Source organism: Lissotriton helveticus, chromosome 1_1 (assembly GCF_964261635.1).
Source record: "Lissotriton helveticus chromosome 1_1, aLisHel1.1, whole genome shotgun sequence".
NCBI lineage: Eukaryota > Metazoa > Chordata > Amphibia > Caudata > Salamandridae > Lissotriton > Lissotriton helveticus.
In genome coordinates this window covers 1211894490-1212038668 of record NC_136057.1, presented here as the reverse complement: position 1 = coordinate 1212038668, position 144179 = coordinate 1211894490, and positions in this window count along the sequence as shown.

Below are 144179 nucleotides of genomic sequence, written 5' to 3'. Positions count from 1 at the left end.
CAACACTCCCAACATGTATACCCTTTATGATCTGACTTCAACATATATTAAGTATGATTCACGAAGGCATGTAAAATGACATACATCGAAAGTCGGAATAAAATAGGAATACTAATGAATACCCAAATTGAAACAGCTGTGCCATCTTTTCAATGTTACTATGAGGCATTTGTGCATTTTGGGGGCGAGTCATAAAAGCGTTTAGGAGTATGTCAAAGATGGAGAGGATTTGCCTACAGGGCAATCAAGCAGTGCCCACCGAATAGTGTGACAGTTGAGTGTGGGGGCCATTTTCTGGCTGTTTGTGGGCTGTTTTATAGTCTGCTGGGTCGGTTTTTACTGTTAATTTGTCGAATATTAAAATAAACATTGCCTGTAGCAAGCTTAAATACCTCGAAAAAAACGTATAAAATGTGTTTTTATAAGTTCCAAATTGCCCCATTAGCAAACATGGGCCTCTTTTTCATCTTTCTAATTAACTGTTCGGGCTACCTTTATTTCGATGTTTGGATCTTTTTTTTTACCCTGTCTGACCCTGGTGAAAGAATACATCTGTAGTACAACTTCCTGTACTTAGATGTGCTTTTGTGAATAATCTCTTCCGTGCCTGATTCACACAGCTATTTTGCACATGGAATACTAACCTACATGTGCAAAAAGCATTTTTACTAGTGCAAAAATCCTATGCAATTCAGTAAGGTTAACTTTGCAACCGTAAAAGGATTTACGCAAGTCTTCTGCCATGAAAGTTTGCAAACATCCAGAATTGTACATGACTGGGTATTTATGAATCCTCTTCCAGTCCTGTGACCCTTGGAAATTGTTTAAAATGTACTTATTTCAATGGCAGGAATACATTCCTTTGAGAGAGAGGAAAAGGAAGGGAACACCCCCAACAAGGTAGAAGTGTTGAAGAGGGAGAATGTTTTTTTTTCCCTTGCAGGGAATACATTGCCATAGTGTGCAATTGTTCGGTATGTACTTATCCACAAAATGCTGTGCCGAACTGCTCGGGCATCCTCAAGCTCTACAAAGAAAAAAATAGGTATCTAGGAAGTAACTAGACATCTAATAAAGCTTTCTATACCAGGTGATTTAAGGACCTTACTACCACTCGTATACCAAACAATGGTTATAACACTGATGAGTAAAATGTTAATCTTTGCAGAGAAACGTCTCAAGATTGACAAGACTCAGTGATACCTATTTGCAAAAATACAAGCATTACTAGATTAAAGAGGTTCCTTGTCCCACCCAAAGGTAGTTCAAGTCATCAAGTCCTGGTATATGTGGCTGCTAGAAAATACTTTCTCCAGAAGCTGTTATACTCATTAAAACCGTCTCCATCAATTGCTCCTACTTAGTAGTTCCAAAGCTGTTGATGGTTGGTTATACAGCCTACTTACGTATTGCTGAATTTTCCAACATTTGCACCTGTGAGTGTATCATTAGCACCCTGTTGAAATTTTTGGATTCCCATATTAGTTTCTAAGGAAAAGATTGGGGGGCATATTATCAAGGACCGGTGTTAAAATTATCACAGTTTTTATCGGCAGGAAACTGCAGATAAAACGGAGATAATGGGCTTGATAGTACACCCGTGTTAATTCCCATAGAAGCCCATGTTCTGATGTTAACATGGGTTTCTATGGGAATTAACAAGGGCTTATTATAAAGCCAATTATCGGCGATAATTTTAACACCGGTCCTTGATAATATGCCCCTGGATCTTTGTTGTTCGAGGTCAGTTTGCTTCAGTGCTCAGTTAGTGCTTGCCAGAAGCTTGCTTCCCTCAGTTTGACCTATCTATTTGATGTTCAGAGAAAATATTGAGTTTTTATTATTGTCATACCAGAATATTGCTGCAATAATATTGTGAAGTAGGAAATATCATCCACAGGAATATCGCAGGAAAGAATATCATTTTCCATGTATGTTTTTAGTATTTACATAAAATATGTAGTTTAAAAAATATTTTTTGTAGTAAAATCATTTTGAATTGCATTTTTCCTATTTTTAATTGTGTTTTTTATATCGGTTTATGATGGGATGTTAAACAATTGTGTTTTAATTCAACTATTTTACATGTGATTACAAATATATACAAATATCAGTTTATCTTTACTTTTTTGTAGCAGGATGCTGAGTTTTTGGGGGAAAAGGTTGGGGAGGGTTTTTTAAAATAAGTTCTTCATTTTGTATGTTTATTGGTATTTTAGAATGTATATTACATTGTTGGTAATTATACATTTTATAGGTGTAATATTTTATTTTAATGTTCAATTTCACAGATTTAAATTTGGTATAGTTACATAATGCATTGTTCTTCTACGCATTACTAACACGCTTAAAGTATTTTTTAGTGTTAATTTATTTTGAAATACTTTTTTATTGAATTTTTAAATGAATTTAGCATTGTGTTTTTGGTATGAGATGTATTTATTAACTATTAACTTTTATAATCACATATAGTATAGTAAGTACAGGGGGCTTATAACACCCTCACATTTGGGGGAAGACAGGGGGAACTGCGGTAGACTTCTGTACACCAAAAGGGACTGGGGCTGTTCCTAGTGATGAGCCCTCACTATCTACGATCCTGCAGGTGTTTCATGATCAGAGAGTAGAGACACAAGGGTATTTCAGTCAAACCAGGGCAGATAACAATGTGATACAGCAAGTCTGTCTGAAGTCTCTGGCAAAGTAGCAGGCCTAACGCAGGAGATAACTGAGCTGCAGTAACGTATGGAAGATACAGTGGATACAACAGCAACTACAGCTAAAACAATTAAACTACATGATGAACAGCTTTAGTTTCTTAAAGATAAAGTCAAAGATCTTGAAAATAGACAGCGAAGGAATAATTTGGACTTTTTGGTATTCCTGAGGAAAAAAGAGGGGACTGACCCCGTGCTTACATTGTGCAGCTGTTCCAGAAGTCGTTCTCGGATCTTGTTGACTGGGATTGGGACTCTCAGATACAACAAGCTTTTAGACTTTCATTATTCTTAAATCAAGAATCTCAAGCCAATCAGCAATATCCTCGGCTTGTCCCATGGTTATTTATTTTGATAATTTCTTACTAAGGAAAGCTTTTTACAGGCTCGCCCGGGTATAATAAACTCATTATAATTCTTTGTCAGATCAGACCTCTATAAGGAAACAATGGAGAGGCGATGGAGATTGTGACAGCTGATTGAGTCCATGAAAGCAGCTGGAGCACAAGTATTTCTTCAGGAACCAGCATGCTTAAAAGTTATACGTGGTGGACATACTTGGACTTTCCAAACAGCAAGCAAGCCCCAACAAATTATTAACTCTTGGGGGTTCCGGAAAGAAGCCCCCCTTAGAACATTATTGGATAAGGATCTTTACATGCTTTTTCTTAGTATTGAGATATGGGTTTTCTTTTTTTGCTGTAGGATCTAACGAGCTAAAGAGATAATTATGCGTTAAATGAAAGCATAACACTAAGGAGGTGCATGGGTTAGGGTGAGGAGGAGGGGAGCGGAGGCCCAGGGAGGGGTCAGGTGGAAGAGGCCACATATTTGTGGTGCTCGTGTTCTTGTATTCCTGTACCTCTTCCTTCCTCTTATTCCCCCTTTCCTCTGTTCCTTCTTTCTCTCCTTCTTTCTTTCTACCCCTTCTTTAGCCTTGACAGAGGGGTCTCTCCCTTACTTTTCCCTTTTTTTATCTTTTCTTTTTTTTTCCAGGCTTTTCGTTTTTTTCTCATTTTCTCATTTGGCTCTCCTTGCCTTGTTATGCTTTTCTGCATCAATAAAGTTTTGCGGGGATAAAAACTTAGTGGGTAGCACCCGGGTGGTGCATTGGCTCTCTATTGGCTGTCAGTGCTATCGAGAGCTTGACTGCGGTGATTCCTTCTCTTGGAAACTGGGGTTGCAGGGTGGGTTCTTCGGGGTTGGTCAAGGGATTAGTGGCTTTGGCTGGTAATTAAAAAAGTATCAAAGTGAATAAACGCAAGAGTTATTATTGGGATTTATTATATTATTTTTAGGAGGGTATGCAGCTTAAGATTTTGTATATTTCAGATTTTCTGTCCTGATGCCAATGTAGGCAGAAGAGTAAGACAGATGTCACAGGATTTTTGGGTTTCTATTTACCACACAATGGAGATAATTAAATGCCTCTGTTGGAATGTTCTGGGCTAAATTCTGCCAACAAACGCCAGGTGGTCCGAGAGGAGCTGCGAATTTATAAACCTCATATTGTTGCACTTATGGAAACTCAGTTGGCATATAAAGATAGACAATGGCTTAGACAATTAGACTATAAGACAATTGAGTGCACATCCCAGACGGTCTCCATTAGACGCGTTGCTATTTGAATTGACAAGTTGTTGGATTGTACCTTGCTAAAAACTTCCCATGACAATCGAAGCAGGTGGATAATTGCACAGGTGCTGATTCATGACCATAATATGTACTATGTACCATCTATGGCCAAATTCTGATGAGCCTCAATTGTTTGATATGCTAACATTAGTATTATTAGAATGGCAGGGGGAGTAATTTGTCATGGGTGATTTTAATTTCATTATTAACTTGAATCTGTATTCCACCAATTGAGGTGCTTCAGCCAGGATAAGGAAGGTAAGAGCCGCAATTTTGGAAATGGCTTGACTACACCCCCTCAGAGATGTCTGGCGATCCTTATTTTCATTGCAGCCTGGCTATACGTATTACAGTGCACCACATAAGCAGTACTCTAGAATCAATGCATTTTTCGCAGAGTATAGCTAAGTGTGAAGTATGTCCTAAGATAGTATCTGACCACAATCCTGTATTATTGTCATTTCCACTAAACGTAGCTAGTAGGCAAGCACACTTGTTTTCCTTTCCACAATATTTGTTAGCAGACATTGAATATGGAGTACTTATTAAGAATAACGTTAGAAATGTTCTATTTGATAACGAAGGCACTGCCTCTCCTCTCGTAGTCTGGGACTCTCTCAAAGCCTATATAAGGGAATTTACTCAACAATATGTGTTTTGGCAGAACAGAAGCAAGAATTTGGCCTTAGATCTGCTGGAGAGGTGATTCTGCAATTAGAAATAGCACATGCTGAAGAAGTTAGGCAAGGGATACTTTCACAAGGAACATTGCAAACACACTCACACACATACTTGCTTTAGATTGAAAAACAAGCTATGTTGGGGAGGTCCTAAAAGATAAAATTGCGGCTAGAGACAACAAAAAGCGGGCTCTGTAGTACGAATATGGAGAGCAACTAGGGAAGGTATTGGCACACCAGCTCTCTGATAAAAAGGTGAAGTGTGAGATAAAAGCTATCAAAGGGGATGGTGGCATATTATACATGCAGCCAGAGTTGATAGTAGAACAATTTGCCCGATACCATAACAAACTGAATGTTAGTACCAGTACATTGGATGGAAGTAAGTTTACTGAATATGTAAAAAGGTGTAACTTACCAAGTCATGAGGAAGAACAGATACAGTCACTTAATCAAGATTTTATACATGAGGAAATATCTCATGCTATAGTGTCCCTCTCCTCTGGCAAAGCAGCAGGGGATGATGCTATACCAGCTGAGTTCTACAAAATATTTAAGGATTGTCTGATCTCCTTTATGAGAAGGTTATACATCATGTAAGCATGAGTGGGGATGTTCCTAGGTCGTGAGACACAACAAATATTGTTTTCTTCTTAAAGAAGAATAAACCATCAGAAGAGTGTGGATCATACCGCCCGATATCACTCATCAATGCAGACGCAAAGATATTTTCAAAAGTACTGGCAACACGTATGGCGCCTTTTATGGCACAACTAGCTTCTAACCAACAACATGTTTTTATATCAGGCAGAGATACGACGGCACATGTTAATGCTGCTATAGTAGAATTTGACGCAGCAAAAAAGTTAAAGTTAGAAATGGAAATAGTCATGCTCAATTCTGAAAAGGCATTTGACCTCGTAACATGGGAATGTCTTTGGGCCATGCTTGCGGAGTACAATATTCATGGGCGCTTTTAAGGATGGGTCAAAGCTCTGTTCAAACAACCAAGGGCTAAATTAATTTATTTTCAGTCACAATCTACTTCTTTTTTGATACTCAGTTCTCCCCTCTCTACCTTTACCTTTTGCCTTATATATTGAACCCTTCATAAGATCACTTCTTGCCAACCTATCTATTCTCCCGGTCCATCTAGGGTCTGACGAATTGAAAATAACGGCTTATGGGGATGATATAGCCATTTTTTTCACAGACGCAATTAAAGCTACAGATGCAATCCAAAGAGAGGCCAAAACTTTGGTTCTGGCCCTTCTCAATTATCAAACCAATAGAGAAGTATTAGGGGCTTGCTCAGCAGCAATTTATTTAGGGGTACAGATTACTCCAAATAGAGAACAGCTCATAAGATTGAATTATGATTCTTTTCTAAAGCCTGTGACCTCAAAAATGAAGATCGGTCACAAACTGCCGATCAGTATTATAGGGCATTGTAACATTATTAAAATGATTGTTTTCTCCCCAAATGTATTTATTTGTTTTGGGCAATACCATTACGAGTTCCGAATTTTTTTTCCAAAAAACTTGAGGGGTCAATTAGTAGTTTTATCTGGGGTTACAAACAGCTGTGGCATGCCATACAGCATTTAAACTTCCGTATGAACAGGGAGTGCTCCAATTGCCTGATTTTAAACTATATTTTCGGGTCTCTTTCGCAAGACATCTTCATGACCTTCTTTCTGCTAGCAGACAATATTGTTGATATAGCCTTGTAGTCGGTAATGACAGCAGAATGTTTCTATATAAGATCAATGACCCAAACTATTTTAAAAGAGTAAGCTTCAAGACTCTTAGAGACATAGTCTACATCTGGCGAGAGATGGTAACTAAATATTACCTGCCCTTAATGCATGCTAGCATTCCGCTCTGGGGTAACCCTATGCACCCGGATATATTTCATGATGTTCAAGCTAAACTTTAGGTAGGATACAGGATTAGCCAACTTGGGCACCTATATAATGTAGGAGTATAGGGTCTGCTATCCTATGGTCACCCCATTTTTTGCTTTTTACTTCACTGGTTTTTGACTTAATGTGGCTGTGGGCCTGCTAATCAGACCCACAGCCCTGCTGTTCTCTCTCTAAATTTCACACCATGTACTTTAGGTACATCACCAATTGGGATTAGGGTCACTCTTATGAGTCCCTGTACAGTGTACTATAGGTACCCAGGGCATAGGTGCACTCAAGGCCTACCAGGGGCTGCAGCAGATCTTTTGCCACCCCTGGCTGGCCATCCAAACTGACACAACTGGCTGATCACTCAGCTGGGGCAAGGTCGTGTAATCACCCCTTGCTTAGACATAGTATACCTATGTCAAACCCTATATCTGGACACATATACACATATAAGTCACTCCTATGGCAGGCCTTAACAATCCTGGAGGCAGAGTGCTTGGGTTTATGTGAAATGGTGCTCTAGCATGAGCTGAGCCTGTCTGCAGCTTTCCGAACCATGTCCTTATAGCTGTTCTAGGATATTGCCATACCATATACTCTTAAGTGCATTATAATCCTTGCGGTTGTTGCTAACTTTGGTTTGGCTTTATCAAAACATGTCGTGTAAGGTGTCATACACTTTGGAATACTACCCCCTCGCCAGTTTTGGCAACGGGGGTAGCATTCCACCCTTCTAGAGGGAGAAGACATATTGCTTTCAATAATCCCGGTTAAAGTTAACCAGAGCCTCAGCATCACAAAATGGATTCTGCTGCCTCTGACACAAGTCTGTCCTCCTGCTGCTGGGAGCCCTTCCAGCGAGGGAGGCTTGGACAATAGGTTTCCTGTCACAGGGAGGTGCTAGCACCACCCAAGACAGGAGATAGTGGATTGGGGCAGGGAGGGCTGAATGAAATGAGATACTGCCTGGGGCACACAAGGCGTCCCATGCATAGTCCAGTTCAAACCGGTGCTGGGGCACTCCAGCCCCAGCTCTGGCGTGAAACTGGACAATGGGAAAGGAGTGTAACCACCCCCTTCCTGGGTCCCACCCATAGGAGGGACCTAGCAGGTGATCCAGCCCCTTGATTTGGAATAAAGGTAGGAGCTGTGCCCTTAGACTTTAGATCATCCTGACTGAAACTCTGATACGAAACTCTGGACTCTTTGACATCCTACTCGACGTAGAAGATTGAAGAATCTCCCTTGTGGTCAAGGAGTGACAACCCTGTGCAAACAGGCACTATCAAGCGCTCAACAGTTTGCTTTATCATTGCTCCCGTCAGAGCTCAAACTACAGAGCCTGACAAGAACTTCCAGACATCCAACAGCCCGATCCACAGCCACAGCAAAGCTGAGACCCGTGGAGGTGACGAGAGACGTGGGACCGGCCATCTTGGAAAGCCAGCAAAGTGCTTTCTGTGCAGCTACTGAGGCACCCTTGAAGGTGTGCATTGGGGATTAAGAAGCCCTAGCCCCGAGCATCCTTTGCACCGAAGATCACCTCTCCACACTCACCGAGTGCTGCGTGGGGCCCCTTTGCATTTTCCTGCTTGATGCGTCTGTCCGGTCAATTGCCCGTTGGCTAGTGGCCTCTGTGACGACAAATCGTTGAATTTTTAACACTGGTCTGCTTGCTCCAGATTGGCCCTTGCTCCCCTGAAAAGGAGACGCCCATCAGACCTTGCTGGTCTGATCCAGAAGCCATCTTTGATTCCTGCGTGGGTTGCATTTGCCAAAGCCTGTTGACTCTGAATCGAGATCCGACACTGCCGAAAGTGAGAGCCTTCGTGGGACAGTTAGTGTACAGCACCTGGTTGTCGTCGACACCTCCTGGTCCACGTGTCAGCAGAGACAAGCTTCACACCATCACCTGATCGCAACCCGACATCGCCTGGTTCTTTCCTGGTTCCTTCCTGGTCACTGGCTAGTGACCCAGACTCTGTCCCCTCTGCTTTCAGGTACTCTACATCTTCGACCCACCCTTGGATCCAACCGGACTCTTCTCTCCTGGCCGCCTGCTGCATTTTTTCGCCAAGGTTCCATAGAACTCCATGACGAAACCTGACACACTTTGACACCTATGCACCCGCTTCCTGTGGGTGAGGTAACGCAAATACTGCGGTGCTCCTGTAGATATTTACATCCCTAGTGTCCTAGTTTTAAGTGATTAAGTTCCAGTCCAGTCGGAAGACTTCCAAATCTGCAACTTTCTAACTTTACGCACCCATTGACTTCTATTGGTGCACCCGTGTGCATTTAGACACTGCACCCGCATCCTGTGGGCCTCCTGCTCCTTAACTGCTGTTTGTCCAGTGTAGCCCCAGCGATTCCCAAGGCCCGAGGCCTTACCATTGTTCGTGACGTGGTACTAATACCACTATTTTAGTATATGGTTTAACGGGCCACCAGGGCCTATCCATATTTGTGCAACTTTTGTATGTTATATTAAGTTACTTGTTATACGCCTTTGCTCCTCTGCTCATAAAGAGTACAGAGGGTTGTTTAGAAATAAATACATATATATTTTTAATATATAACCTGTGTGGTGTCCTTTCATTTGGTATTAAAAGGTTTGCAGATGGTAAAACAGCTGGTTTCACATGCCCTCTTGAGTTTAGCCTAAGACTGCTTCTGTCCATGCTACCACTAGAATAGCTGGTCTATAAGGATGACTTTACAACCATCACCATAAGGGTTGTTTGGACTGGTGCAAGGTGCTCACTAGAATAGTGAACATCATATACCAGGCCAACTTCTCACATATAATACCAATGGATTTCAAACATTTGAAGACTTACTCAGGATATCTGGTCTTCCAAAATGGATGTTCTATAAATACCCACAGGTAAACACTGTTTATGGGGGCACAGAGATGTAAGAACAACTGTAGAATCTGCTATAATGACCTACTTGCATTCAATCACATAGTTGACTATCAGTAAGGTGTATCAGCTACTTCCTCAATTTTGGGACAGCAATAGCTTAAAGTTAGCATCTAAATGGAGTGAGCTTCTGGGCGAGAATATCAGTTATGCAGATATCGGAGATACATTAGGGACTTTGGATGAGGCAGTGTACTCTACTCATTTAAAGTTGCAACAGTTTAAAACCATACGTATGCTATACTACACTCCGGAACTAATAGATACGTGGGATACTGACAATGGGACAATCACAGGTGACAAGGGCATGTGTGCTAAATGTGGATTGGTAGCTGCAGATAGTCTACATATGTTTGTCACCTGCCCAGGCCTGATACTCTTTCGGAAAGATATTGTTCAAATTGTGGGTGAACAATTAGGCATTTATATGCAATTAACGGATGCAGAGAGTATGCTGGGACATAAGGCAGTCCCGGACTTTAGTTTAATATTTCTATTTTCCGCCATCATAGTAACGGCCCTATAATGCATTGCTCGGGCCTCTAGGACGCCGCCTAGGGCATTAGAATGGTGGGCAATGATAAGAGAAACGTATGAAAGAGAAATGGCTATACCCAAGATTAGGGGAATTTGCTCTGGGAGAAAATTCAATCAAATTCGGGGGATATGGCAAACATAGAATAGGTAAAAAGTCAGGATTACTAAAATACTTCTGTAGAGGTATCTGTATTTGTTTTTGTGTTTGGAGCCTCTCTCTGCTATGTTTTTGCATTTGTATAAGACCTACAATATTTAAAAACTGATTTTTATTGATGTATGTTTGTACACTATCTTCTATTGAAAAATTACTTATGGCTTAGTCCTGTAGATAAATTACATTATTAAGCAGCAGAACATAAATTAGTAAAATATTACTGCTCTGATATTCTCCATGTATCTTGCATATTTTGGAGGACACAATTTGAAGGTGCTATCCATCATCCACAATGCACTTTGAGTATGGCTGAGTAAATTGTTTTATATTGCATTTATGATTATTCTCCTGACATTCGTTCTATTGTCATGCATGAGGAAAAACTCTTCATGATGTGTAGTGGTTAGGTTTTCTGGAATGTTTATGTCTAGGTATCTTCTAGAGGCAGCAGGGTTATGTATAGTGAAGACGCAGCGCCAACCAGCCAGGACACACCGGGGTGAGCGCGAGAGGCAACAGCGTTACCCGGCCACGCCCCCAGTAAGCCCGGACCGTGAAATTTACCTCGCGTCTCCCGCTCCGCGGAAGACGCAGCGCCAACCAGCCAGGACACACCTGGGTGAGCGCGAAAGACAACAGCGCTACCCGGCCACGCCCCCAGTAAGCCCGGACCATGAAATTTACCTCACGTCTCCCGCTCTGCGGAAGACGCAGCACCAACCAGCCAGGACACACCGGGGTGAGCGAGAGAGGCAACAGCGCTACCTGGCCACGCCCCCAGTAAGCCCGGACCGTGAAATTTACCTCGCGTCTCCCGCTCCGCGGAAGACGCAGCACCAACCAGCCAGGACACACCGGGGTGAGCGCGAGAGAGAACAGCGCTACCCGGCCACGCCCCCAGTAAGCCCGGACCGTGAAATTTACCTCGCGTCTCCAGCTCCGCGGAAGACGCAGCGCCAACCAGCCAGGACACACCGGGGTGAGCGCGAGAGGCAACAGCGCTACCCGGCCACGCCCCCAGTAAGCCCGGACTGTGAAATTTACCTCGCGTCTCCCGCTCCGCGGAAGACGCAGCGCCAACCAGCCAGGACACACCGGGGTGAGCGCGAGAGGCAACAGCGCTACCCGGCCACGCCCCCAGTAAGCCCGGACCGTGAAATTTACCTCGCGTCTCCCGCTCCGCGGAAGACGCAGCGCCAACCAGCCAGGACACACCGGGGTGAGCGCGAGAGGCAACAGCACTACCCGGACACGCCCCCAGTAATCCCGGACCGTGAAATTTACTTTGCGTCTCCCGCTCCGTGGAAGACGCAGCGCCAACCAGCCAGGACACACCGGGGTGAGCGCGAGAGGCAACAGAGCTACCCGAACACGCCCCCATCAAACCAGATATTAACAGCAACGGGTTCCGGTCCGCGTGACGCGCGCGGACGGCGCCGGGCGAAGCCCGGGCAAAGGGCGGGCCGTCTGTGGCCGTCCGTGGATGGCAGAGGACGGGACGGGCCACATTCCTAAGTTTCTCACAGTTCCTTTATGCGCACCATCGTTAAGGAACCCGGCATTAGCACACCAACTACAAAGGTACTCTGTGTGTTGCCCTTCATATATCTGTGGCTGCCTGTGACTCCTCGACTTGCTATGGTTTGTCAATGGGTAAGCGCAAATCTATAGAGGGAGGTGGTGGGGCCATAGAGACAGCTAAATGACAAAAGCCGACAAAAAAGAAGAAACCTAAGGGAACACCGAAGCACGATGGGCTAAACTGTATTATGGACACTATTGATACCATCATTGAGGACTGCCAGGACATTTTAAACGGGGATGCGGGAGTTACACAAGCATTTGAGCAAGAGAAGTCAGGGGGAAACCCGTGTCTTAATTCACAAGAGGTAACTCGCCCAGTTACCACCATCCCAGAAATGTTCAGAATGAGTATAAAGCATAGGGCGGCCTCCCCTAACCAGTCTGGGCCAGAGAACATTTGAAAGGGGGGTAAGGCAAACTTGCATGAGGGAGGAGCTAATGAGAAGATTACAGCCAACTCCCATGTTGTATCTGTTGTCGCATATGACCCAATTGTTTGTGCCAATAGGTTTACAGTTCTGGCAGATGTTGAGCCGGAACCGGAAGGCGAAACCATTATTATTAGTGGGTCTGGTAGTTCTCAGCCTCATGCGGTAAACTCCGATACCATTGGTGACTTGGTCAATCTAGTCTCCTTATTAAGGGACGAGATTGAAGGTCTGAAAGCATTAGTCTTAAATCTAACTAACGCCCCAAATGTCAATCAATGTGTCCCTTGCCAACAAAATGTACCCCCTGCAAATATTTCCTTCTATATCTTCTAATGCTTACCCAATTCGATCCCAAGGTACTAGGCAGGTAGTTGGGGGAAAGCCTCCTGTAAAATCTAAGTTGCCAGGCTACGTTCAAGTTGACGGGGACACAATGGTCTCAGGGACTGTCGCCAATCCGAGTATAAAGACCATCAATTCATCGGGGAGTGTCTCTAGAGTGGCTAACAAGCCTAGTACCAGTACCCAGAAACCTCAGTTGGGATCCAATGGGGGAGTGTTAGACCAGGGTTGCAACCTAGGAACGGATTGAGAACGCCACTTGGGTCTCTCTCTCATGAGATTGACCCGCCTAGGCACCACATGCAGGGTATGGGTAGCTTTGCAACAAATATTATATACATGACAAATGTCCCAAAGCACCATATGCGACCCATTGGAATAAGGGAGGGGGCTGACTCTCTGACAAACAAGGCCATACATTGGTTAAGGCAAGTTAGAGGGTGTCGATCGATAATTAGAGAAGACATCATTAGAGCTAGGAGGATGAGTCACCCTGGGGCCCCACATGATGTCATTGAACTAACCCTTGTCTCTGACACTTTAGCAGAGGATCTATTCAAGATGGAGTATAGATCTAGTCCCCCAGCCCATTCCAGTATTCAGAGGAGGAAAATGCCCCCTCTACCTTTTTCAATGGCTTTAGCCATGGATGTAGGAAAGACGGGGAAATGGGCACCTAGGTCCAGGCTTAATTCCAACGATTGACTGTTTCAGGGGGGGTTGTAGAGGTATCTTCTGCCCAACAGGTGCCCAATGAATGGTATCCCCTCGAAATACGTAGTGGGGCTAAAGGAGGTGAACACTTGGGTCTGGTAGGCTCCACCCCCATGACAGTGATCGATTTGGATAGCCCAGTGGGTGGGAGGGAACCCGAAATAATTAATGAGACAGCAGGAGATATTGTCTCCCTGAGCGAATGCGGCTCGGCGAACCCTCCACTAACCATTCTTTCATCAGGGTATAAACCCAGTGGTATGGTGGGTAGTATAGTCTCATGGAACATCGCGGGATTGGGCCCCAGATTGCATTCACCAGAATGGGTATCATTCATAAATGCCTACGATGTATGCATTTTCCAAGAGCCTGTGAGCCCCTGTTTCTCTTGGGTTTCCTTAATTTTTTTGTCCCTGCCGTGAAGGGCCCAAAGGGCAGACCAAAAGGGGGGCTGACGATTTGGGCTCGACAGGCACTATTTGAAAAAATAGTATAACTCCCCATAGGCAATAATGACATCCAGCACATAAGATTAAACGTGGCCAAGGGGGAACCGCTAGACAGCTATAATTTGTATAGAAGAGGTTCAAATGGGGGGAAATCTCCAGTTCTAGTAGTACTTGATCAGCTGATCAAAGCCCAGCCAAGTGACAACAATATGTTAATTGCAGGGGACATGAATATGACCTTTGAGCCCCTATCTATTTGAAATTGGCAACCTGGAGAGGAGGCAGATATAGAGTGGGGGTCCCCAAGCTGGGTCTAAATCCTGCGAGCAGATGGTCAGCTGAAGTGATCCAGATGAATGCCCTATGTATGGAAAGGGGGGTAAGAGCTCTGAATGGAAGGTCACCAAGTGATGGACAAGGGGCTAATACTTTTGATAATAGACGATGGCAAAGCAGAATTGATTATGTCATCTGCAATTTGGCGATTTGGCACCGAATGACTGACATGAGGGTGGTCAGTAGGCAGGAGAGTGACCATAATCCCTTATGTATCACTCAAAAACCGTGGGGTGGGGAGGTGGAGGGCTCAAACAATATAGTAGAGGGGATAGCAGAGATCGTCCCAACAAACGATATGAGAAGAGTAAAGTGGCCCAAAGTAGCGATGAACCAAGAGACCTTGGATAGTATTAACAAAGAACTGGAGACTACTACTGTTGCCATGGAAGCTATGTTGAAGATGGGAATGGAGGGAGGTATAGAAATGGATGAGATCACCAAACTCCATTGTGAATTCTTTAGCCTAATAAAAGGTCCCTTCTATAGGGCAGTACGTGTGCAACCTGGTAAGAAAACCTCCCCACATCAAATAGGGTGGTATAACGCCCAGTGTAGGGCAGCAAGAAGTTCACTGGGGATGGCTATTAAGAGTAAAGTTCCAGCTGTTGTGAGGGAGGCGAGACAGGTGTATAAGGCCAGTGTTCTCCGGGCCAAGAAGGACTGTGATGAGCAGCATTGGCTAGATCTTAAGGCCGCTAGTTCGGCCAAAGACTCCAGACTATTCTGGAATATAGTTAAGTGGGGGAAAGGTGGCATCCCCGAACCACCCTCAAACTATGTTTCCAGAGTAGCTGGTTGGACTACTTTGGGCCTCAATACATGTCTCGCCCGGAGGACATCTTGGGAGAACCTGTGACAATTACAGTTTTTAAAACACCACCTTTCATTAAAACTGATGTAGCAATGGCCCTAGATTCAGTGGCGCGGGGTAAGGCCCCGGGTCCAGATGGGGTGCCCGCTGACGGCTTTCTCCATGAAAAAACATGCTGGGGGAATTATATCTTGAACCTGGCGAATGCGGTAGCTTTAGGGGCACCAGTACCAAATTCGTGGCTGGGGGCTGTACTAATACCCGTATTCAAAAAGGGAGATAAAACCATACCGGGGAATTACAGGCCCATCAGCCTAATAGATACGGTCCAGAAGGTTGTAGGTAAAATTACCCTAACAAAGATCATGAACTGGGTGGAAGAATCTAATGTATTATCTCCCTATCAAGCTGGATTTCGCAGATTGACCAGCACGATAGATCAGATCTTTCGGTTTACCCTGCTATATTGGAAAACAGTCCAGCTGGAGAAGGGTAGTCTGTACGCTGCCTTCATCGATTTGCGTGCAGCTTTTGATTCAGTCCCCCGCTCCATGCTATGGAAAGTTTTAAGCGAGATGGGTATGCCAGCTGAGATTCTATCCCTGGTCATGAGATTACACGAGGCTAATTATGCAAAGATCCAGTGGGGTAGGCAGGGCCAGGTATCTGAGGAGTTCCCAGTGGAAAGAGGGGTACGCCAAGGCTGTGCCATGGCTCCAACACTTTTCTCCCTATATAATAATGGTGTTGTGGAGCGCATGTTGTCTGCGTCTGTCGACGCTCCAATTTTGGATGGTTTGAAAACACCAATATTACTGTTTGCAGACGACACGCTGATATTATCTAAAACCCCTAGTGGCCTCCAGCGTGCCCTGAACATTTTTGAGGACGTTTGCAGGGATCGTGGGCTTGAAGTAAATGTGGCAAAAACAAAGCTCATGACTTTTAATCCTCACCCCAGCTACAGAGGGAACTTTTTCTTGGATGGCCAAAAGGTGGAAATAGTATCAGACTTTGTCTATCTGGGAGTTCATATAGACAAGGGTGTTAAGTGGAAGAAACATATGGAATTGGCGGCCCTCAAATTCCGTCAAAACACAGGTGTCATAAGTGCTGAGCATAAAAAATCATTGACTAGACCAATCAAGCCAGCACTCCAGGTATATGAGGCCAAAGCAGTTAGCTCTGCGCTATACGGCGCTGAGCTTTGGGGCTATGACAACCTGGTACCACTAACACTCACAGAAAACAAATTCCTTCGAAGCCTCACTGCCCTACCCAAAAGCACACCCATGAAGCCGCTACGTGGCGAGTTGGGTAGGAAAGCCATATCTGATATGGCTAGATTGCGACCTATTCTATACTGGCGTCGCATCTGGACCACTCCTGAACTCGCACATTACGCAAGGGGCTTCCTGGATGTACTCAACCGTGATAAGTTCCATAAGATAGGTTGGTTAGGGGATTTGCGAAGATCTTTGGGGACTTTGGGTATGAATGAGCTTTGGGAGAAACCAGAGGAGGTGCAGTTCCCGGCTAAGGAAGTTATAAAAACAAAGTACTGGGAAACAGTAAACCATAGGAACTGGAATGATGCTGATGCTTCTACTTTGGAGGGCCAGTATCTCGAAGTGAAATCTTGCCCTTCCCTTGAGTCCTACTGGGACATTATAATTAAGCCCCAGGAAAGGAAGTTATACTTCCAGCTCAGGGTGAGGTCTATTCCTATTAGATCACTAACTGGAAGATGGGCCGAAGGTAACTCTTATACTTGTCCATCTTGTAAAGTCTGCACAGAGACCATTGCCCACCTACTGTTTGTATGTGCGGCCTACCGTCTACCCCGACGTGTCTGGTTGAGGGCCATGTGCAAACAGCTTGGTATAAGGGACAGTGTTGTGGCCCTTAGAATAATACGTACTAGTTCTTCCTCCACCATTGCTGTGGCTGCTGCGAAATATTTAGGCTGGGTATGGGCAATTAGAAGAACTTTTCTGGCACAACTACAGGATGTTTAGAGAAATGCAGCCTTTTTCTGCCCCTCCAATTAGCTATAGAGAATCTGCCTACATATTGGTGTTGTATCTGTATGAATTTTGTGGTTTTATAGTGAATTTTAATGGAAGTTTTGAAGCTTTATTTTTTAACATCTCTGTGATTGTAAATAGGTTTTTAACATCATTGCTATGAACGTATGGTTTTATATGTGTTCTGCTTTTATGAGTTTTTTTACCTCGAATAAAGCATACTTGACTGACTGACTGACTGTATAGGGAAGGCTAACGACACGCTATTTCACTTTAGAAATGCAGGGCTGCACCATATTTACAAGAATATGGTGCAGCCCTGTGTTCCCCCTGCGTTCATGCTAAATTTAGCAGCCTAGCGCCAATGCAGGCACCCTTGCACCAAAGTGCTGTGCTGCAGGGCAAGATTGTTTATGTGCTGGAAGGTGTCCCTTCCTGCACATAAACATTCATTAAATGGCACTCATAGAAATTGCAAAATGTAATTTTGTTTTAATGATTGTTTATCTGCAGGAAGATTTTGCACATTAACAATCATTGGTGTTTTGCTGTTTCCATGTGTGCTACACAACGCAACACAAATATATACAGCACAATTGAGGAGAAATGAAAAATGTCTCCTCGTTTTGCCAGGGCAAGACTAGGTTGTCCCTGGTCTTAATTTTGGCACTGCCCCATATTCACGCCACCCATGTAAATTGGGGCTGTGTCCAAATCAATTGGTGTTGCAGTGGAACGCCCACAGCAACCCCCATTGCCCTTCCTTTTCATGCTAAGTACGTTACATGCCTTAATGCTACCTTGTAAATAAGGCGAAGCCCCTATCACTACCACAAAGTCCTGAAAAGTAAGGCGGTGGTGACAATAGGGGCTTGAAAATATGCCACTATATTTTTTTAAGTTGTTCCGTGGCTTTCTGATGCTTGTGCTACTTCTTTGAGATCTTGGGGAACATGCCTTGCTTCCAAATTGGTTAGAGTTAGGGGATGGTTGTGTTCTCTAACACTAATCACAATGTAATTTTTGGCATCTCAAGATCATAGCACATCGACCTGGGTAAAGTAATTGACAAAAATGTTCAATATGATCCTGCAATCGGGTTCATGTCAGAGAATTGGTAAGCATCAAGGCGGTAATGCATCCTTGCCAAATAGCTATCATCTCATAGCCTTGCTTGATGTAGGACTCAAACTTTTTCTGTTCTTATTGCTGCCTTATCTTTCTAACTTAGCAACAAAATCAGAACGAATACTTCTATGTCAAGCAGGATTCATGAAAAAGCAAAGCACTCTTACAAATTTGATGGGAGTGGCACTTCTTATGGAGAATGCAAAAACAGCAGTGATGGACAGAATGTAGAACAATGTCATACATTCACCCCAGTACAGAGATCTGGGCCTAAAACCATTGTTTTCATGCTCACCATGCCATTCCAGTTTGAACCCAGCCATATGCAAATCAGTCTTGACTCTGTGTCCCATGGGAATAGTCCTGCCTGAACTGCCAAGCCAGGTCCTCCCTGGACTGGAAACAAGCAACGTAGGACCTGTTTCGGGCTTTCAGCCCTCATCAGGCAGGATAGACTGATTCCAGTATCATGGAGAGCCCTTGCTCACTTTGCCACTGGATTCAAGCTAGCCAGGCTGATGACAGCTGATTAGCCAGAAACCGGTCCTATGAGCTTGTTTGCGGTCCAGGGAAGACATGGCTTGGCAGTTCGGGTTGACTGGGGGTGAGTGTTTGATTTGCTCCAACTCTCCGTCCATCATCCCCTTTGGATCGGTTTGTTTGCCTTAAGTTGGCAGGGTATGCCCAGACGTGGATCCCTTGCTCACTTTGCCACTGGATTCAATCTAGCCTGGCTAATGACGTCTGATTAGTCTGAAACCGGTCCCAGGATGCTTCTTTCTAGTCCAGAGAAGACATGGCTTGGCAGTTCGGGCTGGAATGTTCCCATGAGGCACAGGGTCAGACTGATTTGCATATGGCCATGTCTGAACTAGGGTGGTGGAGTGAGCTAAAGAATTATGATGGAATAAACCCAGATCAGTTGACTGGGGGTGAGTGTTTGATTTGCTCCAATGCTCTGTCCATCATCCCCTTTCGTATTGGTTGGTTCGGCCTAAGTTGGCAGGGTATGCCCAGACGTGTGTCCCTTGCTCACTTTGCCACTGGATTCATTCAAGCTAGCCTGGCTGATGATGGCTGATTAGCCAGAAACCGGTCCTAGGAGCTTGTTTGCGGTCCAGGGAGGACATGGCTTGGCAGTTCGAGCTGGACTGTTCCCATGAGGCACAGTCTCAGACTGATTTGCATATGGCCATGTCTGAACTGGGGTGTTGGAGTGAGTTAAAGAATGATGATGGATTAAACCCAGATCAGTTGACTGGGGGTGAGTGTTTGATTTGCTCCAACGCTCCGCCCATCATCCCCTTTGGTATCTCTTCTTATGGAGAAAGCATGCAATCACAGCCTGCCTTTATATATGTGCTCCATCAAGTTCAAGGTGGCCTTTGACAGTGTATGCATGGAAAGCTGTGGGTCAAATGTGCAGCTCGGACATTCTTTCAAATTTACAGAGGTCCATCAGAATGCTCTACACCAACATGTGGGAGAAGATAAAAGTGGGGGACGGAAGGCATATATCAAGGGCTGTGACAACAACCATGGGACTGATACAGGGGTGCGTTCTTACCCCCTTCTTGTTAAATCTGTACATTTCTTATCTTAAAAGTGACCTGGTCAAACTGCCCTTGCATGCCTCAAGTTTGATAGGTCGACTCATATTGAATATTCTTCACGCGAAGACCCACTGTTGATGAGTTAAACGCAAATAGAACTGCAAAGACTAATTAACAAGTTCTCCAAGTACATAACAGACAACCTTCTTGAAATCCATCTCAACAAGACGCATGTGATGTCACTAAGGAAGCTTACGGACAGCCCATGGAAGAAGTAAACTCCTACTAATTTCTTGGAGTCAAACAAAACTCACAGACCTCTTTTGACCCCCCAGAATTAAATGATCAAGGAAAAGACCATAGCGTTTTACTTTACATGTATAGCCCTTTCAAAAAAACTGTGGGGCCACTCCCAGAAACCGCTTCTAATCATGACCAAAGTTAAATCTTTGCCTACAATAGTATATGCACTAAATTGCTGCTTGGACAAGGTAAAAAACATCTGGAGTCCCTTCTGATCAGAATGCAAAAGCTTGTTTTCCACCGCCTGCGAGGAGGCTCCTCAGGACAAGTAAGGCTGGAGTTTGCCCCAGCAAAACAATATTTGGCCAGGAGAGGTGCCCTCCCAAAATTCTACAACAAACTCGGACTACCACAAGTGACTCCTTAGATCACTACTTCTTGGTGGAAATAAATTAGCAGAAAGGAAAGGCACATGTTAAGAACTATCTAGAGGAGTCTATTGAAATTATGGGGTGTGATGAGTTGTGGTCAATGTCAACAAGCCAGGTGTATTAAAAAAAACAAGAATACCTGTATTCAGAGGACAATTCGAATTTAGGACAAAAGTGATCTTGCAAAAAGGTCACATCAGTGGTTGGTCCTAAATTCTTATACAAATATACTGGAGCAGCTGCATGAGGGGTCTACTACTCAGTTCACTTCAAAAGAAATGTCATTGCTCTGTGACTTGGGACTATCCCATCCCTGGATTACACCCCAATGTGGACGGGAACAGAAAATGATGTGAGCAAAAAATAGCAACTATGAAACTCTGCTGATGAAACCTTGATACCTATTCTTTGTATCTGCCCAAGCCTGTTGATCCACTTAGGACCCTGCTATGTAAAGAACCAAGGGCTTTGGGAATACACTGCTGTAGGCAAGTGCTTACTGGATCACCTTGCCCGTGAAACCTTATTTTGAATATTCTCACAGTCCAATTCCTTGACATCTTTAAGAAGGAGATAGCAGCCACTTCACAGAACCCAGAGGAGAGGCTACGGGGAGTATTGTAAGCTACAAGTGTTGATCCTGTACCCTCCTCGATTGGACTCCTGATTTTGAACACTTGCGTTCCACCATCGCTTCCATTCCCATTCATCACTTCTCTGTATTATGCTTTCTCACTCGTGTCGGTTAACCGCTGTTAGTAATAATGGTTCCCGGCTCAAATACTGTTTGGATTATGTCTGCACTTGCACTTTCCCACTACTACCCACTTTCTTAATATGGATGCCTGTATATTTTGATGATTAGTATGTGCTGTTGAGGGTTTACATTTTAGTGGGATTAATCAGTTTTTTAATTGCTTTTGTGCGTGTTTTACCTTCTCATGGACGTAGAGGGCAGCTGTTGATTGTTTGACACTTTTACTTTTTAGTAATTTTCTCCATTTTTCCTGATTCGCCATTTTATGCTGGCAGTGCACACCTAGATTTGCCTTTTAACGCTTAAATTTCATTATGCGTTGTTTGTTGACCTCCTTCATTGTTTTTCAAGCATTTCATAAAGTGGCTATCGAAGTTCTACTTCTGTTATGTAGCCCATGTCTAGATATTCACCCTGTGTTTGAATTTTATATACACTGTTTCCTTTGATTGTTATTTTTATGGATTTTTATAAAGCAGTTCCCGCATTGGTACATTGTCCCTCCCTGTAAGAAGTGGGATGTAGGCTTGCCCCATACTATGGCTCATGTTGCTAGGGGGCTGTCTTCATATCAGGTCAACGGTGCCCCCTAGCCGGCCTTATACAGGGGGATTGGTATTTCTTTCATGATACCACTGTACCCCTACTAACTATTATCCATAATTCATAGCACCGGGAGGGGTTACATGTGGGAGTGAATTTTTTTACTGTATTTGTTCCATACAAATGAAACAGACTGAATTCACTAATGTGTTTAATTGTGTTGAATAACCTTTTGTTATGGTTGTTTGTGGTATTAATTAACCAAGAAACTATTTTTTTGACTGAGATGGTTCCTTATTTGGTGGACACTACTAAGGATTCCATTTAATGATATATATGGGTGTGTTTGTTTTTCTTTTTAAATGTTTTTTTTATCTGTTTATAATCTATAATATGTTTTAATAGGTATAAATTGTTTTGATAATTGTTATGTTTTTATATTGTTTTGTAATAGTGTGTTGTCATTTAATTCTAGGTTGTATTACAGTGTATGAGACTGGGTTTGATATGTCCCTTTTTTAGGGTTTAGGTTAAGTAAAAAGTATTAAAACTTATATATTTATTTTAATGATGTGATGAGTTTATATGGGATAGAATAAATAATTTATTAATGTAATGTGATTATTATGACGTCAGTATTACCCAGTCTTTCTTTAGATTTTTTTTTATTTCTGTTGCCTCGCCTGCTTCATCACTGACATTCAATCCTTAAAAGTTAATGGTTCATAGTACCGTTAACCTCTCTTTCGCCAACTTTATGATGTGTTATGCCCTGTCCCAGGACTCTTTCTAAATAAGATGCTAGTTCCATAGAGCAACTCAAACCTGCCAACTCTATTTGAGTTAAACGCAAATAGAACTGCAAAGACTAATTAACAAGTTCTCCAAGTACATAACAGACAACCTTCTTGAAATCCATCTCAACAAGACGCATGTGATGTCACTAAGGAAGCTTACGGACAGCCCATGGAAGAAGTAAACTCCTACTAATTTCTTGGAGTCAAACAAAACTCACAGACCTCTTTTGACCCACCAGAATTAAATGATCAAGGAAAAGACCATAGCGTTTTACTTTACATGTATAGCCCTTTCAAAAAAACTGTGGGGCCACTCCCAGAAACCGCTTCTAATCATGACCAAAGTTAAATCTTTGCCTACAATAGTATATGCACTAAATTGCTGCTTGGACAAGGTAAAAAACATCTGGAGTCCCTTCTGATCAGAATGCAAAAGCTTGTTTTCCACCCCCTGCGAGGAGGCTCCTCAGGACAAGTAAGGCTGGAGTTTGCCCCAGCAAAACAATATTTGGCCAGGAGAGGTGCCCTCCCAAAATTCTACAACAAACTCGGACTACCACAAGTGACTCCTTAGATCACTACTTCTTGGTGGAAATAAATTAGCAGAAAGGAAAGGCACATGTTAAGAACTATCTAGAGGAGTCTATTGAAATTATGGGGTGTGATGAGTTGTGGTCAATGTCAACAAGCCAGGTGTATTAAAAAAAACAAGAATACCTGTATTCAGAGGACAATTCGAATTTAGGACAAAAGTGATCTTGCAAAAAGGTCACATCAGTGGTTGGTCCTAAATTCTTATACAAATATACTGGAGCAGCTGCATGAGGGGTCTACTACTCAGTTCACTTCAAAAGAAATGTCATTGCTCTGTGACTTGGGACTATCCCATCCCTGGATTACACCCCAATGTGGACGGGAACAGAAAATGATGTGAGCAAAAAATAGCAACTATGAAACTCTGCTGATGAAACCTTGATACCTATTCTTTGTATCTGCCCAAGCCTGTTGATCCACTTAGGACCCTGCTATGTAAAGAACCAAGGGCTTTGGGAATACACTGCTGTAGGCAAGTGCTTACTGGATCACCTTGCCCGTGAAACCTTATTTTGAATATTCTCACAGTCCAATTCCTTGACATCTTTAAGAAGGAGATAGCAGCCACTTCACAGAACCCAGAGGAGAGGGCTACGGGGAGTATTGTAAGCTACAAGTGTTGATCCTGTACCCTCCTCGATTGGACTCCTGATTTTGAACACTTGCGTTCCACCATCGCTTCCATTCCCATTCATCACTTCTCTGTATTATGCTTTCTCACTCGTGTCGGTTAACCGCTGTTAGTAATAATGGTTCCCGGCTCAAATACTGTTTGGATTATGTCTGCACTTGCACTTTCCCACTACTACCCACTTTCTTAATATGGATGCCTGTATATTTTGATGATTAGTATGTGCTGTTGAGGGTTTACATTTTAGTGGGATTAATCAGTTTTTTAATTGCTTTTGTGCGTGTTTTACCTTCTCATGGACGTAGAGGGCAGCTGTTGATTGTTTGACACTTTTACTTTTTAGTACTTTTCTCCATTTTTCCTGATTCGCCATTTTATGCTGGCAGTGCACACCTAGATTTGCCTTTTAACGCTTAAATTTCATTATGCGTTGTTTGTTGACCTCCTTCATTGTTTTTCAAGCATTTCATAAAGTGGCTATCGAAGTTCTACTTCTGTTATGTAGCCCATGTCTAGATATTCACCCTGTGTTTGAATTTTATATACACTGTTTCCTTTGATTGTTATTTTTATGGATTTTTATAAAGCAGTTCCCGCATTGGTACATTGTCCCTCCCTGTAAGAAGTGGGATGTAGGCTTGCCCCATACTATGGCTCATGTTGCTAGGGGGCTGTCTTCATATCAGGTCAACGTTGCCCCCTAGCCGGCCTTATACAGGGGGATTGGTATTTCTTTCATGATACCACTGTACCCCTACTAACTATTATCCATAATTCATAGCACCGGGAGGGGTTACATGTGGGAGTGAATTTTTTTACTGTATTTGTTCCATACAAATGAAACAGACTGAATTCACTAATGTGTTTAATTGTGTTGAATAACCTTTTGTTATGGTTGTTTGTGGTATTAATTAACCAAGAAACTATTTTTTGACTGAGATGGTTCCTTATTTGGTGGACACTACTAAGGATTCCATTTAATGATATATATGGGTGTGTTTGTTTTTCTTTTTAAATGTTTTTTTTATCTGTTTATAATCTATAATATGTTTTAATAGGTATAAATTGTTTTGATAATTGTTATGTTTTTATATTGTTTTGTAATAGTGTGTTGTCATTTAATTCTAGGTTGTATTACAGTGTATGAGACTGGGTTTGATATGTCCCTTTTTTAGGGTTTAGGTTAAGTAAAAAGTATTAAAACTTATATATTTATTTTAATGATGTGATGAGTTTATATGGGATAGAATAAATAATTTATTAATGTAATGTGATTATTATGACGTCAGTATTACCCAGTCTTTCTTTAGATTTTTTTTTATTTCTGTTGCCTCGCCTGCTTCATCACTGACATTCAATCCTTAAAAGTTAATGGTTCATAGTACCGTTAACCTCTCTTTCGCCAACTTTATGATGTGTTATGCCCTGTCCCAGGACTCTTTCTAAATAAGATGCTAGTTCCATAGAGCAACTCAAACCTGCCAACATTTCTCCTTTTGACATTTTTCCCCTAGCTTTTTGTGCCCTCCTTTTTGTCAACTCCTCTCAAAGTATTCCTTACTATTATGTTGTTTTGCTCATCCACAAGTCATGAACTGCATCCTGCTGGTTCTTCCTCTGTGTGCATGGGATGCTGCCTTGGACAACAGTTCTCACCTTTCCAGGCTTTGTCTTGCCACCACCATATTTACGTTTAGTTTTTCACCTCACTCTGCTTTTCGTTTCTCTTTGTCTTCAGTTGGCAGGAGTATCTTGGTCCTTGCAAGCTCCGTGCATGTAGCTGATGCCTATGTCCGTGTTGCACGTCTGCCTCTTGCCAATACAATCTGCTTGTATCTCTTTAATCTTTACTGTACCAACATCCTATTAACTACTGATCTTCTCATGGCACAGTGGTTCCATTATGACATTGGCAAATTTGAAGGTGGCAGAGAAGCATTCACACTTCTGGGTTACTCATACCCATCTCTCCATGGTACATGACGGCCCTTATTCGACTTTTGCACAGGAATATTGACATACATTCGTATTGGTCACCGTGACATGATCAGAATCGAACTACAACATCATGAAGCGATTTCATGCAAAAATGTATGAAATACATTTCCTGACCATTAATGTCAAGAGATTTCCAAGCAGAAAAAAAGTAATACACCATCTTTTGTTTAAGAATCACGAGCCCATCGCGTGGCTTGTGCGCCGCTGCAGCATGGCGTGTCGCGCTTGAGCTCTAAGACGAGTGTGGCCCGTTGGAGATTATCCTCCGCTTCCTGACTGCCCCTCATCAACGGAACGGCCTTTCTATGTGCCGGAATATGCAAGGAGTTATCTGACGACGTTTTCGGCGAATTCTGCCGACGGCTGCATATTTTCCCCGTCAAGCTGTTGTGACGCTCGATTTCCTCACGGGCGGCCGCCATCTTCCCGCTTCTGACGGAGCCGGCGTTTCTCTTCAGAAGTGCCGCTTTGGATACATTCTTGCCGGCTGTGGTGGTTTTCCAGGTCATTTTACATACGGTGCCTGCAGTTGGTAACATTTTTCTTTCTTTTTCTGCTTTTTGTGCTGCTTGGCTGGATAGTATGTTGCCCACGCTCTGATTTTCTCAGTGCAGATCTATTTTGCTGGCGTTATTTATTATTTTTTTTTCTTCTCATGATGTCTTACATATGACTTCTTGCTTTATATGAGGCTCTATTATACAATTTTGTGCCTGCTCTTCATATAAGTCCGCCGCTGTCATTTATTTGGCACTCCTTACGCTCAGTGTGCTGTATTTCACTTTTTTGGTGTGAACTACGCAGTTTCTGTCCTCTTATTTTCCTCAAGTGGCTGTGTATTTTTCTTGGGGACTGTTCCTTCATGGCTGCTAATATGGGGCCGTTCCTCAACTAATAAAGACTCAAAAGATGTAGGCACCTCGCTTAAAAGACTTAAGTCATTGTCTCCTACGCCTGAGTCTGTTCAGTCGGACACCAACTCTACTCTTGCCACAATATTAACGAGCCTTAATGAGGTGCATGATATTGCACAGTCAACAAAGACTAATACGGATTTACTACAAGTGGAGGTGTCCGCTATTAGGGATGATTTCAAAGCCCTTTCTCTTCGTGTGTCGGCCACGGAGTCACGCATCAGTTGCACAGAGGATAATATGCAGAAGCAATCCAGGTCCCTCAGCCACTTGGAGCGTTCAATGGCGGCATTGAGAAAAGATCTCACTGAGCAGGAAGACCGTAATCGTAGATTTAATCTACACATTTTTGGTCTGCCGGAGGATGCAGAGAAATCATCTTCGTCTATGATTGATTTCTTATATCATTGGATTCCTGACACTCTACAAATCTCATTCCAAAGAGATTTTGAGATAGAAAGAGTACATCGTGTTCCAACTTTTCGGTCTAAGTCTGCAACCCAGCCAAGAGCAATAATTTTTAAGCCACTGCGTCATCAACATACCGAACAAATTCTTTCTCATATGCGCAAGACTAAAAATGTCGTCTGGGAAGGACATCGAATTTCAATCTCTCAGGACTTTGCCAGGGATACAGTCATAAGGAGGAAGGGCTTCCTTAATCTTCGGAAACGTCTTTCTGAGATGAACATTCCCTTTTCCTTTTCTGGTCCATTGAAATTCCGCATTACCTACAAGGGACGTTCCAGAATTTTCGATGAGCCGGCTGATTTAGCTACCTTCCTGGACAACCAGTTGGAGATACAGATGGAGATTCAGAGGGCGACGTCGCAGGATCCTGGTGCCTCGGGCACTTGAAATGTCTCCTTTTGTCCCCTTTATGGTGGTTTTCTGTATTCCTACGTTTCCTCTTCTTTCTCCTGCTGATCGTATATTCCATTATTGATTTCTAACTACGCTAATGGAGTTTTCCCGTTCTGTTTCATGTCTGCACTGCCTTCTCTTTGTTTCCCCTTTAATTAGTTTCTCCTTTTGGATTTCTATACTGCTTCTATTTCTTACTATTATTGTTGTTTACTTTTCTATTTTTTCTTTCTCTTTGCTCTATTTTACTCCTCTCCTTAGTGTATCTCCTTTCTGTATTCTCTACTTCTTTCAATGTCAGTTTGTTTACTCTATTATCTTTATCTTATTTTTCTTCTTTGTACTCTTTTCCTACTCTGTATATATTGAGTGCTTCTTAATCGGTCACTATTTACGTCTCATTATCTTGTGTTCAGCCTTAGTGGTTAGATATTTTATGTCAATTTTCATTTTAGGACAGTTTCTTTGTTTAATGCTTGTCTATTAATAACAGCTGCTTTTCTCTAATGTGTATCACCTTTTCACTTTCTTTTTCGCTCTCCATTCTCCTATTCTTTTCCTTGCTTTTCTTATATTTTTCATATGTTTACGCACTTTCAAATTCAATTACATATCGTACGTTTTATGCAGTTAAGGATTGTTCATTAATTGCTTACTACTTTCTAGGATTCACTTAGTTCTCTTCATGGAATTGTGTATTCTTTTTTTTACTTTACCATATTGTATTTTTCGATATTAGATTGACTAATATTTCTATTACTCTGTATATTGATTGCCTCTTAGTCAGTCACTATTTAACTCTCATTATCTTGTGTTCAGCTCTAGTGGCTATATATTTTATGTCAATATTCATCTCAGGACATTTTCATTGTTTGATACCTGTCTATTAATAACAGTTGCCTTTCTATGATATGTATCACCTCTTCACTTTCTTTTTCGCTTTCTCTTCTCCTATTCTCCTCCTTTCTTTTCTTCTATTTTTCATATCTTCTTGCACTTTCAAATTCAATTACGTATCGTACGTTTTATACAGTTAAGGATTGTTCATTAATTGACGGTTTTTTCTTTCGAATTTACATAGTTATCTTCATGGCATTGCGTATTCTTTTTTACTTTACCATATTGTAGTTTTAAATTTTAGATTGATTAGTATTAATATATATTATATGTTACACACTTGCTATTGGTTTACTAACTCAATGTGGCTTTACAGTTTTACTTGTTGGATTGTTTTTATTTAAACTATTATGCTGATTTCTATTTTGATTCTTCCCATTTCCTACTTCAATGTTATCAGCTAGTACTCTACTGGGGCTATTGATATCAATTATTCTCCCTCCTTGTACGGGTCCATTGCTCGCCTTTCCACGTTCTCCCTAGTATGAATTTGGTCTTTTTCAGACCTCCCCTGCTGTCTCTTCTCTCTCTTCTCTTTTCTGCTTTTCTGTCTCTTTTCCCATTTCGGATTTCCCACATGGATTCTCCCTTTTTGCTCTTTATGTTTGCTGTTTGGGTGCTTGTCTCTGTGTGGTTGGTTGTCTCTCTTTCATCTATGGTGTCTTTTCTCTGTTTTTATGTACTTCCATGCCGGGCTTGAATGTATTATCCCGTAATGTTAAGGGTTTAAATCATCCGGTGAAGAGGTCAAAAGTCTTAGATTATTGTAAATCTCTTTCTTCAGACCTGATCCTTTTTCAAGAGACCAAGGTCTCTACCAGAGAGGCGTTATTTCTGAAGAAAGAATGGGTTTCTGATGTTTGCTGTTCTGAGGCCTCTGGTAAACGAAATGGGGTTATTACCTTACTTTCAAAGAATTCAGGTTTATCTATAATTTCTTCTGATCACGATTCTGAAGGTCGTTGGTTGTTCACTAAATTGTCTGATGGATCTAATGATCTTTATGTGATGAATATCTATGCCCCTAACATTGATGATCCGACCTTTTGGACATCGATTACCAAAAAATTACATGATACCCCACATTCTGGGAATCTTATTGTTGGCGGTGATTTTAATTTACCAATGGATCCCATTTTGGACAGGAATTCAGCTTTTCAGTTTTGTCCTCCAAAATCTCATAAACAAATGATTAACATGTGCTCCCTCACTCAGCTTCAAGATATATGGCGTCTTCACAATCCCACTGGTAGTGACTTTTCTTTCTTTTCTTCACCTCATTCTTCCTTTTCTCGTATTGATTATTTACTTGTTCACTCTTCTCTTGTTTCGTCCTCCTCTTCTCTGCTTATTCATCCTATTTTGATTTCTGATCATGCCGCGGTTACTTTTACATTGATGTCCTTTGCTCCTAAATCACGTGCTCGCTCCTGGAGATTAAATACAGAAGTCTTGCATGATACTGCTCAGGTTAATGAATTCTCTAATGCAATAGAAACTTTTTTCCATGAGAATGAAGATTCAGTCTCTTCCCCAATCGTCCTCTGGGATTCGTTTAAATGCATTTTCCGTGGTCAGGTTATTAAATGTATGTCCAAACGGAATTCTGCTATTAAAAAAGAGCTTACAGATTTATCAACTGAAATTAAAAATCTGGAATCTACCTTTAGACAATCTAGGGATACATCCTGTCTACAGTTAATAAAACAATTAAAATACAAATATAATACTATAGTTACCAAACGAGCCCATATTGGAGTTCAAGCGCAGAAATCCAAAAGATTACTGTTAAAGAATAGAGCTGGGAAGATTCTTGCTGCTACATTAAAATTTCAAGATTCCTCATTTAAGTCCTCTCAAATTTCCTCTATTACGGACCATTCGGGCTCTAAAAAATTTCAGACTGGGGAAATTCTTGAAGTTTTTCGTGATTTCTATAATAACTTATATACCCCTTCTAATCAATCTTCTTTTGAGCAATGTCAGGACTTTTTAAAATCTGTTCCGGTGCAGACGATTTCTGAAGATGATCGTACTTCTCTAAATGGCCCAATTTCCCCTGAGGAAATTATTACCGCAATTAAAGCTACTCGTTCTGGCAAAGCCCCGGGCCCTGATGGTTATCCTATTTTATTTTATAAAACTTTTCTTCCTGCGCTTGTTCCCAAATTGCAATCTGTCTTTGATTCTTTTGTTAAAGATGGGTCTGTCTCTGGAACTGCAGCTGAAGCTACTATTGTAGTAATTCCAAAAGAAGGGAAAGATCATTGGGATCCCAAAAACTTCCGTCCTATTTCTCTTCTCAACATGGAGGCTAAGATTTTTGCCAAAATCCTGGCCAAAAGATTAGAATCCTTTATTCCTCAACTTGTCCATCCCTCTCAAACTGGTTTTGTGAAGGGTCGTCTTGTGCGCGATAATATACGCACTTTTTGTCACATTCTTGGATCAGCTAAACGATCGCAACTCCCTGCAGCGGCCTTGGCCCTTGACGCTGAAAAGGCCTTTGCCAAGGTCTCTTGGCCGTTCCTTCGTGCTGTCTTGTATGCACATAACCTTGGTGACTTCTTCATTAATATGGTAATGTCCTTATATTCTCAACCTAGAGCTAATATTAGAGTTAATGGTGCTACGTCGTCCTTTTTTAATCTTCGCCAGGGTACTAGACAAGGTTGTCCTTTATCTCCGCTTTTGTTTTTATTATCTATTGATCCTCTTCTCAGATTGATTCAGTTACACCCAGACACTAAAGGTTTTTCTTTTGGACCTCACTGTATTAAAACTGCTGCCTACGCAGACGATGTTCTTATTTTCTCAGACGATATCGCTTTAGCAATTCCTGCTATTTCAAATACCATTTCCCTCTTCTCAAAGGTTTCAGGCTATACCTTAAATAAAGATAAGATGGAAATGTTCCCTTTGAATGCCTATTGTTTCCCTTCACATATGGGCTCTGTGGGATTTAAATGGCAGTCTTCACATTTAAAATACTTAGGTATTTATTTCTGTTCTACCTTACATGCCACTGCTGCCTATAAAGAATCTCAGACTATTCTTAAAGTGCGTCGTCTTTTGGATACTTGGTCCCCGAAACATATTTCCTGGTGGGGCCGCCTCCAGACTCTTAAAATGATGATAACTCCCATTATTAATTTTGTATCATCCATGCTTCCGGTTAAGTTATCAGATTCCTTCTTTCATGAACTGGATGTTCTGACCTCTAAATTTTTGTGGAATGACAAACGTGCTAGAATTGCTTACAAATTCTTGCGAAAACCTTGTGATATGGGAGGTTGCAATTTTCCTGATTGGGAAAAGTACCAAACTGCGTTTTTGGCTTTTCAAGTTGCTCTATTGTTCTCTCCTCCACCTTTTCATGTTCCCTCTTGGCTGTTAATAGAACAGGAATTAGCGTCTCCTTTGCCGACTGCCTCCTTTTGCACCACATCTACTTCACATATCCTGTTCTCTCGTTCTATCATTATTGATACAATTGTTGCGATCCGCAGAGTAGACAAGAAAGTGGCAATCCCATTACATAAAACTAGGTGGGTGTCTATTTGGCGGAACTCTAAAATTAAACCTAATATTACTCCCACTCTCATGTCCTATTGGGCGGCTAATGGGATTTCCCTTGTTAAACATCTTTATGGTGCTAATAATGAGCCATTACCCTTTTCCACCTTGGCTCAACAACATTCTTTAACTAACTTAGATTTTTATACCTTTCTTAAAATTAAAGTGGCACTTGCTAAGGTACGTCTTCATCATACCTCTCCTATCATTTCTCTTTTTCATATCTGGACTAAATCTGGTCACGTAGCCTCCAAAATTTATACATTTTTATCATCTGTTTCATTACCCTCACATACGGTTGCTCAACAAAAATGGTTACATCATTTTGATCATGGAGTTACGGATCATATTTCTTCAGACACCTGGCAATTGATTGGTAAACTTTCTCTTCGCAATAAAATCGCCCCATCATTAATGCAATCTAAATTTTTCTCTATCAACCTCCTTCATTGGACGCCTGTTCGTCTACATTCGCTCAATCTCAAAGATGACAATTTATGCTGGAGCTGTGGATTATTGCCGGGCGATTTTCAGCATATGTTTTTTGATTGTTCCCTTCTCCAGCCGTTTTGGAACCTCATTCATAAACATCTCTCACTCATCTTTGGTATCAAGTTCCAACTCTCGTTTCCATTAATTTTATTGGGTCCAATGGCTGCCCCTGTTCCTCTCCCCTTGGATCCACTGGAATTGCAGTTGATGGATCTCCTTTTGACTATTCCGGTGAAAGTCATACTTATGGATTGGAAATCCTTTTCCTCCATATCTTATCATACTTGGTGGGCTTGGGTCTCCTTTCTGCGTAGTGCTCACATTTCGGTTGATCAAGCTCACCTTTCTCCATCTATCTCTAGTGGAGTGTGGTAAACTTTGGATGATCATATGGAATTGTCATCAAAGGGGTGGGTTGCTCAGTTTCCTTTTGATGTGTCTCTTTGACTGGCGTCTTGTGTTCTGTGTGTCGGGTTTGTCCGTTGGGAATCCTTCTTTTTCTTTTTCTTCTTCTTCTTTCTCTTTCCTGTCTTCGGTCTCTTTCAGTCTTTCCTTTGGTTCTCTCTTTCTTCTTTCTTTATTTCTCTTTCCTTCCCTGACCCCGATTATAACAGCTGACAATGATACATTTGTTTAGTGATTTGATATTAGCCTTTACCTAATCAATCTCTCTGTTTATAACAGGCTACTTTTATTCGGGAATTCATTTACTATGCTTACTCTTCACGTTTAGCCTTTGCTTGTTTGCTTATCTTGCCTCAATTGTATCACCTTTATTATATTAAGTACCTCTTACTCTTTGTATTTCTTTATAAAATAAAATGCTTTGAAATAAAAAAAAAAGAATCACGAGCCCATCACCTAAATCTGTGATGTTGGCATGCATATTTTGATAATGTATTTTTTTTTACCCAAGAAGGGTTAATAATCTACGGTTCTAGATTTTGCATCAAACTGGAACATATACTGCTTTTCTGATGAATTAGTTTCTCTATAGAAAAAGTAATCAAATGTTTAGGGGTGCACCTGAAGATATCTTTATTTGTATTATTTTGAGAATTATGGATAATAGAACAATTTGGACATGCCCTTTAAACATATATAGTTCATGATTATAACTGCTTTCCTTATCCATCACTTCATAATTAAGGATGGATATCATGTGTAATAGTTGTGTAGTAAGCCGCAGCTCTCTTTTAAATGATCTGAACTATAAAAGTTGTGTACATGGATGTTGATGTCTAATATTAACCTCTTAGCTGCTGATGCTGTTACAGCACTCTGCTGAGTCATGTTTTAATGTTTGCGGCATTTTGTGCTTAAACTTTCTCATTTATTCTTCCGTAAAAGGTAAGTATGTAGGCCAAATGATCATCCTTTTTTTGACCTACATATTGGGGGTTCTAATTGTATCTATGGTTTGTGTTTTAGCATTTAGCAATATTTTGGTTCATTTTTTTTAAAATGGAACAAATTAGCATGAGCAAGCAAGCAAGAAGCATGTGTGTTTTTCTCCAAAAAGAGGCGCACTCAATAGGCTTGCTGTACTAAGATCATCATCTTTGCAGCTTTCAGGAACACGCTTAATTGTAAACATGCCAAACCATGATATATCTGGAATCTAGGCATCCTGGCGATTCCAGGATGGTCTGATTTTCATGGATAGCACTAACTGTTCGTACTCTCAAACTTTGGCAAAAATCATGCATTCTCCTCACATTTTAAAAATGGAACAAAGTAGCATGAGCAAGCAAGCAAGAAGCATGTGTGTTTTTCTCCAAAAAGAGGCGCACCCAATAGGCTTGCTGTACTAAGATCATCATCTTTGCAGCTTTCAGGAACACGCTTAATTGTAAACATGCCAAACCATGATATATCCGGAATCTAGGCATCCTGGCGATTCCAGGGTGGTCTGATTTTCATGGATAGCACTAACTGTTCGTACTCTCAAACTTTGGCAAAAATCATGCATTCTCCTCCCATTTTTTGCGAAAAAGTTCCAGAATCATCTGGGTTCCAAAAGATTCCTACCACACAGCTTTCTCAAAACTAGACATCCTGGGGAGTCTATGGTGGTCTGAACCAAAGAAGTGGGATTCAGTTTTGTTGGAATGCTGGTTGGAAACAAAATGCGTGGTTCTCTATGGCTCCCAGCACCTTCCGTCACATAAATGTGCAGAAACTAGGTAATTTTAGCCACAGTTTCCACAAACGTCTCCTCTGGGTGTTCAGTTTTCAATAAATGGCCGGGATATATTGTTCCCTCTGGCCTGGCTGACACAGGGCTAAAATACCATAGCCAACAAGAGAGAAACTTGTTTCAGAATTGTACAGCCATTTTTTGAGATTCTTAATTGTTATTAGCCTAGAGTCATCGCCAGCCCAGCTTTTGAGAACATACCCGCATCACAACATTCATGGGTGAAACTGGCATCAACATGGGAACTTCTTTTCTAAACTTCTTTTAGGATGGTTCCTAATATATCTTTCTTAATATTGATTTTTCTGCCAGAGAAGACAAAATGCTCACTGGTATTGAAGGTTAAAAAACAAAACTAAAACATCAGGTATACCCTAAACACGGTGTAGGGAGCAACGAGAAGTAAATATTTAGACTATAATTTCGACTGATATAAACATGGCAGTTTATTCTCTACTCCTGTGTTGGAGAAACAAGAGCATAAATAGCCCAACCTGCCCAAAATATCCACACACCATCGTCAATTAATATAAAACTGCTGCTCCAAGCCCAGGGACCAACTACATAATGCACACCAAAATAGAAAGTAAGTACAATGCTATAAAGTTTTTAAATGCAATATGTTACATGCCAATGCCACTAAACTTGGCTTAATGTACATCAAGGTATACAAGTTAACCTATCTGACCACATGCCTTCTAACACATACCTATATAAAATATTTATGTAACACACTTTTTCTACCCCAACCCCCATATCTCAAATGACACTTAGCAGTAAGGTCCTGCACAGATTTTTTTTAAATGCTTATGCTGAAACATGTCATGTTAACTGTTAGAACTGGGGGTCTCTAGTTGGCTGAGGTAGTTACCTTAGTCCAAATATAGACCCTTGCTTCTAATCCGGGAAAGGAGGGACACCCTCTTTGATAACCCCTACTCACCCACTGGTAGCTTGGCACGAGCAGGCAGGCTTATCTTCAAGGCAATGTGTAAAGTATTTGCAACCACACTCCCAGTGACACAGTGATAACACCACAAATGGACACCACACTGATGTATAAAAATAGCGGTATCTTTATCAAGAAGAAAAATACGGTAATCAAACGATGAAAATCCATCGTATTCCTAATATTTTACTTGGCCGGTTTTCAGGCCAACAAACACTTGTAGGTTCTTGTACCATTAAGAAGCAGTACACGATGTTCCAATGCAGTCCTAATGCAATAGTATGCAGTTCGTAATGCAGTTCGTATTGTTAGACCAATGCAGTTCATAATGAAAGAATAATGCAATCCTAAATGCAAGTAATCAGGCAGTTTGTAATGCAAGAATAATGCAATCCTCAATGCACGTAATCAAGCAGTTCGTAATGCAAGTATAACGCACTCCTCAATGCAAGTAACAAAGCAGTTCATAATGTGAGAATAATTCAATCCTCAATGCACATAATCAGGCAGTTTGTAATGCAAGTATAACACATTCCTCAATGCAAGTAAAAAGGCAGTTCGTAATGCAGGACTAATACAATCCCTAATGCAAGTAATAAGGCAGTTCGTAAAGCAAAGCAGTTCTTAATATCAGGCCAATCAACTCGATTAGAGCAGGCATTACTTGGCCCCAACCACAGACAACAGTCCTGAATTTCCGAGGGCGGCCCTGGTCCTGCCAGGCAGGTCCAGGCTGCACAAGGACTCCGCACATCTAAAGTGATGCAGTAAGAGAGAGACGGAGCACTCCTGTACTCCTCCTGCATGCCTCCCCGGGACACACACGCTTGTGGCTCCCAATCGGAGTACAAGCCTTACTTGGGGGATGTGCTGCCTCCCTCTCTCTCCCCGCTCGTCGGACGTCCTGCTGGGTGCTCCCGATGACGACGCAGCTCCGTTACAATGCTACACTGTAGCCGGACAGGTTACAGTGCTGCCTTCTCTGTTGCTGATGATCTTGGGCAGATTCCTCTTGGGAACAATGATCACGATTACCTCACGACTTCCTTAGCTTTACAAAATCCTTCAGCACTTTGCGGCTTGGGCCGGCGGCGGTGATCTTGATCCGCAGCCTCCGTTACGATGACGGCTCGGGCCACAAACAGCTACACTGCAGCTTGTACAATGATTCACATTGCGGGGGCACTGCAGTCACTGGGCACTTTCCAACCAGCACCACAGACCCAACCCAGTCTCAGGCTGCATATGCACACGCACAAAGCATCGCTGAGACTCAGTTGGGTTTCGGGCCAAACAGTCCTGGGGCAATGCTTACGAAGGTCTCAGTCTGCAAAGTGCTCTGCCCACAAAATTGTGTGCTGATTTTTCAGATGTGCCAGTTTACCTCTGGTACTACAATGATCACCTGGCTTACCTCAATGAGCCTTTTTTGTTTTAATTTAGCATTCTAGGATTTGTTCCTCATTCCCTCATTTATCATGAGTTGAAAGAATAGATTTCCTATGATGCCAAAGCCTTTAGAACTCTTTGAGGTGGAGTTATTCAGTTGTGTTGGCCTTCTAGGATGTCTCTGCGGTAGGGGTCGTGGTTGCTGCTAATTCTTTTCTGTTCTTTTTGCAAAGTCGGAAGTAGGCAGTGATGTTGGAACTACATGACTAAGAACAGGTACAAAGGAAGTGAGCTGTATGTCCACTGTGCCACTCTGCCGACTAACAACTACTGGCTCACTATCATCATCATCCTTACGTCCAAAGTTTTCAGGATTCTTCCACTTTACATGTGGCTGGTCTTGGACTCTGCTAGGGTCCAATCCATGTCCAGATCATCACAAGAGGGTGGTTGGAGAAGATAGGGAAGTTCTATTCTTGATGGAGATAGTGAAGCTGATGTAGCTTTACACATCATGTAGGAAGTGCAATCTCAACAATATCTTGCTCAGCAGCAGAAAGCTCAACTTTCTGCCCTGCTCTTAATTCTGGAATATCTCTTGCTGGCTGTGGGGCTGTGTTGTCAACTTTCCTGTGGTGGGTCACTTTGCTGCTGAAGCTGTTCCATTTTTGATTTACCGCTTTCTCTGTCTACAGTCACTGCAGCACTGAGCTCTGGGTTCTATGCAGACAACATAACAAGTCCAGACACTACTGCTCAGGCCCAGGGCCCATTGCACACCTCTGGCACTGAACACCTATTTGAGCCTCTGACACATACACATCTTGCTCACTGTACCTGCTGGTTGATCACCTGACATCTAGCTATTTTGTGAAGACTTCTGCCAGTTCCAGCATGGAGTGGACAGGGCTTTGCTAGAGACCTCAGAGGAGCCACTTACCTTACACATCCTCCCACTGATGAAAAGATAAAGCACTGGGAGTTGGGTCTTGGGAGAAGTGCAGGAGTAGGATGGTGAGATAAATACTGGACATACACTGTGCATAAAGCCAGACTCAGAGATGTAGCAAGTATAACTGCTAAATCTTCTGTGGCAGAGCGTCTTTGAGTAGTTAAACATGGTAGACAGGCACTAATATGCCAGTTCCACAAATAAGCGAATATGAATGAACATATGAATAAACAGGTGAGATGATGGTGATTTGACTGAATGGATTGATGAATGAATTAATCAATCAATCAATCAATCAGTGAAGTTTAAGGCAGACTTTTGAATAAAGAGCTCCCTGAAGTACATCGCCTTTTGGTGCTTCCTGGCTGAAGACTGTGGAAGTGATGGTGCCAAGATTGGAACAGCTAGCACCAAAGAGTGAATCTAGGCTGTACGTACCTGTTAGCATGCAGGTACTCCAGATGTATTCTCTGTGGTGGGCTTTGAGGTCGTAATGGGCCAGCACCAGCAGGTTTATGTGAAAGTGAAGCCTGGGAGATTGACGGACCTATTACTGGGGGTTTGGTAGGGGCATTAAGATTTAGGACTCCTGCGACTTGATATCTGTACACAAGTAACACTGGTGCCAATATTTAAATCATTATGTCTGAAAGTCTCAATGTCAGCGGCTTCTGTTGTAGTCAATTGATATTTGTTTTGTTTTGTAAGAACTTGCTTGTCTCTAGTCTCTTACTGTTAATTAAATGTATTATGATGATATCTTGCCTATAGCACAGCCAAATATCACCACTTCACTCTCAGTACACTGATTTATTAGAAATCATGTTGTGTGGCTTCTGCTCTTGTCACACAAGGTATACTTCATTGATAAGAAATTGTACAACTCATTTTGCCGCCCCCCATGTTTTTTCCGTAGAATGTATTCTGAGACTTAGTTGTCTTAATGAAGCAATCAGCATATCCTATGAAAGATGTGTGAGCAAAATCAATATTTACTCGCCACTGGGCGAGTTCCCAGAGTTTTGGCCACTCTCTGTTCTGCTTCAAATGCAAAGTTCTGGCAAAACTCTGATACCCATTGTGTGGCAGAGTTTTTTCCCACACGTGGACCACCAACATTAAGTTGGTGCTTGCAAGGAAGAATTTGCATCCCCTAGTACAATTTATGGGTGCTAGAATCCTTTCTGATGACGTTTCTCAACATAAGCAGTTGCAGAAGGCCACTAAAGCTTGGTTTGCGAAAGATATTTCTTTAGTATAAAATCTACTAGAGCAGCAGAAAGAAGCAGCGTCCTCCAGCGCACCCCGTGGTGCCATTTTGTACTGATTGTACAGTGTGGAACAAGCTTCCAGTGCTAAAAATGAGCACGAACAGCACAACATGTCAAATATTGCCCATTTGCGGAAATCTGCCAAATCTCGCAGTTTTTTTATGCAACTCCGCAGAATTGCACAGAGAGAAACTCTGCGAGTTCCACTAGCCTCTAGTGATGATTTGGTCCTGAGTGACCCTGGCACATGGGTTCACAAGTTCACTGTTGGAGTGTTATTTCAGTCAGCCAGTGTGACTCTGCATGTACCAGAATGTAAATGTATTTTCCTTGCTGCTTACCAAGCACAACTTTTATTTAATGATGCCCCTTATGGTGGGGGTGTCTTTGGCCTGTTGCATGCACAAAACGGTGTGAGTTTCTGCAATTGGTTGTGTTCAACAAAGGCAAAAGGCTTAAGGCTTAGCCTCACCTAAAGGATCCCTTTCACATTGCACAAACAGGCCGGCAGTACCTTCCCTTCCCCTACCTTCTACCAACTGGCAGTGCTTAAAGTAGTCTAATCAGCAGCGTAGTCCTATCAGCAGCCCCTTGTTAACAAAGGGAGCCACAAACCTTCCTTCTCACCTTTGTGCCCGGATCTTCATACCTTAGCCAAGGGAATGTTGGCAATACACTTCTACAGTCTGGGAAAGCTATCCTCATTCTCCATCTTCTGTTATGCTTCAACCTAGGGTGGCATAGTTTTCAACCTGAGGTGGTATGGTGGGAAAAATAAAGATAAGATTGAATGTGGCTAAAGTAATTACCAGTGGCTGAGAGGAACTCAAGCATTCCATCCACCTCCTTTATGTGTACTTCAGTGCAATGCCCTCAGTGTAACAGATATGCCTAGACATCGGTCCTTTGCACACTATGTCACTGAAACAAAGTTATACATGAATGATGATCCCTAATAAGGATCTAACTGGTCTTGAATTGCTTGAGTTCTGGTTCATGGATGACCTGGCCATTTAGTTTGGGCTGGACTCCTTTCATTGGAGCAGGATCAAGACTGATTTCCATATGGCTGGTTCAAAACTGAGATGACATACTGTGCAAAATGATGGACTGCGTTGTAGCCCTGAGTAATTACAAGTGGTTGAGATCAATTCAAGGCTTCTATTCATCTCTACTTTTTTACTTCAGTCCGATGACCTAAGTGGGGCAGAATGCCTAAACGTGGGTCTTGTGTAAACTATGTCTATGGAACCAATCTACACCAGTCTGATGAGCCCTACTAAGTGGCCATGAGTTGCTTGTGCTACAGTTTAGGGAGGATCAGGGCTGGTAGTTCAGGCAGGACTGCTCATATTGAAGCTGGGTCAAGGTTGATTTGCATATGACTAGGTCCAAAATGAGTTGGTATGTCATGCCAAATAATGATGGACAGGGATGCGGCCTGAAAAATAACCAGTGGGTGAGAATAGCCCAAGCATTTTAACCATCTCTTTTTTGTATTCTTTAATGCTACAACCAGGAGCATCCAAAGGGATCCCAATTTGCTGTTATAATTATTACAGTGAGGTAATTTGAGGATGAACATCACAAGATATCCACATCAGCTTTTGCAGAATCGCCTTATCAAGGTTTGCATTGTTTACCAATACATTTCCTCACACTTTGATAATGTTGAGGTCACTGCTTCTTTCGAGCTTAGACTAAAACACTTGATATTTCTCAGTTTGTGCCCAGTTATAGCTAATCATCTACCCTTGCTTGAATAGTGGTCTAGTGGACACCTGTCAGTGAACAGACTGTTCACCTAATTTGAGTACCTAATTAAATTACCTAAGTCAAGTCAAGTCAAGTCATAAAATTTATATAGCGCACTACATACCCAGAGGGTTTCAAGGCGCTTAGGAGGGGGAGGAGGATTATTTGTCAAATATCCACGTTTTAAGCTGCTTTCTGAACGCTAGGTGATTCTGGGTGAGGCGAAGGTAAGCGGGTAGTGAGTTCCATGTTTTGGCAGCCAGGTATGAGAAGGATCTGCCTCCCATGGTGGTCTTGTTGATGCGAGGTACAGTGGCGAAGGCTTGGCTGGAAGAGCGAAGTTGGCGGGAGGGGGTGTAGAAGGACAGTCGAGAGTTGAGGCAATCTGGTCCGATGTCGTAGAGTGATTTGTGTGCGTGGGTAAGCAGACGGAAAGTAATCCTCTTATTGACGGGTAGCCAGTGGAGGTCTTTAAGGTGACCAGAGATGTGTTCGTTGCGTGGGATGTCTAATATGAGCCTGGCTGAGGCGTTTTGGATTCGTTGTAGTTTCTTCTGGAGTTTAGCGGTGGTACCTGCGTAGAGGGTGTTTCCATAGTCCAGTCGGCTCGTGACTAGAGCGTGGGTGACCGTTTTCCTTGTTTCGGAGGGGATCCAGCGAAATGTTTTTCTGAGCATGCGAAGAATGTTAAAGCAGGAAGAGGATACGGCGCTGACTTGTCTGTTCATTGAGAGTGAAGAATCCAGGATGACGCCAAGGTTCCGTGCGTGGTCTGTCGGGATGGGTGCATTTCCGAGGGCTTCCGGCCACCAGGAGTCGTCCCATGCAGAGGGGGATTTACCTAAGATGAGGACTTCTGTTTTGTCTGAGTTCAGTTTCAGACGGCTTTGTTTCATCCATTCGGCGACTTCTTTCATTCCTTCGTGTAGGTTAGTTTTGGCGGTGCTGGGGTCCTTGGTGAGAGATAGGATCAGTTGAGTGTCATCCGCGTAAGAGATGATGTTGAGGTTGTGTTGGCGGGCGATGGCCGCGAGGGGGCTCATGTATACGTTGAAGAGGGTGGGACTGAGTGAGGATCCTTGTGGTACGCCGCAGATGATTTCAGAGGCCTCGGACTTGAATGGTGGGAGGCGGACTCTCTGGGTTCTTCCGGTGAGGAACGAGGTGATCCATTCCAGTGCCTTTCCTTGGATTCCGATGTTTCTGAGGCGTTGTAAAAGGGTGCTGTGGCAGACTGTGTCGAAGGCTGCAGAGAGGTTGAGGAGGATGAGGGCGACTGTGTCTCCATTGTCCAGCAGAGTTCGAATGTCGTCTGTTGCTGCGATGAGGGCGGTCTCAGTGCTGTGTTTGGCTCGGAAGCCAGATTGTGAGGGGTCGAGTGATTTGTTGGCTTCGAGGAAGGCGGCGAGCTGGTTGTTGACAGCTTTCTCGATGACTTTGGCCGGGAATGGAAGAAGCGAGATGGGGCGGTAGTTTTTGAGTTCGGTGGGGTCTGCTGTTGGTTTTTTCAGAAGGGCGGTGAGTTCAGCGTGTTTCCAGTCTTCTGGGAAGGTAGCGGAATGGAAGGAGCAGTTGATGACGTCTCGGAGGTGCGGAGCTATGACGGAGTCTGCTTTGTTGAAGATGTGGTGAGGGCATGGGTCTGTGGGGGATCCAGAGTGGATGGAATTCATCAGGCGGATGGTGTCCTCAGTGGAGATTGGGTTCCAGGCTATAAGGGTGTTAACAGGGGGAAGATGGTCAGCTGATGGTAGGGTGGGTTGGCTTCCGGGTTGGTTGTCAAAGCTGTTGTGGATGTCAGCAATCTTGTTGTGGAAAAAAGAGGCTAGGGAATCGCAGAGGGTTTGAGAGGGGGTGATGTCGTTGGAGTTGGCCGAGGGGTTGGAAAATTCCTTGACGATGTTGAAAAGTTCCTTGCTGTTGTGGGCGTTGTTGTCAAGTCGATCCTTGAATGCTGTTTTCTTGGCTTTTCGGATCAGTTGGTGGTGAGTACGGATGGCGCTTTTGAAGGCGTCCTTGGTGCTGGTGGATGGGTCTTTTTTCCAGGCCTTTTCAAGGGAGCGGCAGAGTTTCTTGGACTTCTTGAGGTCATCGTTGAACCATGAGGCCTTCTTGATGCCAAGTTTGTGTTGACGTTTTTTCAGTGGTGCTAAGGTGTCGGCGGTGTTGGATAACCATAGGGTGAGGTTGGAGGCGGCTTCGTTGGCGTTAGAAGAGAGGGCTGGGGAGGTTAGAAGGAGCGATGTGGAGATCTGCTCCGTGGTGATTTTGTTCCAGTTTCTTTGTAGAGTTGGTTGGAGGTGGATGATGGGTTTCGGCTTGTTGTAGGTGAAGTGAACGCAGCTGTGGTCAGTCCAGAGGAGATCCGTAGTGTGGCTGAAAGAGACATGGTTGCTGGAGGTGAAGATGGGGTCGAGTGTGTGACCTGCGATGTGGGTGGGGGAGGTGACCAGTTGTTTAAGTCCGAGGTTGGCGAGGTTGTCCGAGAGGGTGGCGGTGTTGCGGTCGTTGATCTTTTCAAGGTGGAAGTTGAGGTCTCCCAGAAGGATGTAGTCTTTGGAGGGGAGCGCGTGTGGGGTGATGAAGTCTGTGATGTCTTCACTGAATTTTGCGCGGGGTCCTGGTGGTCTGTAGAGGAGGGTGCACCTAATATATCACTATCTTGGCATGCAAGCTGTCCTGTTTAGTTCTACAGTCTTGCATCGTAAAATTGCATGCTGCCTCAAAAAGCATTCTCTGTGTTTCTACATCATGCATAGAAAACTGACCTTTGCTTAAAACACCTGATTATTGCCTCTCCTTGTTTGCTTTCAAATGGTCCTCTCTTTCTCTTCTATCCCTGGCATGTCTCCACTGTCTGAGCACAATCTCTCTTAACCACAGGACTCTTTGTCTTAATGTCTGTTAATGAGTTGTGGAAATTGGCTCACAACTCTTTTCAAAGACCACAACCGTACCTTTTTTGAATGTCATACCCCTACAACCTAACAATATCTAATCTCTTCAAGCTAATCTATTAACCCACCAAGTATCTCCAGAACTCACATACCACACCATCCCTCTTTGATCATACCAAACTCCTATTAATTTACTCTACTACAAACAAACTGGAATGAAGGCATGTATTGGTTTGCTTGAGCACACAGGGCTAATCCCAGCAACATATACTGGACTGACCATTAAACTGTGTTTCAGGTGCATCGTGCTGCCTGGCGAGCATAATAATGCCACATTAGGGTTAGAAAGGGCTATATACATGCAATTACAATCACAATTATATGTGTTTAGGTTTCTCTGGTGTTGCAACTAATGCACAATTGATGCTCCTTTCAATCTCCTATTACTCAGAGCAAGGTGCAGAATGTGCATCATGTTTCCTGAAAAAGGATGAGGGCTTGGTGCCAGTGGTGGCAACATACTTCTTCTTCTTCACATTGGTCATTTTATTAGCAGGGGACTCTCTGGTGTTACTGTCAACTAATTTCCAGAAATCTCTACATCTCAATATTGGTTTGTGGTGACATCTCTGGAATCTGTGGCCAATACAAATGAAACAGGAAGTCAGTGAGACTAGAGCAATCCAGCCAATTTTATGCAAACCATCATCAACATCAATGCTTGACACTAGCGTTCCCATTCATAAACTATATTTGTCCTAGACATTACACAGGATAAGGTACATTGCTGCCACTTGAATTCCATAGGGAATCTTGGAAAGTAGAGGGGCACGGAAAAATGAAATAAATGATTTTAAAAATTACTGGTGCTCCTCCAGGGTCCTTGGGGATTCTATGGGAGGCAGGAAAATATCAAATACATTAGTGAAATATTTGCTGATACCCCTGCAGGACCCTTGGAAAGTCTATGGGACGCAGGCAAAAATTGAATAAATACATTAAGCGGCTCATTGTGATGTCGGTCGGAATTGCCTCCGACCAACACTGTAAGGACTCAGGACCGACCGGCCTCTGGTCAGTGGTTCCGACCACCTGAGTACGAAGCAATCGAACACTGTTCAGTCAGATTCCCATTGTTCTCTATGGAAGCTTGTGTTATGGCCATAAACCGGCCGTAACACAGACTTCTCTGGTGAAATGGGGAGGGTGAAAAACCCTGCACCCGGCGCAGGCAACCCATGGGCCTGCCACACAGTGCAGGGTTTTATACGGGGGGTTTCCCGGATACCTCCTGGGCCCCAAAATGTAGGCCGCGGAGGCAAGGGACCCCTGCTAGAGGCCCCCAAAGTCACTTTCCAACAGCCTTTCCATGTCTGGATGGCTGGCACAGATAGGCTGTCGAAATCTGACATCGTAATCCTGACAGCGGAAACACAGTCCGTAGGGGATTACGGTTCGGTTACGGCTGACAAGAATACTCTGAGAGCCAGTCAGAACCGAGTTGGAATGACCACCCGGTTTACATTCCGACCTCAAATATTGTCATCGGGCGGTCCGAACGCAAACGTAATCGTCCCCTAAATAATTACTGGTGCCCCTTCAGGGCCTATCGGCCCCACATGGGATTTAGGCGGAGGGAGGCAAAAACTGAATAAATTAATTAAGAAATTGCTGATGGCTTTTCAGGGCCCATGGGGACTCTATGGGAATACAGTGGAACGCAGGCAAAAATCCAACAAATTAATTAAATAATTGTTGCATCTCCTCCAGGGCTCATGGGGACATTATGGAAGGCAAGCAAAAGTTGAATTCATATATTAAATCTTTGCTGGTGCCCATCAAGGGTCCAGGAGGACTCTATGGGAGTCAGGCAACAAACTGAATACATTATTAAATTAATTGCTGCTGCCCCATAGGTACTACAGCAGGCAAGGGGAGGCAAGAATAATCAAAAAAAAAAAATGAAGTGCACTGTCCTACAGTCAGCGATAATCAAAAAAAAAAAAAAAAATTGTAATGGGCCTCTTCTATCAATATTCCTAAATGACTTTTCAAAGTAGATTAAAAGAATTGAAACACGCAATGGCTGCATAAAATGGTGATAGGTAACTCATCCGTCGCCAAGTCACACAAAAAGGAGGAATAGAAAGCAAAATCAAAATGGACCCCAAACACACACACACACTGGCTCCACAAAAGTGTTGTCTTCGAATGGTCAGCAAAGAAGGAAGAATAGAGAACAAAGACAAAATTACCATTACACACACAGAGTTCAGAAATTGGCTACCGCTGCATGGCCATCAAAGAAGGAGGCATGGAGAACAAAGAACACATAGTGGTCTATGGGAAACACACACACAGGGCACATAAAATGCTCTCTGCTGCATGTCCAGCAAAGAAGGAGGGATGGAGAACAAAGAACACCGTTGGACTGCCCTGCCTGGAGCCCCTCCTCCCAAACCAAAAACAATTTGTAGCATTGGAGGAAAAGGATTGCAAAACTATATATTATTTACCCAAAAGGTGTTTGGTCCCAACCATGAAACTACTCCTTATCTACTACCATTAAATCAGCAATGCCAAAAATGAAAATCAAATATTGTTTCATAGATGAAGCTGAGAACAAAAGAATATGTTTGGCTACATGGGCCTGGAGTCCAGGAGCCACCCTGGCCCTAACCGCCAACATGCTCTAGCAGTCAAAAATAACCTGCATTTAGCATTTAACACACAGCCATCCACAAGCCCCAATGAATTAGAAAATATATGTCACAGCAGCAATATGATTGTCAAAAATACATCAAAATTCCACCCAAGGCCTAGTGCCATGCACCCTACTCCCCAAACAGTAAAACAACATTACAGTAAAATGATGAAAGAATCAGTACAAAATTCACAAAAAACACTCAAGAAAATTGAGATGAAGTATATGTACCCCAGAACTTCGCCATCCAAAAAATGTGTCAACATTTTCCCTTAAAAATCCTGCATAGTCCCTTACTACAAACTCTAGGCCAAGAGCACCAACAGTGATAAAAATAAAATATTAAACCTAAAAAAGAGCTAAAATAATAGTGCATGCCCTCTCTCAGACAATATACATTTTGGCAAAGTGCTGCATAGAACTGCAGACAAGCAGACAAGAAGAGAGTGATGCTTTGTCTACAAAATCCTAATTCAAAATGATCAAGAACTGAAAAAATCAATGGAAGGAACTGGAAGAGGAAGTTCCTACTTACCCTCTGTCACTATGGCACTGTCTTCCTATTTATAAAAATGCATTTTGCACTCAATTATTGCCCAAGTGATCTGTTTGGAAACAAAATCAACTCCAAAATGTAATTTTAAGTTAATATTCAGTCAATTGCATTCAAAACAGTGCTGTTCACATTGGACTAAAAAATGACCCGAACAGTCCGCTCAGCTAAAAAATGTGCCTAAAATGTTTGTTGAATGCCCACATTAAAAGAGCTGCTGCTCGTGGAGGGATTGATGCAGTTCACAGACAGATTTGTAGTTTGGAGCTAACAAATTACCCTAAAGGTCTGCTTGTGTAAAAATATCCAACTGAAATGTTTGTTGACCACCCACATTAAAGGAACTGCTGCTCGCCCTGGGATTGATGCTGCTTGTGTTTGGATTTGTAGCTTGGTGGTCAAAAAGTATCCAAACGGTCCGCTCCGGTAAAAAAACTACCTGAAATGTTTATTGAGTACCTGTGTTAAAGAAACTGCCACTCATGTTGGGAAGACGCAGCCTGGGGTCATGATGAGTTGTACCCCTACATCTCAAGTTACAATTTCTGCCCCAGCAAGAATATCATTGTGTGATATGATGTAATGGTGTGATCTGGCATTTATGCTTACGTTTAGTTGCTATAAATTACTGGAACTATGCCAATTAAGCTGGTGTAATAAAAACTTTACCCAAGTCTAAAATGGTACTGCAAGTACTGCAACATGCTTGAATTGTAATCAACGGAGGAAGGCAAGGACAGGCAATAAAACTAACATATTGGCAAAAGTTACAAAATCGATGACAATTTTTGGACTCCATTTGGTAGGGTGCTGTGCTAATAGCAGTTTTGTGGCCCCGAGTATGGTGTAAAAACGAGATTGCCACTGGTGTCCTAGTGTCAATCTTATTATTTACGGTGGGCGGTAAACTCCGCTCTGCTGACGTAGTTTTAAAAAAATATATATTTTTATAGATTTTTACTCAAATGACAATACAATTTAACCAGCAAACTTTGCCACCCGACAATCCTGATAAGGCTGATTGCTTAAACATACAATGATCGGAGAACATTGATACAATACAATGATGGACTATTTTACAATCACATTTAGGTTTGGTAGTCTGGGTCTCGTGCGAGAGTGTCATCACCCGACAGATGATGTTACCATGTCATTGTCAGTGGGGGTAGCATGTGCTCAGAGGTACGTTGGGAGGGGAGACCAAATTTCACGTAGGTGGGAGGATGGCGGCAGTAGCTCAGCATAGGTTTGTTAATCGGTCTTGACAAAATATAAAATCATTTAGCCATTCTTTGAATTTGGACGCCCTCCCTCTACCCCATCTGTAGGTGACTCACCGTTTAGCTAGCAAGAGTGCCAGGGAGATGTATTTCCGAACAGGTGTGGCCAATTCTCCGGTAAAGCCAAGAATCGCAAGTGGAGGGATCATCAGGGACTGTGTAGCCCAGTCATCAGATCAAGCTCCTCCAGTACCTCCATCCAGTAGCGTCGGACAGGGGCACAGTCCCAAGCAAGGTGTTTAATGTCAGCTCCCACCCGTCCGCTATGGTCGCAGCTGTCAGTGACTCAAAGGTGAAGGCGTATCAGTCGTGCAGGTGTATACTAAAGGCGATGTGGGAATTTATAGTGGGTAATACGCAGTCTGCTGCTAGCTGATATTTTCCCAGTCTGTTGACCGCAACAGGACCACTGTTCGTTGGTAAGGGGGGAGCCAAGTTCCTCCTCCCAGTGCGTTCTGGCCAGGGGGGGTCTTGTGGGCTGTCTACTTGGGTAGTGCAATATAGCAATGAGACTATATGTGTGGGGGTGTCTCTCTGAAGCAGGGCATGCAGTGGAGTTATGATGGGGGCTCAAGCAGAAAGCATGGGGTAAGGACATTGACATCGTGTCTTAACCGGATATAGAGAAAACGCGCCAGAGAGGTGGGTGGACTGTCTCTTAAAAATTCCTCACTAGTGCAGAATTTACTGTTGATGTAGAGTTTCCCCCAAGTCTGGATAGATAACTTTCATAGGAGTTGGCGGCAGCCTCAGTCTCATGTAAATAGGAGGTTGAGTCTGCCCTAGAGAGGCAGGAGAGGAGAGTACAATATGGCTATTTGAAAGCAGTGGGTCAAGTCCCGCCAGGTGCTGGTTAGGCAGTTTGGCGTGGTTGAAGCGAGGTGTCGCAAGTAGGCAGTTGAGCTTAAATAGGGCATGGGGTCGGGGTTATGTAACCATTCTCGACTGCTAGATGAGGCATGTAGGGAGGGGGGTTCATTCAATATGCTGCTTAGTAGGCCTGTACACAACTGAAATATAATTCCAGATCTGGAATTTCAAAGCCGCCAGCGCTAAAGGACCGAGTAAGGGTTGCCCAGTTTAGCCGGGGTTATTTCCCTCTCCAGGTGAGGTGAATGAGTTGAGTTTTTAGGGCTTTGAAAAAGTGCTTACTGGGGGCATAGGGAATGTTAATATTAGTGAGGCTTTCCAAGCCAATAACATCTGCATGGCAATCCATCTGGTGATTTTATCAGTGAGGAGATCGAGTGTGCGTCCGTAATTGGCCGTCATCAAGTCGATCTGATTACGGGTTATTGTTATGCCTAAATAGGTGACTGTCTCCTCGCACCAAGTAAGGGGGTAGTCTGGTGTGAACTGCAAGGTGGCACTAGTGAGGGGAAAGATCTGGGACTTCCCACAATTTATATTCATGCCAGAGAGGCGCCCAAAAAGAATGAGTAGCCGCAAGATGGGGTTGAGGCTGTCACCTGGGTTACGGAGGTAGAGGGTGAGATCGTCAGCATACAGGGAAATTATTATTTGTCTCTCGGGGTAAATAAGGGCATGGTCACGATAACATTGGCGGACTTTAGGACAAAGAGGAGGGGCGATAGAGAACACCCCTGTCTAGTGCCTCTGGCAATCAGTAAAGTGGAGGACCGGGTGCCACTGATCAGTGTACTGGCCGGAAGGGCTGTATTTAGCAGCTGGATCCATGCCAGGAACGGAGCGGGAAAGCCCATGTGATGGGGCACAAAACCTAATAGTCCCATTCCAGGGAATCAAAGGTTTTGGGGGCGTCGAGGAAGACGGCAACCATGTTTGTGACAGGCCCAATCTCCTGAAGGACAGCGAACAGGGTGCAGGGATTGCGGGAGGTCCCCCTACCGGGCTCAAATCCCGACTGATGGGGGAGCACGAGAGCAGTCATGAGGGGGCTGATATTGTTCACAATTAATTTAGGTAACATTTTAGAGTTGAAGTAATAAGGTAGAGCGGCCTATATGAGTCTCATTGTGAAGCCGATTTCCCAGGCTTCAGCAGTGATATTGAGTGCTTAGCGCATCGTCTGTGGAAGGGTGCCCACTTCCCTGGCTTCCTCATAGACCTGTCGCAAAACGGGTAGGAGTGCGGAATGGAATGTCTTGTCAAATTCAGCCGTAAGACCGTCAGGCCCAGGGGGCGGGCCAGACTGCAACTGCATAATTGCAGCTGTTCTCCTTGTCCTTAAAATCAGCGAGGATACATTTCCTTTGGGTTTCTCCAAGCCATGTGATCGACGCATCTTGAAAAAAGGGGGTGAAGTCAATGGGCTGCATTCTATTTGAGGAATACAAAGTGTTGTAGAAACTGAAAGGTAGCTGCTATGTATGGAGTTTTCCTGTGCAAGAGGCCGTCCTCATCAGCCACATAGAGGATAGTGTTGGAAAATCTAGGTGGGCAAATAAAGGCTCCAAGTGCTTTGCCGGGCCGTTCTCCCTTCCCGTATCGTCGGGCCTGGTGGCGTTTCCCCCTAAATTTACATTCTCTGTCCGCTGTCTCTAGGTAGTCAGCGAGGCGGTCCTTCAGTCGTGCTTGTAGCTCTGGGGTGGGAGACGTTTGTATCTGTGCTTTGGTGTGCTTGAGTTCTTTCTCCAGTTTGTGGAGTGTAGCATGTATATCTCTCAGCATCCCCCTATTCTTGGCGATCCATACACTGTGAATGGTGACTTTAAAAGCCTACCATTGTATTGGGCAACTGAGTGCTTATTGCGGTGGAAGAAGTTGAGTATTACTTGTTTGAGTTCGGACTTAAATACGGGATCTAATAGTGCTTGCATGGGTAGCTGCCAGGACAGGTATGGTGGGGGCTCAGATGGGGGAGTGAGCGTGAGGAGCACTGGTGAGTGATCTGAATAGGTGCGCGGGAGGTGGGTGGTATTGGTCAGCCATGGTGTTAACCATTTAGATATAAGCAAGAAACTGATACGGGACCAAGAGGACTGAACGGTGGAGAAGCAAGTGCCTTCTCAGTTGTGTGGGTGGAGGTACCGCCAAGCATCAACTAGGCCGTGGTCTGCGATTATGTGGTTGTGGGTATGTTGTGCAGTGGAGTAGTGGTGAGGTTGAGGGTGTGAGCGATCCAGTGTTGGGTCATGTGTGACATTTAAGTCGCCACCCAACACTACTTGGGTCAAGCCAGTACCTAGAATCCTGCTCCATAAGACACGGAAGAGCTCAGGGTCGTCATTGTTCGGGCCATAGCAAGTAACAAACGTAATGGACTGGGAAGCCAGTTGTCCCCATAAGATGCTGTATCAGCCCTGCGGGTCAACGTAGGAGCCGATTGAGGTGTAGGGGAGAGTGCGCTTGATAAGAATCGAAGTACCAGGTGCATAAGTGGAGTATGAGGAGAAGCAGCAGTAGATTGCCCAGCAGGCTGCGAACAGTGTTGTGGTGCTAGGGCTAAGATGTGTCTCCTGTAGCATCAAGCAGTGTATGTTAAGCCTATCGAGGTATGCCCGGATGTGGTCATGTTAAGAGGTTTTATCAAGGGGGAGAGTGAAATTGAGGCAATATTAAGATTAAACCAAAACAGTGCAGGGATTCCCTGATGGGTAGAGGCCAAAGGGCGAACCAGGGTCACCTTGCTGGTGGGAGGGTGCTCTGGGAGCAGTTGAAGCGTTCATCATGCCCGGTGTTTAGCAACAGTTATTCAGAGCAGAGAGCTGAAAGTGCCGCTAGTACGGAAGACACTGCAGAGTCCGTGTGGCAGCCTATGGCTAGAAGCTTTCCATATTAGGTAGTGTCCCAGGGCAATCAGCGGGAGCGCCCACCACAACCTGGATGCCATGCAAAATCACATGAATGGAAGCAGCATGTGTGTTATTCCACATCTGATAGGCCTTCAGTGGCGGCTGTTTGGCTGGAAGGAGATGAGTGGTCACTAGGCTGCTTGGGCAGGAATTTTAAAAAGTCATAGACGTGTTGAGGATTGGTGAAGAAATGTTGGTTCCCTTGGTGTGTGACCTTTAGTGCACGGCGTATATTATGGGTGCTTAATGAAGCCTTTGCTTCGCTGACAGTAATTTCCTGCGGGTCTCCTGGACTGCCATGGTGAAGTCCGGATATAGTGATACATCTATCCCCTCAAAGAGTAGTTGTCATTGTTCTCTGGCAAGTTGCAGGGCCACGTCCCGGGCTGGTAGTTAAGCAGCCTCACAACAATTGGCCGAGGGGGAGCTCCAGGCGCAGGTCAAAAGGCCAGCGATCGGTGCACTCTTTCCACCATGAGCACCCCGGTGAAAGCTTCTTTACCAAAGAGCATGGTGAGCATGTGTTCCACGTAGTCTTCCATTTTGCCCGTGGCAGTTGATTCTGTCACTCCTAGAATTTGCGGATTGTTCCTTCTTGAGCGAGATTCCAAGTCTTCATTTTTTGCGGCTATTATCTTCAGTATTTTTTCCATGTTCAGCGTTTTTTCCATGGTCGAGGTTTAGGTACTTTCAATATCTGAGATGTGGCGCTCTGTGTCTTTAATTTGTTCCTCATGTTGGTCGACTTTGTGCGTGAGGTTGTCCAGTCATGCATTCATAGTGTCCATCTTGGCCTCTATGGAGGTGAGGCTAGACTGCATCATGAGGAGTTCCTTCAAGTCTTCCATCGAGGTGGTAGGCCCGGTCGCGGGGGCACCAGCATGGTTATTGCCCACCTCGGCCTGCATTCTCGCTGATTTGCGGGCTTCAAAAGTGAGCTTCCGCTACTTTCCGTTGGTTTTGCCCATGATTGGTGTCTGCAATGCGGGGTATGCGGGCAGTGAATGCAAAGGGCTGTGGAGGGAGAAGAATTCCTGTGTGAGGAGGGCTGGGTCACAGGTCAGCCAAGCAAGAGAGCAAGAATGGGCCATCTCCGTTAGGGCAGCGCGGTTATCTATAGCCGCTCCAGGCTGCCCAAGGCCCCTAAAGATCTCCTGCAGAGTCGCTGAAGCAAGTGCCGTCAAGCCCAGGAGAGCCCCCCAAGCGGAAGGTCCAGTTATCAGTCGCTCTGAGTGGCAGGCGGGTTGCAGTCAATGCAGTTGGGGAGGCCAGACGGGAGCGGCAGCAGGTGGCGATCAGTAACACAGAAGCGCTAAGTCCACCGGCGCTCACCAGGTCTAGCAATCCCCACTCCAACTAAGTGCACAGGCACAGGCCAGGGGTGGGCGGAGGAGGGAGGCAGTCTCAGGCAATCAGGAGTAGATGGCGCACCAGCCGCACAGGTCCTGCAGCAGGCAGGAGACCCCGGAGATGAGGGCTAGGAGGTATGCAGTGCTTGGCAGCCGTGGCGGTATGAGGAGACAGTAGATAGTGGTCTGGAACGCCCCTGAATGTTACTGGCATGCAAGGCCCAGGCAGCACGCTCAGCAGGGGCCAGCAGGCCTCAGCATAGTGCAACAGATTGAGCTTATGTTTCCCGGTCAGCAGGGAGCTTACAGTTTTCAGCAGTGGCCTGGCCCACGGCCAACACAGTCAGGGGAAGCCGATTGGTATTGGCAGCACAGAGAAGCAGGCAGGCCGGGCCCCCGGAAAGGCGACGTGTAGCTGGCATGGCAATCCCTAACCTGGCGCGACATGCAGGTGGACCACGGGTGTTAGCTGAATGTTGAGGCCGCCACAGACTACAGGGGCGATCAGAACCCCCGCAGCGCGAGCCTTACAGCAGGTCGAGGACACCATGGAGGAGTTTAATGGTATGTGCTGGGCCAGGCACTTCGGAGTATTGCCTGCGCGCAAGGCCCAAGACAGCAGGATCCGCAGGGGACCAGCAGGCCGTGGCATGGTACGGATGATCGAGCCCCTGCCTCCCGGCCAGGAAGGTGGTCACAGCTTTCAGAAGTGATCTCGCCCACTGGCCGCAGCCAATGCCGCTGGCAGCGCGACACGAAGGGGAGCATGGGCGGGACAGCGCCCTAGTCCCACACGTCGGTCGAGCGGAGCCTGAAGCGCGCCCCCCCCCTGAGCCGCCCCCCTGGCCAACAGCCAATGGGGAGGGCTCTCCTGGGGACGGGGGAGGTGCTTCCGGGGGATATGTCCAGGCCCAGCAACTAGGCTCGGCCTTTCTTTCCCGCGCCTAGTCCTGGGCTGCTCTGCGCTGTCCTGGGCTGCTCTGTGCGCTGATCGTCGCGGCGTGGTCTCCTGCTAACAGCCAGGTATGCGCTGCTCTCTTCCCTCCCCCCCCCGCCTTGTCCCTGGGCATGACCAGGTTGCACGAGGCCCCTGTGGCGAACACACGGTGGAGGAAGAGGTAGCCACGCTAGTGTGCGTGCGGTCGGGCGCACCTTAGATACGCTTGAGATCAGGGCGGCGGGGGGAGGTTCAGCCGTCCCGGGCAAGCATGCACGGCGTCGCACGTGGTCGGGGTACCGTGCAGGGATGTAGTGCTGACCTTAGGTGCCCTTCATTGGGGTAATTCCTTGGCTCGACCGAGCGTGGTGCTTGCTCCCATCCATTGCTGTCTCAGGCTATCGGCTCAGGCCATGCCGGCGCAATACAGTGGGACTTGTGAGAGCGGGAATAGAGCCTGGGCACTATCTCCCGGACGCAGAGTCGCCTGCTAGGGTCCACGAAAGGTCCGTGTGCGATAACATCAGAAGACTCGGGTGCGGCGCCCTCATTCAGGTACTCTTGCAGAGACCTGGGGCACAAGTCTGGTGATTGCCCGGTGCTCCTCGCGCCAGCTCCTCCTTATTTGGAGGTCGCAACAGGGCCGGGCGGGCGGCCCGCATAGCAGCGCGCCGCTCGGAATGAGAGTAGGCATAGCGGACCGCTCTCGATAGACTGATTGGGGGGTAACCTGGTCCGTGTCTCCGGATTCATGGGTTATGCCCCCCGAGGAGGAGAAACGTCGGCTGGCTTCTTTTCCTTGCATGGCCGTCATTGCCCCCTCCTGCTCACTTTTTCAATTTGCGCTGGTGGCGATTATTGGGGGGTCGGGGGGGGCAGAGATGCAGGTACGCCCTTCTTGAACGATGGAAATGTTGTGGAGCCATCGGAGGCACCCCCCCCCCGTGACCCCGCCAGCTACGTGGCCTGCATTGGTGGCGCCACCGGGTTTCCGATAGCATTCGGGGCAGGCTGGTGTGGGTTCCCGTCCGCAATTGCATTACAGACCGTGCAAATCGTTTGCTTATGTGACCGTTAACCCCTCACACTTGGTCTTGTTCAGCACAAGGCAGAACATGCTAAATATTGAAGCGACCACGTTCACGAATTCGGAATGATGCGCTCGAATAGGCTGCGCAGGCTTAGAGGGGAGTAGGAGTTGTCCTGCCAGGGAAGCGGGAGAACATCCGGTGAGTCGGGGCAAATCACTCACCTCCCCGTGGCTAATGGTAAGGGAGGCGTATCCGCAGGTACCGTAGCTGGTGCTAGGTTGAGCCCTGTGCGCCCCCGTGCCCCTAGGGCCGCTCTGGGTGGGCCTTGTGGGCTCACTTCGGCAGTACATAAATTGTAATAGGGGCGAGAAGGATAAGACTAGCATGGCCCCTTCGCAGGTATGGCACACAAGTGCGGGAGAGTTCCTTGGTTATGGGGCCCCGCTGGGGCGGGGCATGGATGCACGTGCGGTGAATCGCGTCTCTTGCGACATTTCCCCCTAAACAGTTTAGCAGGAGTGAAATAAACATTGAATACAGTTTTATAATGTTGCGCCTTTAAGCTTGAGGAGCGGACAATTGTGTCCGCTAGTTGCAGCGCCTTATACACATCGACGTCTGGATCACTTAATTTCAGTACTCACATTGATTGAAGTTTCTCCAGGGCGTCTTTTACACTGTGTAACAGCGTCTGATATATGTTCTTAATGGTTCTGGCACTCCCCATCACTTGCACTATGAATGGTATCTTACACCCAGGTGATTCCAATGGCCTACGTCTCTCCAAACTGTTCTGTTTTTGCACATAGGTATATTACTGGTCAACTGGCATCCCACAATTCTGCAGCAGAGCTTCAAAAGAAATTAGCTAACCTGCGCAAATTTCCTATCTTTCTTACACCTAGTTGTTCCCAACACCTACCCATCATATCATGAGGCAGGGCATGCGATTGCCAGAAGGGATTAAGGGTCTTACTCTCATTCAGCAAGTATGCTGAGTACCTTCCAAAAGCCCTAGCGATATCTGCAGCAGATTAATTGTGCTTTCAGGATGCAGCGTTACTATAGCTAGGTCATCTGCATATGCCAGCGCTCTATCTGCCCCCGCCCGCATTGACCTTAAGATGGCCGGGGCAAATAGAGCAAGCAGGTGGGGGGTCGGGAGTGGAGGCCTCTCTGGGGATGATTGAGGCACTTTAGAGGTCTGTTATGCTTAACGCGGCCCCTTCGTACTGGGCTCGGGAGCGCTTCGCAGTATCAACGTAGCTGGTGCGTGGGCGCCAGGTCTGTGACCTATGTAGAAGTGGTCGCGGTATGGGAGTCGAAAATAGCATTCATCGGCGCGAGCTTACCCGAATGTCAGAGCGCAGTACATGGAACCAGTTGCCAAGCATAGGACCGAGGATTAGCAAGCTGTACACGTACAAACAGGGACAATAGCCACCCGCATTCGAAGTTACATCGCGGGTGATTCCTTAATACAGAATTCAAATGACCCGTTTACAAACAAGCCCCGGGGCTGGGCCGTTTGTTTATGCGGTGAACCGCTTTATCAGTTCAGCGTGATATCTAAGCCAGAGACAATAATTTGCTGCATTTACCACCAGTCCCTGTTGCGCATTCGGTTAGCGCGTTCGGCTGTTGAACGAAAGGTTGGTGTTCGGGCCCACCCAGGGACGAAGATTTTCCCAACTCACCCGGAGCACGGCTGGTCTTGTCAGCAACAATGTAGATAGGTAGACCTGAGGGGCCAGGACTGGGGTCCCAGGGCAGGCGGTTTAGTTGAAGGGGGGTTTGCGTGCAGTGCGGGATTTGCTCGGGACTAAATTGCCTCTCGCCAAGCACTTAACAGTCCATAAATTAAATAGTGCTTCAAAACAGGCACGTAGGGCAATCTAAAATTGAAATCTTTCTTTGCGACATGCCTCAGTCTTAGATAGAGGTTTAATCAGAGAGTCTTTTGTCGTATTTAAGATGAGTAGAACCGTGTCCATTATTACCACGCACTGCATCATAGACCACTCATTGTCGCCCCAACAGTGTTCCTCGGCGGCTGTTAGGTGTTAAGGCGCTATACACTGCGGTAACGGTTACGCTTCTCTGCCTTGCACCCACGCGGTAATCTTGTGTCCCAGAGCAGAACACATAGTGCAGCCTCGCAGCCAGAGTAGTCGACCTCGAAGCTCGGAGTTTGAGCGAATTACGAGTTAATAGGGTAAATCTGAAAGTCCCGACGCAATGTGGTGCGTCCTCGAAGCTTCGTGCACAACTTATCACGCAATAAGAGAGACGGCGCACACATCATGCAAACATTGCATGAACATCAGGCCCGACATCTTTCCTGTCAAGCTTATCGTAGACAGATCAAGGTGTTAATGTTTTTGAAATATGTCATGTACAATTTGGCAAACATCTTTGTAGCAGAAAGATCGATGTGCAATTGTCTGCAATTCTTGCGAAAATGTAAGGTTTTCAAAAGACCTACACGAAGGCCCCGAAATATCCCTTTATGACTTCGCGCAAACATGCTTGGAAAACGTACCCAGCATTAGATTAGTGAATGGTTAAAGGGGTTCTAATGTTATGCCTTGGGTTTTAACCGTCCTTGGCACCACCAATATACAGGCTTATGCGTCGCTAGGGAAAGCTGCAACATCAATGGTCTGAACGGTATGAGGAAGGTAGTGCCACAAGCCGCTAAGCATGCGCACAACGAATTACTAAGTGGTTTAAAGCGTTATTTCATTAAAGCGAAATTCACGCAGTTCGGTCCGATCAATCCAAGGACGGACACAGACTTGCAATGCTCGATGCAGGTTCGGTCGGATAAATCCAATGACGGACATAGACTTGCAATGCTCGATGCAGCTATTGTATTGGAGCGCGAGAATCCCGCTCGCAAGGTACGGCAGCCGTGCGCAGCCTTTCGGCCCCTCTCTTTGGCGGTTTTGTTAGGCTGGTGCAGGGATAAAAACAACAGTTTTGTACCCTGGAGTGGCTCCTTTTCGTGTCAATGTGTCTTTAGGGGAGGGCTTCAGGTACACTGCAAAGTAAGAATTTCCTTTCAAGAAACATCGGGGCAGGGACACACGTAAGTCACGTGCAAACAGCGATGGCGACGGGGATGTAGCGTCGGGGATGTATTCCTGCCCCTGCACATGTAAGTCACGTGCGAACAGCGATGGCGACGGGGATGTAGCGACGGGGATGTACTCCTGCCCCTGCACAATTCACTTCTCCAGGACGATTAGTTTAGTACTCCAATAACCAAATACGTTGCGAAAGAGGATTAAGTGCAACATCGCTTGAGTATTAGGAACACATCATGTTCTCATGGCTATATGCACCTATATGAGACATTACGAGGGAATATTTCGATTATGGTTCATTTAATTTTCACTTCTGTGGTATATAATGGAAGTATAACAGAAGCGCAACATTTGCTTATGCGCATAATGCCAGGGGAACACTAGGTAACTTTGGAGCATCTAGCTAACACGATGCCACTCAACTCGAGCCCTTTTCTTTTCTTTAAGTTCTCATACAAAGGAGGGCGCATGCCATATAAATAAATATCAGATTCAACAACACTATTCATCGTAAGGGAGTAGTGTAGCAGCATTGTGGAACGAACTTGGTCCATCTTATCCTGGAACATATTCAGAAACATGTAGCACGGGTTGCAGAATTGCATTAAATTTCCACATATTAACTTAAATTATGATAGGCAGACCCCCTGAAAACTGATGGTTCAGTGGGTCAGATGTGATAGTTGTGCAACAGGTGAAAGTTAAATTATTGAGCCGAGAAGAGGTTTTCATATTGGGCTTGTACAGTTGCGCTGCTCGCCTGACCTGCAAACAATGAGCATCAACATTTCAAAGCAAATTGCTGGGTAGCCATCATTGGCGGAATGCCACCACCGCGCGAACCGTCTCATTCGCAGCTGGGCCTGGTCAAAACAACCATGAGGCATTAGAGGCTCTCTGCCTCTGCCGACGAAGTTATTGAATACTGAAAGAATGCGGATGCGAAGGGCATTCTCACCCTCGATAAAATAGAACTAACAAAAACGTATGTTCTGCAATTATTGTTCAGTCGGTACCGTGCAAGCGATATAGTCCGAAACTGATCGAGTGTCAAATGCAAATGGCCAAATAATGTTGGAAATAGGCATACCAAGCGGCGTTTTTAACCACTGAGATGGCACTAGCAGGAGCACAGCCACCTTCCTGGCCCTCCCTGCAAAATCAATTATGCCTGCATGGTCGGCAAACACGTCACCCTGAGTGGAGCTCAATAGGAACAGAAAATGTCAGGCGAGAAACATTACAGAAAATGACAGGTGAAAAACTTACAAAAGCAGACAAGTTACATGAGGTAAGAGTGACAAGTGTGAGTAAACGAAATACAGGAGGTAGCAAACAGTACAACAGTGTGCAGGTTACAAGGGAAAATACAGTATAATTGGAGGTAAATACTGCAACACATGCTAGATACCCAGGCACAAGAACAAACGTTACGTAGGCAATGGTGGCACTTGCTAAGTGCAAAGGCAAACAACACGTGAGAAATAACAAACAGTGTGTATAAGAGAGAAGTGGTGTGGCATGTACCAAAGAGTATCAAAGAGTATCAAACACAGGTACAAGGAGAGCACTGCAATGATGGCAAACACTTTAAACAGAGAACTGGGAATGCATTTGAAGGTTACGGGCATCTGCTAGCTTGTGCTCTAACCAACATCAAGTAATGATCTTGCAGTAATTTGCCGGACATTCAGGACATTCACTGTCATGCTTATTACAGCTACTGTGCCCACGCAGCAAGTAAATGATTTGACTACGGGATAACTTTCATAATCCCACCACTTTGCTTGGACGAATGTCACTGGTTTTCCATTATCAGCAGATACAATAATGCAAATGGTCACTCGCCCCCCCGTATAATATGTCCGGATAAAAAATAACTAACTGTATCCAAGGAATATCAGTAAGGGGTGTGGCCTATGTAACTAAGGGCGCGGCCTAGTCCTGTGTGAGTGGGACCTACCCTCGTAGCATAATCAAGTGCGTGCAGGTTCAGATGGGGCGTTACCATGCGACAACTGGGTATCCAGTATGTAATAAAGCACTTTGAGGCTCAAACAAGTACAGCACCCTGTGTACAAAGGTGCTTTTCCACCCGTACCTACGCATCCCCATATGAGGTGCGGCTTCTGTAACTAAGGGCGTGTCTACGCAATACTCATTATAGGTGCGGCTATGGAACTAAGGGCGTGTCCCAAGAACGGTTGTTAAGTATCTCCATAGTGGTGGGCAAAGGGGACTATGATAGAGGTGCATGAAACAAAAGGTGAAGATGATAGAGGTGCACGAAACAGTGTCAGAAAGTAGATAGGTGGGTGGGGGGCTCTGTCATCGACGGAGGCCTCCTCCAGAGCTGTGGCGGAGTACAGGGCGATCTGGAAGCAGATGGACAGTAGGGGTACCTCTGCGGCAGAAGGATACAGTCTAAATACCTCTGCCTGGCACAGTAGGGTGCCCGAGCCAAGAACCTGGAGCCGAGGGGGTTCCAGGAAACAGCGTCGGCGCCCCGTTAGTCCTTCGGGCGGTCGGGGGGCCTGAACCGACCGGGGGTGTGCCTCATCTCCCGCCCTGACAGGGGGGGCTGGAGTCTAACAAAATAAAGTGATAATGTACTGCACCGTCAGAGCATCGCCTCGCCGTGCAAGATGGCTCCTTGGGCATGCGGGTCAGCGAGAGGCTGCTACATTGGATCGCCTGTAAGATGACCCACCTATCAGTACCTGTGTTGTACGCAAATAAACCTGCATCACTGGTGTCCCACAAATATGTCTCATGAGTTTCCTTGGTATGTAAGTGTAATGTGCGCAGGGCGAAGCAAGCACTGATGGTGTGGGCACTATGCCGCTGGCAGCGCGACACGAAGGGGAGCATGGGCGGGACAGCGCCCTAGTCCCACACATCGGGCGAGCGGAGCCTGAAGCGCGCCCCCCCCTGAGCCGCCCCCCCGGCCAACAGCCAATGGGGAGGGCTCTCCTGGGGACGGGGGAGGTGCTTCCAGGGGATATGTCCTGGCCCAGCAACTAGGCTCGGCCTTTCTTTCCCGCGCCTAGTCCTGGGCTGCTCTGCGCTGTAACCCACCCTGAACCCTGACCCAGCTGCAGAGCGGTTGGCACAGTTTTGAATACCTTAATGATCATGTTTTATGTTGCAGGCGGAGTCACAGGGCGATCTGGAAGCAGATGGACAGTAGGGGTACCTCTGCGGCAGAAGGATACAGTCTAAATACCTCTGCCTGGCACAGTAGGGTGCCCGAGCCAAGAACCTGGAGCCGAGGGGGTTCCAGGAAACAGCGTCGGCGCCCCGTTAGTCCTTCGGGCGGTCGGGGGGCCTGAACCGACCGGGGGTGTGCCTCATATCCCGCCCTGACAGGGGGGGCGGGAGTCTAACGAAATAAAGTGATAATGTACTGCACCGTCAGAGCATCGCCTCGCCGTGCAAGATGGCTCCTTGGGCATGCGGGTCAGCGAGAGGCTGCTACATTGGATCGCCTGTAAGATGACCCACCTATCAGTACCTGTGTTGTACGCAAATAAACCTGCATCACTGGTGTCCCACAAATATGTCTCATGAGTTTCCTTGGTATGTAAGTGTAATGCGCGCAGGGCGAAGCAAGCACTGATGGTGTGGGAACTATGCCGCTGGCAGCGCGACACGAAGGGGAGCATGGGCGGGACAGCGCCCTAGTCCCACACATCGGGCGAGCGGAGCCTGAAGCGCGCCCCCCCCTGAGCCGCCCCCCCGGCCAACAGCCAATGGGGAGGGCTCTCCTGGGGACGGGGGAGGTGCTTCCAGGGGATATGTCCTGGCCCAGCAACTAGGCTCGGCCTTTCTTTCCCGCGCCTAGTCCTGGGCTGCTCTGCGCTGTAACCCACCCTGAACCCTGACCCAGCTGGCACAGTAGGGTGCCCGAGCCATTGGATCGCCTGTAAGATGACCCACCTATCAGTACCTGTGTTGTACGCAAATAAACCTGCATCACTGGTGTCCCACAAATATGTCTCATGAGTTTCCTTGGTATGTAAGTGTAATGTGCGCAGGGCGAAGCAAACACTGATGGTGTGGGCACTATGCTGTCGGGGAAGGCTGGTTGCGGCGCCGCAGAGAGGAGCAGGCAGGTCGGGTCTCCGGGGAAGTATCTCGTAGCCCGCGCGGAAGCCTTTCACCTGGCGTGGCATGTGGGAGGATCGTGGGCGGCAGCTGAGTGTTTAGATGGCCGCAGACAGCACAGGCAATCAGCCCCTCTGCTGCGCAGGCTCTGCAGCGGGACCGGGGATACCGTGGAAGAGATCCTGAGGGCGAGTGTCTCCAGCATAATTAAGGTGGGAGCTGGGCAGGGCGGAGCAGGGCCCCCGATGCAGGTGACTCACCAGTCCAGCTGGGGTGGAGGCGGGCGGCGGCAATGTTTCTTAGCTAGATAAAGTTGTGGGCCCCACCATGGACGTAGTAAATTGATGCAGGCCCCGCCGCCACAAGGTGTGCCGCTCCGATCTGTCGGGTGATGGCCCCGATGGCGGCAGCGCCGCAGCGTGGGTCAACCACAGGGGTGCTGGAATGTTACTGGCATGCACCGCACCACGGGCAGCAGTGCGGTGGTGGTTCCGCCTCGGCGGCATTAGAGGAGCAGGGCAGCGGCAACTGTCACCATCTTAGGCAGCATGGCATGGTGGCAGCGAGAGCAGAATTTGAGGCGGGTGGGTCGTTTTCAGCAGCACTTTCTACAGGAACGGACAGCAGATAAGTTTATTGTCCTGGCAGCAGTGTTTCACGCAACCTGGGGCATTGTTGAGGAGGATACCAAGCGGATTGTGCCCCGAGCTGCAATAGCCTCATGCAAGTATGCCCATCTTGCTTGGTGACCTCTAGCACCCCTCCCCCCCCGCTGGCGTAGTTGACATAGTTTTGCCCACTCTGCACTTCGCTTCAAGTGCTGAGTTCTACAAAAACTCTGACAACTGCCACATAGTGGAGTTTGCTGAACCAACCAACTTTGCAGTGTTTCTGCCAGCCCTCAGTGTTGGGATTCAATAAAAAACGAGTGGCTCAGTGGGGGTCGAGTGAGGCACAGAGGACTGCTGCTGACGGACAATTTCCCCAGCTCCCTCTCCCAAAGTTAAAGTAGCTTTCACGACATGCTGAAAATTAAGTGAAAGACGCAGGAGGGAGCAAAGTGTCACTGCCAACATGAGGAATTGACAGAATAATCAGAGTTCTGGTAATAACTTGTTTGATTTTTTTGTTTACTTGCCTTCTAAAATAGTGTGTCATTTTGATGAGCCTTTAAAGAATGTGTTACCCAAGACTTTACTTGAAAATGTTTTTGTTTTGTGGACTCCTGTCCTGATCACAGTTCTGGAAAGTGATAGATTTCACATAATGAAACCAAACAAAACAAATGACAGGTACAGCGAACATCATTGTTGTCATACCGGCAATATATTTAAAATAGCACTCCACAGACTTGTATTTTTGCAACGGCAGGGAGCTTTTTATTTATACAAAGACACGCTGAGATTCGACTCCATTTTAGTTGTTTTCCATGGGCGGGATTATGTGAAATATGCAATGGGTTATTAACAATTCTGGGGCATATTCTCAAGAATGTGGGATAACCATTGCAAAAGTAACTTAACGCAACTCACAACATCGCAGTCTGTCGCGGGAAAATTACACGGTGTTAACTAAGTATTCTCAACAAGGCAGTACCATGCGATAGTCACTAGATAACGCGTAAAATGGCTGCATTAAAATCAACGCCATGCCGCAAAAATGCAAAACACGAATGACCAAAAATCTGCAATGAGGCCAATTGCGATACAAAAATCTGCAAAAACCAGCGACAGGCCTGCAATTCACACGTGTCAGGAAGGAAAAATCACCATCAAAGTAAAAAGAAACAGAAAAACAAATGCCAAACAACAGCAAAGCACAATGGATGTTGCCGGAGCAAGTACAGAGGGGAACATGAGCCCCACAAGCACCCCCGGAGGACCAGCCTGAGACCTTAGGGTCAGGGAAGGCCAAGGAGAAGAAAAGTAGGAAGAAGCAGTTCAGTCCACAGGAAAACAGTATCCTGATAACAGAGGTGGTAGAACACCATCAACAACTGTTTGTCACCTCCACTGTCTCATTGGCAACCAAAAATGGACTATGGCAGTCCATCGGGGACAAGGTGAATGCAGTGGGAGTGCTGAAGAGGACAATAGAAGAGGTCAAAAGGCGATGGAATGATGTCAAGCACAAAACCAAGCTGAAACTTGCCAACAACCGGAAGGCAGCTATGCAGACTGGAGGTGGGAGTCCTGCGCCACAGGAGGAGCAGGACGATGTGGAGGAAATGGTGTCCACAGTCAACAGTGGGGAGGCGGTGGCAGGAGTTGGGGAACCGGACACTGCTCAACATGACCGGAAACAACAGCAACAGGGTGAGTTACGACCAGGGATAGTGGGTACGGGGAAGATGGGCACAATGGAGCACTTGCACAATTCAGCTGAGCACATTTGCAGGCAAACCATGCCCCAGCCCCCAACATCCACCAAAAGGCCAATGTACCCAAGTATGCAACATCTCAGCACTGTATAAGCACAGAAGTCAAAGGCACATCGCATGAAATAGAGAACTGGCAGCAAAATCAGAGCTGCAGGGGCGACTCCCCCGAAATGCAGCATACACACATAATATGCAGAGCACATAAACACTGACAACTATGTTCAAACCGTAATACACCTACAACAGAACACAGGACACAACTGGTGCTGAATGGTATCGACATTGACCAATCACATTTGGCATTGCAGGGAAATGTGAATTGATAAGGTACAAGTACAAACACACACATGCCTGTTGTCAAAATTTCCACTGTCCCCATCAAATAGGCAGCTCCTCCCAAACAGCCCTTAATGTACACAGTCATGCAGTCTGTATGTAAACATGTACAATGCGACAACACACATGTGAACACATTGTTAAACTGCTTCTCCCCTTCACATTGCAGAGGGAGAATCAACACCTCCTGCAGAGCAGCCTGATCCTCTCTTCTCTGATGACGATGAGGACCACCACAGCTTCGAATCTGACACCTTCCTAGAGTTCATTAACATCCTCCACAGCCCACTTCCAGGAGCAGGGCAGCCCAGCTGTAATGAGGAGACCCCACCCCCTGCACAGACCACACAGCAGGCAGCACCCACCACAACGGCTGCCTCCCAGGGCCCCCACGAAGAACACATGGCCTTCCAATGCAGTGTGTTAGGGTGCCAGGAGCAGCTGGCTGAACAGGTGCAGGTGGGCTTCGACAGCATGGCAGACAAACTAGATGCCATACGTGGGTATCTAAGTTCCATCAGGGACCACTCACGGTCCCTAGCAACATCCACAGTCCGCTCTATGCTATCCAACGAAATGGACCATGGCTGACATCGCTGGAGCCCTGACTCAGAGAATAGAACAACTGTCCAGTCAGAGGGGCTCTAGCGATGTCACAAAGGAGTTGGGACACATGTGGAGGTAATGAAGACCATGGAGCGGCCGAATGTAAAGAGCGGTGCCTATGGCTGCACTCTAGCGGGTGATAGCTGGGTTCCTCCTTGACCTCAAAACCATCCTCATGGCATTGTTGCCACAAGGCCTGGTGCTGATGCATGCTGTTGCTACCACTACATCCACATCTCCGCCCCTGAAGTGTCAGTGCCATAGAGTGTGGCAGACATTCCACCTCCATCCCCTGAGGTGTCACTGCTATACAGTGCTGGAGAAAGGTCACCACCACCCACACATGAGGCACATGGAACAGCAGAGGATGAAGATGCGAATGAAAACACCATCATGGTAAGAAGGAAGCAGTAGCTTTCATCTCTGCCATATGGCCCGTTTCTGCTTGGTTCTGCCCTCTGCATTATCACCTACCACTGTCCCCCGATGCACCCTGTGACACTCTCCTTGGATCTCAACATGGACTGCCATATACTGTTTGATTGCTAATGGCACAGCAATCAGACTGCAGACTGAACACTTCCTCTTCCTTTGGACATGTCATTCCCTGAAGGACTCTGGCTGGCTCTCCACAGTCCAACATCGTCATGTGGGGTTTGCACGGCCCTGTACTGCCCCAGATGCAATACTCCATTGAATGTGCATTAAACATTCCTAATCACACAGATGTGTCATGTCTATGGTCTTTCAATTGTGGAAGTATGGATGACTGTAGGGTCAGTGAATTCCTCTTACGTCCATGTTGCTCATGTTGTTGGACTTGAGATCACATGGTGACACATTGACGAATGTTGTCCGGCTGGCGCCGATGCAACAACAGGGACGTACACATTAGTTACTTCCTTTTGTCCAGCCCCGTACGGAACCACGCCTAGAGCCCTGGGGTAATTGTTCAAACACTTACGCTGGACTGGCATGCGCCAGGCCAGCCCACTCCACTTACACTCACAGGAGGGGACGGCAACGCTACATGTCCCAGGTCTGCCCTGTAGTAATCTGCTGATCACAGGTCTAGTTGTCAGCGTGCCACAGCCACTCCCTCACGGCTGGTATACACCCACACCACACCCATCCAGCACACCCGTCACAGGACATGTGACCCTGCCAATAGAAAGGGGTGGGTGCAAGTGCTCAATGCCATTTCCTACCTCTCTCGGGGTCTATCCGTGTGGAGTTCATGTAGATACGGGGATCCAGGGGCCTGCAACATCACATTCCACTGGTCCGGAGGTGACATGATGACGTCCCCACCACGATACCCAATCATACAAGGTCCATGACTTCCGGGGCACAGACTTGGTGGCACCGATACACTGCGGCCCGCACAGGCACACCGCGATGGGATGGTGACTTTTGGTGCCTTGAGGTTGGGGCACCCTAAGTGTTGAGCAGGCATGCGCCAGGCCAGCCCACTCCGCTTATGCTCACAGGTGGGTGGCAACGCTATATATCCCACGTCTGTCCTGTAGTACTCTGCTGATCACAGGTCTGGGGGGCAGCATGCCACAGCCACTCCCTCACTGCTGGTATACACCCACACCAGCAAACGCGTAACAGGACATGTGACCCTGCCAAGAAAAAGGGTAGGGCATACGTGCTCAATGCCATTTACAACCTCTCTCGGGGTGTATCCGTGTGCTGTTCATGTAGGAATGGGGGCCCACAGACCTGCAACATCACATTCCGCTGGCCCGGAGTTAACATGATGGTGACCGCACCATGATACCTAATCATACAGGGCCCATGACGTCCGGGGCACAGACTTGGTGGCACCGGATACACTGCGGCCCGCACAGGCACACCACCATGGGACGGTGACTTTCGGAGCACTGAGGTAAGTGCTAGGCGGGTGTGCAGCCTGCAATGATGCCCCATCCCGGTGGTCCGGACTGCTCAGGTTTTGTGTGCACTGCTGTAACGCAGTGTAGGCAACAGTGTATGCCTGAGCCAGCGGACAGTGGGGGACTACCACCACGTGGCGTCGCCTCCTGGATCATAGAAATAGATCATAGAAATAGTGACACCTCAAAGGCTGAGTGGGTGTGCAGCCTGTGATGATGCCAGGTGCACTGGTATGTCCTCTTCCATGGCGAAATCAAGACCCAGAATCAAAAGTGAGACCTGGTGGCCTGTGGAGCAGGGCTGCATGATGTGGAGGGTGCAATGTTGGGGGGCCCCTGGTTTGTGGCTTGTAGCGGCATGTGGTGGGCCCTCATTGCTACACACCGGTGGCGGAAGTTGAGCAGTGAGGCCTGGGTGCGCAGGGGTGGGCATGCACTGCTGGGTGGTGAGAGGGGCTGGGGTGCAGCTGCCTGGGTGCGCGGGGTGGGATTGCATCACTGGGTGGTGGAGGGGCAGGGTTGCAGCTGTCTGGGTGCGCAAGGGCAGGCATGCACCAGTGGGCAGTGGGAAGGGATGGGGTTCAGTTGCCTGGGTATGCAGGGGCAGACAGGCTTTGTTGTTGTGTGCAATTTGATGTACTTTTTCATTCATGTATGGGGACTTTGTTTCAGACGACGGATATGTTTCAGATGTGGGACCTGGTGAACTGCACTACATACCGGCATGTGGTGGGAGACACAGCGGTGTCAGCAGGTGAGCAGTGAAACCTGGGTGCACCCTGTCCATCTCTTTTGTTATCTGTGTCTCTTTCTCCCCCTCTCTGTCTGTCTATCTCTCTCTCTCTCTCTGTCCGTCAAGATCTCTCTCCCCCTGTCTGTCCATCTTTCTCTCTCTCCTTCTCTCTGTCTGTCTTTATCTCTCTCTCCCTCTCTGTCCATCTGTCTCTCGCTCCCCTCTCTGTCCGTCTATCTCTTTCCCCCTCTCTCTGTCAGTCTTTCTCTCCCTCCCCCTCTCTGTCCATCTATCTATCTCTCCCTCTCTGTTCGTCTTTCACTCGCTCCCTCTCTTTCTCTCTCTCTGTATCTCTCTCTCTCTCCTTCACTCTCTCTGTGTCCTATGATGTGCGCCAGACAAACCTTCTCATCATGATTTTTGGCTTGCAAGCTGTGACATATGGATTGTTCCGATGGGAGGCGCCATGTGTCTTCTTTTGTGTTCTGTGTTTGTTTGAATACATTTTCATTTGGTAATTTGAAGGTGAATGTGTGATGCTAATTTTTGTAACGATACAAGCATGTTACCAAATGTGATTGTGCGATATCAGGTAGAAAATTTGGTACATGATTCGTGTAGTTGATGGGGCATTTCTTTGGCCGGGGTGTGTCCGGGGAGGGGGGTCCTGGGGGTGATGGAGGTGGTGTTGTGGTACTGTTGCATCTGTTGCCCTTCAGATGTGGCTTTGGCCTGAGCTCCCTTTTCTGGTGCAGGCTGTGGTCCAACTTTACACCAGGTCAGAGCAGGTGTTAATTTCCTGCTGTTAATGTGCCTTATCACATGTTTTGTGGTCGTATTGCTGATCTGGCTAGTAGTTGAGATTGTTGCTAAGTGGTGTTGTTGCGGCTTTTGGCACGAGATCGCCTACTCTGCATCTCATTAGCGATAGTTAGGGGGTCATCTGTGGTGATGTTTTTTGCGGCTCCTATTGCAGGTAAACTGGTGCTATGAGCTGTTAGCACCAGCTTGTGAATGGGGTGATAACTCTATTGTGACTTTGGCTGCAATAAAGTGCTGATAACTCTGCAATAACTCCTTGAGAATATGCCCCTCAATGCTTCAGCGATGGCGCAAAACAGGGAGGATTGTAACAAGACTAATAACATTCTGGCATAAGCATTCGACACAGGCCCATCTTCCCAAATACATCTTTTTATTTTAACAAAACTTAATCTGACAATCCATCTCTTTCTGATGTGGTCAAAGGCAAGCATGCTTTTGAGTGCTTGACAATCTAAACCGGGCTTGAGACTGGGAGACATTGGGAAAAAGCGATCACACACTATACAAAATGCAAATATTTGGAAAGTATTACCTGGGTTTGCTAAAACATATATTCTTGCAGAAAGTTCTTCATCCTGATTAACTAACCTGCTTAGATTTATCGCCACTCTACGCAGGCCAAATTGATTTCCATGCATGCATTGTGATCTTGCGTCGCTCTGCAACGAATATCTGCAGAGAGACATCCCACTACCATAGCAACATGCTGCGCATATTTGTTTTTATGATTTTTGTAGTTGTTGTGTCAAGGAGGTTATTTGTCATCTCTGTGCACCTGCATGTGGATGCCAATCGTGTTGTTTAAGGGATGATATTGGATTTAAAACAGGTGGCCAAGCAATACTCTGCTTGCCTGTGGAACTACGCGGAATTTCACTGAGTTCGTCAGAAACTCTGCGTAATTCCGCAGAGTGAAACTCTGCGAGCTCTGCCCATGTTTACTTATTATGACTCTGCAAATGGGCGAAGAACAACCCTTTCCACACCTCACTCTCAGAGTAGTGAAGTGGTGGTTAAATCCATCTCAGTGAGGTAGAATGGGGGCAAGACCTAAGAATTTACTAGTCAACCAACTGACCCAATAATGTAATGTCCATCTCAATGCCTATCATTTATGTAAAACAACAAACTTTAGATACACAGGAGAACTATGTACAACGCATTCATTAAATTACATGCTGGGTTGCAAACTAAGCTGTGATAAACAGATCCGCCTTACACTCTCTTCTTCCAGGTGATCTCCTTCCTCCCTATAGGCACAAGTGAATCTTGCTCAAGGGCTCCTGCAGACCAAAATGCAACTATTCTCAATATCTTTTTATCGCTTTGACAAAAGATTTCGGAGTGTTCAGCAGACTCACCTGTATGTGTTTAGTTTCTTGTTCTTGGTACAGACTACACCCCGCGTTTTACCTGCTTATTACTGTTGCAGTTTGGGATGTGCAGCAGATGTGGTTTTGGTTCCCACTCCTGTTGCAGGAACTCCTCTGTGGCAAAAGCTGAGCCATCAATCATGGCAAAGTTTGAATGGGTGATTATTGAGACAGATCTGAGTAGCAGTACTTAACTTTCGTTGCTGCAACCACCCGGGCAAGCTGCAAACATGTGTTTTGGTGTAGCAGTTGTGACCTGAATGCCAAATCCTAGGTGGAGGGGTCTTTCTTTGGTATTTGTGGCTCCTGGGTTGATAAGGGTTTCCTGCTTCAGTTGAGTCCCCCACAGAGTGGGCAGCAGTAACACCGATTTTGTAAGAATACAGAAAATTGCAAGATGTTAGGAAATATTTGTTCTGGTACATTCTTTCACAGTTAACACAAAAATTGATCTGGGGGATCCTTGTGCAACCCTGGTTAACTGTGGCCTCACTATTGTGCTAAGTCTGCTTTGTCTGAGTGTTCCTCATGTGGGACCTACTTGCATCCTCCCTCCCTCCTCCAGCAGATAGGTAGGCTTCGAAGCATATCAGGCGTGGCCTCAGCTCCTCCATCAAAAAGTGCCCTGTCATCTCACAGATGCTGTGTGTCAGACGTACACCAGCCCAATTATATAGCTGCTTTTCGAGTCCTCCATGAAGCATTGCCTTCCTTGGTCAAGAAGAAATTGGCACTGTAGTAATGGTGAGGTGGTTTAGATTTTACTTTTAAAAACATTTTCCAGACATGGAGATCTGGATCCACTGTTTTATGTCTCATATATTTTGTTTAATTAATGTCATTCTGTGGCTGCTCTAGTCCACATGCAGACTTTATGCAACATGCTGGGTCTCACAGCAGGTAGCAATGAGGCTGGCTCCATGCATAACTTTTTAAAACATGGGCACAATGCAGCATGAGATCTGTGGACCTGGCTGTCAACAGTCTGTCTGAAGACAATCGAAAGAGCAGGTCTTGGCTACGAACATCCTCATCTTCTTCATCTTGAACAAAAGAAGATGCATTTTGATTCCTTACCCCTCGTTGTATTATGTTGGTTTATCCTGATATTTTTTATAACCTTCCTTCTTAGTACCCCCTTTTTACCTCTCCTTGGTTTCTTCCCAGGTTTACAATGTTGTGTGACATTGGTCCAATCCAACAAAAAATGCCTCAATAAAAACATCCAAACCCTGGTATAATGACAACTTAAACACCGAACGCCGCAACCTTAGGGCACTTGAACTTTCCTGGCGATCCAATCCTTCTTCGGAACAACTAAAACTCCTTAGAGAGGCTAGTAGTCTCTACAACAAACAAATCAAGAGCTCAGACACCAACTTGACCAAGCAGCAAACCTCCCCATGAGTTGGTCAAACTGCAATCAGTAGTAGGTCCCAACCACTCTGACCCTGGTGGCACCCCTCCCTATTGCAATGAACTTGCTGCTTTATTCACGGAGAAAGCAAGACTCATCTCTATTGACCTCACCTCTAAGAAGGCTCTATTGTCTTCCTCCAGGGACATATCATCCCATGACCTCTTAGGAAATCACTGATCTACAAGCCTGATCACCAAGAATAATGTGTCATGGTGCACCTTTACTCCACTTAGTGAAAAAGACATATACAAGATGCTTCTGAATATCAACCCATCCAACCACTTCAGTGACCCGTTACCTCCGGCCATCTTCAAAGAAATCAAGAATGTACACCCCCACCTGGACAAGGATTGTAAGTGCCTCGCTTTCACAAGGTACGATCCCTGACAGCCTAAAAGCAGCAGAGGTATCATCTATACTAAAAAAATGAACGCTGACAAAGCGGATCTCAATAACTACCGGCCTATCTCCAACATCTCCACCCTAGAAAAACTCATAGAAAAATGCGAACAATCCCAACTCAGCATCAATTAGGCTTTCGGAAGGGTCATAGCACCGAGTCGGTGCTCACTCACTTCATGGATGACTTGTTAAAAATGCTTGACCAAAATGAATTCTGCCTCTTGATCCTCCTTGATCTTTATTCCGCATTCGACATGGTTAATCATGACAACCTCCTCACCACTCTGAAAAATAGGATAGGTTTTTCTGGTCAGGCGCTACAATGGTTCTCGTCTTTCCTCCACCACAGATCTCAAAGGGTCAAGGCAAACCACTCTCTCTCCCAGCCCTCTCTAGTTCTCATAGGGGTCCCCCGAGGATCCACTTATCTCCAATACTCTTCAACCTGTTCCTGGAACTGTTAGCTAACTCCTTAAACTCTTCAAACACTCTCTTCCATATGTATGCAGACGATACGCAACTCTATTTGAAAATCTCTTCCCCAGAAAACATCATCTCTCTCAACTCAACTCAACCCTAACGTCTACTCAGGACTGGTTAACTGAGAACCATCTTCTGCTCAACATCTCCAAAACAGAATTCCTGGTCATCTCCACTCCGAACCACACCCCCAAGCTTGACCTCTGGTTGAATCACCTCACTGCCTTCAACTGCACTCCTCTCATCATAGACTCAGCCAAATTGCTCGGAGTCACCTTAGATAAGTCTGAATATGAAAAATCACATCAGTAAGGTATACAATTGCTAATGTCATGCTGTGTACTCTGGCAGCGCTGTGCATATGGTTGCAGCACACATCCAGTTTCATAGTTCTGTGCACGATTTTACCATTTTCTGCATGAACCTAGGGGCCGATTTACAAAGAGGTAATACAATGCAACTCAACACAGAGAGACAACTTGCTGTGCTGTGTTACGTGACAGGGAGAGAGCACCAATGTAGCACACTTGCGCCATGCTGCAAGGATTCCTGAATTACAGGCAGTCTTGGTGCTCCCGTGCATCCATCCTTGGATTTCATCAAAATGGTTTGTCTCCCAGATCAAGGTGTAACAAAAAAATATATTTTTCCTCCTCAGTACTTCATATTTCCATGTGTGTTGCATTCTGCTGCAATGTTTCTTTACAGATTGTTTTAGTGAAACACAACAATCACACAAATAAGAATGCTTGCAACGCAGGGACACTTCCACCATGACGCAAGGGGGCCTGCATTGGTGCTAGGCAGCGTGCAGTGTGCCAGCGTAGGAAGAAAGCAGAAATGTGTCCTATCTTTGTACGTATGGTGCATTTCTGATCCCTACTTGTCACACAGCACAGCATGTTCCCTTGCTGCGTTGCATAACGTTTTAGTAAATCTTGGCCTCTATTTAGAATCTTTATGGCCATACAGAAATGATTGCATTTTTGGCATAATTCAATGCATTTCTTCTATTTCTGATTTTATCAAAATTAATGTATGTAGCAGGTATGGATACTTTTTACAGCAGTGACTTATGTTTTGTATGTTGCACATTTTTTATGAGTCTATGCATAGATTTATGAAGACGACATGCGGGTTGCTGGGAACATTGTATATAGCAAGATGACATGAATTTGGCGAATTCTTGGATATATGGCGAGGAAAGATAAATGGATAGGTCCATGAAAGCAGTAGCCTTTTTTAGTCCGATCATTGTATGTTAAAACTGAATCCCTTGGAGAGTCAGAAAAAAATATAGAAATGCCATATAGCGAGGGCACACACCTACAAGCACATCTTCGGAAATTGTATTTGCTCGGAACTCCAGTATTACTGATAATTTATTATAAGGGGAAAGCACATTTTACTCCCATAGGAAGTCAACCTTGGAGTGGAGCATAAATCACTGAATGCAAACAGGTAACCCATTTTACAGTGATGGATGCCTTGACATAAAGAATAAAAGAATGTAATACTTTAACTTTACCAATCAAAGTTTTTTTTAGCAAACAATTGTAACACAGTCAAAATGAAAATGTCACAGAATGAGTAATAAATGACTCAAATTAATTGAATTATTATTGATGGAGCTAATTTATTTTAGAACAAAGCTTTCTAATTAATGCATACTAAATCCCGGGGTAGGAATCTTACGGCAGAGGCATCCAGAGATTTTCGTTAACTAAATCACACTTCAAAACTCTTGCCTGTTTTATTTGTATTATACTTATTAATGAAAAATTATTTCCTGAGTATAAAATTAAAATGGTTGTGCTCTGCAAAACAAAATTTAGATGTGTCCATGTGTGGCATTGCAAGCCAAGCGTCGTCGAAGCATTTTCTGTGCATGACACGCTCAAAACTGAAACAAATGCATTTGTGTGAATTCTGTGATGATGCGCTTAAAAGTGAAACAAATTCCTTTGTATACCTCAGCTCCATATCCTACTGTGAAAACTTGATAAGTAGTGTAACTAACCCGCAAACAAGAGGGGGCTGTAAATGAGGACTCGAGGACTAGATCAGATTTCTTAGTTAGTAAAAAGGTGAGTCAAATAGCCCGGCTGCTTAACTAAGATCTGACGGGCCATTCAAATACCTTAATGTTATCTTAAACATGCATACACTGAATTTGCCATTGACTTGGTATATCTACAAATACACTAATTGGTTTCGATTGACACATGGTAACGCAATGCCTCCGATGTATCAATGTAATGAACACTGCAGCACCTTTGCTCTCTCCCTTCTTATCGCCTCTTCCAACTAATCGATTCTCATGTTGAGATCATCATGCTATAAATAATAACTTGGGGGCATATTAGCAAGAACCTTGTTAAAATTATCGCCGTTTTAGCGGCAGGAAACTGTCGCTAAAACGGCGATAATGGTCTTGCTAATATGTGTTATAGAATTCCAATAGAAGCCCAGGTTAGATGTCCTGCACATCTAACCTGGGCTTCTATTGGAATTCTATAACGCATATTAGCAAGTCCACTTTAGCCATTTTAACGGCAGTTTCCTGCCGCTAAAACGGCGATATTTCTAACGAGGTTCTTGCTAATATGCCCCTTGATGATATATACTACTTCATATTGCCCTAAGGCAGTTCCTAAGTTTTGTAAATGACAAGGGCCATATCATGAAGGTTTGTTTCAAGCTGTGCGCCAGTTTTTACATGAGCAATCATAAACAGAAAATCATTCTAAAAAGGGAGCGCTCAATAATTCCAAGGAGTTTTCTAAAAGTTCATTAGATCACATTTTCATTGTAGCCCAAAAGACAGCTGATTGTCTTCTTTTCAATCCATTAGGAGGCGGGAGTTTGAATCCGGTATCCAAAAGAATATTATTTTTCTTCTTCAAACATCCCAATCCAGCCCAGCCAACACGTTTCGTCCAGAGACGTACTTAATCAGGGCTGTTAAGCAGCCAGTATTGGCCAATTGGTTCTGAAACCTAGCTCCGCCGAGGAAGGGGGAAATGGCTCTTGTTTGATACTCTTGGGACCAATTATAACACCAACATCCACTTCCTCTGTATATAGTGCTTTCAATACGCCTCCAGGCTCGAATTCCATTTGGGGTCATACTTTGCAAATGGAATGTGTCTATTGGACTACAATGAAAATTCGATCTAATTAATCTTTAACAAACTCCTTGCACTTATTAATAATTTACTTTTCTGCATGGTTTTCTGCCCTTTCTAAAGTGCATACATTCACCTTAGAATGTTTTCGAGTTAATTTATGAGCTATAGACAGCAGAGTTTGCAAACAGATCTATGCAATCAATCAAATTCCGAGGGAAGTGTACCAGCATTATTACCTAATGTAATGCTACTCAATATTCTCACCTCAGCAGAAAGGAACACTGAGCAGGTCTCATCTTATGTCAGTGCTGTTTAAGTCTGTGCCACCCAGAAGGCAGTGCGTGACAAGGGGCACTAATACATACAGCACAGAATAATTCCTCCTGAATCAAAAATTGAATGGAATATGTAACAGAAATTGGGGTGTCAACTGTGTTAGCAAGTGCGATCTTCAGTTATATAAGATACAAAAGGAGCAATATCAAGCAGCTTAATATAACAGGCACGCTACGAACGAAGAGGCATATTTATTAGAGCTTTGCATCATCTTTGCACAATGCAACTTGGTACGTGTGTGACACAGACATCACAGTTAGATTTAAGGAAGCCATGCAAAGCCACTTTGAGTGGCTTTGAATTGCTTCAAAAGTAATGCACAAACCGCTGTGTTGCCTTACCCTGTGCAACGGAAGCGTTCCATGGGCAATGCAGTGGGTTTTCACAGGCACCTCTCATAGTTTTTGATGCATTCCAAGATTTACAAGGACTTGTAAACCTGGGAAGGCACAAAAAAGATATGCCTCCCTGGGAGAACCATAACGAGGAGAAATATATTTTATGTTACATCAATGGTCAGGCTGATCCCTAACTGATGGAGTAGCTTTTGTGGACGGAAGTAATAGAAGTTGAAGCTAAAAAAACATTAAATAATAAAAAGATATTGAATCATAATCCAAGACAATTTAGAACTATACTTTTGAAGGCCTGCAGATTCTAAAAATATTGAGATGTATGATGACTCAATTAAAGCTAAGGGTATATATGAAGATTCTATCATCTGGGAAAATTGTCCTCAAAGAAGAAAGTGAAGGTTTGTGACTGATCTTCTCAGAGGCAAATTAAATATATCTTAAACAACTTTCTTAGATTTGATTTTTCTTACATTTAGACTTACGGAAGAAGTTTGAAATTTTACAAGGAATCATAATCACTAGTCATAACTCATATGATTAATTTTTCTGAATAGATCTACACCTCTTTCATTCTTAAACATATCTACACTGGCTGCATCAAACATTTTCATCCAATAATATCAAATCCTCAGTCATTGCCCTATTCTAGATAAATAGGCACCTAGTCAGAGTAAATAGGTGAGTCCTTCATGGAAACATTTTGGAGGAATATGTTCAATATAATCTCTCCATCCGTTATGTCCAGTAAATTTAGATGAATAACAAATATGTACAAATATATAAATTGAAGGTGTTGAGAGATATGTCTAAAACATGGGTCAAACTCAGGCATTCCATTAAAATTGATTATTATTCTTGTAGAGCTCCATTATGGAATTCACCTGGATCCCCGAACTGGCTCTTGGATAGCCTTGCGGTACCGCTGCGAGAGGCAGGATTGGTGGTATGATGGGATCTTTTTGTCGATGGCAGCTTACTCCCGTGGGAGGTGTTGAGTTCCAAAATAGGGGCTGGTTTTTCTAGGTTTAAATACCTGCAAATACAAAGCTGGGCACACTCACAGATTTCTGTTAAGGGTAGGTTTCAGTTGGGGGGTGATAGTAATATAGTGTCCCTCTTAACAGACAAGCCTCCAACTAAGAAAGAGGTCTCACTCTGGTACAACCTTTTATTGGATGAGGTCGAGGGTGAGTTCCAGTTGCCTGATCAGCTGTGGACCGCACATATTACTAACAATAGCGTGGAGAACTTGTGGTTCGAGTCTTTTAAGATCATGTGGAATATTGTGTAACCGTCTTGGCTGGATCACTGAAATATTATCGACGGTCACATTATCGACTAGCAATAATATCGTTGAATAATTATCGACTACAAAAATATCGACTTTGTATACTTATTACACAAAATACAAAAATATCGACTAAAAAATATCGAGTATTTAGAATATCGAGTACATAAATATCGTCTTATTAAATATCGACTACTAATATATCGTTGTTCATGAAATTACACCTAACACTACAAAAATATCGACTACTAAAATATAGAGTACAAAAATATCGTTTCTAAACAAATATCGAGTTATTTTTTGTACCCTTTCATGTCTAAAATACCATATTAATGGTCTATAAAAGTCATTGCTCTATACAAAAAACATTTTACATATAATACCTGTTACTTTTATAACATTACTATTTATCATCATTTGCTATACATTATATTAAATGCGTTCTATCATTTGAAAAAGAATCTTTACATGTAACTAAAATTTTCATAATATTTTTACACTTACACATCTATTTTATTTAACAACTAACCTGCTTTAATGCGGAAAGCACCACATACCACCATTCTCACATCAACAAACACACCAATTAACATAAAAAAAATTCAAACTAGCCTATACAATCCTTGCTTTCATCCTACAACCAATCAAATCCAAGCACACAAAATACACATACTATAACAGGGATAAATGCATTCTACCATTTGCTGCTGCTAACTCCATAGAAAGAAGATGCCAACACTCTGAAGATTTTGTTCCTGAACAAACATCTTTAAAGATCCAGCTCACTAGCTAATCATTCAAGTAAGTTACATTCCATTATTTAAAAATCTAAATTAGTAGTCTATTATTTTACTTATATCTCCTAACTCTTCCACTTATTTAATTTTTATCTCCTCCTACTTTTATGATAGAAACTACTACAAAAAAATTCCTAATACATGCTCCTATTTCTTCCCCTGCAAAATAAGATAGTAAGTATATATTAATGGTCTGTTATACAACAACAGCTGTTTTTAAACAGTATTTCACAAGATTCATACTTAATTTAAAACATTTTATTCACAGATATTCAGCGATTTTCCGATTTCAACACTACAAATGTATAGAACTACACTAATTAAACATGTAAGTATATATGTTTTTGTTAGTAAACAACCAATATTTAAAATGCTATTTTCTAAACAACATATCTTGCATATTACATCTTCCCTACAGATCCAATAAAAACATCCTACATCAACTATACCAAAAGACAAGACTACCCTTGTAAAAAATGTAAGTATACTTCAATTTGTCTAAAACTTCCGATAAAATCAAGAACTATGTTCTTAACACCATGTTATGTATTTTATATTTCCTCTACAGATATTGTGAATACATCATACATCTATTCTACCTACAGCAAAGAAAAGTACATATTTAGAAGTTAGTATACTTTTAAATATTTCCAATTTCCCAACGCTTCAAAATAATTTTTATCATATGTGACATGTATTTATTCTATCTTCTCTACAGATCTAAACTTTACTACCTTGATGTACTCCACCAAATACTACAACTCAACTATTTAAACAAGTAAGTATATGTAATGTTCACATCAAATGTAGTACTAAGCAAATTTAAAAACTGCTTTTTCCTAGGAAAAAAGGTTGTTATGTATAAACATTAACTTAGCATTTCTATATTTTCATACGAACAGTAAATAAAGAAATACATACAAGAAAGTCCTTCAAAATACAGTTCTGCATTTGTGATTACTACTTTTAGTAAACGTAAGTATAAATACAACATTAATTATGTTAGCACCACTAAGTGAAATATATGTTATTTGATTTTGTTTCTTTCTACTCTTTCCTAGAACAAGTAAAACAAAATGACAGAAGGTGCAGAATTTGTTATGTCACAGAAAAATAATTTACTGTTATGTTATATGGGTTATGTTTATAGCCAGGAAAGACAAAGTGGTAGAAAAGTTTTCTGGAAATGTACAAAATATTACTCAAACAAATGTTATGGAAGGGCTACTACAGAGGAAACTAATGTGCTATTTACCAGGGAACACAATCATCCCCCCAATGTCACAGAAATTGAAATAGGAGATGCTTTAGAAAGTATAAAGACTGCTAGCACACAAAGTGATAGACCAACAACACAAATCCTTAAAGAGGAACTGTTAAAAGTCCCAGCCCATGCTTCAGGTCAACTACCCTCTATTGACTCCCTAAAACGCACAATTGCATACACTAAAAGACGCACTTCCACAACCCCACCCAACCCTACTACTTTTGAGGAAATTATTATTTCACCAGAAATGTCCATCACACACAATAAAGACAAATGTATCCTTTTTGACAATGAAAGCAGTACAAACAGAATCATAATGTTTGCAACTGCAAGTAATTTAAGAAAAATCCAACAGTGTCCCCAATGGATGATGGATGGAACATTTAAACCATGCCCAAAACATTTTATCAACTATATTCCATCCACGGGTTATACCATAACTATAACATCCCTTTCATTTACTGTTTGCTACCAAACAAACAGCAAAACACTTACACAGAAATATTAAATGTTCTCAAAAATGAAATCAATAATTATTTTCCAGAAAAAATAATTATTGATTTCGAATTAGCTATGATTAATAGCATTTTGAAAATATTTCCCCACACAGCAATCCAGGGTTGCTACTATCATTTCAATCAGAGCATATGGAGACATCTCCAAAAATCAACTTTAAGTATTTTGTACTCAACAGATAGCACCTTTGCCTATCAAATTAAAAAATTGATAGCACTGGCCTACGTTCCTGTTACCGATGTAGCGGAACACTATAATTTATTAATTGACAGCACATATTACAAGAAGAATGAAGATAAACTAACCCCATTACTGGATTATTTCGAAGATACTTGGGTGGGAAGGTTGCACAGATCTGGACATCGACGCCAACCCAAATTCCAAATCCCTTGGGAGAATGTCTATCTTAGTACTTTAAACCAAGAGGCTAAAACCAACAACAGTGTAGAAGGGTGGCATAATGCTTTCCAAGCTACCACAAGCAGAACAAGACCCACATTCCATAACCTACTAGAAGCTTTGATAAAAGAACAAAGCTATCAAGAACTAAGAATGGAACAATCTGTGACCCAAATTGGTCCAAAACTAAGTAAACAAACTAAACAAATGTTCCGACTACTGCAAAGTCAAGTCACACTATACCCTACAACTAGAGGTTTAGAATATCTGGCAATAATAGCTAAAACCCTACTATAAAAATGTCGACAAAATATACTAATATCTTCTTACAATAATGATACATATAACAATCATAAACATTTCTAAACAATTATAAATAAGACATATTTGTTTTACAAACGTATCAAAATTTTGCACATTATTTCTGAACAAATATGCAATATTTATAATTACATCACACATACACATTACATAAAGATCGACATTTCCCACCCAATAAATAGAAATATAAAAATACTTACAATTTCTGTAGATGAAAGAGACGTAATGAAGCAAAATACAATCCATACAATCCATTACAAAGTAAGAAAAATCCAATATGGGAAACCATCAAAAACCCGAAAATTATGTAAAAATAAAATAAACGCTCCAGGAAATCCCGAAAACAGTAGTGTGGACACTTTAGTATTTAAAGTGATATACACACAACTTTAAAAAAAACGGTGACGCATACCAATGTATCAATCCAATACGAAACCCTCAAAAATCCTGAAAAAAGGTTAAAATTATTAAAATCCGCTCCTGGCAAACACGAAAAATAGGAGATACACGTAAAAATATAACCATAATAAGTCATACATTAGTATCTCCGGAAAAAAACACGCTTCCTTCCATGTAGTTTTCATGCGAGGAACCGGAACCTGTAAAAAAACATACATAACGAAACCCACCCACAAATAGCCCATAAAATTTGTAAATACACTCACAATTAACATTAACCATGTAAGAAGACATTTCCTAACAATTCAAATAACACTAGAACTAAAACATACACGACACATCTATAACGACGACATTACACCTAAACGCTACATTAACAAATCATACATACACACAAAAACACTACACAGTTCGAATATACCCTCAAACATTACCACTCAGTCATAAATGGTATATAAAATTTACCTTACCTCTCTCCACACGAAGCAACTCCCAACCGCGAACTTCTCCAGTCTTGAATGAAGCGCAATAACCTTACGCGGTAAAAAAGTAGTCCCCTTAAACCAATTTTGAAAAGGTATCATAGAAAATACAATGTTATAGTATAAAAATATAATACATACACATTGTTATTGTAACAAATTAATACAGTAGACTCATTATAATTTAAACTGTTAAATTTTTTTTAATTTCTTTAATATTAATTAATATATAGTAATTAATATATATTAATAATATTAAATAAGTATGTAACACTTGAAATAATATATGTTAAACATTTATTTTTGTGTACATTTATAGGAATAAGTTTGTGTTTGTTTATAACTAAACATTATTAATTGTTTTGTAAATAATTAATAATAATAAATAATATAACTTATTTATTATTATTAATATAAAAATTATAACCATTTAATATATAAATAATGCCCTTAAATAATGTATTTTTATTTCTCTGGATGTATGCATGTCTGAAAAGAAAAGATAAATGTTTAAGTTTATTAATTAATAATAATAATAATAAATATATTTGTTATTATTTTTATTAATTAAAAAAAAATATAATAATGTCTAAGTATTATAAAAGTATATAATTGCATAAATAATCTTTTACCAATACCAGATATTATTATTAAACATATTATTCCCCTTTACATTTATAAAGTTAACAACATAATATATTTATATGTATAATTTAAATACAACATTGTCAGAAATATGTGAAAAAAAATGTCTTAATTAGTATTTCCATATCTTGAGCAAATATAATAATTGTCATGTTACTTTATAAAAATGTATATATTAAAATTAAATATTTAATAATATTAATATATAATATTAACATTATTAAATATAAATGGAAGAAACAGAAAAATAACTAGACTTTTATTTATTTCAATATAAATACTTGTTACAGAAAGTGATTGATAATAATATTTTGTTTTGACATAACAAAATGTTGTGAAAAAATTTTGTGTGACAAATTAAAACATGTACATAAATGATAATGTGTTATTCTGCAAATACAACATTTCCAAAAATGTTTATGTTATATTTGATAGTGATTGTATTGTATTACACATGAAAAAATTGGAAAATTGTAATAAAGTTTTGTGAAAACATCCATTTTGCATTGTCTTGTAATATAATAACACACTAATGTAAAATTATATGCAAATGTGCTGGACACTGACCAATTAATAATTGCTATTCCTACTCCAGTCAAAGTATTATCAGAGAAGTTGCTGGACACTGACCAATTATTATTTACTATTCCTACTCAAGTGAAAGTAATATCTGGAAAGGTGCTGAAGACTGACCATGTATAAATTAGAATAGCTACTTTAGTATAATGTTATAGTGTAAAATTTGTCACATATTTATATATTTTATAAATATTATTAACATATATTAGTAGTATATTTTTTGCTGAGTAGTTCAAAAAATTATTATTAGCATAAAAATGAGCAACTTTTTTTCACAAAATGTTTTCAATTATTTGTAATATTTATAAATTTTTTTCTCACACTTTATATACACAAAACAGACCCTGAACCCTAAAAATACCCCTTTACCCTAAAACTGAAAAGTGTCCATGAACTCAAAAATATACTCCTTTACCCAAGAACTGGAAACTGACCCTGAACCCTAAAAATACCCCTTTACCCAAAAACTGAAAACTGACCCTGAACTCAAAAAATTCTCCTTTACCCAAAAACTGAAAACTGACCCTGAGCCCTAAAAAATACCCCTTTACCCAAAAACTGAAAACTGACCCTGAACCCAAAAAATTCTCCTTTACCCAAAAATTGAAAACTGACCCTGAACCCTAAAAAATACCCCTTTATCCAAAAACCCAAAACTGACCCTGAACCCTAAAAATTCCCCTTTACCCAAAAACTAAAAACTGACCCTGAACCCAAAAAATACCCCTTTACCCAAGAACTGAAAACTGACCCTGAACCCAAAAATATACCCCTTTACCCAAAAACTGAAAACTGACCCTGACCCATTAAATATACCCCTTTACCCAAAAACTTAAAACTGACCCTGAACCTAAAAATATACCCCTTTACCCACAAACTTAAAACTGACCCTGAAGCTTAAATAAACCCCTTTACCCAAAAACTGAAAACTGACCCTGAACCTTAAATATACCCCTTTACCCACAAACTGAAAACTGACCCTGAACCCTAAAAATACCCCTTTACCCAAAAACTGAAAACTGACCCTGAACATTAATTATACCCCTTTCCCCAAAAACTGAAAAGTGACCCTGAACCTTAAATATACCCCTTTACCCACAAACTAAAAACTGACCCTGAACCCTAAATATACCCCTTTACCCAAAAACTGAAAACTGACCCTGAACCTTAAATATACCCCTTTACCCACAAACTGAAAACTGACCCTGAATTCTAAAAATACCCCTTTACCCTAAAACTGAAAACTGACCTTGAAACATAAAAATACCCCTTTACCTAAAGAGAGAAAACTGACCCTGAACAGTAAAATTCCTCCTGTACCCAAATGTAATTAATATTATTTAATTAACTATTAATGATTAATTAACTATAATTAATAAGTTAATATATTAGCAAAATAGCTGTAATTAATTAAATATAATTATTTATAATATTTATTCCCAAACAAATATTTAATAATAACAAAATATGAAAAATAAATGTATTTATTAATGATTTAAATCAACTAATTAATATTAATTAACTACTATTTATTTACTAATGATAAATATGTACCAAATTATATGAATTAATTAACAAATTAATATTTATTCTTTACCAATTAATTGATAATTTACATTTCTCACAAACATATCATAATTAATTATTTCTTTTTAATTACTCCCCACCCTTATCCCCTATTAACCCAACATGCCGCTCCTAAACATTAACTACAATTTATACCAATAACAAATATGAAAATATTTTAGCACATTAGCTGTAATTATTTTCATGTAATTATTAATAAATTTTTCCCCAATTATTTAATGAACTATAACAAAATATTATATATATAACAATTACTCTAAATAATGTAATTAACTAATTAATATTAATTATTTACCAATTAATTACTAATACTAAATGTATACCAAATTATATTAATTAATTAACTAATTTATATTATTTATTTTCCAATTAACTAATTAATAATAATTAATTACCAATTAATTACTACATAAAATTGTATTACCAATTATATTAATTAATTAAATAAATAATATTATTTAATTTCCAATTAACTAATTAATAATAATTAATTACCAATTAATTACTACACAAAATTGTATTACCAATTATATTAATTAATTAACTAATTAATATGATTTATTTTCCAATTAACTAATTAATATTATTTAATTACCAATTAATTACTAATACATTTTTTATAGAAATTTATATAAATAATTAACTAATTAATATTAATTATTTCCCAATTAATTAAAATATAAAAATATTTACAAACATATATTAATTAATTAATTATTTTAAATTACTCCCCACCCTTATCCCCTATTAACCCAACATCCCGCTCCTAAACATTAACTACAATTTATATTACTATTACAATTTATTTATATTTTTTACCTTTTTTCAACATAAAATCGATATTTTTTACTTTGACTATTAATCTATATTTTGTCATGTCGATATTTTTGAGTCGATATTTTTGGACTCGATATTTTATTATCATTATTGTAATCGATATTTTTAACAACGATATTTTTGTTCTCGATATTTTATTATGTTCGATATTTTTTACTCGATATTTTGTCCATTCGATATTGTGGAGTCGATATTATGTCTGTGCACCGTCTTGGCTACGCCAAAACCACCTGTTCACTCTACACAGGGAATACTTTTCTCCACAATGCCTGTCTAAGTTTTCAGATAATTCACCTGTGTCATGCCCCAAATGCGGTTTGATAGCTGCCTCCGATCTCCACATGTTTTTAGATTGTCCACTTTTATCACCTTTTGGAATGCCGTTTGCCTATCACTCTCCACTTCCTTGGGATTCTAAGTTATATTGTGTCCTGCCCTGGTTATCTTTGGGATTTATCCAGAGTTTCAGGGGCTGGCAAAAAATTTACTCTTCTATGGTATTTTGTTGGCCAGAAGGGAGATATGTAGGAGATGGAAGGATCCGCTACCTCCTTCTTTGATCGACTGGCGCACTTCTGTGCTACAAATATCGAAGTTGGACCTCTTAAGATCAGGCAACTCACGTAAGAGAAATTTTTGGCTTTTACTAAATTGGTAATGGTTTATTAATTGACCAGGGTTTTTATTTTTCCGTTTTTTTTTCCCCCAAGGTCCAATGATTACGCTGCTTGGCACCTTTTCCATGTTTGTATATACCCAATAAGCTTGACATCGGTATAGAAATGGGTATTTTAATGCAGCATATGACCCTGACGGTTGTTCCAAGGTGGTATCGTTGGAGTTTGGCATCATTTACTGAGGGGCAACTCGTGTTGCACCACTTAGAGCCCCTACCAGTTCACCTGAGACAGTAAGTTCATCTCCACGTGCTACTATTTGGTCACCAAGGGCGAAATATGAGGAAACAAAAAAAAGACAAGAAAAAAAAAATATTTATGAACCATTGCACACCAGTCAGACTAAAAATCTAAGTTCCATAGAAGATAACACTTTGTGCAGATGCTACTCTGCAAATTTTCTATACATGTACATATTTCAATGTCTGAAGGTGTCTCATTTTTAGACAGCAGTAATGGTATGAATTACTTTATTATTAGGTTTCCAAATCAGTCCATCATAACAATTACCATATGTACCATATGTAACAATGATTACTGTATGGTTTCCCAGCATAGTTCTCATGGAAATCCAACACAAGTCTGAAACACAAAACAATTAAATTGTAAAATCTTAACTTTCTGTAGTCAAAATTTCAAGTGGAAACACTATTTTATTATACATAAATGGTCATTGCATGAATATATACATATTTAGTTTAATGCAAGCACAGCCTTAACAATATGTTGTTAAATCCAAGCACATTGAACACTTGTTTCATCTCACAGCAATTTTCCAATGTGTACTCTTCCAGGACACTGATTCTGACACTGGGGATTATCCCATATCTAGGGGGCCTTTCATAAATTATATGTACACTCACATAATTTATTCTGCAAGCCATGGATGGTTTTACCTGACATCGCAGTGACGAAGTTATTCTTGAGTATATTTTTACATATTATAGATGGCTACATCATTATCTGACCAGTACCACGGGTATATAGACTTAGGTTTCTAAATATACTTCAGTAGCACAGAGAAAGTCTTAGATAATGACAAAACAAGTGTTCGCAGTGCTCGGATTGAACTAAATATTGTAAAGGCTGTGCTTGGACTGAACAACATATTGTCAACTTCTCTATTTCCTTAATGTAGAATGCATTGGGCATTGTCAAGACTATTTGTACCTCTAATTTTATATATTTGTATATTTATGCAATAATCTTTTATATCTAATAAAATAGTGCTTCCAAGGCAAATTTTGTCAACAAAAAGTTACGTTTTTACAATTTAATTGTTGTGTGCTCCAGACTTGCACTGGATATTATATATAGCACTGTCCTTTGACACTCTCCATGATTGCTCTTTGCAGAAGAAGTGCTGTCTGTTGTAGCACATGAGAAGTCCATTCAATAGGCAGAATTTGTGCAGTGTTTCAGTGTTAGTTTTATTGCTTCTCTGCTGCTACTTCTAATAGTTATAGTTCTCATGGAAAATTCATATTGAAGTGCAAAATGGTGACCAAAAGAAGAATTATATGTATCTGCCGAATACTAAAACGCAGATGCAAGCTATGCGTACCCAGGCAGTAATGGAAAATAATGATATAAAATGAGATACAATCTACTTTGAAGTGATTCGAATTTAAACAGGAAGACACTTATTTACGAATTTCTTTTTGAAAAGACTATGGGCCTCCTGTACGACCATAGCATTTTGTGAGTCGCAATTTGCAAGTTGCAAAATGCTATGTACTACAGTGTCAGAGACACTGTTTGCGATTCCCAATGGGGTTACAAATTGCATGCCTCATCAATATTCATGAGGCACTCGCAATTTGAGACCCCATTGGGAATGGCTGCCTTTTTAATAAAGCGCTTTTTTTTTAAATGCAGCCAGTTTTCCTTAAAGGAAAATGGGATGCATTTAAAAAAGAAAAAGTAAGCGTTTTTGTTTAATGTTTAAGGGCAGGTAGTGGTCCCTGGGACCAATGCTTGCTCCTACAAAATATTAACCAATGCATTCCCAAAGGGGAAGGGGTCTCCTGGGGACCCCTTCCCTTTTGTGAATGAGTTACCACCCCCTTGAAGAGGGCGGTATATTGCAAGTGTTTTGTAACCGCAATTGTGGTCGCAAATCATTCTTACATAGGGTAGCGAGTCGCTATTAGGAAGGGACGCCCGTGGAACATCCCTTCCTAATAGCAAGTCGCAAATGCTTTTTAGCGAGTTGCAAAAAAATTGTGACTCGCTAAAAAGGGTTTGTACATGGCCCTATTGTATTTTGCATACAAAATCGGGTCACAAAACCGTTTACGCATGCAAAATAGGGTTGTGCATCTGGCCCTATATGTACTTATTTAGTCCTTCTCTTAATATGTCTGTCTTCCTACCTTTGTTTTCCCTCTAACTGTAAGGCTTGCATTTCCTCCTTTGTTGGAAACAAGTAAGAGCAAGTTAAAGACTTCATATTTTTCACATAGGGTTGGATTTGAATGTTGAAATGCTTTCAATTTAGGAGTTATTTCTGCTGTTTTGGCTTGTTTCTACAGTGAAATGCATTGTTTAAAAACTTTCATCGATACCTACAGAGTTGGCCATCTAATGCAATATCTCAATCCTCCATTTTTGGCAAATCAGAAGGAAAAAGAATTGCCAAACAATAGCAAGTCAATTTGGTGATATGCATTTGTGTATGTCCGTACATATGGTTATTATAGCTCAAACCTATCCAAAAGTCTGCATAGCACTGTAAGGGTCAAAGACAAGCATAAAGTCAATAGGTTTTAGGAGAGGTAGATGGGTTGTGGATGTCAAGGATTTATCAGATGACACCCAATCATGCTTGCACTGAATATAACACAGTTATTGTTGAATGAGTAATGATAGCTCTTACATAGCGTCTCCAGGCTTAGAGTTGTAATAATTCAAACAAAAGGAAGAAGAAGACCAAGGAGGATTAGTAATTAGAGTTCAGAAAAAAAGAAATAGGCAGAAATTAATTCATAAAAATTATAGGGGTTTGAGAATGGTTTGAAAACGTGCTAGCAAGGAATCTTTAATGAGAGAGTCTGGTTACGAATCAGAGACTCATATTGTAATATTAAAATCATCTTTTGTTTCCCTTATAGATAAAAGACTTAGAGGGGAACATTCGTAGCAGCTCTTTGTTGGAGGAACTGAGCTTCCTCATTGTTCAAAGAACCAATAGTTTGTTCATCATGTACGGTGGAGCTAAACTGAGGGTAATTATTTTATACCAAATACTTACACTTGAAAATGGAATAATATTCTACCTTAACCCCTTCCATGCTCATGACAAGGTCAGCTCATCATGCAGTACACTGGAGCTGTGCTTATGACGAGTTGACCTTGTCATGAACAATGGGATCATGTAAATTTCAGCACCCAGCAGGAATTGCCTTAGCACCAATGTGGTTAAGAATAATAAATTACTTCTGGCTCCTGTTAGACCCGGGATCCCTGGTTGGCTGAGGTAGGTACCTTTAGCCAAATAGGGACCCTTGTTTCCACATCAGGGAGAAGAAAGTCACTTTTTGAGATAGGCCCCTCTCACCCCCTTGGAAGCTTGGCACGAGCAGCCAGGCTTATCTTCAAGGCAAATGTGTAAAGTATTTGAAACCACGCTCACAGCAACCCAATGATTACATCACAAATAGACTCCACACAAGTTTTATAAACCAGTGTAAACTTTAAATAAAAAGATATACGATAAGACCACATGGTATAAATCCAACATATGAATATGTGTACTATCTCTTATTGCCAGTTGTTAGACCAGCCAGCCCTTGTAAGTTATGGCGATAATAATGAGCACTTCTAAACATTCTACTGTAATCCTAATACCATGTTATGCAGTTCGTAATGCTAGAATCAGTCACTTTTCAAGGTCAAAATAATGCAATGTGTAACACAATAATCAGGCACTTTGCAATGTAAAAATAATGCAATGTGTAACGCAACAATCTGGCACTTTGCAATGTAAGAGTAATGCAATGCATAATACAACCACCACGTACGTCGTGATGCAGAAATAAGGCAATGCGTAATACACTAATCAGCTAGTTCGTTATGCAGGCATAATGCAATGAATAATACGATAATTAGGTAGCTTGTTATGCAGAAACAATGCCATGTATTATACGACAATCAGGTAGTTCATTATACAGAAATAAGGCAATGCGTAATACACTAATTAGGTAGTTCGTTATGCAGGAATAATGCCATGTGTCATAAACTAATCAGATAGTTTGTTATGCAGGAATAATGCAATGCAAGACGGCTGACGTGGGGCAAGATGGCCGCTGACAGTCTGTCGGGGTGAGGACGCGCTTCTTACCTGCTCCCTCGCTCAGGTTTTTTCACGTAAAGTAAAAAGAGGAGAAGTATGGACTGCGATGGTTTTTTGAAAAAGGGATTATTTGTGATGCACAGCGGACCCCCAAACCACGAAGCGTAATGGATTGAAGGGCGATTGATGTGGTTTTCCACGAAGGCGAGGGCGGAGGCACTAGCCCTCTCGACGGTGGAGGAGGTGCTGACTCGAGCATTGGCTACTGCTCGTCAGCTGATGGTGAAGGCAAGCGGCTGGAGAAAGCAGTACCGGCAGTGGCAGCAGCTGAAGCGGCTCCGGCAACAAAGTTCAGCAGGGGCTTCATCTACGAGCTGGCACTCGATGGCGCCAAAGATTTCAAAAACGCTGAGGGAGGAGAAGGCTGCTTGGAGCGAGTCGGACGCTCCGGCAGCTAACCTCCGCACAAAGAAGCTGATGCGGACACAGGAGACGAGCGAGGATTTACAAGCTACCGATCAAGTAAGGAGCGTGATACGGAGTAAGGAGGCTGGCAGTAGCGTGGGGGAGAGGCTGAAAAAAAAAGACAAAACCAGGGCGGCATTGGTAACGAAAGGAAACAGGGGGAAAGTACCCGAACAGGGGAACCTGAGGCAGCCACTGGTTTCAGAAGCTTTCTTCCCGGTAATTGCAGCCAGCTCCCATGCAATTATTCCTCAGACAGACTTTGGCGATGTTATGGCCCTAGATCCGGATAACGGACCAGATAATGGACTTAATATGAGGGAGATAGACAGCAACTCATTGGTAACCAGTTCTTTAACACAATCCGAACATGTGGGAGCCTTAATTAAGAAGGCGTACAGGAATGCTGAGCCGGCACAAACTGTCTCGATAGAGAATGCGGGGATTGTGGAGACTCCCACTGGACAGGTTAAACAGTCTAAACAGTCTCATGAGTTAGGAGGGGAAATTTTACCTGATATTGGGAAAACCGCCGGGAATGGGAATGCTGGAAAGAATGACAGTGCCCCAAGTTACACAAATGATAAGCAGGGCTATATAGAGAATGCTAGCTTCCCGCACCATGCTGAGGAGATTACTGTGCTTACAGACCCGGGTTCAGACAATGCTATGATTTTGACGGAGGTACTATCAGAGGTATTAAGGGAAGAGCAGAGCAAAATTAACGCTTCCAGTACCTTTGCTGCTATTGAGGGCCTCAGTAATGATATCAACGCATCTAAGCAGTTGGAGAGGGGGATAGGCGCTGTGGGGTCTGGTGATGGAAACGGAAATGATAATTTGACCAAGTTGACTGGTATTGACCCTAAGGTCGTGATTTCTTTAACTGGTTCTCCTTCTGATGAATGTTTTTTTTCTGTTAATGAGGGTGAGGAGGAAGGAGAGGAGGTGGGGGCAGCTGGGGGGGGTGAGTCAGAGGACTCCTCTATTGCCGATTTGGGAAGCGACCAGACACTGTCTGGACTTGGAACAGAGACTGTATCTACATCTGGCTCGGGATCTGGAGAGCCTTCTGACAAAGATACAGCAACAAAGCATAAGTCTAAGGTATTGACTAAAAAAAGGAGAAGAGCAAAAGGAACAATCTGGCACTTTGCAATGTAAGAGTAATGCAATGCATAATACAACCACCACGTACGTCGTGATGCAGAAATAAGGCAATGCGTAATACACTAATCAGCTAGTTCGTTATGCAGGCATAATGCAATGAATAATACGATAATTAGGTAGCTTGTTATGCAGAAACAATGCCATGTATTATACGACAATCAGGTAGTTCATTATACAGAAATAAGGCAATGCGTAATACACTAATTAGGTAGTTCGTTATGCAGGAATAATGCCATGTGTCATAAACTAATCAGATAGTTTGTTATGCAGGAATAATGCAATGCATCATACACTAATCAGGTACTCCGTTATGCAGAAATGATGCAATGAGTAATACGATAATCAGGTACTCCCTTATGCAGAAATCAGATAATGTGTAATGCAGTCCAGCACCGATCACGATGCCTTTGGTGGTCTCTCCGCCACTTCTTCTAACTCGCAGTCAGCCTCTGTCAACAGTTGCCCCCAACACAGGTATGGTGTAACAAGAACTGCAGCTCTGCACTCTGGCCCTGGTACTGCCACGCCCTTGGCAATACAGGCCAAAGCAGATGCTCCCGCTGCCGGAACAAGAGAGAGGCTGAGAGCATGTCCCTCTGAGCCTGCACCCTGCCCCAGGAGTCGACACACGTTACCTGGGGGCGCGAACTCGCTTTCCTCGACCAGCTGTTTGGGCCTCCGATGTAATCTTTGTGAATGGGTAACAGCAGGCTTGGGCCGGCGGCTCAGTTCCTCCGGGGCTGCCGGTCCAGGCCGCTACCGCTGCGAAGACCTCAGGCTACAACAGGGCACATGCACACCGCGTCGCTGAGACTTCCCTGAGCCTCGGGGTGCACGATCACCAGGAACTCCAAACGACAGTCTCAAGCTGCACGAAGAATATTGCACAGTGCCGCTGAGACTCACTTTAACTCCGGGTGCACGTTAACAAGGGAATTATCACGAAGGTCTCACGCTGCACAAAGCACATGCACACAGCATTGATGAGACTCGATTGGATTCCGGGTCTGCATGATAACAAGGCAATCCTCATGAAGGTCTCACGCTGTACAATGCACACGCACACAGTCTTGATGAGACTCACTTGGATTCCAGTGCACACAATAACTGGACAATCCTCACAAAAGGTTCAAGCTGCAAAAAGCTCACACACAGCGTTGCTGATCCTTGCTTTGACTCCAGGTGCCACGATCACAGGGCACACCTTAGGAGGGTCTCAGGCTGCAACACGCACAGACACACAGTGCCACTGAGACTCTCTTGGAAACTTTTGTGTTCCTGTGTTTCTGCAACAGGAACACAACAGAAGTTATTTGATGTTGAATGACCAAGGTTGTTTTGGAATGAAACCAGGAGTGCCCTATGTGGTTGCTGTTTCCCGAATTGTGACCTGTTGTGGAAATATTTAGTGTGCTCCAGCCCGCACAGATAGGGAAGTGGCAATTAGGACTCTACTTGCGATTTCTGCTGTGAACTTTGATAGTTTGAGCCTTCTGAAAGAAGTTTCATTAAAATCTGCAAGCGAGTTGTTTGATCTCGAAGTTGCATGGTTTTCTACTGAAATGAATTTGCTACTATGCATTAACCCTGGGCAAAGCCCTACGCTACGCTCGTGTAGTTTATGAGGTTTGCGCTAATTCGCACTAGGTGAATTGCACGTAGCACAGTGCAAACATGCGTAGTGTGGCGTAGCGAAGTGCAGCAGTCATTTTTTGCTTGCTCGCGGTCCTCAACATCAAGTTGGCAACCGCGAGCAAGCAAAATGACATCCCGGCGTAACTTTTTCCTTGTTCGCAATCAGCAACATCAATTTGCCGATCGCGAGCGTGGAAAATAAACCTCCCGGACTGATTCTCAACGCGGGAATCTACTCTAGCGGCAAAAAAACACCGCTTGCACTGTGCAAGATGCAGTTTGCACTGCTTGCACAGTGCGGACAAGCATCCGGCACTGTGCAATCAGTGCGAACAGCATTTTGCACAGTGCACTACGCAGTTCGCGTAGCTACGCGTAGCTGGCGTAGTGCGAAGTGCACTTTGCGTAGCTACGAGTAGTGCTACTTTGCGAGCTGCGCCCAGTGTTAATGGGCACACATTCCCACAACATTTTGAAGATCTTGTGTACCACATATTTAATGAATATAATACTGTGGGAGTAGTGCACCTTTTTACAGCAACTGGGATTGGTTTCCTCAGTATGCTCCAGACTATCTTTAGAGTAAATCCGACTTTTATACACTCCATTGTGTCCAATGTGTTTGCAGGTTTGATTCTCATCCTATTTTCTGATTGTTTCCATTTTGGTTCTATTTTTGCAGCTCCACAATGGATGCTCTACCTCACGGCCAAATGAGAATGACACTTCCACATATGCTGCTGTGTAGTGATAGAATGATACAGTATTTTGGCGCTCCAGGAACTGAGCAAGAATTGTAGTCTGTCATTTCAACCTATATCGTTACATTGTGTACAGTCCATGTTCCAATGCATATTGTGCACCTTTGAATGTGCAATAAATGTATGCCTTGTTAAACAAATGGTCCAATCTACAGATGTAGAGTTGCTGTTCGGTCCATTAAGAATCCATGCATGGATATCCTGGGAGATTGTCTTTGTTGAAGAATACATATTATGAGTCATCCATGGACGCTGAACCTGGTTTCTCATAATTGGAAACACAACTGGCTGCCACTAGTTCAGCGGCTACTATGTGGGGTGGACATGACCATATTTGTTCTTTAGAACATGTCTCGGGGGTGATAATGGAAAAATCATCTGTCGATACCAGGAACAACACTGTTGCTGCTGACTCCAAGAATGTTTTAACATCATGAAGTTCAAGCATTTTTTAATTTAGCATCTTTTAGATGAAAAATATGTTGTTGTTTTTTTCCTCCTAAATAGTATTGCATACTTTTGGGCTTTTAGCACATTGGCTATTTTTAGGCTTTTTATTATTAATGTGGTACATCTATTGTTTAGGCCTTTGGTTTTATAACATATATTTTGCAGTTTAAGGATGTATTTTTATATTGTTCCTAAATATTGAGTCACCTTACATGCAAGGAGTGGGTGTCATGTGGTTGCATAGACCCTGGGTACAAATACTCTCATATTACATATTCACCTGTAAAGTTGACATCTTTTTAAACTGTGACCTGTGTAAGGCATTTTGCTTACAAATCAACACACTCAGAAAATATTTGCCTACATGTTCATTATCTTCTCTTAAAACACTCTTTACAAGGTCACCGGTACTCTGCACAAACTATGTCATGGATTGTTGGCCATTAGGATACAGCCTGGGGTGGGTAGAATAAACATGATGTGGCTGGTCCGGAGCTCAGGCATCTAGACAGAGGAACATTTTTACTGGATTGCAGTGGTCACTCTGTCCCTGAATTCTGGCCCAGTTGGATCCTATCCCTATCCTGAGAAGGATGGCAGCATGCTCTACACCAGACCAGGCTATTGAATGATACACGCATGCAGGTAAATGTGGGAAAGATCACTTTTGGGGTTCTGGCAGATGAGCACACCAGTGCTTATTAGGATAGGCAAAACTTGGTAGGAATACAATTATATGTCTCCGTATATTCTAATGGAATTGTATAATTGTTGAATTATTCACCCAGTTCACCATTCTTGATGCTGGTGACATCGGTTTGCTTCATACTGTTAAAAATTGCTGTTCATATATTTTACACAATTCCAGTGGCCTAAATAAATATTTGAAACATCACTTGTATATTTCTTTTGTACCTCTTTGGGCATGCCTGGGTTACAAATGAAAGGCGAAGATTTGTTCCCACAATTTCCTTGCGAGAATTAGTGTTGGCATGTTTTGAGGTTGCAGACACCATCTGGTGCCCTGTCAGTAAAGGACTCAAATGGCATACTGTGAGCGAGTCAGGAATGAAGTCAGCATATTCTGATGGTAAGATTGGACGCAATCAGACATAGTTTTGAAGCGTAAGTTGCCTAAATGCACAGTCTTACTGAGAAAGTAATACTCATACAACATCTCCTTCAGTGAAAAATACTGCAAATGCAACAGCACATCAACAACAGCAAGCCTGCTTTTCCTCTTAGACCCAACCTTTCTCATAGCATCCCACAGAGGTAATTCTTTAAATGTCTATTTGTTTTAGATTTCTCCAACACTCAGTTCTCCTCTAAAGATTACGCCTTTCCATTGTATTTCAGCAAAGCTCTCTACGAAGAAGCTCTCTCTCCACTACACAACTTTGTCAATACCTCCCTAACTAAAGGCATCATTCTAGGAGCTTGCATACAGTCCATATCCTATCATCCCAAAACTCCAAGATCGCATCAATGTGAATCTTTCCTGCACAACTACCATTCTGTCTTCAGATTATGCTACAGCATATAGAGAGCCACCTTACACATCATTGATGATTTCCTCCTGCCCAAAGATAAAGATGACCATTGCATCCTCATATCAATGAACCTTTTGTCTGTCTTTGGCACTGTTGATCTTATATCCAGACCCAGAAGTGTTGAATGGGACTTCCAACATACTTTACTGGTTATCTTTCTACCTATTTAACCAACAGCAGTTCATTTACATTAGAATCTGTGGGTCCTAGAATATCCCTGTCAACTGCAGAGTCCCCCAAGCTTCCATCTTGTCCCTAGTCACCTACATAACGTCATTTGGTGCTCTACTCATTGATTATAACATACAAATTCTCCATATATTAATGATAGATATGTTTAATAGAACACCTACTCCACTCCAGACATCTAACATCTCAGGAAAATGCCTGCACCTCATTCAGACCTGAATGTCCGTCACTTACCTCAAGTTCAACACCACAAAGACAGAATTCTTGTTATTTACATAGAACAACAAGCATCAGTTGATCCAAACCTGGCACAATGGCATGAACATTGATGGCTTTGAATCCTAAATTTCACCCAATGTCAAGTCACTTGGATTCATCCTGGACACAAAAGTCACCCTGAAAGAACACATTGCCAAGAAAATAAGGAAAGCCTATTACCAATTCTTTCTACTAATGAAAGGGAAACTGTTTCTCCAAGAAAGCGACTTTCGAATTGCTGTTCAAGCACTTGTTATTGTTCACCCAGATAGTGGCAACATCCTGCTTAATGGGCTCCTGATCTCCACAATGGCACCACTTAAGGGCACCTACCTTCAGTCACACATCTCATCCATGGCTTGGAAAAATCTGACTTCATGAATCCCATCGTGATGCAACTTCCCTGACTCCCCTAACTGGTTGGAACTATCTTCAAAACTAGCTGAATAATTTTAAAGACCATCACCACCAGCTCTTATGTGGTTGACAAGATCATCATCTCTGGTAGGTGTTTGCACCTGCAGCCAGGACACCATGACACTGGAGGCAAAGAAGCATAATAAAACAAGTCAACAGGCTTTCTTCATCCATGTACCCAGGATTTAGAACATATCTCCGTTTCCACCAAGACCACCCAGCCCTGCTCCAATTTAGCAAAGAGCTCAAAACTCACATCTTTAAGAAACTTTACATCACAATAAACTAACAGTTCACTTCAGCTCCCTGAATCCAAGTACCTCTACCACCTGAATTCAATTCAAGAGCCTTTAACCCTGTACAGGTCTCCTCTGCCTTTTGGCTAGATACGCTCTAGACAGAATACTTCATACATACACTCATGTATAATGGTTTCTTTTGCATGGAAAATATAAGTCACCTAGGTATTACTCTGAGTGATACAGTTAATCATACAGCAACCTGAGGAACTCCTTTGATAAGCCAAGATGCTCTTTTCAATTTGAGTATGGTTTTGCTTTGGCTAGAGGTACAATGGTGTGTTCCGATTAAATCTACATCAAGAGTTCAGAGAGCAGAAACACAGGCATCGGTGTAATATAGATCTAGTGTTTGTGGATATACTAATTCACTTGAATTGCCATCAAAATTAAAAAAAAATCCTCCAGAGACTTTTCTCTCTTACTTAGTATGGTGATATATATATTTAGGATGTAGCCAAAATTGTCAATAATTCTGTAATGAAATAAAAATTCGGATTGCAAGGGGGCAACTTTTTCTTCATTATATGTTTTGAGGGAGTATTTTCTAGGATGAAATACATGTGCATATATTCCCTTAGCCAAACATAATCTGCCTGATTCTTTTTATAAAAACATTGACTTATTTTGATTTGCTTCAATTGCGTTTCATCAATCAAACATCAAGAAAAACATTCCTGAGAAGCACTATACTCCGTGGGATGTCCCTTCTGGCCACCATCAGGGCCAGGTTGCTAAATATGTGATTTTATACCTGCACGTCTTCTCATGCTGCCAGATGTGCCGACATGTCGGAGCACATACGATTTCCCACTTTTACCAGATTCTGGAACCACATGTTTTTTTAAAAGGTCCCAAATTCACTGAGTTGGAAACCTATTAGAACAAGCATTTGCAATGCAATCGGTTTCGCGTTTGGGGCCTTATATGTATTTACCTATGCAGCACATTACTGTGGGTACAGTAATAATATTTACTGTTCTAACATGCATGAAGCAGGTTAAAGGGTGCAGTACCGCAGGCTCCCCATCCTGTGATTCTGGATGATTCACTTAATCTCCCCCTGCCTACAAAAACAAAATAAAGGTGAGCTTGTGTAATGAAACTGGTGTGCGTAAATAGTGCTCCAAAAACCTTGGGGCAAGTTTGCTCTATATTTTAAAAAGCTGCAAAAAATTAAAGTGTGTGAGGTATTTATACAAATTTCTGCCGACTATCTTTTTGTCTTCCTTTAATTTATTCACGTTTTCATATTTGGTGTACAACATAATCGTTTGGCATTTTACAATTGTTTACTGTCCGCTGACGTAATCCATCCAAGCAAGGGGAAGATGTTTGATTTTTAAACATCTTTGAGAGATGTCTCTCTTAGGCTGACAACAACAAAGTAAATAAAAGACAATTATTTTAGACTATAACTTTGTTTTGATGTTTTGTTTCGTACACACTAAACTCAAAAGGGTAATCCTCGATCTACTCCCCAAATCTGACAGCCGAGACATGTGCCATCTCGTACAGATGATGACAGGCCCTAAAGTGCAGGGAAAAGAACCACGGGGCATATTAGCAAGAACCTTGTTAAAATTATCGCCGTTTTAGCGGCAGGAAACGGCTGCTAAAACGGCGATTGCAGGCTTGCCAATATGCTTTATAGAATTCCAATAGAAGCCCAGGTTAGATGTGCGGGACATCTAACCTGGGTTTCTATCAGAGGGGAAAAAAGCATTTACAAATGCAACAGGACTCGTATTTACGCATGTCCTATTGCCTTGTAAATATAACTGCGGTCGTCCAAAAAGGCACGAACAGGAGTAGGTGGGGGGGTTGTGGTGGGCAGAGAAGTGACAGACAGCGGGAGGGAAGGGGAGAGGCAGGGAAAAAAACAGTTTTAATAGTAAAGGGGCTACCTAGAAGGAGAGATCTACTTCTCCTCCTGGGTTTGAAATTGAAGCCTGATCCTACCGGCGCAGCCGAATTAAGGCGCTGACGCCGGTAGACGCGGAATTTCCGCCGCCATCTTGGGAAGGCAGGCAGGGTAGCGGTCCAGCTTCTGGACCACTCCCGCCCTCCCGCCCTACTTAAGGACCGTTTGTTCGTCCTCCTGTAAAATTGTTTGCAACTTTCCCCTGAGGCGGAAGCCGGGGGCGCTCTTCTCTTCCTCACTTGTAGATTGATTACGGTGTTTGTATTTACATCATCAGGACTTGATTTTAAAAATTGTGTATATTTTACTGGGCGCTATTTTATAATCCCTGTTAAAACGCTACCTAGAAGGAGAGATCTACTTCTCCTCCTGGGTTTGAAATTGAAGCCTGATCCTACCGGCGCAGCCGAATTAAGGCGCTGACGCAGGTAGACGCGGAATTTCCGCCGCCATCTTGGGAAGGCAGGCAGGGTAGCGGTCCAGCTTCTGGACCACTCCTACCCCCCTGTCATGTATAAACATAATCATTTGTCACGTCCGCGCAGCTGGCGGGCGCAGCGGGCGCGCCGATGGCGCGCCGAAGGCGCGCCTAAGGCAAGCCCGTCTGCGCCCGTCCGCGCCTGGCACGGGCCTAGGGCCATTCCCCCTGCTCTGGCAACTACCGAGACCCACATAAGTTGGACCAGAGAACAGTTGCTACATATTGGATCGGGCTCTTGTTCTACATCTGCTCGTTGCCCCCCTAACAACTTAGATGGCCATTCCTTTACCTGTTCTCAGTGCAACTTATCTCTCCCCCCGTGGTGCGAACGCACCTTACCTCTATCCCCCGCCCCGTACGTGCGCATTTTAAAAATAGCACTGATTAACTGTAGATCCCTCCCCCGTCACGCTAATGAAATTTGGTTGATTCTGACCACCTACAGTTGGGACATCCTATTCCTTACGGAATCATGGACTAAAGACACCTCCAACCCGGATATTCACATAGCCACCCCCCTGGACTATCGCTTCCTGGGTGTTAACCGAGAGGGAAAATTGGGAGGTGGACTGGCCATCCTGTTCAAATCCCACTTTAATATTACCACTAAAAAAATCACTAATATTGGACTGATCGAAGCCATGTATTTCTCAATTGCTGACTCAGCGGCAGTCTACTTAACCGGCATCTTAGTCTACAATCCCCCTAAAGCATCTCCTTCCGCCTTATTACAGTTGGTGCACATTATCACGGATCTATCCCTCAAGCACCCGCATTTTATTGTATTAGGTGATTTCAACCTTCATGTTGATGATCCCTCCTGTATCCAAGCCACTCGTTTCCTCGACTCTCTTCAGAGCCTGAGCCTGACGCAACTAGTCCACGGTCCGATGCACGTGGCTGGCCATACACTGGACCTTATTTTTTCCAACCTCCCAGGGACCATCACTCATCCCTCTCTTCCCCTCACCTGGTCCGATCATTTCCTGCTCACGGCTGACATTCCACTTCCTCGGGCACCTACCCCGGTGGAACTAGGAACAGACTACAGGAGAAAATGGCACAAGATCACTTGTACTGCCCTAGAGCCGATATTCAGTTGCCCTTTGGAGTCTCAATTAGAAAATATTGATGCCTATGTCACCAAGTTTAATACGACCTTATCGGCTGCGGTTGATGCTATTGCCCCACTTCTACCTGTCTCATCTGCAAGATCTCGCCCCTCTGCTCCTTGGTTTTCAGATGATCTGCGTAAAGAAAAAAGTCACTGCAAAAAATTAGAACGCAGCTGGAGACTAACATATGATATTGAGGCAAAAACTATCTACAGAACGGCCCTTAAGAAATTTACTAAATTAAAAAAAGCTGCCATGAGAGAGTTTTTTGCCTCACAAATAAAAGACGCAGACAATTCGGCAAAGACTCTGTTTAAAATTGTTAAAGACTTTGTAAAACCTCCTGCTATGACACCTAACAACCTAGCCAACCAGTCTCTTTGCAATGGACTATCAGATTTCTTTCAAGAAAAAATTGAAAAAATTGCATCCTCCTTTCCTCCAGTTGGAGCACCTGATCTTTCCCTTTCCCCGGTTTCAAACTACCATGATACTGCTCCCATACTAGCGGCATTTAAGGACCTTACTCCTAACCTTGCACTTAAGCTACTCTTACAGTGCAAATCCGGCTCCCCTTTGGACCCGGTTCCTCCTAAAATCATGAGTGAACTGACTACCTTATTGTTAGAGCCACTTACTGCCATCTGGAACGCCTCTTTACAACTAGGCCAATTCCCCTCTGCCTGGAAGGAAGCCCTGCTCGTGCCTATCCTAAAGAAATCTGATGCTGACCCCACGCAATTCAGTAATTATAGGCCCATTTCCCTCCTTCCGAAACCCGCGAAGGTCTTGGAGAAGGCAGTCCAATTACAACTTGCAGAATACCTAGAGACTAACTCCCTTCTACATGACTCCCAGTCCGGCTTCCGTACTGGATTCAGTACGGAGACCGCACTGCTAGAAGTATCGGAGACTGTGCGAGAATGTGTGGATAAGGGCGAGGAGGCCATGCTGGTCCTCCTCGACCTATCCGCCGCTTTCGATACGGTGTCCCACAAAATTCTTCTAGACCGACTGGAGCAGATTGGACTGAGTGGCACTGCCCTGGCGTGGATCAGTTCCTTTCTCCAAGGACGATTACAGAGGGTTCTTCTCAGACCGTTTAAATCAGGATGCAAACCTCTTGTACGTGGAGTCCCACAAGGCTCAGCGTTGAGTCCTTTGTTCTTCAATGTCTACCTGGCCCCGCTGGCCAAGGTAGTGGAGGCGTGTGGAGTCAGAGTGATCTCTTATGCTGATGATACACAGCTGATATTTTCTTTTAGAGATCACTCTGACTCCAGCCTATCTAGTTTCCGCCATTGTCTTGGCGAAATCTGTTCTTGGATGTCCTCGACCCATCTGCGGCTTAACACCGATAAGACGGAGGTTTTGTTCTTTAATCAAAAAATGATTATACCACCCTCATTATGGTGGCCAACGGTACTCAACCCCCCCCCAATTCCGGTTCACTCTGCCCGCAATTTGGGGTTCATATTTGATGATACGCTTTCCTGCAGCCCTCAAATTAACAAGGTTACTGCTGCCTGCTTTGGTAAATTAAAAATGATGAGAAAGATCTTTCCATTTTTGCCAATGGAGGCACGCAGAACAGTCACTCAGGCCTTAATTACCACCCACCTGGATTATGCCAACAGTCTATATGCTGGGGCCCCTCTATATCAAATTGAACGCCTGCAAGTAGTTCAAAATGCGGCAGCAAGACTGATTGGCAATATCCCATACAGACACCCTATCTCAGCGTTTCGCAAAGAACTCCATTGGCTAACCTATAGCCTACCGTATTAAGTTTAAAACGCTTATACTTGCTTTCCGTGCTCTGAACCGAACCGGCCCAGACTATTTAAGAAAGAGATTGAGACTGTCCCACTCAGTGAGAGACCTTCGCTCTAACAACCTGCGTCTCATGCTTGTGCCAAGATTCCGTCGCACAAGAATGGGTGGCAGAGCCTTTGCTGTTCTTGCTGCCAAACATTGGAACAGCTTACCGATCGACCTCAGATTTGCCCCTTCCGAAGCTCTGTTCCGCAGACGTCTGAAAACGTGGCTATTTTCATCCATTTAGATTGCTCCTTTTCCTCCTGCTGACAATTTTAGCGCCGGGACACCCCCGTTGGGGGTAGCTGCGCGCTTTACAAATTCCGTAAATAAATAAATAAATAAATAGCTATTGAAGGAGAAAAATGACAACATGGCCGTCAGGAGGCGGGATTAAGTTGAGGAAAACGAATCAGATTGCAGCATTTAGGAATTCAGCCAATCAAAAAGATAGGCGGAAAGTGGGTGGAGCTTCCCCCACTACACTGTATACAGCATCTCTCGACCAGACAGGGCATGCGCTGCCTAGGCGAAACCTAAAAACTTAAGGTAGCTGAAAAAAACAACTTTGGAGCGTGATTAGCTATTTAATGGAACACAATGATTTTGCTTTTCTTCTAATATTAAGATGCGCACATTATGGGGCATATTATCAAGACAGGCAATAAAATTATCGCCGTTTTAGCGGCAGAAAACTGCAGCTAAAACGGCGATAATGGGCTTGATAATATGCTCTATGGAATTCCAATTGAAGCCCATGTTAGATGTGAAAGACATCTAACATGGGCTTCAATAGGAATTCCATAGAGCATATTATCAAGCCCATTATCGCCGTTTGAGCAGCAGTTTTTTGCCTCTAAAACAGCAACAATTTTATCTCCTGTCTTGATAATATACCCCGTTGATCTTTATAAGTGCAAGAGTATGGTATCAGGGACCCCGTCCAAACTTGCTTTGCTATATTACCAAATATACATGTTTTGCCTTCTTTACCATGGTGCTAGCTTTTTAAACTTCTGTTGTGTCATCGTATGTCTGCATAACTATCGTTCAAAAGAAAATGAAATACTAGAGAGTGTTCAAAAGAAAATGAAATACTAGAGAGTGTTGGACTAATAAAATTGTTATTAGCCAAAGACATTCGACATTGCTAAGCATCTATGGACAGAGAGAAACACGACGATTCTACAGTGGTGGAAATAGATATGCAGGCTCACGAAGTATTTAAAGGTGAAACTCAGTCCAATCTTTTTAAAATGAGATTGGTGGAACATGTGCAAGTTTGGGGAGACTGATAAGTAGGATTTATACTTGAGAAGGTAATGAGAGCTGACACCTATTTGTGACACATGACTGTATCGTAGATTGGCTGAAGTATGATAGCATCACCATGCCTACCGGGCAAAGATATATTCACTGAAGGTGAAAATGTCATTTAAGCAGTTCATACCTTTCGAATAAGTCTCGGCTAGATGTCATGTCCAGTTATTGCCATTTCAAAATGAATTCACACAACCTTAAGACTCTCCACAAGCAATTGTGTTCGGGGTGTTGTATTTAGCCAGACCACCTATTTTCAAAAAAGCGACTTTATTATCGAGTGATGCTTCACAGAAAAGTAAATTTTTATATTTATTCTATATATCAATCCAATATTGTATATACATGTGTCTATATTAAATTTCATCCATGAGTACCTGCCGATGCCTGTGGATGAATCAATCATACCATCTAATCTCTCTTACAATAACCCACTCATATTCGTTGGTATGTACATGTCTGTATTATTGTTATACAACCTGTAAATATATTACTATTAAGGATGTGCGAAATTTACTAAATTTGTTTCAGCGGAAATATGATCAGTTTTGGCAAAAATATGGAAATGCAGGTAATTACATTTCATGCAAAACTGCATTTGAAATTATATTTTAATCCCGAAATACATTCTTGCCTTCGTTTTAAGAAGCTAGGACACATTTCGTGCTTAAAAAAAATAGCACCAAAAAAATAAAAAATCAAAGAACAGACACTTGCTTTTCGAATATTCGAATTGTCCCCATGAGATCATGCTAATATTTGCTGCATACAGTTACTTAATGAGGCTAATAACAGAATTTCAGAAATTTTGCGTATTTAACATAACACACAATGGGGCTCATTATCAAGACAGGCGATAAAATTATTGCCGCTTTAGCGGCAGAAAACTGCCGCTACAACGGCGATAATGGGCTTGATAATATGTTGTATGGAATTCCAATTGAATCCCATGTTAGATGTGAAGGACATCTAACCTGAGCTTCAATTGGAACACCATAGAGCATATTATCAAGCCCATTATCGTCGTTTTAGCGGCAGTTTTCTACCTCTAAAGTGGCGATAATTGTATCGCCTGTCTTGATAATATGCCGCAATATTACAAAAATGACGTGTGATTACGCCTGCAAAATTGAATTTTCTCCCCGACCAAATTAACTCAACAGTTGTCCTTACTTGACATTTACAGGCTATGCACTTAGGATGTTTGCACTGAATATATTTTTTCATGGAGTGAGTATTCGAAGCTTTATGGTTCAACCACATTGACCTGTTGGCCTTTTTCATTCTAAATAAATACAAATATTATCATTAAAAAAAAAAGTCACTCACTAACAATATTAAAAACAGTCACAATGTGGAACACAATAATATATATTAATTGTATAATGTAGAAAACGTAACTGGACTGAGTGTATACTCGTATGACCTTTTTAACAAAATGACAAAATGGAATGTAACCTCTAATGCTTAGGACGAGAGCTGGCTCATCACATTTTGCACAGATACGTCAGTATGTTTTATAAAAATTCAATCTGGTAATACAGTCCATTTACGGCAAATCAAGACCAATCACCTGCAGCACATAAACAAAAAAACCTCCAGGAAAAAATGCTAACTTACTTATACCACACAGAGGGGCATATTCTCAAGGGACTATCGCCGGCTTAACAGCACTTTATCGCAGCCAAAATTGCGATAAATTTATCTCCCCATCCACAAGCTTGTGCTAACAGCCCATATCACCAGTTTAGCCACGATAGCAGCCGCAAAAAACATCGCCAGAGATGACCCCGGCAACTATCGCTAATGAGATGCAGAGTAGGCGTTCCCATGCCAAAAGCCGTGATACCACCACTCCGCAACATTCTCAACGACCAGCCAGGTCAGCAATAAGAGCACAAAACATGTGATAAGGCGCGTTAGCAGCATGAAAGTAACACTTACTCAGAGCTGGTGCAAAGTCAGAGGGCAGCCTGCACCACAAAAGGGAGCCCAGCCCAGAGCCATAACTGAAGGGCAACAGATGCCATGGAGCCACTGATCATGCAGGCCGTACACCCAAGAGGACCAGAACACACATCGCCACCACCCCAGGACCACCCCCACCCTCCGCCCCCCGGGCCCTACCCCGGGCACCCCCCACATCCCCCAGACCAAGATACTGCACATCAACGGCATGAAACCATGAACAAAAGCACCCGCCTGATGTCGCACAATTACAACAATCAACATACATGTGAGTACAGAAAACCTGGTTCATTCATTCACTATTGAAAGTCCAAACAAAACATCACATCCTAATTTGTCTCAAAACAACTATTTTGAACAGTCATGGCGATATCCCTGAACAATCTGTGAGTCACAGCCTGCAAGACAATATCCAAGATAAGAAGGTGTGTCAGGCACTCATCAAAGGACAGAGAGAGAGAACTAGAGAGAGAAAAAGAAAGAGAGAGAAAGAGAGAGACTGAACAAGGAGCGCAAGGCCAATCGGGCCCATGGCTCATTGAAACAAGCCAACTGCTATGTGTGTTACGTAATTGGTGCACCCCAAATCACAGGCCTGGCATCAAAGTCAGAGTGAAGACCACATCACATTTAAGAAATGCAAGCAGTAATCAGACTACAATTAGGTATGAAAGCTCCTTTGTCTCAATACACAAGGCCGAAGGACAACCGAATCCCCCAACCTTGGATCTGAATGCAGTTGACACACCCTGCGTGAGATACCATACCAGCCTCTGACGACTCCCACACCACGAACTGCGCTAATGAAAGACTAATGTGCCCACACACCACACACACTTGTCCCTGCACGAGCTACACCTGGAAGGGATGCCCTTGGCACATTGGTTAAAAACAACCCACACACCTATGACTCATTGCCCAGAGCAGCGGCATATCGTCCACCGAAATGCTGACGGTCTGAGGATTGCCGGTGCTACAAGACAAACAAACGCAATGGCAGGCCATCCCGGGCACATGCAGAGCCCCTGTCACGTGGAACTGTACCGTGCACGATTGCTGCATCTGTTGGGATCACTGCTGATGGCAGTGTTGCAAGTCAGTTTCTGTCTTGCCTACATCTCTTCCGTCCAGCCCAGATTTCACTGTCAATGTGATGATTCGAGTGGTCTGCCTATCCAATGCAACAGTAGCAGAATTGGATTATGACTTGACTGTGCGCCCCTGTTGGCCCACGAAAAGGAGTATCACCGGGATCTTCGGCGTATGTGCTGGCAGTTGTGCAGGGGAGATTGCACAACTCCTCGTGTGCAGTGACCACATTGAGGCGCTCCCCTATTGGGCAGTGGTGCGGATTGATGAAACGGCGTGGACTGAGCACATCTGCCCGGACCAGTTAATGGATTGGCTCACACTGGTTTTCCTTTGACCCGACTTACTATTGGAACAGATTATCCATGAAGCTGCGCTGGCATTCATGGCGAGTAACTAAGTTCCTGCATCCACATCGGATTGTCACCCACACCACAGGTCCCAACACATTGTTGCATCGTGGGGAAGGCTCACATATCCCACCACAACAGTTGACATCTCTGCCTTCATCTGGATTCTGAATGCATGTGCGTGGAGCTACGCGTGTGTGCCCACACCTGTGCAAGGTGATGCAGTTCCATGTTCGGAGCAGCACAGCGTTGTTTGGCAATGTTCCCAATTCAGACATACTGCTGGAGGGAGAGTACACACATGGCAATGTAGCACATCCTGTGACCTTGTCGGACCCTTTCCCCTGATCACTGTCAGCAGAGCAGACAATCGGTGCTGTCCGGTGGTACAGCACTATGCAGATATGGATATGTGCCTACGTTGGGGGTTGCGAGACTGTTGTTCATGTTCACACCTTCACAGTCATCTAATTGGCCATGTGGGTCAGGGTGCATTAATGTCATTTGCCAGGGTGTACCTTCTTGTGCAATCAATGTCCCTACATTCATCCATACTTTCATACTTGAGTGAACTCAGATATGACACATCTGTGTGATGTCAAATGTTTTAATAACATTCTGGTGAATGCCGGAGCTGGAGCTGTACATGGCCATGACAAGCCCACATTACATGGTAGCTCAGTGGTGGATCAGCCAGAGTCCTTTGGAGATTGGAAAGTGAATTTAAAGAGGGACAGTGCAGTCTGCAGCAGGATTGCTATGTAATTGGCAACCAGTGAAGATATGGCAGTCCATGTCGGGGTCCAGGTGAATGTCGCAGAGTGTTCCGGGAGTCAGTGGGAGGTGTTGTCCCTGTGCATGATGCATAGACCTGAGCCAAGCAGGGACAGGTAATAGAGCGGGGATGGATGCTACTACCTCCTTCCTCACACAAAAATTACCATCACATCTTACTCCTCTGATACTTCTTCTGTGTCCAGTGTGTGTGGTGGTGTAATGGCAGCATCACTATGTGCCACTGACACATCAGGGTGCAAAGGTGATAGGGCTGCATCACTGTGTGCTACTGACACATCAGGAGTCGGAGATGTGTGTGTTGGAGTTCCCGCAGTAGTTATCTGGGACAGGCTCAGTGGCAGCAATGGCAAGATGAGGAACTGCAAGGCTACATCTTGCTGGTGTTCAGCCGTGGCAGCCATACTTCCAGCCTGCATATGCTCCATGGTCTCCATTGTTCTGCACATCTGTGCAAACTCTGTGCTGCCCTGGTTGGTGCCTGTCTGACTAGACAGTTCTTGTATCCGAGTAATGGCCCCAGCGATGTCAGCCAAGGATGGTCCGCGAGCATGGTGTGGACAGTGGTTGTCCGTTAGGGTCTGTAAGTGGTCCCTGATGGGACTCAGACACCCACATATGGCATCGAGTTTGGCTGCCACGAGCTCGAAACCCACCCACAGCTGATCATACATCTCTACCTGGCAACCCAACACACGGCATTGGAATTCCATGTTATGTTTTGGGGGTCCTGGGAGACAGCTGTGGTGGTGTGATTTTCCCACTGTGTGGTCTGTGCAGAGTGGGTCACCTCAAGGCAGCTGGGCTGCCCTGCTCATGGGGTGGGGTGCGGAGGTTGTCCATTAGCCATTGGAGGGTGTCTGAGCATATGTGCAGGTTGTCCTCTTCATCATCAATGATGAGATTTGTGGTTTGCTCTGCAGTAGGTGTTGATTGTCCCTCTCAAATGTAAATGGGAGATGCAGGTAAACAGAGTGTCCCATGTATGTTGTCCCTTTGTAGATGTTAACATACAGACTGCATGACAATGTACATTGTGACTGTTTTGGAGGAGCTTGCTATTTGATGGGAGACATTGGACATTTGGGCTACATGACAGATGTCAGGTTGTACTCGTACATTATGATCTCACAGTTTCCTGCTATGCCAGATGTAATTGGCCAGCTTCAACCCACAAGCATAACCTGTTGTGTCCTCTGTCCTGTGGTGTAGGTGTTGCACTTTGTACCACATTGCTGTCAATGTTGATGTGCTGTGATTGCTATGTGTGTGTGTAGCATAGTGGGAGAGTCACCCCTGTAGCTCTGATTTCGCGGCCCCATTTTCCTTTGAGGCGATGTGCCTTTGAATTGTGTGCTTTTCGGGGGTGAAATGTTTGTGACTTGGGTCATTTGTGCTCTTGGACAGATTTTGTGTTCTTGTCCATTGCTTGTCTGCTGGTGTGTAATGGACGTCATGGGCAGTAGGTGTACGTGGATGTTGCAGAGTGTGACCTTGTCCCTTACGGATGTGATCCACACTGGGCCACCTCAATGTCGAATCATGTAAAGTGTCATGTATTTTCACTGAAACCATGCTATCAGTCATGCAGTGTCACTTGCATAGTAAGAGTTAGCACACACAGCCACTGCTTTTATGGATTCTGCACATGTGCATGGGTAGGTTGTGTCGGTTATATGGAGGGGCCTCATATGTGCACATAGTGGACGGGGGCCTACTTGTTTTTTCTATGTGTGCTGCAGTGTGCCAAGGGTATCAGGGACATGTTCCACTATCATTGTGCATGTGCAGTGTGCTACACATGATTGTGCATGTGTGCCATTGTGCCCATCTCCCCAATCCCCCCAGTCCCTAGTTGTTACTCACCCTGCTGCTGTTGGGTCTGGTCATATTGAGCTGTGTCCAGACTCCCAACTCCTGCAGCCATCTCCACACTGGTGACTGTGGCCACCATTTCCTCCAGCTCATCCAGCACCTCCGGTGGCGCAGGGCTCCCCCATCCATTTGCTGCTGCTCCCTTCCTGTTGGCAGCGAGTTTCTGTTTGGTCTCGCTTTGCACATCATGCCATCGCCTCTTCACCTCTTGCCTTGACCTCATCAACACTCCGACTGCATTGACATTGTTGACGATGGTCTGCTTTATTTCCGTTTGGGTTTCCAGTGCCGCAGTGGAGGTGACGAACAGCTGTTAGTAGTGACGATGATCCAGTCTTCCTGTGGACAGAACCCCGTCTTCCTCTTCCTCTTCTCCCAGCCCTTCCATGAACACAGGGTTCCTGGCTGGTCCTCCTTGGGGCTTGTGGGGTTAGAGTCGTTCTCTGCACTTAGTCCTTGTGCATCCATGGTGCTACACATTTTGATTTGGTTTTGGTGTTTTTTTTTGTTGCTTTTATAGTGCATTTTCCCGAATTACATGTGGAAATTGCAGGCCAGATGCTGGTTGTTGCTGATTTTTGTATCCCGATTTGGGGCATCGCTACATTTTTGGTGTTTGTGTTTCGCATTTTCTGTGTGTCGCATTGATTTTTACGAGGTCATTTGGTGCGTTATCCTGCTACTATCGCATGGTGCCGCCGGGTTGGGAATTGGACATTAAGACTGTTATTTTCTCGCGATAGACTGCGATATGCAAAGTTGCATTAAGCTAAATTTGCAATGGTTATCACATGTTCTTGAGAATATCCCCATAATTGTATATGACAAAAGATTGTAACAAAACTACAGTACATAACAAATATTGGCAAAACCAAATGCTTTCGAATTTGACTCAGCTGGCCCCTAGGCACATACTGTTATACGTAACGGTCATCTTTAAAATACGTGTCTTTAGTATAAAAACTATTCTAAAATTGTCACTGTGCAAACATGCCCAGCTGCAATATTGGAATTATTTACCTTAGATGATAAGGAAAATCATACCTAGATAACTCCCATGCATACATTTGCCTTCACAGTGACTTTCTCCCAAAGCATTTTCTTTGTCTAGAGAGTAAGCATTCCAAGTTGGCAGTCAAACATGCATGCAAACGCATAATTCAAACTTGGAATTATTTCTTTTCAAAGCACTTCAAGAACACTGCTGTGCACCGGTGCCATCTTGAAATTGGTTCGAATTTTTTTTAGGAGAGTTGCCTATAAATACTTTGGTGTCCAGTGCTCTACAATTCCGGAGCAGCAAAGCAGTTTTTGGTATGCTTACCAATCGTCGGAGGTGCCGGGCAGAAAGAGGCTCCTGCTATAGCCTAAAAACATCTCAAGCTTGTTTCACAGGTATATAAAAACAACACCGGCACTCCAATCCTTCTTTTATTCAAGGCCGATGAAAAAGTTGTTTTCATTTGTCTATGCCTTGAATAAATTTGTACACGAAGGATTGGAGTGCCGGCATTATTCGTAAGTGCCTGTGAAACAAGCTATTAGATATATATGTATATATGTATGTACATATGTATATATATGTGTGTATATGTATATATATATATATATATATATATATATATATATATATATATATATACCTATATGTATATATATACATGTGTCTCTATATATCGACTTAATATCTTATGCACTCCTCACACGCTAATATAACCTTTCATATACCTACTTTAAAATACAGACTACCATTTTTGAAATCATAGACACACTAATACCAGTTAGTACATACCCACTCATTGATTTATATGTCTACACACACATCCACTCACTCACTCTTACAGTCACGCATACATGCAGTCACTCATCAATAGAGCAACTGATATATGCACTCATACATCTATACAGACACTCACACACTGCCACTCACCCATAGAGTTACTCACAGACCTATTCAGTCACACAAAGAATCAATCACACTTTCATGTACTCACCTATACAGCTATAGAGAAGCAGAATGAGGGAATAGATAAAGATACACAGGTAACAATGGGTCAGTTTCATATCCCATACAGGAAGAATTTAATAAAACAGCTTTAATTGTCTCATCTGGATTGCCAATGGACCCCCTTGCGCATAGACTGTGGAAAGAATTAAATCTTGAGCTTTTTCCTCGGCTTTACCAAATCTGCTGTCAGTCACTGAGTAGTGGTACAGTCCATGGGTGTTGGAAGAAGGGGTGGTGACCCCTTTATTGAAAAAAGCCACACTGGACCCCCTATGCCCAGCCAACTACAGACCGATTTCTCTGGTGCCCTATCCAGTAAAGAATGTGGAAAGACTAGTTGGCAAAGCTCTTTCACAATTCATAGAAGAAAATCATCGATTAGATGAAGTCCAATTCGGGTTTCGGCCCACACACGGCATGGATACAGCCTTGGTGACAGTACTGGATGAGATGAGAATGTGTGCTGACACCGGTCAAGCGGTTATACTGATACTACTGGACATGTCAGCTGCATTAGTTACGGTGAATCATAAGATTCTACTCGAAAGTCTTAGGGAATTTGGGATTCGACGGACGGCACTTAATTGGCTTCAGTCATATCTGTCAGACAGAGCAAGCAGTGGCTATTCCTCAGTTTGTCTCTAAAAACAATTCTATGAGGCATGGAGTCACTCAAGGATCAGCAATAAGCTCAATCCTATTCAATATTTATATGCGCACTCTCATCTCCATTATTAAATCCTTCGGAATAGAAGTAGTGAATTATGCTGATGACACACAGCTTATTTTCTCAATAGAAGGCTCTAAAGCAGTATCTCTGGAAAGTTTCCATGAATGTAAGCAAAAAACCTCAACATGCCTCGTGAACAATTGCCTGCAATTTAAAGGGGGTAAAACAGAGATTGTACATTGCACAGCAAATAAGGTACCTCACCCTCTTGAGGAAAATTGAATTTTGCCTTGTCATATGTGCCTACGTGTTCCCCATCCTATGATATATGTACATGATCGATATGCATATATCCCCCTATGATCGATTAAAGACGCAATTATAGTTGTGTCCAACTCTAGTATGCCAGTTTCCAGTTCCTGTGAAAGCAACGAGTATTAGGCCTATGTTGCCCACGTTTTACATTATGCACGTTAATTCATTGAATTGTCCCCGTTTCTAGGCCTCAAAAGGGCCCGGACACCAGATTCAAGCTCCAGTCTCCTGAACCCACTCCGAGGAGCGATGCAGCCCCCACCTGCATCCCTGACCCTTCACTTACTTCCTGTCGCGCAGCGCAGTGCCCGGCCTGGCTCTGCCTGCCTGTCTGCCAAGAATATGTTATGCCTTTAGTTATCAGTTCAGCTCTCCGTCTTCACATTCCTAAGCTACTGAACCACATAAACAGCTTCAGCTATAGTCTAGTCTTTCTGTCTCCATGCAAGAGAATTACTGTATTAATATTCATAGAAGATTCATAGCACACGCAATACATGTAGAATATATGCATGCACCAGCCTTAGTGTCAAGTAGCCTTTGCCCTGATAACTTTTAGATTCTATCAACATGTACTCCAAACACCAGATACCAGATATGCTATAGGTACATGTCGTCCTGACATCGCAGACTTTCGTCTCCTCTTCTAGTGCAGAAGTCATAGCCCCCAGTTCTCCCCGGTAACACGTCATGGCCCGTTTTTCGCGCACTACTAGGTTAAAGGTTCCAGCTGCTCAGGTAGCCCCCTCTATGTATCCACCCACTTTATGACACTTCTGTGATGTTTTCATCACATGTCTACGTGCACGCCCTGTGCACGCCTTCTTTTCACGCCCATGTGTTCTTATCTTACGCTTGTCACTAGTTACGCCTACTGTATGTAATGTAATTGTGATGTTTTACTATATATATCATGTACTGTTGTTGAAACGTTGCAGCTGCCTTCTATGCCATTCTATTTCAGGCTGTCCCGATCCTGTCCCTTCCCTTTTGCCTGAATAAAGCCCGTTCGACTCAGATACATCGGATCTTGCCTCTTATTTATTGAGCTATCTGTTTTATTAATGTATTCAAAAATAGTACCGGTAATTAATTATTTATTTACCACATAATGGCGCCCGAATAGGGACGTGCCCTTTCCCCACGCGCCGGCGATGTAACGCAGGCCCCCTGACCCTTCTACAGCCGTGACGGAACTCTACCGTGCACGTGCAGATATTTCTGCTTCAAGTCTCCCTCAGGCCCACGGAGGAGACGGAGACTGCGGTCCGGCATCCAGACGAGGCGGTGTGGAATGCGGTTCGTCCCGACCAGAGCCCAAGCCGAGAGTGCAAGGTCCGAGGTATCCGGAGGCCCACCTGTAACCGAAGACAGAGGTCCGAAGCGCATGCGTAGTAACCAGACGTCGTAGCAGTCCAGTCCAGTCCGAGGCCTTCAGTTTCTGCTTCCCGGTGAGTACAGTTGCGGGGGAAGTATCTAGACAGGATCATTGGTTTGTTCCTGGTCCGATGGGTTTGGGTACACAGATCCAGTCCGACGTGTCCATCTAGGTGGATACGGTATGACGTGTCTCTTTATGAGACCGGTATGTTCTGTACTGTTTTAGCAGTGCATCCAGTAATTCTAGTAAGTCTGTTCTCGAGAAATTCAAGTGTTATGTTTCCATGTATCAGGTAGTATTTCTGTTCGAACTGTTATTTAATGTATTTCTATGTCGTGGTATGAGTGACTTGTTTGCCATTTCATTACTGTGATTATTGTGTATTGTGTTCGCAAGTATAATTCAGCCATGCCTCTGTTCTCGAAATTACGTCAGATAATAACCAGGAAAGGGTTACTCGAAGAATCAGTTCCTGTCCCTCCTAGGGACAGTCCTGGACATTTTATGTATCACAAGCATGGTTTAAATGCCATATTATATCTAGACTTATGGGTGGATTACACGAAGGATCTTGAAGAGAAATATAGATGGCCTGTATCAGGTACATGGGATGCCGAGTGCATCATGCGAGTAGAAGAAGCATTATGGAAAAAGAAAGCCAGACAGTCCCAGAAAGATGCCATCGAGTTATGGCGCAAAGAATCTCATAGAAGAACCGAAAAAGAATTCAGAAAAGCAGAGTTAAGTAGGGAATCCGCAGAAAAAGCCCAAGAAAGGGAATTAATTGAAGAAGGTGAACGAGTTAGAGCAGAACAGTCAGACAGACAGAGAAATGCCCTTATTAAAGGTATGTATCCTCTTCTTGCCGAGGGCTTGCCGAAGGCAACCCCGGAAGCACCCTGTAATTTACCGCCACCATTGGTCCCGATTAAGCTACGTCATAAACCGACTGCAGCTGAAATTTTTCTTTCGTCCTACTTGGACGACACAGTCCCGGAATATGTAAATCGTATTCCGCCTGCTCACCCGCAGCACCCTGTCAATAATGTAATTCCTGTTCCTCCAGCCACTGGTCCCGGGGACTCTGTTAATGTGCCAGTACCCCCGGACCAGCCCACAGTAAATGTACCCGCTTTGCCAGTCACTCTGCCAGCCCGTACAGTATTAACTGACGATTCCAGTTCAGGAGCAGTGGGGGGAAGTGCTCCTATCACCCCGCCTCAAATAAGATGACTGACGCCGCGAGACGCAGCGTTACAGCGTACGCCAAAAGTGGCTACATACGCAGACCTCAAGAGACTTCTTACCGACTGTATATATGATCCAGTTCCAGGCGAAGATCACATGGTATTATATTCAGTACGTTTAAGACGGGTTGCCAACTTTCTGGTCACCCTGCCCGATATGAAGGAACATCTAGACAGAATATATCGTTTTGTCCGTACAGGAGAGAATCCAGGAAGTATTCACGAAGCTATGGCACACAGAAAAGCCGAGATTCAACATATGATTTTACAGTTCTTGATTAACTGTTTAATAAGAGAACAAGATTATCCTGATAAAGACAAAGACGAGATGAAAGGTCTGACTAAGTGGAGTGACAACATAGCCGAGGGAAAACACAAGACACTAGGTAGTATAGAAAGTATGTACAGGAAAATTCGTAAGGAAATTATAAGTATACACCAGAAGGAGGAAGCAAAAAGAGCAACCGAGAAAGAGAATGACTCTTCCAGTGAAGAGGTAGACAGCGAGAATCCCTCCAGAATAGCGTATGTAGGTAGAACTAGACTTTCCGACCGACATTCATGTCTAGATTACAAGAAAGTTTTTCCTCCTCCAGTACCAGAACAGTGTTCTCTTGAACAAGTATTCCAGGCCACCGATCAAATTCTGAAATCACGAATAGGTTATAGTGAGCCTAGTACCATGCATGAACAAGAACTAGCCCGATCAGCAGTACGATGGACTAGTGATTCCACCACGTTTCCAGATGAAATAGTGGCCCAAACGTTTCTGAAACTGCCCCCAGCCGAGCAGCGTCTGGTGGGTACGTATATGATCCAACACCTCATTACATTGTATGAGGGTCAGCATTCTGATCCAGGTCCTTTACATGATGTGCTGAACGAGTTACTCCTAAACAGATGGAAAGGTCTAGGCACCGATTTAATTAGTGTCATACTAGAACAGCGCCACAAATACAGAACGTTCTTGAATCCACATGTTGTTCCTGTCCCACCTCCAGTAAGAAAATCATTCTACATAGACAGACAGAATCCGTTACGAGAAGTACATCCAGTTAAGGGAGAGGGGGGTGATCTAGAACGAGTATTTGTTTACACCCCTATCACGAAAATAGAACTTCTGGAAATGAAAAAGTTAATACCTTGTCACGATAAAGATCCAGCAGGGTTCCACCGTGAATTAAAGGACATGCTCCGTATGGGAGAATACACGTATCCCGATATCATTAAAATGTTAAAGGTCCTGTTGCCTGCGGGCATATATGAAAAACTTAAAGAAAAAGAATGGGAGGTGGGAGAGAAAAAGATAGATTGGACCGCATTAGAGACTGAAGATAATACACGAGTTCCAGGTACCGGTCTTGGGGATAAAGCTAAAGCATTGCCCGAGTTACTGATACAAGTCTTGCCAAGATTACTAGCCACGAAAAAGGAAGACTGGGATGCCATCTCAGCCTGCAAACAGAAACAAGATAAAGATACTAGTGATTTTTATTCTAGATTTGAGAAATGTTTCATTATTAATAGTGGTCTGAAAACAAGTAGTGAATCTTACCCCCATCTTTTTGTTACCAAACTAGTCGAGAATTCAAGTCCACAAGTTAAAAATCGAGTACTGAAAGTCGAGAGTACCTGGCAAGCTAATACTCCGTCACAAATGCTCCAGATGCTCCAGTATCACCAGAACAGAATTAGGGAGGAGCAGGACCATGAAAGGAGGCGTATGAAAGACACGAAAATGAAAGTACTAGTTGCACAGTCTGTTCCGCAAGACAGTCAGAAGAGGGGTCCGAATCAAACCAGTCATCCTGCAGCTCCTGTTAAAGGGACATGCAATTACTGTAAACAGCCAGGTCATTATATAAACGATTGTGCAGTTCTGAAACATAACATAGCTACTGGTAAAACGAAAGAGAGACCACGTCCGCCTAAACAAGAACAAGTTTCACAGAATTTTCAGCTACCGCAGAACGCACAACAGACAGTTACAGTACCGCAGCCTATAGCTGCGACGCAACACGTTACACAGCAGATGTACCAGTATGCACAGTCAGAGTATCAAGATTATCAGCCGTATTCATGAAACAGCCTAGAGAGGGAGGTAGGCTTGCCTCTCATCGAGATACCTGTAGATCAAGAGGGTCCCTATGTACATAGTCAAGTATTAGGGAAAGACAGAAAGTTTCTGATTGATACAGGGGCAAGTAGGACTACCATCAGTCATGACGAGGTTCCAGGGGCTCCACTCTCAGGCTCTAGAAATGTTTCCCTTGGATTTTCAGGAAAGCCTATTGTTAATGAAATATCGAAACCAGTAACTCTAGAAGTTGGTCCATTGTCCCGAACTACAGACTTGTTACTTACGAAATCATGTCCAGAAAATTTACTAGGCATTAGGACCCTGAAAGAATTAGGAGCAGTAATATGCTGCTCCCCAGAAGGGGTGCGACTGTTTCTGCGAGATTTTAAAGGTCATTATGTATTACGTGATTTTGATCCAAGATTATTGAATGTACCACAGCATTTATGGGCGCAAGGTCCAACTGATGTAGGTTGTATGCACATCACACCCCATCGTGTTACTCTGAAGAAAGGTGTTGTATTACCACGAATCCGACAGTACAAATTGCCCCCTGAGGCTGTAGCAGCCTTATCCAAAATTATTGACGAGCTCATTGCTCAAGGAGTAGTTGTAGAAACTGACTCCAATGTATGTAATTCTCCTATCATTCCGATTCTGAAACGTACTGATCCAAATGCACCTCCAGTTTATCGATTAGTGATTGACCTTCGAGAACTTAATAAATGTATCATACCCCAGTACCCAGTAGTCCCGGATATTTCTTCCCTATTAACTGCCATTGATTCTGAAGCTACGTTCTTCACTGTTATTGATCTCAAGAACGCATTCTTTAGTGTCCCCATTCATCCAGACAGCCAATTCCTTTTCGGATTCTGTTTAAATGGAAGGAGCTATAAATTCACACGAGCTCCTCAAGGTTTCACAGAAAGTCCTAGTATTTACAGTCAAGCACTCAAAAGACAACTAGACAATATTCACATGCCAACTGACACTGCCCTGCTCCAGTATGTCGATGATCTAGTGATCACAGCCCGTTCTGAACATGACTGCGAGCGTGCATCACTTACAGTCTTGTATTTCCTGGCCGAGATGGGGCACAAGGTGTCCCCGTCTAAATTACAATTCTGTGTCCAGCAAGTGGTCTACCTAGGACACTTACTGTCCAAGAGGGGTAGGCAGTTGACACCTGACCGTATCCAGTTAATAGCAGATCTTCCACAGCCCAAGACTCAGAAGGAGGTACGAGCTTTTATCGGCCTCACTTCTTATTGCAGACAATGGATTCCTTAGTATGCATTTCTAGCTAAGCCACTGATACAGTTAACGACACAGGAGGCAGCCGTATCGACTGTCCTCCCCTGGACCCAGGGACATACACTTGTTTTCAATGAGTTAAAGAAAGCCTTATGCCAAGCACCTGTTCTAGCAACACCGAACTACAGTAAGCCTTTTACACTTTTTGTCACTGAACGTGATGGTACTGCATTATCTGTTCTCACACAAGATCAAGCAGGACAATACAAGCCCTGTGCTTATTTTTCTAGCACATTAGATTCAGTGGCCCAGGCTCTGCCTGCGTGCCTCAAGTCAGTTGCAGCCACAGCACTAGCTATCAGACAAAGTGATTCCATAGTGTTAGGACACTCCCTGACAGTACAAGTTCCACACTCCGTGGAAGTTCTTTTAAACCGAACACAGACTCAGCACTTGACAATTGCACGTTTAACGGGTTATGAACTGACACTGTTTCAGCCACACATAGAAATCAGACGCTGCAATATTTTAAATCCAGCTACACTGTTACCGTCAGTTACTTCAAATCCTGCCACACATGACTGTGTGGAAGTTGTTAACACCATGACAAAGCCAAGACAAGACTTGACAGATATTGCATTACCTAATCCCGACCTGACACTTTATGTGGATGGTTCATGTATGAGAACAAGTACAGGAAAACTAGTAGCCGCGTATGCAGTGACTACTGACACTGAAGTTATAGAAACACATCGTATTGACACCCTGTCTGCTCAAGCAGCAGAGCTTGTCGCTCTGACCCAAGCCTGCATACGAGCGAAGAACTTGAAAGTAAACATATACACGGATTCACATTATGCATTCGGAGTCGTACACGACTTTGGAGTGCTCTGGCAAGAAAGAGGTTTTATGACTTCTCATGGAACCAAGATTCAGCATGGCCCCCTCATTCAAGCTCTGTTAGATGCAATACATTTACCGACAGCTATCGCTATCATGAAGTGCAAGGCACATACGAAAGTCACTGACATCATTTCCCAGGGTAACGACCTGGCAGATCGAACAGCCAAGCTTACAGCTCAGACTCCAGACATTCCAGTTAACATGACACAGACAGACATTCCAGATCAGACTACTTGTATGACAGTTAAGGACCCTACACAAGATGTACTAGATATACAGTTACATGCTACCCCAGACGAAATCAAGAAATGGTCTGAACAAGGAGGGGTCCAGACAGATCAAGGATGGTTGACGAAGGGAAAAGCCACATGGTTTCTCCCCGATTCTATGGTTCAAGTCATTATTAACACCGCACATAGTCCAGCACATTTAGGAGAAAAAGCCATGTTAGACAGTATTCAGAACCTCTGGTTTAACAAGCATTTACGAGCAGCAGCCAAACAGAAAGTGCGTACCTGCATGATTTGTTGTCAGTTCAATTCAGGTAAAGGTGTCCCTGTGGAACAAGGTGGATTCCATCCTCCTGACCACCCTTTTGAAGTCCTCCAGATGGATTATATTCAGATGGAGCGATGTCGAGGTTTCAAGTATGTCCTCGTAGTTGTATGCGCTTTGTCCAGATGGACAGAAGCATATCCAGTTCCAGATTACACAGCTGCGACCACTGCCAGGCAGTTGGTTCGTGAGTTTTTCCCCCGCTATGGATTACCTAGGGTCGTGTATTCAGATAACGGCCAGCCATTCTCATCCGAACTCATGAAACAAGTATCCCTTCTGTTAGGGTACCAATGGAAGTTCCATTGTGTACGACATCCTGAAGCAGCCGGTCTCGTAGAGAGACATAATCAGACTCTGAAAATCCGCATTGCCAAAGTATGCGCAGAGAAAGGCGTAGATTGGATAGTAGCACTGCCAGTTGCTCTTTTCTATATGAGAATGGTCGCTCACTCCCGTTCAGGTCTGTCCCCTTTCGAGGTAATTTTCGGTCGTCCCCCAAACATGTGGGGTACACCTAGACCACGTACAATTACAGATGTTGACAGTAATATGCTGACAGATTACCTGGCTTCCTTGATGTCTGCACTACACTCTTGTCGTTCACAGGTTGCCGCTGCTTTTCCAGACAACACCGAAGTGAAACCGCATGAGGTCCTACCAGGCGACCTCGTCCTCGTGAGAAATTTTGATCGTTCAAGTCCGCTGGAGCCCCGCTGGACGGAGCCCCGACTTGTACTACTGACAACAAGGACCGCCGTGAAGATCGAAGGCAGGAAGGGGTGGTTGCACTCCAGTCATGTAAAGAGATTCCATGGACTCAAACCAAAGACTGTTTTCAAGGACTGCCCCGTTCTCAAGGACTGCCCAGACACTGAATCTAAACTTCCCCTGTTAGAGAAAACTCCGCAGCAGGAGTATAAAGATAAGCTTCGGTCTAGTAAGTCAGCCAGTTTAATTGTCTAAGTCCCTCTCGGGTGAAACGGTTAGACAGGTTCCTGACATGTATGAGATAGACCCACACAGTGAGAGAGTTAGTCAAAACTCTAAGAGATGTATCATTACTCTGTTTTTTCTACTATTTCTGAGTCTTATGGTTACCTGCATAAGTTATGCCTTACATTTATGTTTTCCTATTTCACATGTACATATGTTTTCTAATGCTACAGTAGAGCACACATTTAGTGACCTGCCTCCTCACGAGTTATCCTATCGTCTTGCCATGCGCAATAATACGTTTATCCGGATGTTACACTATTCACACCAGACCAGCAATGCCACTAATTGTTGGGTGTGTGGTCGACTCCCCCCTTTCCAGACACCGAAGGGAGTTCTGCCACTCTTTCCCTATCCATTTTCACATAATGGTTCGTGTGGAGCATGGTCCACGTTAACGTCATCCTCGAATGATATGTCCCTTCTGAATAGAACATGTTCCCCAGACAAGGAAGGTCCTTCCCATAGAACAGGGTTAGATCTAGAAAATGAAGTATATGATCTAGGTAATTATTCCTCGAATTTCATGGTTTTGAATGTTCAGTCCGAGACTACTCCAGATTTGCCTGCTATTTCAGTTCTACCCGTTAAAGGCGAATTATGTGTCAGAAAGAATGGTTCCGCACATGTAGGTCATAGTGATTGTACTACTGTAGTCGAGTATAGTGACAGTGGGAAATCTATTTTCAAAGCCTCACGTCATTCTTATTTTGTATGTGGCCAGACCGCATATGTTCGTCTGCCCCTCGATTGGGATGGAACATGTTACATTGCCTTCCTACTGCCACCAGTTTTTCTAGCCCCATCCGATTATCACAGAAACACACATCTAGTACACGTTAGACATAGAAGGGAGGTGGAGTCCCCAATTGTCGATCAAACTGAAACTACTCTAGAACAATATCAAGACTTCAATAAAGGTTTCTTTTTCTTCATAGGTCCTGTTCAGAATAGTAAGTTAATACGTAGGCTAACCAGAACCCTTGAAGCAGTAGTGAATGAGACTACTTCCGCTCTAGGTAACTTAACTGAAGAGCAATCTGCTATGAGATTTGTCGTGCTCCAAAATCGTCTCGTCCTTGACGTCATACTGGCCGATAGGGGAGGAGCTTGTAGAGTCATCGGATCTAGTTGATGTATTTTCATTCCTAATAACGCGCCGTCTGTTTATTCAGCTATAACCAGACTTCATAAAATTGCCCATCAGTTACACCAGAATCCAGGCACCTGGACATGGTCCGGTTGGCTCTGGAGTATCATATCTGCCTGGGGATGGAAAGTATTGTCATTCCTGGGTATAGCAGTAATGATCATATTCAGTTGCTGCCTCTGTTTACAATGTGGCCCTGCGATTTGCGGCTTGTGCGCTACCTCTTGTATTCCTAGTCCTAAGTCCCGTTCCAAGACAATTCGAGACGAGCAAATGATGCTCTATGAACAGATAGATGGTATCATGAATATTGATGTTTCCTGATGGAAACGTAGGGCACAAGGAGGGAATGAGGAATATTGAATTTTGCCTTGTCATATGTGCCTACGTGTTCCCCATCCTATGATATATGTACATGATCGATATGCATATATCTCCCTATGATCGATTAAAGACGCAATTATAGTTGTGTCCAACTCTAGTATGCCAGTTTCCAGTTCCTGTGAAAGCAACGAGTATTAGGCCTATGTTGCCCACGTTTTACATTATGCACGTTAATTCATTGAATTGTCCCCGTTTCTAGGCCTCAAAAGGGCCCGGACACCAGATTCAAGCTCCAGTCTCCTGAACCCACTCCGAGGAGCGATGCAGCCCCCACCTGCATCCCTGACCCTTCACTTACTTCCTGTCGCGCAGCGCGGTGCCCGGCCTGGCTCTGCCTGCCTGTCTGCCAAGAATATGTTATGCCTTTAGTTATCAGTTCAGCTCTCCGTCTTCACATTCCTAAGCTACTGAACCACATAAACAGCTTCAGCTATAGTCTAGTCTTTCTGTCTCCATGCAAGAGAATTACTGTATTAATATTCATAGAAGATTCATAGCACACGCAATACATGTAGAATATATGCATGCACCAGCCTTAGTGTCAAGTAGCCTTTGCCCTGATAACTTTTAGATTCTATCAACATGTACTCCAAACACCAGATACCAGATATGCTATAGGTACATGTCGTCCTGACATCGCAGACTTTCGTCTCCTCTTCTAGTGCAGAAGTCATAGCCCCCAGTTCTCCCCGGTAACACGTCATGGCCCGTTTTTCGCGCACTACTAGGTTAAAGGTTCCAGCTGCTCAGGTAGCCCCCTCTATGTATCCACCCACTTTATGACACTTCTGTGACGTTTTCATCACATGTCTACGTGCACGCCCTGTGCACGCCTTCTTTTCACGCCCATGTGTTCTTATCTTACGCTTGTCACTAGTTACGCCTACTGTATGTAATGTAATTGTGATGTTTTACTATATATATCATGTACTGTTGATGAAACGTTGCAGCTGCCTTCTATGCCATTCTATTTCAGGCTGTCCCGATCCTGTCCCTTCCCTTTTGCCTGAATAAAGCCCGTTCGACTCAGATACATCGGATCTTGCCTCTTATTTATTGAGCTATCTGTTTTATTAATGTATTCAAAAATAGTACCGGTAATTAATTATTTATTTACCACACTCTCCCTGCTGATTCCTGGCCTCTTCCAACAGATACCCACTGATTCCATCGAAGATAGTACGTAACCTGGGGGTATTATTTGATAGTAATTTACAAATAGACTTGCAAGTAAACAAAACAATCAGCACTTGCATGTCTTTGTTTAGAACCCTACAGAAAATAATTCAGCTGTTACCACTGTCCGCCAAGACACAGGTGGTGAGGAGTGTCATCATGAGCAGGATAGATTACTGCAACGCCTTGCTACTTCAAGCACCAATGTTTTTGATAAAAAATTGCAGAGAATCCAAATAGTAGCAGACAAGCTAGCTTTAAAGAGACAATCTAGGTTATTATAAATGGGATCTCTGGTTGGCTAAGGCTTGCGCCAAAGCCAGGCAGAGATCGCCACTCTAGTCAGGGAAAGGGAGTTACATGCCAAAGATAAACCCTGCTCATCCCCTTGCTAGCTTGGCACGAGCAGCCAGGCTTATCCCGGTGGCGATGTGTAAAGCATTTGCACAACACACACAGCAACAACATACTAGGCACACCACACAAGGTTATATATAAAAATAGCCTTTGTTTTATCATAGAACACATTAGATGGTACTCACACAATATACACTGTGCCTACTGGCACGGGGCAATATTTACAGGGGATTATTTACACATGACAGGGCCATGTGGGCCACTGTCAGAATCATCACTTGGTAAAAATAGTAAAAGTAAGAACGTATCATAAACGTAGACCACAACCAGTAATTACTGGCAATCCCTATACTCAGCATCATCCTGTAACATACATTATTTATTTATTTATTTTATTTTCTTAAGCTTATATCGCGCACAGCTACCCACAGTGGGTTTCCCGGCGCAAGGGATAGACTAAAGAAGAAGGAGGCAACTTCACCTGATTTGAGCTACAGCAGACTATTAGGCACGTTGAGTAAAAAGCAGTGTCTTTAAGGCCTTACGGAAGCGGAACAAATTGGTCTCTAATTTTAGAGCCAAAGGGAGTGAGTTCCAATATTTAGGTCCTAGAGTGGAAAAGGAGCGGCCTCCCATCTTTGTCAGCTTCCATCTTGGCATGGTAAAATTTCCCATGTCTGATGACCTTAATGGCCGTAAGGGTTTATAGGGTGTTATCAGCTTTTGGAGGTAGGCTGGGGCACTGCCTTGCTTAACCTTGAACATATAGCAGAGTGCCTTGAATTTGATACGTTCAGGGATACTCAACCAGTGAAGGTCATGTAAGGCGGCCTTGGCTGAGGAACGTCTGGGAACATTCTTAAGAAGGCGTGCAGCTGCATTTTGCACTACCTGTAGCACCTGTAAGGTGGCTTTGTCTGCACCTAGATAAAGGATATTGCCATAGTCCAGGCGAGATGTTACGAGCGCCTGGACTACAGTTCTGCGGGATGGAAGAGGGAGCATCCATAGGATCTTGTGGAGCCACCGTAACGTTGAAAAACAGATGGCCGCAACCTTAGTGGCCTGTTGTCGCATAGATAATCTATCATCTATGATAACACCCAGGTTGCGGACAGCGGTGGAAGGAGTTGGCGCGGTACCCAATTCAATGGGCCAGTGGCTGGGGCCCCAGAGATGTTTATTCCGGCCCAGGATGACCACCTCGGTCTTCTCCCCATTCAGTTTGAGACAGTTTCTCCGCATCCAATCGGCCACAAGAGTTAGGCCTGACTTGAGTGCGGAGATGTTGTTCTCGTCTCTCCCTAATAGGGAGAAGACAATCTGGGTATCATCAGCGTACGAAAACAGGGTAAGTCCCGCCTGTTCTACAATGGATGCCAAGGGTTTAACATAAATATTAAATAATAAGGGACTAAGGATTGAGCCTTGAGGGACACCGCGGGTAGAAGGACAGATGGTGGATGCTGCTTTAGGAGAGAACACTTGGAAACTTCGGTCATTAAGGAAAGACACCAGCCAGGCCAAGGCCTGGCCACCTACTCCTGGAGATTTCAGAGAGTCAATAAGGATGGAGTGTGACACGGTGTCGAACGCTGCGCTCAAATCCAACAGGATGAGCGCCATAGTGTTACCTTGGTCGACACCGTGCCTCAGACTCTCCGTTACCCCCAGGAGTGCTGTCTCAGTTGAGTGCCTAGGCCGGAAACCCGACTGAGAAGGGTGGAGAAAGGCGGTGTTTTCGACCAGTTTAGAGAGCTGTGAATTAATGTGTCTCTCCAATATCTTCGAGAAGATTGGCAGCAGGGATATCGGGCGAAAGTTGGCAGGGTTGGAAGAATCAGCACCTGATTTTTTTAGTAAAGGTACCACCATGGCGTGTTTCCAAGGTTGAGGGACCTGGGCCTCGCTCAGAGAGGTGTTTAGTAGCTTAATAAAAATGGGATGGGTAAGGGGATCATATCATGTACAATATCACATCTGACGAGAAATACATTCTGCGCCAACCTCATACGCCTAAACATAGTAGACCATAACCTCCTAAACATAACTCGCATTAGGAAATAAACTTACTAACATAAACCGTAGTAGGGAATAAATCATACCTAAACCACAGTAGAGGATACAATAGAACCTATCACAGTAGGTAAAATCTTATAACCATAAAATCACATCTAGAGGCATAAAAACAGGACGCGTAAAATATACTAGCACCACATAAACCTGCACTAGGGCCTGGCGCCCTACAAACCTAATAGTCCCCCTGGCCAACTGGCCATCTCTAAGGGACTCAACTGCCCTCTGTCCAAAAGTCAGGGCACGCTGCAAGAATCAGGGCAGCGCACTTTGCGCAGGCCTAAACGTAGCAGCTGGCACTAAGTGCTGCGCAGAAAAGAGGGGTGATGAAAGAGAAGTGCAGAAAGAACCAACAGAGGTGCAGAAAGAGGGAAGAAAAGTATATAAATAGGCAAGAGAGGTATAGAAAGAGGCAAGAGAGGTGTAGAAACCGGGAACAGGGGTGCAGAAAGAGTCAAGAGAGGTGCAGAACGAAAGGAGAGAGGTGCAGAAAGAGTCAAGAGGGGTGCAGAGAGAAGCAACAGAGGTACAGAAAGAAGCAAGAGAAGTGATGAAAGAGGCAGGAGAGTTACAGAAACAGGCAAAAGAAGTACAGAAGGTAGCAAGAGAAGTGCTGAAAGAAGCAAAAGAGGTGCAGAAAGAATCAAGAGAAATGATGAAACAGACATAAAAGTTGCAGAAAGAAGCAAGAAAATTGCAGACATAAGGAAGAGAAGTGCAGAAAGAGGTTAGTGAGATGCAGAAAGAGGCAAGAGAGGTGCAGTAAAAGGGAAGAGACATGCAGAAAGAGGGAAGAGGGGTACAGGAAGAGGCAAGAGGGATGCAAAAATAAGCAACAGAGGTGCAGAAGAGGTGTACAGAAAGAGGCAAGAGAGGTGCAGAAACAGGCATAAGAGTTGCAGAAGATGGAACAAGGCTGCAGAAAGAAGCAACAGAGGTACAGAAAGAGGCAAGAGAGGTACATAAAAAGGCAACAGAGGTGAGGGAAGAGGGATGCAGAAAGAGGGAAGAGTGGTGCAGAAAGAATCAAGGGAGGTACAGGAAGAAGCAAGAGAAATGCAGAAAGAAACAACAAAGGTGCAGAAAGAGGCAAAAGGGGTGCAGAAATAAGCAAGGGAACTGCAGAAAGAAGCAAATGAGGTGCTGAAACCATCAAAAGAATAGCAGAAAAAGGCAAGAGAGGTACAGAAAAGGCAAGAGAAGTGCAGAAAAAGGTAGAACGTTTCACAAAGAAGCAAGAGAAATGCAGAAAGAGGGAAGAGAGGTGCAGAAAGAAGCATGAGCGGTTTACACACCGTTAGTACCAATTTAACACTCACATTTAGCAATAAGTAACAGGTGACCATTCCAGGTTTGCAAAGGGCCTTCCAACACGCTGTAACACTTGTCGCTACATTTTTGGTAATCTTTGAACCGTTTGAGCTAGAACCAAGTTTTTTAGTTCAAGTCTGCAGATTATGCAGCAGATGATGGATTATGTGGCAAATGCGGAAAATGTCTAATTATACGAAAATCGGTGCAGCTGAACATTCACATAATTCCAGTGTCCCTGCTCGTACCTCCAACTTGATTCAGAAGTTCTCCTCAGGGATTCCTTCTTTTTTGTCTCATTGAATTTATAGTTTAGCTTCTATGGAAAGACTAAACCCGACATTACCACTCCAAAACACAGACTGCCATACCATATAATTACTCTTCATAACACATAATCCCCCTCTACTTAATTCCTACACTAAATACCACATACTTTTTATCCGCATAATTTCACTGCACAACATACCACATAATTCCACTACACACAACGTACATCCACGGCACTCAAAAAACATTAGTAAAAATGTTTTACATTTATATCGCCAATAGCTGTAACTTTCGCAAATGCAAGACATATTACTTTGCAAATGCTTCTTTTACTAGTAGCCCCACAGCTAGATTGCTGAAAATGGTCAGAGGCCGCGCCCCCTTTTTATACCACTCTGGAAGCACGCCTCCAGGCGCTCTTCTGCTTCGAGGGTTGAAAGTCTACTTTAGTCCTGAAGTACTCATGACACAAGGGGACCCCATCGCCCTACCAGCAGTGCGCCAAGAGGCGAGTTTTTAGACTGTTGCAAAAAGGGGTTTAGCCTCGGACCACCTCTCAGCAATCCCACTGCATGGGGCTTACTAATGGTGGCTGGTGGGCTAGTTGGCCCCTAAGGACCCTTAGGATTCAGGGAGACTTAATCCCCAACCCAGAGTGGTGCAAGGAGGGGGCCTGAGCCATTCTTGCCCCTCTCGATACCAATTATGGCACTGGGGACCACATCCCCGTGGCCTGGCCTTTAAAAAAAATATATTACTGTTTTAAGGAAGGGGGGCCACGTGTCCTTCCTTGGGCATTAATTGGCCCGGGGCCTACCCAGCCATTCTTTTTTTAAAGAGGCCAATTCCCCGGGACCGGCCTTACGCTTAAGAAAAAAGGAAGGGGGCCACACTCCCGTGCCATTTTTGACCCCGGGGACCCCATCCCTTGGGGCTTGGCCTCTTTGTTGGAGACCGTGGTGGGAGTCCCCACGGTCCCAGTCAGCTCCCCACATCCTGTAGGAGCTGACATTGCTTTTGGGCAAAGGGAGCTGTTCACAAACAGCTCCCTTTGCCCAAAAGCAATACTGCTTCACTTCATGGAAGCGATAGCAGTTTTTCTGCTATTGCTTCCATGAACCAAAGCAGATATTTGTTAAGGCAGGGTGAGAGCAGTGATCCCGCCCTGCCATAGCAAATTGCAATGTCCCAGGAGTGGGCACCCCGGGACATTGCTGAAGCCGGCCCTGGGTGGTGGTGGTCCCCAGGGCCATGGAGCGCTCCATGAGGGGGCTTCATGGAACCCTCCAACAAATTTGAAGCCCCAGGGAGGTGGTGGTCCCCAGGGCCGGGGGCCACTATGGAACCTTGTACATGAATTAATCAATGCCCCAGGGAGGTGGTGGTCCCCAAAGTAGTGCTCCCACAATTAATTTAAAAAATTGAATCCCCAGGGAGTTGGCAGTCCCCGGGGCTTTGGGGGCCCAGGAGGCCCCCCAACCATAAACAAGCAGTGTCCCAGGGAGGTGGTGGTCAACAAGGCAGCATGGGAGGCAGGAGCCCCACACTGCTTTTTCATTTGAAAAAAAGCCTGGGTAGGTGGCAGTCCCCAAGGCTTGGGGGGACCGCGAAGCCCCTGCAACACTAATCAAGGAATGCCCCGGGGAGGTGGTGGTCCCCAGGGCAGCAGTCCCCATTGCTTTTTGATTATTAAAAAGCCCCAGGAAGATGGCGGTCCCCAGGGTTGCGGGGGCCCACATGGCCCCCACATTTATTTTAAGCATTCTCCCTGGGACCAGGGTCACCGGGGGCTTAATTAAACAAAGCGCAGGGGACCGTACTTCATTTTTAAATCAAAATTTCAATGGGATTTGCGAATCCTGTCAAACATATAAAAACATGCTTTTTTGGGCCCTCGGGTCAGTTAACAAGAAAATGAACAAAATTGTGGGCTCTTGTGTGGCTCTGACAAGATCCTTTGTGTTGAGAGTGTGTATAAGACAGCTACAGGTAAGAGTGTATGCATAGTTTCAAGTTGCTTAAAAACACCCTGTTACTTTCATCTGAACTCCATCACTTCTTGCATCCCATGTCTGTCAAACTGTAGATTGTTGTTGTAGATAGAGCTCATCTTATGGTCTCTGTTGAAAGCATAGACAGTTTTATTAATATATTTCCTGGCTTTGTCAATCTGTGGATAGAATTGATCTGACCACTTCCACTTCTATCTTTGGCATATATATTAGAGTACTCCAAGACAGTGTGAGGGAAAAGCGACATCAGTTCTCCAAAGATATACTTCATTAGGATTTCCATTTTCCAGGGCTTACCCATGTCAATGTGTCTCGGTCATTGCCACCACAGTGCACAATCATAAGGTGAGGAACTTAGTAATCCAGAATTGTTTTAACCAAAGGCAGCAACTGATGAAATGTTAATCCTCTCTGGACAAACCAATTAATCTCCATATTTAGCAAACCCAAGTCTCTGTCAATACCTCTCTTTTTCGCAGCCTCTTTCACCCAATAGACATAGTTGTGGCCCACAATCTACACTCTAAGCATTTTGTATGATGGAAGAGTGGCACACAGGACAGGTCTGCAGCCTAATTACACAGTTGGTGCTATGAAAGAGTGAAAATGCATGTGTCCTGGTGGTATGAAAAAAACAAAAAATGTGATTGGGTGGAGGGAATATGCAGGTGAAAAAAAGTAGGTAGCATTTGGAAATGATTAGTAAATAGATGTTTGATTGGGTCTAGTAAATAGAAAAAAATGTAATATAGAGTTGGATGTGCTTTGCAGTATGTGACGTAAACTATACCTGCTGTAGTTCATTTTTTAACTAATATGACCGTTCTGGAATTTGCTGTGAACTTGTGACCTACTTGTTCTAGTGGGTTTCCATGGAGAATCTGCAGAGGGTGTATTGGGGAAAGGATGTTAAAGAGGCAGGTATTTTTTTATAAATTGGAGAGGTTTAGGTTCATTGTTTCATAAGGTAAGTATGATTACCTAGTGAGTATTTTGTGTAAAAGTAGAGTACAGTGTTAAAAATATAAAACTATAAATAAAAGTAGGATTTCCGACTCCCATATTTTGTGTGCAAATTTATTACGATGATTGCAATTATGTCACAATTTTGACACAAGGACATTCATTTTGGGCTACCTTTAATAAAGAGTTAATGACCAATCAGAAATGCAGTTACAAACATTAAATATGAAAGGAATGTTTTTATTTTCTGACTTTTGCAGTATCAGGCAATGCAAAGTTCAGAAGGTTACCATTTATGGTTGCTTCGTATGAGAGTGTTATGCCATTCTTGTGCTAAGTGTTATATTTCATATCAGTACCCTGACATAGGTCTAGGGAACATTGTACACTTTCCCTACATCACCTCCCTGTCATTTCATATGAACAAGCCTTATAAGGACATAACTCCAAATAAGGACAGACTGCCTTGTATGGACATAATGTCTAATAAGGACTGTAGCCTTTTATGGATATAGCGGCATGGATTCGCGAATTTAGCGGCACAAATATGGAAATTTAGCGGCACAAATATGGAAATTTAGCGGCATTTTTGCGGCACTTTATTTTACTCATAATCATTAATTTTCAGACTTAAATCAATGGAAACTGTTTTAGCAGAGTATTCTGCTTTGAATAGGCGACCTGGAGTATGAAACAGAGGAAGCAGCCCACAGGTGAAGGATATTATCCCTTGGAAATGCAATTCTCCATTTGCTTTAGTATATGTTGAGTATGTATTACAGTGATTAGAGGTACATGAGATGAATGTTTGGCTGAACCCATTAACCCCTTCGATGCTGGCCCGTTTCCGCCGCTGTGCGGTAAACAAACGAACAGGGCGGGGCCGTGACGAACCCCAGTCGTCATCCGCACACAAGCACCGCGGAGCGTGACAGCTGGGGTTCGTCACGAGCTTGCAAGGGGTTAACATGGCTTGCATAAAAAATAGGCACAGGGTCAACGACTTGTGCATATGCTCCTTATCTCGCCACATGTCATTCAAGACAGGATGAGCATCGATAATAAGGATTAATGCTGAACATTTTAACTTGGCTTGCAGAGCTGCACTACAGTGACGCAAGAGTGGTTCTAAATCCATTTTTTGGGTTTTTCATTTACAGCTGTTGTAGGCCTAAGACTTAGGCCTACAACAGCTGCAAATAAAAAACCCCAAAAATGGATTTAGAACCACTCTCTGGTCGTGTGCATTTGACCTATCTCAATCAATCTCTATCAATTCATTAATATCCCCCACATCATCATGTTGTTGTCAGTGGTTTCAGGTAGGGGTGGCCGACGTCCTTATTTGCTTTAATCAATAGTAAGCAGATGCAAAACCTCAGACAATTACTGCAGTTTCTCTTGATTTCGCACCCACCTGCCCAGGAAGAATATACAGTGCATAAAAGCAAGAACCTATCCATAAAGCCTGCCTTCTAGAGTGCCACGTGGACCTTATAGGCAGGAACCGCCCACTGGCTGCTTTGCCGGGCAAATTGCTTTCAAGAGCACTGTTACGGTATCAGGCAATGTATTTATCTTAATGTAGTAATATTTGAGGCCCCTCACTGTGCACCTAAAATAAAGTGTAGTTTTATTTTATATTTATTATTATTATTATTAAATTGCACTTGTATAGCGCGTATCTACCCGGAGGCCTCGTAGCGCTTCAAGCTGAATTCTGGTGTAGGCTCTGGGGGATCAACACGTCTTTACAAACAGATGAGTTTTTAAAGCTTTTCTAAAGGAAAGATGGTTGTTGATTTCTCGAAGGGAGAGGGGAAGGGAATTCCAGAGCCCGGCCGCAGTATGGGAAAATGAGCGGCCGCCCCAGCGAGCTTTGTTGATTTTGGTGGTAGTTACCAGTTGCAAGGAGCTGGAACGTAAGGCTCTGGAGGGAGCGTAAGGGGTAGCTATGGTGTGAAGAATTGCAGGCCCGGTGCGGTGGAAAGATTTGTGCGTAATACACATGGCCTTGAACTGAATTCTGGCTGTTACGGGGAGCCAATGAAGCTCCTTGAGAGCTTTCCTAGCTGACTGCCAACGGGGGATGTTGTAAAGTAGACGGGCAGCGCAGTTCTGTGTGACCTGAAGTCTACGGGTCACAGCCGCTGGGGCTCCCATGTACAGGGCATTCCCATAGTCCAGGCGGGAGAGGATCAGGGCCTGGACCATGATCCTCCTGGCCTGGAATGGGAGCATGTGTAGCACCTTGCGGAGCATCTTCATCATTCCAATGCAGGTGGAGGCAGTTTTTGTGGCCTGTACTGAAAAATCCAGTGCTTTATCCAGCCAAACTCCCAGGCTCTTAATCTGGGGTTTGGGAGGTGGGGGCGGGCCCAGAGATGGAGGCCAGATGGAAGCTAGGGCAGATGGAGAGGGGTTGCCCAGCAGCATTATATCTGTTTTCTCCCCATTCAATTTAAGAAATGAGGATTGCATCCATCTGGCAACAGCCTCTAGACAAGGGCCTAAGGTGGAGGAGGATCCCGCGGAGTCGTCCAGTGAGACCACTAGTTGGGTGTCATCTGCGTAGGTGACAATACGCACCCCGAAAGGGTGGACTATCCTCTCCAAGGGCTCCATATAGGCATTGAAAAGAGTAGGGCTCAGGGAGGAACCCTGAGGTACTCCACAACTGAGAGGGTGTTTTGGGGAGACAGACTCACCCTCAAACACCTGGAAAAATCTGCCGTCCAGGAATGAGGCAAGCCATTTCAGGGCCGCGCCCGACACGCCCAAACCACTCAACCGATGGAGAAGAGTAGAGTGGTTGACCGTGTCGAACGTGGCACTGAGGTCGAGTAGAATGATGGCGGCCTTCCCTCCCTGGTCCAGCACAGTTCTAGCCTCTTCCGTCACCGCCAAAAGAGCGGTTTCGGTACCGTGTTGTGGACGGAACCCTGTTTGAGAGGAACGGAGCAGACAGTTGGATTCAAGAAAGTCTACTAGGATGTTATTGACGTGCCTCTCAAGTAGCTTGCTCATCCATGGGAGTAAAGAGATGGGACGATAGTTGGCCAAGTTGTTCTGGTCCAACATCGTTTTTTTCAGCAAAGCTTTTACCATTGCACACTTCCATGGAGGCGGGACGGTGTTGGAGGCGATGGAGGCATTCAGAACGTCAAGGATGACTGGGCGAATAACGTCCAAGACTTTGGTAAGCACGTGAGGGGGATCATGGTCATTAGGGGATCCCGAGGTGATTTTAGGGATCAGTTTGTCTAATGATACCGAATCAAGTAATGGAAGTGTTTCGAGTGTGCAAGGGGTGGGGGTGACAGGGACAGAGAGGGGAATGGATTTATTATTGTTTATGCCCGGGGAAACAGAGGTGGGGCCCTAATTCTAGCCACTGGTTAATATAAAAATATTGTGTGAACAATTTATTCAGCCCTAGTTTCAGCCAAAAGGCCACACAATTTGTCATGGTCTCAATCACAATTGTAGGCAACGCATATACTTATATAAAGTTATATTAAGGAGACTCCACTCCACTGCTCGTAACCATATGATTACCTTATGAGGGTCTAGCCAATTCTAAGCCGGCACAAATGGAAGGGCTTTACAGCACATACTGGCACGTCCCTTCACCTCTTTGTGAGGGCAATATATGCTTTCCCTCTCCCACTGCAAGGGCATCCTCCACCCAGTAAGTCTTTCCTGGAATGAGACCAGGCCAATCTCATGCCTTTGAATGGATTGAGTGGCTATTTAATGTTTTTTCTCTAAGACCATTTACATTACAGGTTATGACTCCCCAGATACGTGGAGCTCTAAGACGTCCGTTATCAACTGCCATCCCAATGTGCATTTTCAACAAGTAGCTCCGACATCCACACACTCACTAACCACAAACCACTTCCAGTCACACCAGCATCTGCGGAAATCCAGAAGCTCTCCAAAATAACCTGCCAACCTGCTGGTGAAATATGGAACGAAAGAGCAAGTGAGTCGTTTGTACCCACATTTTAAGACCTGACCTATGGCAGTACGGAAGAACAGGCCCTTATGGAAATAGCTTTTGAGGCCTCAGCCCAAGAAGGGATGAGTCGCATACATGGCGTTGTCCTTAGGGCCACCTCCAACAACAAACAACACTGTCATGAAGAGAATGGGAAGAAAAACACCCAGAGATCGATCTGAGCTAGCAGCTATGTTATCCATGCCTAGCAGCACGAAGACTTTTAAACAAGCCTGCTGTTTTACATATCTGAAGACAATTTGATGTTTGTGAAACCTACTATCAACCTGACGGTCTCTAACTAAGAATGCAGAAGACTTTCGCACAATTCTAATTATTGAGCCTAGCTACAGCCTGGAGGAACCATGATAATAATCCCTGTGTCCCTCTACAGACTTGTTGAATCAGGCATTCTTCAGACATAGAAACAGCCCTGGCACAATATACACACACGTCACTAAATGTCAGACCCTCCAGGCACTTTTGTAAAAAATTGCAGCATTTTTACAAAAGTGGCGATTTCGCGGGCACTTTTGTAAACATCGCAGCATTTTTACAAAAGTGCCGATTTCACGGCAAACCGCGAAATCACAAAATCCTTGAGGGTCTGACTAAACCTTTCACCTAGTTCCATGCCGAGGGTGGGTTATTCCCAATCGACATGCTAAGATGTCATCCTTAGAGCATATGAATAATTTATGAGTACACTCTCCAGAAGGTCCACTTCACTTCTCCCATCGGCTCACAAGGTTTAATCCCCAATGTCATCCTCATACTGCACAATGGGGAACACACGCACACAGACTGTATAAATACAGCACCTCTAACTATCAGTAGGCAGGAGGGAACCAAGACTTCAAGGCCAGCACACTGACCAGAGACGCTGCTGCTCCGGCATGCCATTGCTCCAGCTGACAGTGGTCTGACTATCCCTTGCAGGCTGTCCAGCTCAGGTCCAGGACGAAGTCCCATACTCTCACTATTCAGGTTTGGGTGTTCAACTAAATCCTAGTGGGATTCTTGGCTCTTAGACTTAGGCTCTTAGACTTAGGCTTAGGCTCGTTTGCACCTACTTATATGCTAGGTACATTTAGGTACATCTAGACATGGATCTTAGGAGTATGCACTTTATTTTATAAATGCATTTCATATTCATAGTTGTGTTCATGACTATTGCAAAATGGTAGAACAATACTATTTATTTTTATTCACTGTACTGCTGGTTCTATATCTCTGCTACTGTGTTACAGTTGTAGCAGCAAACTTATGTTACATGATAAGAACAACAGTACAATAAAGTGTTATTGTAAACACGCTCAACTGTTTCTTCTGTGTATCCCTCTGAGAGCAAACCAAGGAAGCATGAGTGTCTGAGTGAAAATAGTATATTGTTTCCACGCATCTGAGGTTCTTATGTTCTGAGGTTTCCAAAAACGAATCTCTCTGATAACAGGAGATTCTAGTGGCACTGAGAGCTAGCTAATGTGAAAACATAGGCTGACATATTTGGTGGGGGTGTACAGACTCAGTTTGCCACCAAGCCAACAGTATCTGTTATCCATATACAGCGTAGGTCCTGCATGAAAGGGTCCTATCAGAACTACACTCCATAAGGGTTTGCAAACCCTAAGAGTATTGCATCTATCTATAAAGGGAAAAAAAGTGATTTTACCAACAAACTCATTATTCTGGTATAATAATGACATTTGTTTGTAAGCAAAATAAATTGATTAATAAGGTAGATAGTTATGTGATATTGTGATAAAAGATTTTTAAATATAAATATTTAAAAAAGAAAGGATAATATATAATTGAATTAGGAAGTGTTTTTATATAGCTATCAATAGGTAAGTAAGATACAGATGTCTCATGTGTAGATTAGTTCACTTAAAAATGAACCATTACAGGGATGTTATGGCTACTAATACAATTAAAAATATTTAGAAAAGTGACTGGAAATGACAAATGCTACTGGGATGTTAAAGTTAGGAATTAGCATTTAAAAAACCTTAAGGTATTCACTGAAAAAACAAAGGTTACAAGGATGTTACAGTTAGGAATAAGCATTTAAAAAACTTTAGACATTTGCTGAAAAAAACAAAGGGTACAGGGACATTATATTTAGGAATTAGCATTAAAAAGACCTTAGAACCTTGCTGAAAAAAACAAAGGTTAGAGGGACATTATAGTCAGGAAATCACATTTAAAAAACCTTAGAAATTAACTGGAAAAACCAAAGGTTACAGGGATGTTATAGTTAGGAAATAAAATTAAAATAACCTTAGAAATCACTGAAAATAACAGAGGTCACAGGGATGTTATAGTTAGGCTAGCATTTCATTCACACAAAACCAGAGAAATTAAGTAGTTATATTTAGCTGAGCTAACTCGCAATGTACTGCTTAAGACCTCACATATTACATCACTCATGACAGGGTCAGTGACATCATTGATGACATCTCAAATGACATCAAGGATAACATCACTGACAACATCTGAAATGACAGGGATCTCCCAGACACCCCGCAACAGCAAAAACATTTAAAAAAAAAAATGTTGGATAAATCCTAGGGTGGATCAGTGAATTTATTCTGAGATTTAAAATAACCACAGTCTCTCATGCTTTTACTTCATTTGGCCCCCTGGTGGACCAGTTTCCTGGGGCATTGGTGGCTAGAAAAGGAGGGGGTGCACAGAGCTCTTCTGCTGGGGATTGTGGCTGCCCCGGGGACTACCACCTACCCGGGGCTTGTTTATTTTGTGAGATGGGGTGCCTTTCGGGTACCCCAACCCAGGGACAGCCACCCCCCAGCGCGTTTTCATAAATTATTGCGAGGGGCCTTGTGGATCCCCTCCGCAATACTGGGCTTTGATGAAAAAAGTAATACAGGGGGGCAACACAGACTCCACACAGCCCTGGGGACCACCACATTCCAAGGGGAAATAAGAAGAAAGGAGGAGGGCCCACTTCCTGGATCCATACTTGGCCCTGTGGACTGCCAGCCCCAGGGCTGGCTCCTGCTACATCCCAGGGTGGACATAGCTTTTAGCAATATCAAACTGTGCTCCGCTTTGAGCAAGAAAGAGCATTATGCTCCTACTTGCTCAAAGTGGAGCACAATTGCTTTGACAAAGAAGGAGCTTGCGTGCTCTGCAGCTCCCTCTCTGTCAAAGCAAATCTGGCTCCCGCAGGATGCAGGGAGTTGGCAAGGACCTCAGGGGCCTTGAAGCTCCCCCTGTGGTCTCCAACATTTCTGTGTGGGTGGCCTGGTTTGGACCAGGGTATCCACACAAGTGGCTGGGTCTTGGTGCATTGGGTCCTCATGGCTGAAATTGGCCTTAATGTAAAATTTAAATAAAAAAATGGGGCCCTGGCCCGGGGTATGGGGTCTCCGTGGCTGAAATTGGCCTGGAACTGCAGACTCTTGGTCCCCCCCTTTAGCTGAAAGAAAAGGCCGGGCCACAGGTGATGGGGACCCTGAGGCCAAATTAGGCTGCATGAATAAATAAAAATAACAAAAAATAGAACGATAAGTTGATGGAGGCCGCATCCCCTTTCTGCACAACTCTGCAAACATTTCTCCTGGTGCACTGTTGGTTTGGGGATGAAGTTCCTTTGGATGCTGAAGGTTACCAAGGACCCACAAGCCTGCCGGTTACCTCCAGTAAGTTCTAAATAGCCTGGTTGCTGAGAGGACTTCGTTGGCCACGCACCCTTTCTCCACTACTCCGCAAACATGTCTCCTGACACACTACTTGTTGAGGGATGAAGTCCATTGGCTCTAGATGGTAATTGGGGGCCAACACACCCACCTGTTGCCTCCAGTAAATCCCACATAGCAGAATTGCTGAGAGGTTGTCAGAGGCCATGTCCCCTTTCTCTACCACTCTGCAAACATGCCTCCGGGCGCACTGGTGGTTGGGGGATGAACTGCCCTTGGATACCAGAGGATCCTTGGCAACCAACCAGCCCTCCTGTTACTTCCAGTAAGTCCCACAGAGCATGATTGCTGAGAGGCCATGCCCTCTTACTCCATCACTGTGCAAAGCCGCCTTCCAGTGCACTGCTTGTTGAGGGTTGAAGTCCCCTTTGCTCTAGAGTGTCCTTGGGGACGAACAAGCCCTCATGTTAAATGCAGTAAGTCCCACACAGTGATATTGCTTAGAGGGAACCTGAGGCCATACCCCTTTTATCCACCCCTCTGCAAACTCTACTGCAGGCACACTCTTGGTTGGGGGACAAAGTCTTCTTGGATGCTGAGGGTTCTTGAGGGCCAGAAGCCATCCTGTTATGTCCAGTAAGACTGACATAGCAGGATTCCTGTGAGCTGTTATGAGGACCCATCCCCTTTCTCTACCACTCTGCAAATGTGACTATTACTGAAAAAAACATTGAATTTCACTTAAAAACCAAAGGTTACAGGGACATTATAGTTAGGACGTAAAATGTTAAAAACCTTAGCAATTCACATTAAAAAAACAAAGGTTACAGGGATGACATAGTTTAAAATACAATTAAATAACCTTAGACATTCACTGACACACAAAGCTTACAGGGAGGTTATAGCTAGGCTCAGATTTGACTCATACAAGACCAGTGAAATTCAGCAGTTATACTTGCTTGTGACCTCACATATTACATCACTCATGACATGGTCAGTGACATCACTAATGACATCACTGATGACATCTCAAATGACAAAACAGATGACATCACTGATGACACTATCTGGTGACTGTAAGTATTTTGTAAGAGTTTATAACTGCTAAACATATATACCAAGGTACTACAAAACTTAAAGTAGTATACTAGGTGTACTACTAATGAGTGACACTATTTCTAATATATATCATGTGAGTGACTGTATGTATCCTTGTGTGTATTGGTGTGTGAGTGGCTTTATGGGAGCATACAGGGGTGGATAAGTAGCTGTGTGGGTGAGTGAGATTCTGTGTGAATGGTTGTATAGGTGAGCAAGTGGGTGTGTCATTGGATGTACGGGTGGATGTGTGATGGTGGTGGCTCTATGGGTGGGTAAGTGGGTGTTTAGTGACAGTATGGGCGAGTGAGTGGGTTTCTGAATGGGTGTATGAGTGAGTAACTGGATGTAGAAATGGCTGTATGGTTAAGTGAGTGGCTGTTTGAGTGGGTGTTTCATTAAGTGAGTTGGTGTCTGAGTAGATGTATTAGAGAGTGAGTGTTTGTATGAATGGCTGCATGGGTGAGTACACGAATGTGTGAGTGCTTGTATGGATGTGTGAATGTATATGTAAGTAGTTGTGTGGGAGTGAGTATGTGATTATACGGCTGAGAGACTGGCTGTATTGAGAGACAATGGGTGAGTGAGTTGGTGTGTGAGGGCTGTATAAGTGAACAAGTAGGTATGTAGTAGCTATATGGGTGAGTGTGTGGCTTTGTGAGTGGCAGTATGTGCAAGTGGTTAGTTGTATAAGTAGCTATATGGGTAAGTGAGTGGTTGGGTGAGTGATTGTATGAGTGAGCGAGTGGGGGGTGTGAGTCACTCTATTGATGAGGAAATTAATGTAGGAGTTATTTTATTGGTCTGTGACTGGGTCTGTGGCTGGTTGCCGGGTTTTTGAGTGGGAGCACAAGAGGTTGTATGGGTATGTGTGTGGATATGTGATTCTATGGATTAAGTCATTAGTGATGTCACTGACCATGCAATGAGTGATATGTGAGGCCATAAGCAGTGCATTGTGGGGGCATAAGTTATAGTTAGCTCAGGTAACTATAACTGCTGACTTTCTATGTTTTTTATGAGTGAAATTTGAGCCTAACAATAACGTCCCTGTAACATTTGTTTTTTACAGTGAATGTCTAAGTTTTTTAATTCTATTTCATAACTATAATGTCCCTGTAAGTTTAGATTTTTAATAGAATTTCTAAGGATTTAATCATTCCAGTAACCTTTAGTTTTTAAAATTAATTTCTTTGTTTTTTAACTAGTAGTTGTGATCCAGACCAGATTTTGTGAGAGACCGGAGCAACCACGTGAGCAGTGCAGTGGTAGCGGCGGCGGCGAAGCGAAGCAAAGCGGCGGAGCGGTCAGGAGTGTTAACCCCAGAGAACCGCCTGCCGCTAACCTGAACCATCGGCTCATGAGCCACGCAAGTTGCAGGAGCCGCACCAGGCGCCGCGATCTGCGATCCGCGATCCGCGAGCACAGCGAGGGGCTGCGTTGGAGGTCTGAGCTGTGAGCTGTAAGCCGCGAGCTGCGGCCAGCGGCGGTGTTGTGGGCAGCCGGGAGTCGAGGAGCCAATTAACCCCCGAATTTCAGCTGATCTTTTTGTGTTTTGTCTGCTGGGGGCCTGCACCTTTTACACCAGACTTCCGAACTCCAGAACCGCTTAACCTCGCAGCCTGTGCTGTGCTTGAAAAATGTGGTTTCTTTCCTCTCATTAATGTATGAGCTGAGGCTGAGCGTCGAGCAGTCGAGCAGTGGAGTGGAGTGGAGCAGTCGAATTATCGAGTCGTCAAGCAAGCGGGAGCAAGCCGGGAGTGGAGAGCCTGGAGCGAGCCGGGAGCAAGCCGGGAGCAATCCGCGAGCAAGCCGGGAACAAGCCGGGACCAAGCCGGGTGCCAGATGCCGTGAGCCGGGAGAGAGCCGCAAGAAAGCCGTGAGCATTGAGAGCACATGACCTGGTGTGGTGCCGACGAAGGTCCCGGAGGTCCCTGAAGTGCCCGAGGTGCCCAAGGTGCTTTGCCGCTTTGCCGTGATTCGGAGCGGAGGTTTGAAATGGAGCAGAGGCTGGGGGCAAGCGGAGTCGAGCCAGCAGCCAGCTCAGAAACGACCTGCTCAACGGCAGCAACACAGGCAACATCAAACCCCATGACGGAGCAGTAGCTTCCGGCTCCCAGCGACAGCAGGCACAACCAAAAGTGACAGAGCAGCTGATCTGGTGAGGAGCGGTGGGGGGGTCGTGCGGCAGAGGTGATAGTGACGGTAGAGGTGGGGTCCAGTAGAAACGGCAGCAGCCATTTAGGGTGGAAGTGGAGTGCGGAGGGGCTGTGAGCGGACAGAACGTGTAACGGCAGGACTCGACCTAACCAACAGCCTCCGTTACAGCTCAGGCCAGAAACGCCCAGTTCACCACTTGCCACCATTGCCACCCTTGCACTCAAATGAACTAGCAATACCTTTTGTTCCGCTTAACACCCTCAAGTTAACCACCCCATTTCTGCCATCCCGACACCTTACCTCGGACAGGAATAGCGCAAAGGTCCTAATGGTCCTAAAGGGCAGCAAGAGGCCCGGATATCAAGTCCTTTGGAACAATGAGGTCAGGGAGGACCCGAAGGAATCCCCCACAAATTACGAAACTAAAATCTAAAACTAAAACACTCATTTGCTCCTCCGAGGACAGTGCAGTCAACCCTCCCACCACCACACTGATACCTCCAATCTACTCTATCTTTGGCTCAATGAATCCGATTGGCCAATTTTCATTTTTGAAAGATCCTGTAACAGCAATTTACACAATGCCAGTAATTCCAAATGGACTTCAAAAACCAATGACTCCGAGCAAAGTGGTTATGCAGCCAACAGTCTCTCAGACCCCCCCGCCCGGCTCAAACATTAATTTAACAAAGGGCACTGGAACAGAAGAATCAGGCAAGTCCATGCAAACAGCTCAGGGGGACAATAAGTACACGATACAAACTCAAGCCCAAGTACACATGGAAAATAGTAGTCATGATACGTCACAAGAACAAGTGAAACATCTAACGCCGCCAGGTGTTATCGATAGAACAATGGATAGCCCCAGGGAAAAACCTTCAGAAAAAAGTATACCACATAAAAGTCTAAAAAGAACTACAAGGATA